Source organism: Salvelinus sp. IW2-2015, linkage group LG17 (genome assembly GCF_002910315.2).
Source record: "Salvelinus sp. IW2-2015 linkage group LG17, ASM291031v2, whole genome shotgun sequence".
NCBI classification, from domain to species: domain Eukaryota; kingdom Metazoa; phylum Chordata; class Actinopteri; order Salmoniformes; family Salmonidae; genus Salvelinus; species Salvelinus sp. IW2-2015.
The window spans coordinates 39,552,250-39,683,607 of NC_036857.1; the positions used below are offsets into that span (position 1 = coordinate 39,552,250).

At 41.9% G+C, this 131,358-nt stretch overlaps 2 protein-coding genes across 6 annotated transcripts in view; one reads left to right on the forward strand and one right to left on the reverse strand.

Annotated features, from left to right (window-relative positions):
* ccdc186 (coiled-coil domain-containing protein 186) overlaps positions 1-27,590 on the reverse strand; it is a 114,876-nt gene extending 87,286 nt beyond the window's left edge. The window contains exons 1-4 of the mRNA XM_024005179.2: positions 27,159-27,590; positions 17,742-18,660; positions 16,852-16,978; positions 9,585-9,713 (exon numbers count right to left, since the gene is read on the reverse strand). Of these exons, the coding sequence (XP_023860947.1) occupies positions 9,585-9,713; positions 16,852-16,978; positions 17,742-18,640 (1,155 nt within the window). The 5' untranslated portion in view covers positions 18,641-18,660; positions 27,159-27,590. The remainder of the gene's footprint in view (positions 1-9,584; positions 9,714-16,851; positions 16,979-17,741; positions 18,661-27,158) is intronic.
* Positions 27,591-44,757: 17,167 nt separating this feature from the next.
* tdrd1 (tudor domain containing 1) lies at positions 44,758-121,431 on the forward strand. Of its 5 annotated transcripts, none has more exons than XM_024006561.2 (26): positions 44,758-44,865; positions 45,418-45,575; positions 55,637-55,683; positions 55,795-55,852; positions 56,188-56,305; positions 56,749-56,812; positions 66,592-66,678; positions 67,005-67,184; positions 67,294-67,437; positions 69,761-69,953; positions 70,334-70,417; positions 71,847-72,023; positions 78,234-78,341; positions 78,542-78,712; positions 79,020-79,283; positions 86,962-87,096; positions 90,689-90,796; positions 90,979-91,149; positions 95,410-95,826; positions 103,831-103,947; positions 104,096-104,212; positions 114,471-114,638; positions 114,973-115,542; positions 115,897-115,971; positions 116,093-116,133; positions 120,475-121,431. In XM_024006561.2, the coding sequence occupies exons 1-26, from the start codon at positions 44,810-44,812 to the stop codon at positions 120,535-120,537; spliced, it is 3,891 nt and encodes a 1,296-aa protein (XP_023862329.1). In that variant the 5' UTR covers positions 44,758-44,809; the 3' UTR covers positions 120,538-121,431. The 5 variants fall into 5 exon arrangements, with proteins under 5 accessions (XP_023862329.1, XP_023862330.1, XP_023862331.1 ...); XM_024006562.2 differs by having other exon boundaries at positions 103,834-103,947; XM_024006563.2 differs by having other exon boundaries at positions 69,761-69,929.
* Positions 121,432-131,358: the final 9,927 nt, after the last annotated feature.

The window sequence follows — 131,358 nt, forward strand, 5'->3', positions numbered from 1 at the left end:
TAACTGTTTTTCCACATCAATCTACACACAATACCCCATAATGACAAAGCGAAAACAGGTTGAGAAATGTTTGCAAATGTATTAAAAGTAAAAATTAAATTAAAATAAATACCTTATTTACATAAGTATTCAGAACCTTTGCTATGAGACTCAAAATTGAGCTCAGGTGCATCCTGTTTCCATTGATAATCCTTGAGATGTTTCTACAACTTCATTGAAATCCACCTGTGGTAAATTCAATTGATTGGACATGATTTGGAAAGGCACACACACCTCTTTATATAAGATCCCACAGTTGACGGTGCATGTCAGAGCAAAAACCAAGCCATGAGGTCGAAGGAATTGTCCGTAGAGCTCCAAGACAGGATTGTGTTGAGGCACAGATTTGGGGAAGGGTACCAAAAAATGTCTGCAGCATTGAAGGTCCCCAAGCACACAGTGGCCTCCATCATTCTTAAAATGGAAGAAGTTTGGTTACTACCAAGATTCTTCCAAGAGCTGGCTGCCTGGCCAAACTGAGCAATCGGAGGAGAAGGGCCTTGGTCAGGGAGGTGACCAAGAACCGATGGTCACTTTGACAGAGTTCTAGATTTCCTCTGTGGAGATGGGAGAACCTTCCAGAAGGACAACCATCTTTGCAACACTCCACCAAATCAGGCCTTTATGGTAGAGTGGCCAGACGAAAGCCACTCCTCCGTAAAAGGCACATGACAGCTCACTTGGAGTTGGCCAAAAGGCACCTAAAATATTCTTAGACCATTAAGAACAAGATTCTCTGGTCTGATGAAAACCAAGATTGAACTCTTTGGCCTGAATGCCAAGCATCACGTCTGGAGGAAACCTGGCCCCATCCCTACGGTGAAGCATGGTGGTGGCAACATCATGCTGTGGGGATATTTTTAAGCGGCAGGGACTGGGAGACTAGTCAGGATCGAGGGAAAGATGAACGAAGCAAAGTACAGAGAGATCCTTGATGAAAATCTGCTCCAGAGTGCTCAGGGCCTCAGACTGGGGTGAAGGTTCACCTTCCAACAGGATAATGGCCCTAAGCACACAGCAAAGACAACGCAGGAGTGGCTTCGGGACAAGTCTCTGAATGTCCTTGAGTGGCCCAACCAGAGCTGGGACTTCAACCCGATCGAACATCTCTGGAGAGACCTGAAAATAGCCTGAGTAACGGTGAAACGTAACAAAATGTGGAACAAGTCAAGGAGTCTGAATACTTTCTGAATGCACTGTAACTAGGAATAAAGTGACAGATAGTAAACGGTAGCAGCAGCGTATGTGATGAGTCAAAAAAGTGCAAAAAGGTTCAATGCAGATCGTTAAATAGTTAACCAAATAGCTACCCGGACAAACTACTGTATTTAGCAGTCTTATGCCTTGGGGCTAGAAGCTGCTCAGGAGCCTTTTAGTCCCAGACTTGGCGCTCCTGTACCGCTTGCCAAGCAGTAGCAGAGAGAACAGTATGACTTGGGTGGCTGGAGTCTGAAAATTCTTAGGGCCTTCCTCTGACACCGCCTGGTATAGAGGTCCTGGATGGCAGGGAGCGTGGGCCCAAGTGATGTACTGGGCCGTACAAACTGCCCTCTGTAGCGCCTTACGGTCGTTTCGCCAAGCAGTTGCCACACAAAGCAGTGATGCAGCCAGTCAAGATGATCTCAAAGGTGTAGCTGTAGAACTTTTTGAGGATCTGAGGGCCAAATCGGTTCAGCCCCCTGAGGGAGAAGAGGAATTGTCGTGCCCTCTTCATGGCGGTGTTGGTGTGTTTGGAACATGATAGATCCTTAGTGATGTGGACACAGAGGAACTTGAAACTCTTGACCTGCTCCACTACAGCTGTGAATGGGGGCGTGCTAGGCCCTCTGTTCCCTATAGTCCACAATCAGCACCTTTGTCTTGCTGACATTGAGGAGAGGTTGTTGTCCTGGCACCACACTGCTAGGTCTCTGAACTCCTCCCTATAGGCTGTCTCATTGTCAAGCCTATTACCATTGTGTCATTGGAAAACTAAATGATGGTGTTGGAGTCTTGCGCGGCCACGCAGTTGTGGGTGAACAGCAAAAATAATTTAGACGACAGGTTACCTTGGTGTTCTAGGGCACATGGACTATGGTGGTCTGCTTGAAACATGTAGGTATTAGAGACTCGGTCAGGGAGAAGTTGAAAATGTAATTGAAGACACTTGCTAGCTGGTCAGCGCATGCTCAGAGTAAGCGTCCTGGTAATCTGACTGACTGTTAACCTGTTTAAAGGTCTTACTCACATTGGCTACGGGGAGCATGACAAAATCACACACAAAAAATWAAAAAATATAAATAAAAGTCTATTGCATAATGGAAACGTGTTTTTGCTGTCCCAGTACCCACTCCATGACACACCAAACACAGAACAGGCTTGGAGCAGTACAGTATTGCCCTTGTAGCAGTTTAGGGACAAAGTGCCTTACTCAAAGACACAGAGGCAGTAGGGAATGGCACTTGAAAATGTGATGTAGGTGTGTAGTAAACTTGTCTGAGACCTGGAGACTTGTGTACACTTCCTGAGCTAATGTCTACGCTTAAGCTTAGCAGGGTAACACAGTCTTGTGGCCTGCAGGAGACCTAGGTTAGAAACCAGTCTGTACCATTGGTGCCGTGACCGGGATCTGTGAGGAGGTCAAATGGGTGGTGGTGTAACGAATGTAGTTCTGTAAACCATGATTGCATGTTGAGTAACCTTTTTTGATAACTAAAGAGGTTAGAGTGGCAGGCCAGTAAATGGAAAGTTTAAAGTTTAAATCCCAGTGCTGACAACAAATCTTGCAGGTTTGAGCCAGACAGTTGCTGTTGTTAAAACCTAGGTCTCTTGTTACCTTGCTGATCTATGGGCAGCATATAAGCCTACAGGTTAGACAAGGGGTAGACCAAGACGCTATTGTGCCCATGAGCAAGGCACAACCACAAAACCATTACAATGTGAAATCTTCTTTATCTCAGGGGAACTAACACAAGTCTTCAAGTCTCACACAAGGTTACTCAATGTATGAATATTCCTGTTTGATGTGGATGAGTTTGTTTGTGTTTGTAACTGGCGGTGGGTAGTGGTATGTGCATCAAATTAAGGGAAGTAAATTCATTAGGCCCTAATCTATGGATTTCACCTGACTGAGAATAAAGATACATTAAAGAGAGCTTTTTTTTTTTTTTTAAAGGTACTGGCGTGTATCAGAAAACTAGTCAGTAGCTGGTGTGACCACCATTTGCATCGTGCTACGCAACACATCTCCTTCGCATAGAGTTGATCAGGCTGTTGATTGTGGCCTGTGGAATGTTGTCCTCTTCAATGGCTGTGCGAACTCGCTGGATATTGGCGGGAAATGGAACATGCTGTCATACACATCGATCCAGAGCAACCCTAACATGTTCAATGGGTGACTATGCAGGCTATGGAAGAAAACACTATAAAGTTTCCAAACCTGTTAAAATAATGTCTGTGAGTATAACAGAACTGATATGGCAGGCGAAAACCTGAGGAAAATCCATCCAGGAAGTGCTATTATTTTGAAATGCCTGTTTTTCTATTGAAAGCCTATCCACCATACAAAGACTTAAGACCAAGTTCACGATCCCTATGGCTTCCACTACATGTGGCCAGTCTTTAGGCATTGTTTCAGGCTTTTACTCTGAAAAATGAGGGAGAAACACCACRTTCAATGAGAGGACAGTGGACATTTCCAGACATGAGTCCTGCGCATGACCAGGAGCGTGCCTTTCTTGTTTTTCCTTTTCTATTGACGAAGCCATTGTCCAGTTGAAATATGATCGATTATTTATGACAAAAACAACCTGAGGATTGATTATAAACATTGTTTGACATGTTTCTACGAACTTTTACAGTACTTTTTTTAGATTTTTTGTCTGCATGCTGTGACCGCGCTTTGTTCCAATGGATTACTGAACAGAACGCACCAACAAAACTGAGGTTTTTGAATATAAAGAGGGTCTTTATTGAACAAAACAAACATTTGTTATGTAACATGGAGTCTTGGGAGTGCAACCATATGAAGATCATCAAAGGTAAGCGATACATTTTATCGCTATTTCTGACTTATCTACTTGGCTGGTTTGTAATGATTTGTCTGCTGGGCGCTGTTCTCAGATAATCGCATGGTTTGCTTTCGTAAAGTCGTACCCAGAGTAAARGGCCTGCTACTCAGCCATAAAAGCTAGAATATGCATATTAGTAGATCTGGATAGAAAACACTCTGAAGTTTCTAAAACTGTTGAATGATGTCTGTGAGTATAACAGAACTCATATGGCAGGCAAATAACCTGAGAAAAATTCCTACCAGGAAGTGGAAAATCTGAGGTTTGTAGTTTTTCAACTCTTGCTTATCCAAGATACAGTGGAAATGGGGTCATATTGCACTTCCTTAGGCTTCCACTAGATGTCAACAGTCTTTAGAACCTTGTTTGAGGCTTCTACTGTGAAGTGGGGGCGAATGAGAGGGGAATGAGTCAGAGGTCTGCCAGAGAGCCACGAGCTGACCAGGCGCGTTCACGTGAGAGAGTTAGCTTGCATACCATTGCATTTCTGAAGACAAAGGAATTCCCCGGTTGGAACATTATTGAAGATTTATGTTAAAAACATCCTAAAGATGGATTCTATACAACGTTTGAAATGTTTCTACGAACTGTAACAGAACTTTTTGACTTTTCGTCTGCACCTAGTGATCGCGAGTCATGTGAATTTTGATTACTGGGCTGAACGCGCTAACAAAAAGGAGGTATTTGAACAAATTATGGACTTCATCGAACAAAACAAACATATATTGTGGAACTGGGATTCCTGGGAGTGCATTCTGATGAAGATCAGCAAAGGTAAGTGAATATTTATAATGCTATTCTGACATCTGTTGACTACAGAACATGGCGGATATCTCTTTGGATTGTGTTGGTCTCTGAGTGCTGTACTCAGATTATTGCATGGTGTGCTTTTTCCGTAAAGTTTTCTTTTTTAAATCTGACACAGCGGTTGCATTAAGGAGAAGTGGATCTAAAATTCCATGCATAACAGTTGTATCTTTTAGCAACATTTATGATGACTATTTCTGTAAATTGATGTGGCTCTCTGCAAAATCACCGGATCTTTGGATATAAATATGAACTTTACKGAACAAAACATATATGTATTGTGTAACATGAAGTCCTATGAGTGTCATCTGATGAAGATCATCAAAGGTTAGTGATTAATTTTATCTCTATTTCTGCTTTTTGTGACTCCTCTCTTTGGCTGGTGTTTTTCTGTGACATGGCACTGACCTAACATAATCGTTTGGTGTGCTTTCGTCGTAAAGCCTTTTTGAAATCGGACACTGTGGCTGGATTTACAACAAGTGTATCTTTAAAATGGTGTAAAATACTTGTATGTTTGAGGAATTTTAATTATGGGATTTCTGTTGTTTTGAATTTGGCGCCCTGCAGTTTCACTGGCTGTTGACGAGGTGAGACGCTACCGTCCCACATACCCTAGAGAGGTCAACCAGAGCCTTACAACCTCTGGGAATTGGTCAAAGCTTGAGTGATAGTTGAGTTCAACCATTGAGATAGCAAAATTCTTGTGACACCCTCTAAATGCCCTGAATGCCTCTACTGATCCTACAGCTATTGCATGCAGTAATCATGTGCCTATGAACCAGATTAATACTGTTAGCACTGAGGCGGTGTGCCCTAGGAGGAGGTCCACTGTGAGCAGCTCACCGTGCACTAACATGAATAACATGAGCACATTCTGCTAAGCTTCCCAGTAAAGAAATGAAAAGTAAGAATCCCACAAGAAAAGGGTTCAAAATAGCCCACGTTCACATATATAGCTTAAGAAACAAGGTCCATGAAATCAATAATTTGCTAGTAACAGATGACATTCATATTTTGACTATCTCTGAAACTCACTTATTTTACCTTTATTTAACTAGGCAAGTCAGTAAAGAACACATTCTTATTTTCAAAGACGGCCTAGGAACAGTGGGTTAACTMCCTTGTTCAGGGGCAGAACAGATTCTTACCGTGTCAGCTCGGGGATTCAATCTTGCAACCTTTCTGTTACAAGTCCAACACTCTACCCACTAGGCTACCTGCCGCCCCCATACCTTTGATGATACAGTGGAAGCAATACAAGCTTATAACATTTACAAAAAATATAGAAATTCCGATGGTGGAGGTGTTGCTGTTTATATTCAGAACCAAATTCCTGTAAATATTACACAGGATCTTATGTTAAATACTGATGAAGTAATATGGCTACAGGTTCATCTGCCTGATTTGATTTGACGTAAAGCCCATTCCGGTGGGAAGCTGCTATAGACCACCAAGTGCTAACGGTAAGTATCTGGAAAACATGTGTGAAATGCTTGATAATGTATGTTATATCAACAGAGAAGTATATTTTCTGGGTGGTTTAAATATTCACTGGCTCTCATCAAGCTGCCCACTCAGGAAAAAACTTCAAACTGTAACCAGTGCCTGCAACCTGGTTCAGGTTATCAGTCAACCTACCAGGATAGTTACAAACAGCACAGGAATGATATCATCAACATGTATTGATCAATCTTTACTAATGCTGCAGAAATTAGCTTGAAAGCAGTATCCAGATCCATCGGATGTAGTGATCACAATATAGAAGCCATTTCTAGGAACACCAAAGTTAGGCTGGGCCTAATATAGTGTATAAGAAGTAATACAATACGTTTTGTGGTGATTCCTATGTTGTTGATGTAAAGAATATTTATTGGTCRGTGGTGTGTAATGAGGYGCAACCAGACGCTGCACTTGACACATTTATATGATTGCTTATTCCAGTTACTAATAAGCACGCAKCCATTAAGAAAATGACTGTAAAACTGTTAAATCCCCTTGGGTTGATGAGGAAATGAATAATGGTATGGTTGAGAGGGTTGAGGCAAAAGGAATGGCAAAAAAGATTGGCAGCCAGACTTTTGCAAATTGAGATGTCATGTGAATAAAAAAATAATAAGAAACTATACTATGAAACAAAGACAAATTACAAAGAATGAGAGTAAAAAAGCTATGGAGCACTTTAAATTACATTTTGGGGAAAAAGGCAAACTCAGCTCCAATTCATTCATTCATAAAATCACAAAACCAACTGATATTGCCAACTACTTTAATAATTTTTTCATTGGCAAGATTAGCAAATGTATACATGACATGCCAGCAATAAACACTGACATTACTATTCTTGGGTAGCGGAATTACTTTTGGTTCCCTTCAGGCCTGGGGGCACACTTTCTAATAGGCTGAAATTAAAAATATGGTAAATAGGAGTGGCAATATCGTCCGCTATTATCCTCAGTAATTTTCCATCCAAGTTGTCAGACCCCGGTGGCTTGCCATTGTTGATTGGCAACATACATTTTTTCACCTCTTCCACTTTACGTCATTCAAAATTACAATGCTTGTCTTTCATAATTTGGTCAGATATACTTGGATGTGTAAAGCACACTTTACTGGCTCAAATAGCCGACCAATTAGCCTGTTACCAACCCTAAGTAAACTTTTGGAAAAAATCCTGTTTGACCACATACAATGCTATTTTACAGTAAAGAAATTGACAACAGACTTTCAGCACGCTTATAGGGAAGGACATTCAAATGACTGATGAATGGCTGAGAGAAATCTATGATAAAAAAGATGGTGGGGGCTGTTTCGTTAGACTTCAGTGTTTTATTATCGATCATTGTCTGCTGCTGGAAAAATGTGTTATGGCTTTACACACCCTGCTATATTGTGGATAAATAGTTACCTGTATAACAGAATACAGAGGGTGTTTTTCAATGGAAGCCTCTCCAACATAATCCAGGTAAAATCAGGAATTCCCCAGCTGTCTAGGACCCTTAATTTTTCCTGTCTTTACTAACGACATGCCACTGGCTGGAATAAGTTAGCCCTAAAATGTCTAAAACTAAAAGCATTGTATTTGGTACAAATCATTCACTAAACCTCAACTAAATATTGTAATATATCATGTGGAAATTGAGCAAATTGAGATGACTAAACTGCTGGTAGTAACCCTGGATTGTAAACGATGAGTAGGGTTGATCCGAACGGTCTGACCTCACAACGACAGTCAAGAACCAAAGCTAACTGGCTAACATTGGCTAGCTACTTCCAGACAAATAATGAGAAAACACCCRACTCTGACCATTTTACTCACACTAGCAGAGCTGGTTAGGCTGTTTTCATGTTATCCAGAGCGTTGGGGACTGTAACTGCGCTGCTGGCAACATTTTAATTAGCTTTTTTGCCAACATTTACTGACACCAGCCATATTCAACGTGTGTTGAGCGTTCGTAAATTAATCTGCGCTCTCTGGCACACTCAGACGAGAGTGCTCTGAAATCGGAGTAGATGGCCAGACTGAATTTACGAACGCACTCAAAATGGTTACTTGTATAATCTTTTGTAAAGACATGTAGTTATCTAGGTAAACAACYAACCATAATCACAACTCATGACGATACTACCCTGCATGAATCTGCAGTTACATAACCAATCAGGTTCAATGTTAGCTAGCTAACATTAGGCTATAGCTAGCTAAGCAAATAGCTCTGAGATACGAATAAGGTCATACACGTAACGTTATCTAGCGAGCCAGCCAGCTAACGTTAGCTAGCTAGCGAGGTAAACAATGAACCAATCACAACTCGCTACATTACTATCCCGCATTAATCTTTAGGWAGCTAACCAACCAGGTGCAATGTTAGCTAGCTAACATTAGGCTACAGCTAGCCAAGCAAATGGCTCTTTCTGTCAAAATTAGAAACATGTAATATCTGATAATGTAGCTAGCTAGACTTTCTTACCCCTATACATCATTCATGGTTGGATGCGTCTCATGTCGGATGCCATGGTTGCCCTTAGTTTGAAGATGTAACTCCTTAGTTATCATACTCGAATTCCACTGATTTCAAAACTCAGTCCTCCAGAAAGTGGAGTTTTAATACACGATACATTCAAAAAACGCAGTGTTAGACAGGATTACCAAGACATACTGACCAGCTCAAAGACACAAGCGTGCTATATGGCAACCCAATCCGAACTCATCTCTCAGCATGACCAGCCCACTCACTATCTGAGCCAATCATGGCTAGCTGTAAGGTTGCTTCCTTTTTCTGTGGCTAAACCAACTAGGCTCGTCATTTAACAATTGTATTCATATTTACAGATGGCATACAAGTTTGTTATAAACGCACATGAAAGTTCACAGGATAGCCTTTTGAACGTAGACTTTACATTTTTATCAAAATGTTTTTTGGGGCAGAAATGCCTTCACGGACATGTGAAGTAGTGACCCGTGACATATGCCTAGTTTCCTAAAACGGGTGACATATTTCCATAGTGATAGGTGTAATGGAATGGCAGAGATAGGGAGTTGACAGTGTGAAACTCATTGCATGCTGAAGACACATTGAGCTAATTTAAATCTATTATACTGCTTGTCTGACAATTTTTTCTACCTGTCTCGGACTGTCGTGCACTGCTATGCAAGGGTCTTCTTGACATCCTCTTTCTCCGGGAGCTTACCTGCTCCAGCCGGTAGGCAGTCTCTCTGTGCAACTGCTGCAGGGCGTTCTTCGCGGCGCCATCCTGGTAAACCAGTTTGTCCCTGGACTCCTTCAGCTCCCTCAGAAGCTCCTCCACCCGGCCCTCCAACTGGGAGAGACACAAAAGACATTGTAGGGTGAAGTTGCCCCTAGACACTGATCTTAGGACTGTTTTGCATTTAGCACTAATTGCTAAGATTTGGAGGGGAAACCGATCCTAGAGCTGTATCTAGGAGAAACATCACCCAGGAGCAGCAAAGAGTAGAGGACAGGTCCGTCAGGGACAGACCTGGCTTAACCTGCCTGACTGACAAGCATGCAAACATACATAACAGTGCTACAGAAAGTATTCAAAACCCTTCACTCTATCCACATTTTTCTGTGTTACAGCCTGAATTTAAAAWGTATTAAATTTAGATTTTTTTTGTCACTGGCCTACACACAATACCCCATAATGTCAAAGTGTAATCACATTTTTCAAAATGTTTACAAATTATTTTAAAATTAAAAGCTGAAATATTTGTAGTCAATAAGTTTTRAACCTCCTTATTTACGTTTGCAATAACAAATTCTGGAGCAGAAATCAATCTGTGATTACCTCATCTCTGTACCCCACACATACAGACAAATGTAAGGTCCCTCAGTCGAGCAGTGAATTTCTAACACAYATTCAACCACAAAGACCAGGGAGGTTTTCCAATGCCTCTCCAAGAAGGGCACATATTAGTAGATGGGTGAAGAAAAAAGCAGACATTGAATATCCCTTTGAGCATGGTGAAGTTATTAAATTACACTTTGGATGGTATATTAATACAACCAAGCACTACAAAGAAACAGGCGTTGCCGGAGAAGAAGGAAACAGCTCAGGGAATTCACCCCGAGGCCAACGGTGACTTTAAAACAGTTACAGAGTTTAATGGCTTTGATAGGAGAAAACTGAGGATGGATCAACAACATTGTAGTTACTCCACAATACTAACCTAATTGACAGAGTGAAAATTAGGAAGCCTGTACAGAATAAAAATATTCCAAAACATGCATCCGGTTTGTAACAAGGCACTAAAGTAATACTGCAAAAAATGTGGCAAAGCAGTTAACACTTTGTATTCCGGACAAAAACGTATGTATGTGGCAAATCCATTACCGAGTACCTCTCTCCATATTTACAAGCATAGTGGATCATGTTATGGGTACGCTTGTAATCATTAAGGACTGCGTAGTTTTTCCAAAACGCCAAAATGTCATTGGAGATGCTTACCAAGAAAACAGTGATTGTTCCTGAGTGGCCGAGTTACAGTTAAACCTACTTGAACATCTATGGCAAGACCTGAAAATGGTTGTCTAGCAATGATCAACAACCAATTTGACAGAGCTTGCAGATGTGTGAGAAATAAATGTATTTAATTAATTTAAATTCAAGCTACAACATAACAAAATGTGGAATAGATCAAGGGGTATAAATACTTTCTGAAGGCACTGTACCTCCAAAAGGCTACAGACAGGAAATATTTAAAAAGTTTAATACAGATTTTTTATAATAACAGCGGTAAATGACAACAATTGTTTTTTAATATTTTTAGCTCTTTCATGGCGATGGGTAGTTGAGAAGACTTGGTCTATCTAAAATGCACACGCACAGACAGCAATACGTCTCGTCAATGCTCTGAAAAGACAACAAAATGAAGGACAGACAGACAGCAAATACGTCTCGTCAATGCTCTGAAAAGACAAACTGAAGGACAGACAGACAGCAATATTACAGATTACAGAGATTTGAAATGAATGTCCCAGTTGGGCTATAAAGGTTCCCTGGTTTCCATTCAAGCTGACCCATGTTTAAATAGCGGTCAAGATAAAAAATCATATCACCTATTTTGGCACTCTCAAATGAAGAGTCAAGGTGTACTGAAAATCACCAATCACGACTCAAGATTCACTGGAATCTGGTGCAGTATAAAAGCTAGTCTACATTATTTATTTATTTATTTATTCTTTAACTAGTCAAGTCAGTTAAAAACAAATTCTTATTTACAATGACGGCCTACCCCGGCCAAACCCTAACCCGGACGACGCTGGGCCAATTGTGCGACACTCGGAGCAACATCAAGAACTACAAGACATGAGTTTAGTTGGCATACAATTTTTGTGCGTTCTGGATACACCGATTCTGCTAATATTATCCGATTTCTACAATGAAGCATATAATCTGCAGAGATCTTCACTGAATTTGAGCATCTAGAATGCACTCTTTGTTTAGTCCTGGCCCTGCTATGACTATGCCTACTAAGTTAACTCCACCTGGCTTTGAAGGTCAACCGGTCATATCATGAGTTRGAGTTTATTTTTACAGGGACAGTGCACATTAATCAACGTTTCAGTAAAAGTGCCGGTTTTAGCCAGCCGGCTAATTTTCAACCGCAGTCCCTGGGCAGGTTATAGGAGGTCTGAACTTCTACCAGGGCCRGTGTTCATAAAGCGTCTCAGAGTAGAAAGGCTGATCTAGGATTAGGTCACCCTTGTCCATATAATTATGATCTAAAGAGCAACATTTATCCTAGATCAGCACTCCAATTCTGAGATGCTTTGAAAAATACAGGCCCTGGATAGAGCTGTTACGGTGACCGGTTTACCACCACACCAGCAGTCACAAATAATGACCGCAGTCAAATTCCATATGACCGTTGAGTCACAGTAACTAGGCTTCTCCAAAACTGCGCTCTGATGCCGCCAATGGTCATTAGTAGCCTACCAAATCAAACACTTCATGACAGCCCTGGCATTCAGAGTTTGAGCGCATCACGTTGCACAGCGAGAGCCAACTTCTCATAGCTGGCTGACGCATGGAATTAAATAAGTGTTCTTATAAACCCATGTTGCGCAACATTTCTATAGGCTTATACAATTGAGTGAGAAAACAGAGTTTTGATGGCCTCAATTAAAAAGCGGAGGACCCCATCAGGATTCTATAGGCTAGACCTACTATATTTATTTTGAAACGTTCCTAAAATTATGCACATTGCATCGTTTTTACAACCAGAGTAGCCTACCTGGCTGGAATGAAAATGAGCCATGGTTCTTTTCGCAAATCAAGTGCATACGGATGACGTCTTTTTTTCCCCTGTTCCGACCAAAAAATTAATTTACTCTAAAATTACATTTTGAGTATCATAGCAAAAGGTCTGAATACTTATGCAAATATTGTATTTAATTTGTAGGTTTTTTACCTTTTTTTCTATTTTTTTTCTTTTTCTTTGTCATGATGGGGATTCATGAGGAAAAACAATTATTTAATACATTTCAGAATAAGGCTGTAAACGTAACAAAARGTGAAAAAAGTGAAGGGGTCTGAATAGTTTCCGAATGTACTGTAAATAACTGTAAATACCAGAGCACAAATCTCTGAGATCTACGGACATTTCCTTGGACTTCATGGTATAGTTTGTGCTCTGACAGGCACTGTGAACAGTTGGAACTTAAGACCGGTGAGTTATTSTAAATCAAAGGAAATTGGATGCACCTGAGCTCAATTTAGCGCTGTCAGAGGAAAGGGGTGAAAAATATACAGTCGAAGTCGTTAGTTTACATGCACTTAGGTTGGAGTCATTAAAACTCGTTTTTCAACCACTCCACACATTTCTTGTTAACAAACTATAGTTTTGGCAAGTCGGTTAGGACATCTACTTTGTGCATGACACAAGTAATTTTTCCAACAATTGTTTACAGACAGATAATTTCACTTATAATTCACTGTATCACAATTCCAGTTGGTCAGAAGTTTACATGCACTAAGTTGACTGTGCCTTTAAACAACTTGTAAATGGCTTTAGCAGCTTCTGATAAATTATGTCAATTAGCCTGAGTCAATTGGAGGTGTACCTGTGGATGTATTTCAAGGCCTACCTTCAAACTCAGTGCCTCTTTGCTTGATATCATGGGAATATCAAAAGAAATCAGCCAAGACCTCAGAAAAAAAAGTCTGGTTCATCCTTGGGAGCAATGTACAAACGCCTGAAGGTACCACGTTCATCTGTACAAACAATAGTACGCAAGTATAAACACCATGGGACGACGCAGCCGTCATACCGGTCAGGAAGGAGACGCTTTCTGCCTCCTAGAAATGAACGTACTTTGGTGCGAAAAGTGCAAATCAATCCCAGAACAACAGCAAAGGACCCTGTGAAGATGCTGGAGGAAACAGGTACAAAAGTATCTATATCCACAGTAAAACGAGTCCTATATCGACATAACCTGAAAGGCCGCTCAGCAAGGAAGAAGCCACTGTTCTAAAACAGCCATAAAAAAGCCAGACTACGGTTTGCAACTGCACATGGGGACAAAGATCGTACTTTTTGGAGAAATGTCCTCTGGTCTGAAAAAAAATGACCATCGTTATGTTTGGAGGTAAAAGGGGGAGGATTGCAAGCTGAAGAACACCATCACAAACGTGAAGCACGGGGTAGCAGCATCATGCTGTGGGGGTGCTTTGCGGCAGGAGGGACTGGTGCACTTCACAAAATAGATGGCATCATGAGGGAGGAAAATGATGTGGATATATTGAAGCAACATCTCAAGACATCAGTCAGGAAGTTAAAGCTTGGTCGCAAATGGGTCTTCCAAATGGACAATGACCCCAAGCATACTTCCAAAGTTGTGGCAAAATGGCTTAAAGAAAACAAAGTCAAGGTATTGGAMTGGCCATCACAAAGCCCTGACCTCAATCCTATAGAAAATGTGTGGGAAGAACTAAAAAAGTGTGTGCGAGCAAGGAGGCCTACAAACCTGWCTCAGTTACACCAGCTCTGTCAGGAGGAATGGGCCAAAATTCACATAACTTATTGTGGTGTGGGTAGCTTGTGGAAGGCTAGCCGAAACATTTGACCCAAGTTTAAATTGTTTAAGGCAATGCTACCAAATACTAATTGAGTGTATGTAAACTTCTGAACCACTGGGAATGTGATGAAAGAAATAAAAGCTTAAATAAATAAATCATTCCCTCTACTATTATTCTGACATTTCACATTCTTAAAATAAAAAGGTTTTTAATCAAAGTCACACAAATAAATCTAAATTAAGCACACAGTGCATTCAGAAAGTATTCAGACCACTTCCCTTGTTGCACATTGTTACATTACAGCCTTACTCTAAAATGGATTTTAAAAATTGAGGATTTTATCTACACAAAATAGCCCCATAATGACAAAGCAAAAACATTTGTCTAATTTATTAAAAATAAAAAAACAGAAATACCTTATTTACATAAGTATTGAAACCGTTTGCTAAAAGACTCGAAATTGAGCTCAGGTGCATCCTGCTGCCATTGATAATCCTTGAGATGTTTCTACAACTTGATTGGAGTCCACCTGTGGTAAATTCATTTGATTGGACATGATTTGGAAAGGCGCACACCTGTCTATATAAAAGGTTGACAGTGCATGTCAGAGGAAAAACCAAGCCATGAGGTCCAAGGAATAGAACGTAGAGCTCCGAGACAGGATTGTGTCGAGGCACAGATCTGGGGAAGGGTACCAAAACATTTCTGCAGCATTGAAGGTCCCTAAGAACACAGTGGACCACCAAGACTCTWCCGGCCAAATTGAGCAGTCAAGGGAAAAGGGCCTTGATCAGGGAGGTGACCAAGAACCCGATAGTCACTCTGACAGAACTCCAGAGTTCCTCTGGGAGAACCTTCCAGAAGGACAACCATCTCCTGCAGCATTCTACCAATCCGGCCGAGTGGCCAGACAGAAGCCACTCCTCAGTAAAAMGCACGACAGCCCGCTTGGATTTTGCCAAAAGGCACCTAAAGGACTCAAAACCATGAGAAACAAGATTCTCTGGTCTGATGAAACKAAGATTGAACACTTTGGTTCACCTTTCAACAAGATAACAACACAACAAAGATAATGCAGGAGTTGCTTTGGGACAAGTCTCAATGTCCTTGAGTGGCTCAGCCAGYGCCCAGACTTGAACCCGATCGAACATCTCTGGAGAGACCTGAAAATGTGGCAGTGGCCCTCCCCACACAACCTGACAGAGCTTGAGAGGATCTGCAGAGAAGAATGGGAGAAACACCCCAAATACAGATGTGCCAAGCTTGTATAGCATCATACCCAAGAAGACTCAAGGTTGTAATCGCTGGCAAAGGTGCTTCAAAGTACCGAGTAAAGGGTCTGAATACTTATGGTAATGTATTTAAATTTAAAAAAGTGAAATTACATTACCCCCCCAGAAAATGACCTGTTTTTGCTTTGTTATTATGGGGTATTGTGGGTAGATTGATGAGGGGGGAAAACGATTTAATCAATTTTAGAATAAGGCTGTAACATAACAAAATGTAAAAAGTCTAGGGGTCTGAATACTTTCCAAATGCATTGTATAGGAYGACCCGTTTCAAATTATAAACTTTAACCGCTCAATACAGAATAGTCCCTTGGAAATCGGTTGGGAACAATATACTTTGTATTTTATTCAGCTATGTTCAATTGTATACTTCTTACTATAAAATAATGCCACGGGAATTACAAGCACACCTTTCTGCTAAATGAACAAGTGTAGCCCACATTGCCAGATCAAGGCCTAACATAGGGACGACTCAGAATATGCTATTCGGTTCTTCTGAAATAGGCTACATTTTCTTCATATCATGTTTCTTTAGACCTGCCTAAAATAAKTAGATTTACTGTGATGGTGTAGGCTATATTAAATAGATTTATTAGACATTTTAAAATGTAGATGTTCCAAAAGGTCTGCATCAGTGGCTTTTAGGCTATGCATGGAAGCCCGGAGATGCTAAAAGTGTTTATTAACAGTCGATTACCATCAGACCGGCAGTTATTTGCATTACCGACAACAGCCCTAGCCAGGCAAAAGAGGATGGGCTCCACCTCAAGAGTAAGATTTCTCAACAGGCAGTTTTCTCTTGCCATCATGGCTTGATCTTTAAAAGTTCAACCTGGGTTTTCATTAGTACTGTAGGTTGAGATGTATTTGTGGGGGGGGGAAACAGTATTATTACGGCATCAGTATCATTATTCACAATTGAGTGAACTTGTAGCATCTCCGTAAACTACCGATGTTAYATGATTCAAATGGGAAACTCAGGTGAGAAGAGAGCTCTTCACTGATGTCTAAKTGGAAACCGTTGGAGTGAGAAGTAAGCCAGCCTTGTCCGAGCCAGACAGCCCATAAGGGAACAGCCATGAGGCAGCTTGATGGACGTGACACCAGTCTGGAGTTGGAGTGCTCACCTTCTTCACGGTGCCCATGTGCTTTTTCTCAGTCTCCACCCTCCTCTTCAGTTCTTCCCTCATGGTGTCCTTCTCTGAGCAGATACCCAGGACCAGCTCCTGGTGCTTGTTGTTTTCATCCAGTAGCCTATAAGGTAAGGGTACAGCCACACAGACGCATGAACAGAGATGGAAATTGTATATGAAGTATGTTTATGTCCTTCAAAAGTACAAGATCTCTATTTAAAAGCATAACTTAGCCTAACTTTTCAAATAGACAAGAGGGCATCTTCTACAGAACAAGTTTGGGAMATTTCAGCTTGTGATTGCAGAACGTGCATAAAAATATCATAGGATAATTCATCTATCCACAAAAAAGGCAGGGATATACAGTAGACCTACACTGGTATCATGTGAATGTTTACTTGGCACATAATATACCAAATTATAGCGACATACAACTTGTAAGAATATTTTTAAGATAAATACACCACAAATACTAAAGGTCAAGAGGGAATTAACGATCAATGGAAATAGTGTTTTTTCTGTAAAAGGGAATTAATGATCAATGGGTCAGAGACATGGGAGGAATTTGTCTAGGCATTAAGCCTGAAACAAGATACTTGTTATCTCGCCATTGGCCAAGTTTTATTGCAAGGAATTCTAATTGGTCAACCACAGGCTAGGGTTGGGTTATAAAACTACGTCCTGTCCCTTTGTTCTGTAGAGAGAATCACTGAGGACAGGGGAGAATGAACATCTACCTCTCAGTATAACATCTATGATTTGTCCCCTTTGAATAAACCCATTTTTCTCCCCCTGATTTGCTTTGGGGTCTGTGTTATTGAAGAGTAACATAAACTGCTAACAAACTTCATGACTTTGTTACACATCACCATGGTATTTATTACCTTTTGATGGCCTTTTCCTGCTGCACATACTTGTACTGGATGCACTTCTCGAAAACCATTGGGGAGCCGTCCTGGTCAGACTGCATGCCATTTACATGGGYTCCACCCTTGCGCCCCCCTCCCCCTCTCTCGGGCAGCTGGCAGGAGAACAACTCCTGCTCCAGCTCATCCAATAGGGACTCCTCAGAGACCGACCGCTGGATCTGAGTCATGAGCTTGCGGCTGCAGTCCGTGTCGTAGGGGCTGGGCGAAGAGTTGGTGTTCGTGCGGGCCATCGTTCGTGGACTGGAAATTCCAGGGTCTGCAAAGGCAGAGCTGGGTGTGGAGGGCGTGGCTGGGCTATTGGTGACTACTGAACCTTGAATGACGTTTTCCTTTGTGGGGGAGGGTTCCACGGAGCATTTGAGGAGGCCATCGACAACAGCTGGTTGAGATTCTGCGTCTCTGTTCGGAATAGAGGTTGAGCAGTCACCCACTCCAACTAGAATAGCGGGTGGAGATTCCACTGCCTTGCCCGGAAGCGACGACAAGCTTTCTATCGTCACCTCCAAAACCGAGTTGGTGCTTTCCATTACCTCATCCAAGACCGAGAATGGACGTTCAGTTGTCCCATCTACAAGAGTTCTTGCGTCTTCCATTGAGGCTGTCCCAATGTCACAGCTAATGTCCACATTGACAGACTCCTCTCCACCCTCTTGCTGGCACTTATTCTTCTTCTTGTGTTGTATCCCATCTCCCTCCAGACTCTCCTGTTCGACGTCATTCCCCCTTTCTGCACAGACCTCATTTTCCTCCATCGTTGTGTCACTCCTGTTGCTCCCTGATAACCCCTTCGGCAGGGAGTTGACCTCTGACCCCTGGGTCAGGTCTGAGGCAGAGGCTGGGTCAGACTGCTCCATGGTTTTCCTCAGCTTCACACCTGACAGACAGAGACAGAGAGGGATGATGGGTAGAGAGAGATGAATGGGAATGAAAGTCTGACATCACTAACTAAGTAATATGAAACACTTCCAGCATAAATTGCACATATAGCCTAGGCCTAGAGGATACTAGAGGTTGACCGATTAATCGGAATGGGCGATTAAATCGGGGCCGATTTCGAGTTTTCATAACAATCGGAAATCGGTATTTTTGGGCACCGATTTGCCYATATTTTTTWTTTTTTTTAACACCTTAATTTAATCTTTATTTAACTAGGCAAGTCAGTTAAGAACARATTCTTATTTTCAATGACGGCCTAGGAACYAGGCAGAACGACAGATTTTTWAACTTTAGCTTGATGGGAAACCACTTTCTGTCAAAATTAGAAAACGTGTAATATCTGAAAATGTAGCTAGCTAACGCAGGACTATCTTAACCGTATACATCKTCATGCATGATGGACGTGTCTCCCTGTCACGGATGCCATGCCACGGTCGCCCTTAGTTTGAAGATGTAATCCGGAGACAGGTGTTTTCTCCATCTCTTTTGCCATCGTACTGAAATTCCACTAGTTTCAAAACTTGATTCTCCAGAAAGTGGAAAGCAACACTTATGCAGCTTCACTACAAAATACTTCTTTCTTTTTTTTTAACCGCATTCGACAGGATTACCAACACAGACTGACAAACTCAAATAGACAAAAGCCATCTACGGCAGACTAATCCGAACTCCTCTCTCGGCATGTCCAGCCCACTCATTATCTCAGCCAATCATGGCTAGTGGGAAGGTTGCTGACTTTTTCTGTGGCTAAACCAACAAGGCTCGTAATTTATCAATTTTATTCGTATTTAAGGCACTTGAAAGTTCACATGTTCCAGAAGGCATTTCTACAAAAAACTGCATTTTGATAAAAAAAATATGTTTTTACGTTCAAACGGCTCTCCATGGAAGTCGTGACTTGCGACATACGCCTAGTTTCCCGAATCGGGTCACATATAGGCCCTACACGCACCGCACACAGCAGGGCTTGACATTCAGGTAAATTTGCCAGTGGCACACCGGGKCAGTGCCAAAAGAAAGCTACTGGCACAAATGACAAAAAAAATACTGACACGGGTCAAGATCTGACAGGAAAGCCAATAATGCATTCATCATTTCAATAGCAGGTGATTTTGTCTTTCATTTGAGGGCTGAGAAAGTAGCCTATACAGGGTTCATACAGTCATTTGCAAGTCAAATTCACGCACTTACAATATATTCTTTAAAGCACTTAACCCTACAACCGATGGGTGTCAAACTAATGAGCAGTCATTCTGACTGCAACATTATAACAGTGTAATTAATATATTTCAAATATGCTATAGCAAAAACAATAATTTGGTTGCGTTTATGAAGGCCTTGAGTAACAGAATACGATTTGTATGTTATTTCCAATAACACAACAGCATTTATTAGTTTATGTTACTGTAGGCTTTATGAGGGAAAAAAATTCAAGGTTATTATTCATGGYGTGCCTTTGTTACAACTATGAAACAGAAAGCATGTGTTGGAAGATGGTAACTTATTTTTAATAACGACAAAATAACATTTWAAAAAACCAACCACGGTCAAAATTCGGGCAGTCAAATGATGAAAACATCAGCAGCTTAAACATTATTATAAGCACTAASTGGCCTTGATAAATAGTGAAACTCAACACAAAATAAATAATGGCATTATAATGAATATACAGTACCAGTCAAAAACTAAACACACCTACTAATTAAAGGGTTTTTCTTTATTTGTACTATTTTCTACATTGTAGAATAATAGTGAAGACATCAAAACTATGAAATAACACGTGACCCGATTCAGGAAACTAGGCTCATGAAACGTAAATTTAATTTTTATCAAAATGTTTTTTGGGGCAGAAATAACGTCTCGAACATGTGAACTTTCATGTGCCTTAATACCAAACTTGTATGCAATCTGAAAATACAAATACATTGTAAAATTACGAGCCTAGTTGGTTAAGCCACAGAAAAAGACAACAATCTTCCCGCTAGCCATGATTGGCTCAGATAATGAGTGGGCTGGACATGCCGAGGGATGAGTTTGGATTGGTCTGCCATTTAGCACGCTTCTGTCTATTTGAGCTGGTCAGTATGTATAATTAATCCAGTCTAACACAACTTTTTTTTAAATGTATTGCGTAGTAAAAAAATTAAATAAAAGACTCCACTATGCAAGTATCCATTTCAATAGAATGTCACTGCAACAACTGTTTCAGAGCACTCTTGTCTGAGTYTGCCAGAGTACAGAATAACTGATGAATTTAAGAACACTCAACACCAGTTGAATATAGTGTGTCAGTAAACGTCGGCAAAAAAGCATAATTAAATTGTTGCGGGAATGTTAGCTAGCTAACATTGAACCTATTTGGTTAACTTTAGCTAGCTATGACAATCAGTTTGTATTGCTAGTACTCTATGGATTAGGATTATGGTTCATTGTTCAGCTAGCATGTCTAAACGAAAGACTCCACTTTGCCAGATGATTACATGACCCATCAAGTTAGCCAGGTGTGTATGACGGTGATTACAGCGATCTGGAATGTCTTTCAGCATCCGTAGAACACGCCGGACTCTCCTTCACAAATCATACAAGGAGAATGGTCGAATGCCTCCCATCAAACAACTAAACTCAGCAACAAAAGAAACGTCCCTTTTCAGGACCCTGTCTTTCAAAGATAATTTGTAAAAATCCTAATACCTTCACAAATCATTGTAAAGGGTTTAAACACTGTTTATGGTTCATTGAACAAGCATGGGAAACAATTAATTAACATGCACCTGTGGAACGGTCATTAAGACACAAACAGCTTACAGACGGTAAGCAATTAAAAGGTCACAGTTATGAAAACTTAGGACACCAAAGAGGCCTTTCTACTGACTGAAAAACACCAAAAGAAGGATGAGTACTGCAGATGTGGCCAGGGCAATAAATTGCCATGTCCGTATTGTGAGACGCCTAAGACAGAGCTACAGGGAGACAGGACGGAAGCTGATCGTCCTCGCAGTGGCAGACCACATGTAACAAACACCTGCACATGATCGGAACATCCGAACATCACACCTGCGGGACAGGTACAGGATGGCAACAACAACTGCCCGAGTTACACCAGGAACGGTCGGATTCGCGTTTATCGTCGAAGGAATGAACGTTACACCGAGGCCTGTTCTCTGGAGCGGGATCGATTTGGAGGTGGAGGGTCCGTCATGGTCTGGGGCGGTGTGTCACAGCATCATCGGACTGAGCTTGTTGTCATTGCAGGCAATCTCAACACTGTGCGTTACAGGGAAGACATCCTCCTCCCTCATGTGGTATCCTTCCTGCAGGCTCATCCTGACGTGAATCTCCAGCATGACAATGCCACCAGCCATACTGTGCGTGATTTCCTGCAAGACAGGAATGTCAGTGTTCTGCCATGGCCAGCGAAGAGCCCGGATCTCAATCACATTGAGCACATCTGGGACCTGTTGGATCGGAAGGTGAGGACTAGGGCCAGTCCACCCAGAAATGTCCGGGAACTTGCAGGTGCATTAGTGGGAACTTGCAGGTACATCTCACTACAAGAACTGGAAAATCTGGTGCAGTCCATGAGGAGGACATGTACTGCAGTATTTAATGCAGCTGGTGGCCACACCAGATAGTGACTGTTACTTTTGACCTTTGTTCAGGGAGACATTCAATTTCTGTTAGTCACATGTCTTTGGAGCTTGTTCACTTTATGTCTCAGTTGTTGAATCTTGTTATGTTCAAATAGTTTGCTGACAGTAAACGCAGTTGACAGTGAGAGGATAATTCTTTTTTTGCTGAGTTTATATATTAGATAATGCAATAATGTTACCAGGACGCCACCCAGGACAAACACTTTGGTGGAAAGCTGCTGCCATCCCATGTGACAAAAGCAGCAGTGTGGCGTCTCTACAAGGAATCGATAACTAGGGTTGCAAAGGGTCAGAAACTTTCCGGTAAATTTTCTGAATATTTCTATTATTATATATTATTTTAGTTAAGCCCGGGAATTTGGGGAATTTTACTTAAATTCATTTTAAAAAGTTAGATTACAACATTGAACCTTTTTTGTGGAATACACAAGGCAATTCTAGGTCTTCTAGAAGAAAAAGAAACGCACACCTATTTAGGCGAGGTGCTGGCTAGCGGAGTAGAAAACTTGAAAATAAAGGAGAGCCGCACACTCTAGGAGCTCAGATGCAAAAATATTTAATTTACCAACGTTTCGACAGGCAAGCTGTCTTCATCAGGGTACAATCGCAGACACTGCGGGATGACTCGTTTATATATAGTGTCAAGACACACAGGTGTCTGTAATCATGGCCAAGAGTGGCCTAATATCATTGGTTAATTTCTCAAATATTAAAATGGCATAGAAAGAGCAACATACAATAAATACAAATGGATAACATACGATCATAGACTCACTTAAGACCACACAAGCCTACAAACAASCACAATGGCAAAGTCACAACAATCACAACAATCACAAGAATGGCTTCAGATCAAAGTCCACGTTYAGACCYAAGGGAGCAAGGGTCTTTAAATTAAATATCCAAGCAGCCTCTCGTCTTAACAATAAATMATCAAGGTCACCCCCTCTCCTAGGGAGGGTGACATGTTCGATGCCAATATAACGCAAAGATGAAATCGAGTGGCCTGCCTCCAAAAAGTGGGCCGCAACTGGGTAGGTCAAGTTTTTGGCTCCTAATGGTGCTACGATGCTCTGAGATACGTATTTTAATTCAGCTTTGTTTTACCCACATCTTTTTACCACAAGGACAAGTTTTAAGATAAATAACTGCCTTAGTGGAGCAGTAATAACACCTTTGTTGGGATCAATTTCCCTGTTTGTGGGTGTTTGAAGGATCTGCTTTATAAGTGCCATTGCATTGGGCACAGCATTCACTTATAATTTCCATCCAGTAGGGGCGCAAATAGACGTTGTTCAGGATATTCTTGGGGGGTTAAATCAGAGTGTACCAATTGGTCTCTGAGATTTCTGCCCGCGAAATACGACCAAGGGAAGGTCCGAAAACACATTACCGATCGGATTTAAGAATATGCAAATGTTTGTGAACGATTCCCTTAATTTGTTCAGAGCGCTTTGAATAGCGGGTAGTTAGAATGCAAGAATGCGTCTTTTTGCGAGACTGCCCTTGAAAAAGGTCATGTCTCGTTTTGTTTTGAATTTTCTCAATGGAATATTAATCTGATCATTTTTTGTACCCCTCTCCTTGAACTTTTTTGCGTCTCAGCCATATTTCTGTGTCGAAATCTGATTGTTTTTTGCAAATTCTTTTGATTCGACAGAATTGGCTGTAGGGAACTATTTTTCAAGGGAAGTGGTGACAACTGTCAGCCCTCAATAAACTGTTACGTCAGTAGGTTCCTGTAAAGATAGTGTATAAGAACATTATTTTCACACAAGATCAGAAGAATTTAGTCTTCTAGCATATTTTGGTTAAACTATCCACTATTCAAAGTAATTGCAACACTCTGCATGCACAGTGGCACTCTTCCATCACATGTACAGCTGATTCTCAAGATCTTGCACACTAATGAGATGCTATTGAGCCACACTACTACAGTCGTGGCCAAAAGTTTTGAGAATGACACAAATATTAATTTCCACAAAGTTTGCTGCTTCAGTGTCTTTAGATATTTTTGTCAGATGTTACTATGGAATACTGAAGTATAATTACAAGTAGAGGTCGACCGATTAATCGGAATGGCGATTTAATTAGGGCCGATTTTGGACGCCGATTTTGACGATAATATTATTATTATTTTATTTTTTTACACCTTTATTTAACTAGGCAAGTCAGTTATAGAGACACACACTTATTTTCTATTGTATCAGGCCTAGAACGGTGGGTTCAGAGCTGGTGTGTTAACTGCTTGTTCAGGGCAGAACGACAGATTTTTACCTTGTCAGCTCAGGGATTCAATCTTTGCACATTTACGGTTAACTAGTCCAATGCTCTACCACCTGCCTCACGAGGAGCCGCCTGTTCGCGAATGCAGTAAGAAGCCAAGGTAAGTTGCTAGCTAGCATTAAACTTATTTTTTTGAAAAAACAATCAATCATAATCACTAGTTATAACTACACATGGTTGATGATTTACTAGTTTATCTAGCGTGTCCTGCGTTGGAAATAATCGATGCAGTGCGCATTTGCGAAAAGGACTGTAGTTGCTCCAACGTGTACCTAACATAAACATCAATGCCTTTCTTAAAATCAATACAAGAAGTATATATTTTTAAACCTGCATATTTAGCTAAAAGAAATCCAGGTTAGCAGGCAATATTAACCAGGTGAAATTGTGTCACTTCTCTGGTTCATTGCACGCAGAGTCAGGGTAATATGCGACAGTTTGGGTTGCCTGGCTCATTGCGAACTAATTTGCCAGAATTTTACGTAATTATGACATAACATTGAAGGTTGTGCAATGTAACAGCAATATTTAGACTTATGGATGCCACCCGTTAGATAAAATACGAGACGGTTTCCGTATTTCACTGAAGAATAAACGTTTTGTTTTTGAGATGATAGTTTCTGGATTCGACATATTAATGACCTAAGGCTCGTATTTCTGTGTGTTATTTTGTTATAATTAGTCTATGATTTGATAGAGCAGTCTGACTGAGCGATGGTAGGCACAGCAGCAGGACTTAAACGTTAGCTTTCTTACATGGCACTATTGCACTTTATGGCACATATTGCACTTTTATTTTCTTCCAACACTTTGTTTTTGCATTATTTAAACCAAATTGAACATGTTTCATTTTTATTGTGGCTAAATTGATTTTATTGATGTATTATATTAAGTAAAAATAACTGTTCATTCAGTATTGTTGTAATTGTCATTATTACAAACAAAAATAATAATAATAAAAAATTAATCGGCCGATTAATCGTTATCGACTTTTTTTGGTCCTCCAATAAATCGGTATCGGTGTTGAAAAACATAATAGGTCGACCTCTACTCACAACAGCACCAAAGCTAACTGGCCAACGCTGGCTAGCTATTTCCAGACAAATGAGAGAACACCTCACTCTGACCATTTTACTGACACCAGTCACATTCAACGGGTGTTGAGCACTCGTAAATTCATTATTCTGCACTCTGGTACACTCAGACGAGAGTGKKCTGAAATCAGAGTAGATAGCCAGAGCGAATTTACYAAAGCACCCGAGTGTCCAGCTAAGAATGACAGGAATAATYWAGTCAATAAACATTGGGTAGTTAGTTAGATAGTTAATATACTGGCAAGTTTGATGTATAAGTAGCCAACTAACTTTAGCTAACAACATACCGGTACATACTGCTGTAYTGATACGCTATGTTGTTSGTAAGGACAGCGTAGCTAACAAATTGTCAGCCAATATAACGTGAAAGGTAAATTATTGTTAAAGTCATTAATTTATTACATTGCTCAACATTTTCTTAACATTTCTTATAGGTTAAAGCAATGAATGTGTCCCCTCTTGTTGTACTTCCGCTGCATATTGTCCTCCGTTTTCTTCAAATCTGAAAACGTTGTGAAGGCACGCCCATTTTCTTAAGCATTGCATTATGGGCCCTAAAAGCACGGAAAGTGTCCACTGCTGATATACTTCGTATTTTGGCGAATTTAGTACGACATCCGGGAACTTTTTGTATACTAACTATATCCATACTATGACCAATAAGCATACTATATACTCAATTTACGTCACAAATAGTATGGTTAGTATGAGTATTRGAACACAACTTAAGTATTTTGGAACCCCATGAGTGAAGGTTCTCTAGAAAAGGATGTGGGCAGTGTTAATTCAAGATGGCACGAGTTCCATATAACTAGGATTCTTGTAATGACTCTGCCTGTGTCAAAAGTCAATAACGTAACTTAGCTACATACCCTATATAACAAGTACAACCAACGTTTGTATACAAGCCTATCTACCTTAAAAAGCTGTAGGTGGATAGACAGCTTACGTTAGCTAGCTCATATGCTGCGTTTAGAACAACTGGGAACTCGGAAACATACGAAGTCATGACGTCGGTGATCTTCAGGTCGGAGAGTCGGAGCTCTAGAAATTGGCCCGAGTTGGGTTAACGTTCAAAAGATTTTTCCTAGTCGGAGTTCGTTTTTTCCCCGAGTTCCCAGTTGTTTTGAATGTGGCAATATGATGCATAGCTGGTATTCTGGCTAGCGCAAATCACATTGAATGCCATATCTATTGAATATTGATGTTGAAGTCATTTTATATCTAGTAATAATACAACGACCAATAGAAATASCTAGCTAAAAACATCTAGCAAGTTAGCTTACGTTACCTAGCTAACGTTAGCTAACGATAGCTAGCTAAACAACGCGTTAGCTACCACAAATGTATTCTGTTAAGTAGACAGAAAATAAGATACATTGATAGTTTGCATTGCAAATACCCACCTTATATGATATATCCATTTTGTAAGGTTCCGATGTTACAAAAAAATCGACACTTTCCTTGACAGCTGATCCAGCTCAGCTGGTTACCCCCAACAAGTCGCTAAGGTGACAGTAGCACCAGAGACGGAAWAGATAACGAGACACCCCTCACGCTTTTCCCCAGGTTTTTTTTCTGGTTGAATGAAAGTCAATGAACTAAGTAGACCAACCCGGAAGTGACAATCGTAAAAGTCCTGAGGGAACTATTGACCACTATACTACGACCACGTGAAGGTCCTATCTTCATTAGTCCACCATCTTTGGTGACACATCAACAAATATGGCCACTGCAGGAAAGATCCTTACTAGATTGAAGTGAACGGGAAGATGGCGGAAGTGGATGCTGAGTTCGAATTAAGCAGCGCGTCGAGTAAATTTGGTGAAGACGAATGTTGTGAATCGACAACAGAAGTAGCGAAAACTGGAACTAAAAGGAAATMGTCTAAAATTGGATTAGAGGATACGTGTCTAAATGATAATGAATCGCTTCTTGTTGCGATGCGTTTGTTGAGTAAGGATGCATATGTGGGAAACCCGTTTGAGGTGTCAAATGGTGAAGTATGGAAAAGTGGAGTCTATCAGAGTGACCAGGAGTGGTCTTATTTTGATTAACTGTATTCATGAAGAACAGAGGAAGATTGCATTGGGCAAAATAATCTGGAAAACAGAAGTTGTGTTTTGAACTTCGGAAGAGAGCACCCGTCCAGTGGTGTAAAAATACTTGAAAGTACTACTTAAGTCGTTTTTMGGGGTATCTGTATTTTACTTTACTATTTATAMTTCTTACAACTTTTACTCCACTACATTCCTTAAGAAAATAATGTACTTTCTACTCCATACATTTTCCCTGACACCCAAAAGTACTAGTTACATTTTGAATGCTTAGCAGGACAGGAATTCATGCACTTAAACACAAACTACCTGGTCATCCCTACTGCATCTGATCTGGCGGACTGACTWAACACAAATGCTTTGTTTGTAAAWTATGTCTGAGTGTTGGAGTGTGCCCCCTGGCTATCTGTAAATGTTTAGTTTTTTTTAATAAAGATTTGTGTTGTCTGGTTTGCTTAATASAAAGAATTTGAAATTATTTGTAATTTTGATACTTAAGTATATTTAAAACCAAATACATTTAGACTTTTAATCGAGTAGTAATTTACTGGGTGACAAACTTTTACTTGAGTCATTTTCTATTACGCTATCTTTACATTTCCTCAAGTATGACAATTGGGTACTTTTTTCCCACCACTGCACACGTCAAATTAGTCATCTCCGGCTTGACGACATATGTTCGGGTTGAATAACTGAAAATAATTCCTGGTGAGGTTGGTGCCCAGTGTCTGACCCGGTGGGTGAAAGGAGACAAATAAGAAACTCTGTCGGTCCTGTTGTTTTTTTTTATAAAGAGCAAATACCTACACATGTGAAGTGAACAGTGTGATGAACCCATCATCGTTGCAGTGATGATTGAGTATCAAACATCTAAAGAACAATAAATACCCAGGTATTGATGGAATTACATCAGAATTTTGCAAGGTATTTTTAGAGAGACTTAAAAACAATGTTCTCCCGTCTACAATGAATCAGGGTTTAGTAACACTGATCCCTAAGCCTAAAAAATAAATGCTTCTCATTGATAACTGCTGTCCAAATTGTCTTCTTAGTAATGACTATAAGATATTAGCCTACTTGCAAAGAGAACAAAGAAGTCCTGGATTCAATCATTGATGAAACACAGTCATATCTCTAACAATATCAGATTAGTACAAGACATAATTGATTACTCAGATCTAATATGTTATTGATGTAAACAATATGTAACAATATCTGTTGGTCCGTGGTGTGTAGTGAGGAGCAAACACACTGCACTTGACACATTTATGAAATTGCTTATTCCAGTTGCTAATAAGCATGCACCCACTAATAAAATGACTGTAAATACTGGAATTGAAAAATTGTATGGTTGAGGGATGAGGCAAAATGAATGGCAAATAAGTCTGGCTGCTCAACCGATTGGCCAACCTTTTGCAAATTGAGAAATCATCTGACTAAGCTGAATAAAAAAAATAAGAAACTACACTATGAAACAAAGATAAATTAAATAAAGAATGCTAGTAAAAAGCTATGGAACACCTTAAATTAAGTTCTGGGAAAAAAGGCAAACTCAGCTCCATCATTCATTGAATCAGATGGCTCATTCATCACAAAACCAACTGATATTTTCAACTACTTTAATGATTTTTTCATTGGCAAGATTAGCAAACTTAGGCATGACATGCCAGCAACAAATGCTGACACTACACATCCAAGTATATCGGACCAAATTATGAAAGACAAGCATTGTAATTTTAAATTCCAAAAGTTAGTGTGAAAGAGGTGAGCAAATCATTGTTGTCTATCAACAATGACAAGCCACCGGGGTCTGACAACTTAGATGGAATGTTACTGAGGATAATAGGGGACGATATTGCCACTCTTATTTGCCATATCTTCAATTTAATCCTACTAGAATGTGTGTGCCACCAGGCTTGGAAGGAAGCACAAGTCAATCCTCTACCTAAGAATAGTTAAGCCCCCTTTACCAACCCCTTAGTAAACTTTTGGAAAAAATGGTGTTTGAGCAGATACAATGCTATTTCACAGTAAACAAATTGACAACAAACTTTCAGCATGCTTATAGAGAAGGACATTCAACAAGCACAGCACTTACACAAATGACTGATGATTGGCTGAGAGAAATTGATGATAAAAAGATTGTGGGGGGCTGTTTTGTTAGACTTCAATGAAGCTTTTGAAATTATCGATCATAGTCTGCTGCTGGTGTCGTGGAAATATTCAGTCAATAATAATTCTCAAATAGCGGAGCATGTGCGCTCAAATAGACTTTTATTACAATATAACAAAACCCGAGTTGATTCATGAAGCAACTCCCTTTCCAATCTTGGCACAGACTTCTTATACAATTTTTCTCCTTACGTCATACCCATAGTAACTCCTCTTAATGACTCATCCCCTCTGCCATTTAGCCACCATTATCTTATTGCCTTGCACTAAGATTAGTTTGGTTTCACATTAGAGCACGGAACCCAGAGAGCCACAGAAATAGTTCAAATAGACAGACATGTTTTCGACTAGCACAGGTGCATAAATGTAGGATCCTAGCAACAGTCTTAGGTACTTTACATAAATAACCAGACATGTCATCCTGCTAACTCCTCTGAAAGGGACACCCATGTTCTGAAAAAACCTAAGAGGTGTAACCATAGCAACAATACATAGTAGGCCATAACACAGTTACAGGAATAACCAGTCATGTCCACACCCCACTCAGGTGCATGTTTAATGGTGTCTAATGACCGAGCACATATAGAGTGCACCCATCTTACTAGCTCTTCTACAATTAATAATTAACACACATGGTCCAGAAAATTCTCAATATATCCCTCCTCTGGAGCTAAAAAGCCCCATACCTTATAATTTACCCCAGTACAAGTGAGAAAGGAAGCACCTCAGCCCCCCCTTTCTCATTCGTACAAGAGGAGGCAGGACCAAACAAATATCCTCCCAAAGCTAGAAAGAAGTATAAGATCCCTCCTCAAGCCAATTATCCTTTAACATACAGTGTAAAAGCATATGCATGCATTTCTCAGCCTTGCCCGAGAGTTTTAGTTATGTAAAATAAAAACAATAAAAACATAGAAAATACTAAACCAAACCTCATCAACCCGTATAATGTTGTTCTTAATATGACACCTAAACATACAGCCCTCCCACACAGACAACTCTCTAACAACTATTTGGTCTATAATGAAAAGACCTGTTAAAGGAATAAGGGCATGGTCCGTGGACTCTTGTAACCGGAAAACCCTATGTCACATGTCTAGGAGATCATATTAACAGAAGGTCAAACTTCATTTATAGTATCATCCATATTTACTAAACACACTCTTTATCACAACACAATGGGCAATCACCCCTTTGATACAATGCACAAAGGTTCAATATGATGATAATGTCCATCCCCTTCTGTTCAGTCTTTTGAGCACCACTTACATTGGTTGACACCTGTGATCAGGATTAGGATCCTCATTATCCTGACATAGTCCGGAACTGGATATATGTCAGGAAGTTCAACATCTATTACATTCTATAACAATTGATGTCGTTCTTGATAGGTACGACAACTCCATCCTCCTCCTGTAGCTACACCCCATAGGCATTCAGGATTACCAAATGGACAGTGCAACGGTCCACCTTTAAGTATTGCATGGTTTTCCACTTTAGTCAGTGTATTGTCCAGGAGCTCCAAAAACAGGGTGCACCTCCACGACTGGGTCYGTAATGACAGTTTGTACAGTCATCTGTTTTACTGTGGTTTGGATGAGGAGAGATTTCAGTAAAGGTCAAACATAACAGAATACAACACCCATCACCACTAGTGCTATGCCTATCATGATTGACATTTTTGTAAACATTGCACCCCATTTTCCCAGGATTGAGTCCAACCAGTCCCAGGCATGGGGATCATGTCCAGCATTGTCCTTAACTTACTGTCGTAGTCCTTTCAGCTTGATCATTGCTTTTGTGAAAGAACCATCTGGGGCAGTGTTATTGGGGATTAAGGTGCAGCATTCATCTCCAAACATAACACAAACCCCACCTTTCTCTGCTAAGAGCCAATTTAAAGCTTGCCTGTTCTGCCATGTTATTTTGCTAGTAGCCTGTACTTGTTCTCCCAAAGCGGTCAATGCAGAGTCTGTATAGTTAATGAATCTTTGTTGGTTATAGTAAATGTAATTTATCCATTCAAGGTTTTTGTTTGGGGATGTCCAAAGAAATATTGATTCAAATCCTGACTTAACTCATCTCTGGCTTTGTATTCCTTTTGGATTCCTCTAGGTTGGCCTATTGCATCCAAATAGACCTTGGGGTCAGACTTATATTCTCTCCTTTCTCTATGTTTTGTACTTTGTGGCTTAGCATTACTGGGTTTCCATTTAATGATAGTTATCTGTTGAATCAACCTAACTCATGCACAAAGCCCTGTCCATCCTTTTGGTAATGCTGCCCTTAATCTCTTCCCTTCACATATCCAGAAGAAATCTGCCACTACCACTGTCTGTTCTTCATATGGTGCAATTAATGGTAGTGCTAGAGTTCGATTGAACTATCAGGAGTAATTACTGTTCCCACCCAACTTCCAGCTGCTTGATACATAGCCCTTTTTGGTGTGTCTGCATTCCAATTGGTGTTCTTAGTTAAGTGCCATGTGGTCTCACATGTGCCTCTAAACTTCCCCATCTCATGCTGTCCTTCTGTGCTGTTAAAACATTCATATGGTTGTTTYTAATCTATTCAACATTTATATGGGGTCTCTGACTTCTGTGCTTCCACCCGTACATCCAAGTCTTGACACCATTTTCCCCAGCCTGTTGGGTTGTAATATCTGTGATAGTGTCGATTTCCTAAATATGACAAACATTCAGCTGGACAATAAGGCCTTTCTGACTCCCTCAAATAACAAAAGTTTTTATTAAAGTCAGCACAGTCCCTATAATCAGAAGGATTAGGTACCACCACTAACTCTTTTCGTGGAGAAGGTGCACACAATAYGCAATTTGGCTATCTTAATTTAGACGCTGTATATTGAGCCCATTCATACCATTCATTACTTGCTACTTTCTTTACTATTTTGTCCTTGTATTGTTCTGGGGTTGAATCACCAATTGGAATTACAGTCACCATTTCTTGACGTAAACTACTGGGATTGATTGGAGGGTTCCAAATGTTTTGGAGGTACCCAACTGATACTGGCGTTTCTGACCTATCTCTAATGGCAGTGGGCGGTAGCTGGGTTGTTACTGCTGTTGTTTTACTACAGCCGTTGCTGCTGTTGTTTTTACTACATTACTGCTGTCTGTCTTGTCAGAGGCTCTAGGTTGGGGTCAAGCTGGATAATAGACACACTATTCCCTTCAGACCATTTAGTGCTAACTATTTCTATTATATATTCTTCACCTTCCTTTTGAACAGACTTGTCCATGGTAATCAGCCAATTCGCTTCTCCTTTGTTTATTTTTATATTACATCCTTTTGTCCCAGATGGCTTCTCCCATRGTCTGATGATGGGTCCATCCACAGAGTGCTATTTCTGGTAGAGGTCTGATTCTCCTAATTGAGAGGGACCTCTGAYCTTCTGCATCCGTTATTATTTGTGATGGAATGGGGATGCTAATCCTACTTTTATCCAAAGGAGATTTAATTGAAACTTGTTTTCTTACCCTACTTCTGACATACTCTGTAGTTATAAGTGGATCTATTACCATGTTTCCTAGGTTTGCTGCTGTTGCTGTCAAGGCCATTTTACCATTCTTCAGTTGTTTTGATTTCCACTGTCTGTCAGACAGACCATGTGAGGACAGCGCCTCCGTCAGGGGTATCTGCCAGAGTAGGTGTGTCATCAGGAGCAACAGGCATGTCACTCCTCCTAATCCCTGAACTCTCCGGATCTTCAGGCGAGTGTATCTGTTGACTATTGGGAGTTGCGCCGTGATTCTTCTCTTCTTCTGTTTCCTCCGGACTCCTGCCTGGAGTATCGGCATCCTCTCCTTCCGTTCCCTCCGGACTCCTGCCTGGAGTATCAGCATCCTCTCCTCCGTTCCCTCCGGACTCCTGCCTGGAGTATCAACATCCTCTCCTTCCGTTCCCTCCGGACTCCTGCCTGGAGTATAAGCATCCTCTTCTTCCGTTCCCTCCGGATGTAACAGTATAACTTTATGTCGTCTCCTCGCCCCGACACGGGCGCGAACCAGGGACCCTCTGCACACATCAACAACTGACACCCACGAAGCGTCGTTACCCATCGCTCCACAAAAGCCGCAGCCCTTGCAGAGCAAGGGGAAACCCTACTTAAGTCTCAGAGCAAAGTGACGTAACTGATTGAAACGCTAGTAGCGCGTACCCGCTAACTAGCTAGCCATTTCACATCCGTTACACTCACCTTTCCAACCCTCCTCCTTTTCCGCAGCAACCAGGTGAATCCGGGTCAACAGCATCAATGTAACAGATAACTTTATGTCGTCCCCTCGCCCCGACACGGGCGCGAACCAGGGACCCTCTGCACACATCAACACCTGACACCCACGAAGCGTCGTTACCCATCGCTCCACAAAAGCCGCGGCCCTTGCAGAGCAGGGAAACCCTACTTAAGTCTCAGAGCAAGTGACGTAACTGATTGAAACGCTAGTAGCGCGTACCCGCTAACTAGCTAGCCATTTCACATCCGTTACAACGGACTCCTGCCTGGAGTATCAGCATCCTCTCCTCCGTTCCCTCCCGGACTCCTGCCTGGAGTATCAGCATCCTCTCCTTCCGTTCCCTCCGGACTCCTGCCTGGAGTATCAGCATCCTCTCCTCCGTTCCCACCGGACTCCTGCCTGGAGTATCAGCATCCTCTCCTCCGTTCCCACCGGACTCCTGCCTGGAGTATCAGCATCCTCTCCTTCCATTCCCACCGGACTCCTGCCTGGAGTATCAGCATCCTCTCCTTCGTTCCCACCAGACTCCTGCCTGGAGTATCAGCATCCTCTCCTCCGTTCCCTCCGGACTCCTGCCTGGAGTATCAGCATCCTCTCCTTCCGTTCCCTCCGGGCTCAATGGTTGTTCGATCACCCTTGGAGCTTTGGTGCAGTGGTTTAGATGGTACCACGTGGTGCTTCCTTCCACCTGGACGGCTGTTTGTGTTGCTAGGACCACCTTGTAGGGACCCTCTCGCCTTGGCTTGTTCCACTTCCCCCGGAACACACGGATGTAGACCTGGTCCCCTGGGATCACCGGACCTGGAACCTCTGGTCCTGGTTCAGGTTTTTGCCTTCTTTCCGTGAGGCTTTCAAACTCAGAGACTTATGGCCTCTGTTCGATGATCACACCATATACAATCTTATTTCCATCTCTCATCACACAACAGAATGACATTCCAGCTGAAGCTGGTGACTTCCTTCACTTCAGCTGAGCTGCTTTTAGTTTCTCCACTTTCTCCTTCTGGTTCCTAAGAGACTGATAGCACAAGACTTGGAAAGCAACAAAAAACACAAAACATAACAATATTAACAATGTGATAAGTTATGCTTATAAGTATAGATGCATGAAAACCAAAGTATGAGACCATGACAATTCCCAACCTCTCTTCACCTGACTCTATGCCTCCAGGATACTTTCTGCTGGACTCCACAAAAATGAAGGACCTAAAAAGCCTCCTCATGCTTCGTCCAGTCTTCCCCTTTCGGCCCCAGGTTCCGAGAGGTGTTCCCAAGTCATGTCATTATCACTTTGTTCCCCATCTCCTCCATTTCACCTGATAGGGACATCACCTGATATGCAAGTGCGTATCCCTAATCAACGCTACATCCTCTTGAGTACAATTACCCCAACATCTATCCTCTTCCATATGATGCATTAACCAATAAAGCAGCCAACCCAACTATGATGTTAAAGTAGCTCCCAGACCCAACCCATCTGCATGTCTACAGTGGAATCTAGTCTCTCTCTCTCTTTAGCTCCACTTCCTCTGTCATGGTGTCTCCAAGCTCACCCATTATGCAGCTGGACCTTACTTCTCGTGAGAACAATGCACCCACCGAAGAGAGACATGACGATCTTTACCGCTGCAGGTGCTGTATGGAGCACTGTGTGTGGACCAGACCAACGCTGTCCCAACACCCCCAGCCTGGTGTATCTTGATGTACACTCAATCTCCAGAATTCAGCCCATGCCCTTGCTTATCTCTGTCGTCTTATGTGCTGCTTTCATCTGAGAACATACACACTGCAACACATGGGTCATTTCCTGACAACAGACTCTCTTCTTWTGGCAAGATCACTCATTTGTTACATTTAAATAACAGCCGAATGTAAACATTCTGTCTCAAACACCTCACCTCCTGCTACAGATACATTTGCACATAACTATAGCCTTCTTTAATTACGGTCTCTACAGCAACAGCCATAAGAATAACTACTGCATGTAATCTGTCAAGTGTCTTCCAGCTGTTAAAAATTAAGAAAAATACCAATGAGTTGGAATCTAACCTAACAAAACTCTAAGTCATAAGTTTCTTAAGCTTTTACCATAGTGTTCAAAATGCCACCACTATCACTTTTACTCTCACCATAATCTAGGTATGTGTAATATTCCATTTACTCATAATTGTCCCCATATTTTACACAGCCAGCTGTCCTCCCTCTCCTATGAGCAATCTCCTGTAACAATATACATAGTCTCTGGAAATGACACCACTCTACTACCACAAACCTTAATTGATGAGCCCCCCTCAGATCCCCTAACCCAGTCCATCTAACCCATAACACATTAGTCACTACTCCTAATTTACTACCACAGTTAGAAACATACTAAAACATTCTCAAATCAATTTAGTCAATATATAACAGTCCCTCATCAGGAACAATAAAGACACGTATGTTCCACAAAACGAAAAACAAATTGACAAAACAAGAAAAGAGAGAAAACAAAAATGTAATATATCTGCACATCACCCATGGATGTGACCAACATTAAAAGTCTGAATACATTGTAAAACAAAAGATAACAAACACCCTCATGGTTAACCCCTAGCTGTGAGTACTCTAACAACCTCCCTGTCGGAGGACTTAGAAATAATSTATCAGGAGCCTCCCCCAGCCTAATATATTTGAGTAGAGCCTTCACCGGTTGAAAGAAACTCTTTCTTTATATTCGAATCACAACTACAACATTGTATAAATTATCCAACCCAAAATCAGAATAACAGTCCTCGGTGCTTACTTTGAGACGATGACTCAAATTTCTGCTTCTTAACTTAGCACACATCATCCTGGTTAGAATGTACATTTGTAAACGGAACCTTTTATTGTCGTTCATAACTCTTCACGTTACAACCACCCTTCGTTCCTGGTTTCCTTTCGCAAGTGGCCTAGAAATAAAAGACCAGTTATCACTATGCATTCTTAGTCTACTTATTCATAGTGAATAGACCCCCGTTCCCCTTTAGTCTTCCTTCTCCCGGCACATATCATTCCAACATGTCTATTTCAGATATAGTTCACAGGTCATCTTCCCAACGGACACAGTTAGAAGTGTTAGAAGTCACTGTCACATAACACACATTTGTCCCTCACTCTTCAGCCAGTTAGGGAGGGTTTTGAGGTTCATTCACACTATCTGTGGACAAATTATCCCTACCATGCATTAAGACACGATCTGACGTCACCTTCCATGATAWCTCCCTTATTCTACTGGCGACCTCTCGGACGAGTTACCAGAACATGAAGTAATCAACCTAACCCTCACAGAATGCCACACTCCAGTATCCTAATCTGGTGAATTTTATATTGAAACAAAAACAAAAATGAAATCATCAATACATATACCACAATCCATTCAAAGTAACTGTCATCCCTTAATTGTAACGCTCGTCGTTGGAATGAGAAGAGGAGGACCAAWGCGCAGCGTGGTAAGTGTCCATATTCAATTTATTAACTGAACACTAAGAAACAAAATAACAACGTGAAATACAAAACGAAAACGAAACAGTCCCATATGGTGAAAAAACAGACACAGGAAACAACCACCCACAAAACCCAAAGGAAAACAGGCTACCTAAATATGGCTCCCAATCAGAGACAACGACTGACACCTGCCTCTGATTGAGAACCATACTAGGCCAAACACATAGAAACAGACAACCTAGACAACATAGAATGCCCACCCACATCACACCCTGACCAAACAAAACATAGAAACATACAAAGCAAACTATGGTCAGGGCGTGACATTAATAACATATATTTTACWCAGTACCTCTGTATATTTACCCAAAGACCATAACCCCCAGGGAACTTGTCATTTTCCCTGTGAACACGTGATTCAAAAATAACAAGTTAAATTAAAAAAACTATTAGAATAACTAATCAACTTAGATTGTTCTCTCTTTCTGAATATATTCTGACTTCAAATATTCAAATTTCTATATAATCTATATTCTTCCACCTTTCAATACAGTATACAATTTTTAATGGCCTCACCGGGCATTCGCTGATGTCGTTTTAACATTTATTACTAAGTTACTATAATGTTCATGTATTTTTCCAATTTATCCTTACTATTCAAACATCTAGTATCATATTCCTTCGATGGGTACATTTATTTCAGAGCAGTATCCACAGATTTATTTTCCTGTCTGCACAGTCCTCTATTCATCTATTTATAGAGTGGTAACTACAGATTTCATTTCCTGTCCGAGCAGACCTCTATCAATCCATTTATATGGCGGTATTCACGGATATGACTATCCGTCTATGCAGTCCCATTATCAAACACCTGATTATACAGCACTTTCCTGATTCTCCTCCTTGACACAGACACGTTCAAATAGACTTTTATTACAATATAACAAAGGCCGAGCTGATTCATGAAGCAACTCCCTTCCAATCTTGGCACAGAATTCTTATACATTTTTTCTCCTTACGTCATACCCATAGTAACTTCTCTTAATGACTCATCCCCTCTGGCATTTAGACACCATTATCTTATTGCCTTGCACTAAGATTAGTTTGGTTTCACATTAGAGCACGGAACCTAGAGAGCCACAGAAATAGTTCAAATAGACAGACATGTTTTCGACTAGGACAGGTGCATAAATGTAGGATCCTAGCAACAGTCTTAGGTACTTTACATAAATAACCAGACAAGTCATRCTGCTAACTCCTCTGAAAGGAACACCCATGTTCTGGAAAAAACCTAAGAGGTGTAACCATAGCAACAGTACATAGTAGGCCATAACACAGTTACAGGAATAACCAGTCATGTCCACACCCCTGTCACGTTCCTGACCTTATTTCCTTTGTTTAGTCTTTGTTTAGTTGGTCAGGACGTGAGCTGGGTGGGTGATTCTGTAACGGCTGTCTTCCCCCTCTTCCTCTGAAGAGGTGTAACAAGGATCGGACCAATACGCAGCATGGTAGGTGTCCATGTTTTAATATAGAAAACTGAACTATGAACACCAATACAAAAACAATAAACGTGAACAAACCGTAACAGTCCCGTGTGGCACAAACACTGACACAGGAAACAATCACCCACAAAATAACCAAAGAACATGGCTGCCTAAATATGGTTCCKAATCAGAGACAACGATAAACACCTGCCTCTAATTGAGAACCAATCTAGGCAACCATAGACTTACATAAACACCTATAATGAACACAACCCCATAACTCTACAAAAAAAACCTAGACAGTACAAACAKCCTAGACGAGACAAAAACACACAAACCACCCTCGTCACACCCTGACCTAACCAAAATAATAAAGAGAACAAAGATAACTAAGGCCAGGGCGTGACAACCCCAGACAGGTGCATGTCTAATGGTGTCTAATGACCCAGAGCACATATAGAGTGCACCCATCTTACTAGCTCTTCTACAATGAATAATTAACACACATGGTCTGGAAAATTCTCAATACTGGCAAAACTTGTGTTATGGTTTTACACTCCCTGCTATATTGAACACAGATGGTGTTCTTTAATGGAAGCCTCTCCAACATAATCCAGGTAAAATCAGGAATTACCCAGGGCAGCTGTCTATGTAACCGATGTGAAATGGCTATCTAGTTAGCGGTGGTGCACGCTAATAGCCTTTCAATCGATGACGTCACTTGCTCTGAGACCTTGAAGTAGTGGTTCCCCTTGCTCTGCAAGGGCCGTGGCTTTTGTGGAGCGATGGGTAACGATGCTTCGTGGGTGACTGTTGTTGATGTGTGCAGAGGGTCCCTAGTTCGCGCCCGGGTCGGGGCGAGGGGACGGACTAAAGTTAAACTGTTACATCTAGACCCGTTATTTTTTTCAATCTTTACTACTGACTACTGTCTATGTATGCGGATGAATCAACACTATACATGTCAGCTACTACAGTGACTGAAATGACTGCAACACTTAACAAAGAGCGGCAGTTATTTTCAMAGTGGGTGGCAAGGAATAAGTTAGTCCTAAATATTTCTAAAACTAAAAGCATTGTATTTGGGACAAACACTCACTAAACCCCAGACCTCAACTAAATCTTGTAATAAATAATGTGGAAATTGAGAAAGTTGAGATGACTAAACTGCTTGGAGTTACCCAAAATTGTAAACTGTCATGGTCAAAACATTGATACATATTGATGCMTTGCCTTCTTAWCAACACTATCAACAAGGCTATCCAAATATATGTGACCCAGTGTATCGATGAAAATCATTTTATGAATCGAATATACACTTAACCCATTCCAGCAGTGCATTGTAAACTACACCATAGCTTTCAATTGTGGCTCGTTCCATTGTGCTACATGATTTCTCCATATAGGCGAATGGCTCGTTCTGTTTCAAGCATGGTTTCAAGCCATTCGGCTAATAGATTTTAGTACTCTATCATAATAATACAAATCATACCAACCTTTAAAGGTTTTATTTACAACCTCTGGGGTATCACGTGTTGGGCAAAGTGGTATAGGACAGTCTGACATTAAATATAACCCCTAACTTGAGTTCACTGTCGGCAGCCATTTCCAGTGTGAAATGCTCAGTCTGAAGCCAATCGGCTATGGGTTTCAGAGCCCTATCATAATAATACAAATCATACCAACCTTTAAAGGTTTTATTTACAACCTCTGGGCTATAATGTTTTGGGCTAAGTGGTATAGAACAGTCTGACCAATATGATGTGGATCATTGTCATGTTATTTGATATACCGTATACACTTCAGTAAAAATGAACACCATGGTTGCAATAAAACTTTAAAAAGGTAGTTTATAAATGTGAAGAATGTGTTTGTTTTGGGTCCACGCCGGTAAGTTAATCAACCTTATGTAAATTAGACACGAGGATTTTCCTTTGAATAACTGGTCAGGGCATAGCACTTTCCATTCCGCTTCAGACAACTTTGATGTAAGGGTTGTAGTGACAACTTCTCTCTGTCATGCCCAACCAGTGCAGTTCAGTATTGCTTATCCAATGTTCACTAGATCTATCAATGTAATTACACCCAACACAATGTTGAGTAACACTTAAAAAAAWWAAWAATAATTGTGGCTAAGTAATAATGAAGTTCATTGCAACTGCAAGGATGACTGTGTATGTCTGGAAGAAAATAAATACAGAGTAATACATTGTAAGGTATTAAAGTATGTTCTTCAAAATCAAAGACAAAATATAGGTTGACTTGTTGCTTACATTCACAGTACATTTGGAAAAAATACCGTCAAACAGATGTGTTTTTAATATAGTGTCTGCACTGAAACACCTCATCCATTACGTAGTGTGGTAAATGAGTTTCCACACATTTACCCAATATCTAATTCTGAACTGACTTTCTACGCCAGCAAAGATTCTGGTCATTGACTACAATTACTCTTTTACTCTTTTATCATGCAGTGCACATTTGCTGTGCAAAGTCAGGTGCAGTGCACTGTTGTTTATCTGGAATTGAGTATTGAACTAAGCCAAGCATCCTTCATAACATCCAAAACATACACACTGTAACTACATAACATACAATTACACTGAGTTTATAAAACATTAAGAACACTTTCCTAATATTGAGTTGCACCSCCGCCATTTGTCTTGTCCWTTCACCCSAATCCATGTCTCAATTGTCTCAAGGCTTAGAAATCCTTCTTTAACCTGTCTCCTCCCCTTCATCTACACTGATTGAAGTGGATTTAACAAGTSACATCAATAAGGGATCATAGCTTTCACCTGGATTCACCTGGTCACTCTATGTCGTGGAAAGAGCAGGTGTCCTTAATGTTTATTATATTCTGTGTACATGCATATATTATTACCAACCTCCAGGGAATTAGACACAGGTCCTGGTGCAGCCCAACCTTCAGCTCCAGCCTCAGCCCAACCTCCTGCCTCAGCCCAACCTCCAGCCTCAGCCCAACCTCCTGCCTCAGCCCAACCTCCAGCTCCAGCCTCAGCCCAACCTCCAGCTCCAGCCTCAGCCCAACCTCCATCCTCAGCTCAACCTCCTGCCTCAGCCCAACCTCCAGCTCCAGCCTCAGCCCAACCTCCATCCTCAGCCCAACCTCCTGCCTCAGCCCAACCTCCAGCTCCAGCCTCAGCCCAACCTAATGTCTGTTTTTTCATACTTTTGCTGTTCTATATTATTTTGTCTCTTGGAATTCAAGAGTCAATGCAATTCACACTGGGCCTTAAAATGTTCTACTTGTCTACTAATAAATTCAAACWAAAATTTTGTGCGAGTTGTTGCCTATCATGCTGTACCAAAATAAATGACCACCAACTCTGATTGTGTGGCAATAAAGAGTCTTGCTGTGACCAGTGTAACAGAACAATCTAAAGACACAACACACAGATGAGATGGGAGACCACGACCAGTCCGTCACATTATTCCTTTTGATCTGGGTCGACCATCGGTCAACGACCAATGCACGAGACTACTCTCTACACAAAAATTAAACTGAAACTATAGAAGAGCAAATGAGTCGTCGTGGGGCAGTGTGCCCATAAAAAGCCTGGGACTTGGTTGGAGGCAGTGCAGGCTCGTATTCAATAGGCACCAAACAGAATGAAAATGGACTGAAACTGCAAGGGACTAACTGAACTTGTCCTATAAGAAATGCTTATTTTTAGTTTTCCATTGAAAAGGGGAATTCTGCTACGGTCCGCACCAATAAATACAACCTAGTACTCACATAGGTTACAACAGATCTACCTAACTCTCTTCCTGGAGATCTACCATCCTGTGGGTATTCAGTCCAACCCTAACCTAACATACCTGATTCAGCTAGTTGAGGATCATGTTCCAGGCCCTGACCAAATTGCAGATAATGCATTGCATCAACCAATAGTTGCATAGCACGTCATTTGCATGTCACGTCATCAACTGCGCAGTCGGGCATTAGATTGCTATACCGCTCCGCTAAATCATATGGGTGCCATTCCTGCCTGACTATATTGCAAACGCCTGTGTAACGGATGTGAAATGGCTAGCTAGTTAGCGGGTACGCGCTAATAGCATTTCAATCGGTTACGTCACTTGCTCTGAGACCTGAAGTAGGGTTTCCCCTTGCTCTGCAAGGGCCGCGGCTTTTGTGGAGCGATGGGTAACGACGCTTCGTGGGTGTCAGTTGTTGATGTGTGCAGAGGGTCCCTGGTTCGCGCCCGTGTCGGGGCGAGGGGACGTACTAAAGTTGTACTGTTACACCTGTCAGATCTCACAAAGCTTGGATAGGGGTTTAACATATCAGCTAACCACATCATATGATATAGGAATGTAATGCCCGACAGTAGATGACATGGAGCACAACCATCGGTTGATACAATGCAACGTCTTCAAGGTAATCAGGCAGGAACACCACCAGTATGTGGTTATATGTTAAACACTAGCCTCGCGTGGCCATCCTTCCAAATCTTGTTTTGGAAGTCTGGAGAAATTCAGTATAGGATTCTGGGTTTGAATGGGAGTGTAGGTTTTTGTTCAAACCCTTATCTAGCGCTCCTAACTAACTGGTTGATAAATTGAATCACGTTAGTTATTACTGGGTTTGGAGCGAAAACCTACAGGGTGGGAGCTCCAGGAACAGAGTTGATCAGCCCTGCAATAGTGATTTGGGATTTGTAAAAAAAAAAAAATCTATAAAAGTAGAGGCCAATAAATCATCAAATAATCTAAACAAATTATGCTAATCTGTTAGTATCCGTTATGAAGCAATGAAGACCCCTGGAACGCACCCGTGTAGACCAGCGACGCGCCCGCGGGCTTGCAAAGCAACCGTGCGTAGCCTTGCAATGAACGCACCTGTGTAGACCTGCATCCTGGAACGGGCCCGATGGCTAGCAACGCGACCACGGGCTAGCAATGTCAGTAAAGCTAGCCATCTGTGCCAATGCAATGCTCACTTATTATTGATCAATTACCATGTTGCTTCCTATGGCGGGCAAGGGAGGTCTGGGTTTCGGCATGCTGGAAATGTGATCTCGCGTTATTGTGTCATTGTTAGTACGGTACATCTACACCAAGATATGAAACGTTGATTTGAACCTTCTGACAAACTAGTGGGTCAGGCGGCGCCCCACTGTCTGATTCATATCGCTTGATTTCTAATAATAGTTGACAATTATATCGACTGATTGCAATTGTATCGCGTGCACCGAGGTGCAACCTATGAATATGCTTTAGACAAAACACAAGTATCCATTTTGGAACATAAACAATATTTCCTCAGTTTGCCACTTGAAATTACAATTTGGAGGGTCGTTCTAGTGAAACTTCTCAGTCAGAACTACGAACTTCCGATAACTCCGACAGAACGACCCAAATATCTCACCTGGACAGGTTAAATAAATGACACATTTGAAAAACGAACGCCATTAATTTGTCTACCCTACTGCTTCTTTAATTAACAAAAGGGCTCGAGAGTGCATAGATGATCTAAATAGCATCATCAAAGTATATACCAAACCAATAAATATATTTTTGGTATATAGACAAACAATAGCAACTTGGCACGCGCAAAATCTGGAGCGCAGCGCGTGGACATTGTCTTGTCCACCGCATGGGTGCATATCAGAAACGGAAAGGCACAACACCACGTGTGACAGCGAAAGACAGGTACATTCAAATTTATCACGAAATGACATAAGAAAGAATTATGTTTTCATTGGAAAAATTGACGTCTTTCAACTTTACACTATAAATGGCTTATATTTCAATTAGTGTTTATGCAGCCTTTGGGTTTATCTACAAAATAATCGGCTAGCGTCTCGCTGAGTTAGCCAGTTAATTTCGTTACTAGTTAACGTTACAGGAGTTGGCTAAACAGTTAATTTACTAGCAAGTTAACTAGTGAGTCGATAGGTAACGTTAGACTAATTGAAGAGTTGTCTTCCAATGATATGGTGCAAACTCAAGGTCACTTAACTAGCTAGTTATATTGGGACACATCTTGCTTGCTATATTTCGAAGGCACATTTAACTTGCCACGATGATAGGCTGGAGGAAAATAACTACGTTAACCACCAGTTGGCTAGCTAGTAGTCATTCGTCAAACAACTTGGCTAGCTACATGGTTGCTCGCAAACGAAGTGCCAAATCAATCTTGTAGTGATATGGTAATGTTTCAACAACGTAGCTAAGACTGTTTTAATATGCTCTTTGACTTAGGGTTGACAGCATGATCATGAACCGTGAAACTTTCCAGAACGTGGTGCAACCCAACATGCCTTTGAGGAGGCCGTCAACCAGCCCAGCAGGTGCCGCTGCAACCCCAAGGGCCCCTGGCCCAACACCAGACCGGCCTCTAGCGAGCTCCAACGGGGATGGTATTTGTATGAATGTGCTATGCATTGTGTCAAATGATTGTTGATTAGTGAAAATGTCATTTCGAAATACAGCTCCTGATTTATTTAACTGTAATGGCTGCTTGATATTCATAATGGCCATGCAGAATGTCTGTCAGTTATGAATACTGTTGTGATTTTAGTAGGGTGTTAGGGGTCAAAATTATATTATGGTTCTGGTATTATACTTTGGATTCCATGCTATAGAGAAGCTTCTCAAACACAGAACACTTTATTTCATGAGGATAAGATCTTATTTTCAAGTGATTGGAAAAGGTCGCGATATATCGGTGAACATCGGAATCAGACGATATTAGCTAAAAATGCCAACATCGGTTGGTGTCTAGTTTAACACTGACGTTAATAACTGATGTCAAAGCTACCGTGCATACCTATATAACGTAGGTACATGGCGTAATGACGCCACGTAAAATTTTGCGCTACACGTGCAACACAGCATTCCTAACCTAGCCCACTATGTCTGCTGTGTGGATCGAGCAGTCAAGAAGTCGAGCAGTCATTTGAAAGAGTAAGACAATTTCAGCGAGACAACTCAAAGGCGAAATCCATTAAAGCCAAGATAATGGAATTCATTGCCCTTAACAATCAACCGTTCTCTGTTGTGGATGATGTTGGCTTTCGCCAACTGGTCGAGCACCGGTACACACTACCAAGTGTGCTATTTTTCAGATGTTGCCCTACCGGAGTTACACAGTAATGGCGTCACTGCTATTGGCTTCACGACATACTTACTATTGAATGCCGTTTGGATCTTTGCTTGTCAAAAAAGATACAGTAGCACTGTCAAAACTGTACAAACACGCAAACACCGGCCACAAACGCTGTGTTTACAATACCGCGTTTGTAATAAAGCATCATTTGTTGGACTTCTGGGGTAGCTAGCTTTAGCTTGGTACCTAGCTAGCACCAATACAACCAGCCTGAAAACAATGACCAGTAGAAACTGCAGTCATTATCATTATTCTTAGCAATGATTTAGGAATCCTTGTGAGTAAGTATTAGCAAGGTTGTCACTTGTTGTTCGCCTATTGAAATGAAACTTTAATTAATGAAAATAAATAGCTAGCCAGCTACTTAACACTGTTGCCCAAAGCTAACGTTACAAGTAGCCAGCTAGCTTCATCTGGCTAGTGAGGCTCGACCTGACCGCGTTGCGAAGCTAGCCACAATAAGGATTAGGCACAATAATAGAATTTGCGGTTTGCCTTCAAAATAAAAGTATGACATTGACAGTGATGTAAATGAATACAAAATACTTATATTCTGAAGGCTAACTTCAAAGTCCACTATTGTGGCTAATCCTTATTGTGGCTAGCTTCACATAGATGGTCCGACCACCATTAATCACATAAGAACTGTCTTAGAAATTAGGGTTATTTTAGATGACACCTAGCTAACTATAGCTACTGAAACGATGTCGTTTTGCTATGTTTTTGGGGAAGAATATTGTTTGCATCCATGAGCTAGCTAGCTTTTTTTATGACCAGCACTGTAGGTGCGTGAGACAACTTTACCAGCATCATAGCATAGGTATCATTGTGACATATTAAATTACGAGTGAAAGTAATCAATGTGTAATAACTACGTAAAAAATTAAATGAACGTGTTAAATTATTACGTGATGTGCAGTCATATTCAGGTCCTGATTGGTCAAATAGTGTTATTTGACGTGTATTTCTTTGACACGCAAAGACCCAAACGGCGTTCTGTAGAAGTCCTGGTTGAGAATGAAACGACTGAACAAATGAACAACGAAACAGCACAGCAAGTAAGTGAAATAAATAGGTTTTGATTATGTTTTACTGGTAATGGGGACATATGTAAATGCCAACAAAAAACTTTTTGGTGTGTGTGTGTTATCTTTATTTAATTAGGCAAGTCAGTGAAGAACAAATTCTTATTTCAATGACGGCTATCCCGGCAAACCAGGACGACGCTGGGCCAATTGTCCGCCGCCATATGGTACTCCCAATCACGGATGTGAATACAGCGTGGATTCAAATCAGGGACTGTAGTGACGCCTCTTGCAAGGAGATACAATGCCTAAGACCGCTGCGTCCATGTGTAGGTGTTAAATAGTTAACTGTACTAGAATGCTTTAAAAGGCCGCTCATTTTTTAAAATATTTGTTATCGGTATCAGGGTTTTTTGGCAGGGAAAATATCGGGTATCAGCCAAAAATGTAATATCGGTGCATCACTACTAGTGTGACTGTTTGAGGTTGTGGACAGTTGTCTTTTATACTGATAACAAGTTCAAACAGGTGCCATTAATACAGGTAACGAGTGGAGGACAGAGGAGCCTCTTAAAGAAGAAGTTACAGGTCTGTGAGAGCCAGAAATCTTGCTTGTTTGTAGGTGACCAAATACTTATTTTCCACCATAATTTGCAAATAAATTAATTAAAAATCCTACAATGTGATTTTCTGGATTTTTTTTTCTCATTTTGTCTGTCATAGTTGAAGTACCTATGATGAAAATTACAGGCCTCTCTCATCTTTTTAAGTGGGAGAACTTGCACAATTGGTGGCTGACTAAATACTTTTTTGCCCCACTGTACATACACTCTACCCACAATGTAGAGCCATGGGTACTTTACACATTTCATTACTGATTATATTTTTATACATGGTAAATACAATTTAAATATCTCAAACAACTCAAATGAATAATTTTTGATATTATTAATTTCAAACAACGGCATGAACACTGCATCTTCTCCATACAAGAACTTCTCCTCGGTTTGCGAGTCAAAACTATTGTCACACTCTGACTCATCTTGTAGTAATTCTGTCTCACTTTCTCTATCTATTTCGTCAATAATATCGTGTAGATCTGTATACCTAGATTTTGCCTTTGATTTCCAAGATTTAGTCGCCATAATTCTTCAGATAAAACTGCGGAAAATGCTCTCTCAACAATACTGCTATGCGTAACCAGCGTGGCTGCTTCAGGTAAAATTTTCAATGGCGAATGAGTGTGTTTACGCTCGATTTTCAAGCTTCCCGGATATAACCATTACACATTGCCGTTTACTTCAGCTCATTGGCTATCTACCAAGCTAGATTTCAAGACGATCAGTGGTCATTGGGCCGAAATACAGTTAATCAACGAAGCACTGGTCATATCATTGGTGCGCAATGATGTCATTGTTTGGTGTGTTCAAATCAGTTCCTTTCGGTCAATGCGTCCCGCGAAAGAACAATGAAGTCTGGTTGTGTTACAAACAAACAGGATTGCAATGAAACCAACCATGATTAGATAAACGTAAGTTTAGTGTGAGTAATTCATCGAATGTTTTGTCGAAAGTTGAAGGAGACGGAATTCATGACACATGCCGTTTACAAAATGTTTTGTGTTAGGATATAAAAATGGATTTTATCGAACAAAACGACCATTTATTGTGTAGATTGGACCTTTTCTATTGCCAAAAAAAGATCTTCAAAGGTAATTGATTATTTTATTGCTGTTTCTGACTTTAGTGACGCTAATGCTTGGTTGGAAAATGCTAGTAATACTTGTGTGCTGGGTGCTGTCCTCAGATAATCGCATGGTATGCTTGGTAAGCGGCTGGATTAACAAGAAGTTAAGCTTTTAAAAGATGTAAGATACATGTATTTACAAGAATGTTTAATATTACGAATGGTGTATTTAGAATTTTAGCGTTCTGCAATTTCACCGGATGTTAGCCAGGTGGGACGCTACCGTCCCACCTATCCTAGAGAAGTTAATTAAGGAAAGTGTGACACTTCTCTTGCGTTCCATGCAAGCAGAGTCAGGGTATATGCAGCAGTTTGGTCCGCCTGGCTCGTTGCGAACTGTGTGAAGACCATTTCTTCCTAACAATGACCGTAATTCATTTTCCAGAATTGTACATAATTATGACATAACATTGAAGGTTGTGCAATGTAACAGCAATATTTAGACTTAGGGATGCCACCCGTTAGATAAAATACGCAACGGTTCCGTATTTAACTGAAATAATAAAAGTATTGTTTTCGAAATGATAGTTTCCGGATTTGACCATATTAATTACCTAAGGCTCATATTTCTGTGTTATGTTAAAATTAAGTCAATTATTTGATAGAGCACTCTGACTGAGCGGTGGTAGGCAGCAGCAGGCTCGTAAGCAGTCATTCAAACAGCACTTTCGTGCATTTGCCAGCAGCTCTTCGCAATGCTTCAAGCATTGCGCTGTTTATGACTTCAAGCCTATCAACTCCCGAGATTAGGCTGGTGTAACCGATGAGAAATGGCCAGCTAGTTAGCGGGGTGCGTGCTAATAGCGTTTCAATCGGTGACGTCACTCGCTCTGAGACCTTGAAGTAGTTGTTCCCCTTGCTCTGCAAGGGCCGCGGAGCGATGGGTAACGATGCTTCGACGGTGGCTGTTGTCGATATGTCCCTGGTTCAAGCCCAGGTAGGGGCGAGGAGAGGTACAAAGCTATACTGTTACACTGGCAATACTAAAGTGCTTATAAGAACATCCAATAGTCAAAGGTATATGAAATACAAATGGTATAGAGAGAAATAGTCCTATAATTCCTATAATAACTACAACCTAAAACTTCTTACCTGGGAATATTGAAGATTCATGTTAAAAGGAAGCACCAGCTTTCATATGTTCTCATGTTCTGAGCAAGGAACTTAAACGTTAGCTTTCTTACATGGCACATATTGTACTTTATGGCACATATTGCACTTTTACTTTCTTCTCCAACACTTTGTTTTTGCATTATTTAAACCAAATTGAACATGTTTCATTATTTATTTGTGGCTACATTGATTTTATTGATGTATTATATTAAGTTCAAATAAAAGTGTTCATTCACTATTGTTGTAATTGTCATAATTACAAATAAATTAAACGACCGATTTATCGATATCTGCTTTTTTTTGGGTCCTCCTATAATCGGTATCGGCGTTAAAATCATAATCGGTCAACCTCTAGTGAGGGCTAGGGCCAATGCCCCCAGAAATGCCCGGAATCTTGCAGGTGCCTTGGTGGACGAGTGGGGTAACATCTCACAGCAAGAACTGGCAAATCTGGTGCAGTCCATGAGGAGATGCACTGCAGTATTTAATGCAGCTGGTGGCCACACCAAATACAGACTGTTACTTTTGATTTTGACCCCCCCCTTTGTTCAGGGACACATTATTCAATTTCTGTTAGTCACATGTCTGTGGAACTTGTTCAGTTTATGTATCAGTTGTTGAATCTTGTTATGTAGTTTGCTGAAAATTAACTCAGTTGACAGTGAAGACGTTTCTTTTTTTGCTCATATCAGGATGAGCCTGCAGGAAGGGTATGTTGGGATAGGTTCCTTGTTCCTTGTCAATCATTTGCTGATTGGGGAAATCAGCAATCAGACTATCTTTAAGTAAATCAATCAAAAACCTTTAATGCAATTGCAGACAGAAGTTGACAATGGGAACATAGCATGCATGTTTCTGAGTAAGTTCTGTAAAATAGGAAAGGGTCCAAGTTGTTTTAATATGCTTGCTGTCAACCCCTAGTGATGTAACTGCGTACGTCAACACCTTCTACTCATGAGACCAAGCACATTCATATACAGTTATACAAACTTGCAGGGGAGAAAAATAGTTCCAGTGTTTTCTAAGGGCTCAGCAGTAATTTACCACTCCCCAAGTTGCTTTATAGTGGTATGTCTGACTTGTCTCATCTCTTTCACTCCCCTGCAGGGTTCTGTGTCTATGCATCTCTTTTAGCCTTGATGCGCCTTCTCACAGATTGTTTTGACTGCAATAACTATCACATCTCTGACCGTTTCTTATAAGAAGCAGAGACTAGAAAATAACTGTGGAACAATATTAAACCTTATAATATATATTATATCTAATCTGTAGTCCACGACCCTATAGATGTACTGAAGGAGGGGTCTTATAGCCTTTCACCTTATATTAATACAACATAAGCATAATCAATTATTATAATACATCAATCATTTGGTGCAGCCCCTATCATGACCCCAAGGTGACTCCATCAGGTACCACATGAGGGAGGAGGATGTCTTCCCTGTAATGCACAGCGTTGAGATTGCCTGCAATGACAACAAGCTCAGTCCGAGGATGGTGTGACACACCGCCCCAGACCATGACGGACCCTCCACCTCCAAATCGATCCCGCTCACGATAAACGCGAATCTGACAATCACCCCTGGTGAGACAAAACCGCTACTCGTCAGTGAATAGCACTTCTTGCCAGTTCTGTCTAGTCCAGTGATAGTGCGTTTGTGCCCATAGGCAACATCTTGCCTTACCTGCCTTACAACAGGCCTACAAGCCCTCAGTCCAGCCTCTCTCAGCCTATTGCGGACAGTCTGCGCACTGATGGAGGGATTGTGCGTTCCTGGTGTAACTTGGGCAGTTGTTGTTGCCATCCTGTACCTGTCCCGCAGAGGTGATGTTCGGATGTACAGATTTTGTGTAGGTGTTGTTACACATGGTCTGCCGCTGCGAGGACCATCAGCTGTCCGTCCTGTCTCCCTGTAGCGCTCTCTTAGGCGTCTCACAGTACAGACATTGCAATTTATTGCCCTAGACACATCTGCAGTCCTCATGCCTCCTTGCAGCATGCCTAAGGCACGTTCACGCAGATGAGCAGGGACCCTGGGCATCTTTCGTTTGGTGTTTTTTCAGAGTCAGTAGAAAGGCCTCTTTAGTGTCCTAAGTTTTCAAAACTGTGACCTTAATTGCCTAAAGCTCTAAACTGTTAGTGTCTTAACTTCTTACGGGTCATTGGGACGCTAGCGTCCCACATCAACAACATCCGGTGAAATTGCAGAGCGCCAAATTGAAATTGTAGAAATCGTAATATTAAACATTCATGAAAATACAAGCGTCATACATCATTTAAAAGCTTAACTTCTTGTTAATCCAGCTGCTTTGTCAGATTTCAAAAAGGCTTTACGGCGAAAGCACACCATGCGATTTTCTGAGGACAGCGCCCCGCACACAAAAGCATTACACACATTTTCCAACCAAGCAGATGCGTCACGAAAGTCAGAAATAGCGATAAAATAAATCACTTACCTTTGAAGCTCTTCATCTGGTTACAATCACAAGGGTCACCGCTACATAACAAATGGTCCTTTTGTTCGATAAAGTCCTTCTTTATATCTGTCATGGAAAATTGCGAGATTATGTTTTAGTGCTTGTAAGATTATATTATAGTCATTGCATTAGAATGGTTGTTTTAGTCGACAGAATAGAATCTGTCGACTATTGTGTGTGTGTGTTCCACTGAGGATGGGCCTCTATGAGATAGCACTGACAGAGGAGATTTACGATGTCTTTGGCCAATAAAGCCTAAAGAGCATTCCAGATGGATGAGGTAATGTTTTGGTACTATGAAGTACCAGGAACGAGATTAGAACCTCGTCTTAGAGACCAAACTGAACGATAATTTATAGCTAATGCTATCTGGCTATGGGATACTCCTTTCTAAAGTAAAAGGCCCTTTGTGAAGAGTTCCTGAGATCTGTGGTTCGTCATGTGAGTTGAGAGGGGTGTATCTTAGTTATAAAAGATTTTGGTATTCTTTTGTAGGCACTCTCAGAATTCATTATAGACACTGAATTGATCTGAGAGTCAAAGGGCGATTTTGAAGCTCATATTATTAAAGATGAAATTTAAGTATAACTCTAACTGGTGTGTGGTTTATAACTCTCTGCATTTGGTAATACAGGAAATTGCCACGACATATCCCCCAAAAAGTATGTGTCAATGGCGCGGCTTGACTTAGTAAGCCACCGGTTTCCCTCGTACCAATAAACTTCTTCTAAACAAGTCAAACAACGTTCCTAATCAATCCTCAGCTACCCTATTATGTAAATAAAAATTGTAATTTAAGACGGAGAATACCGGAGACCATTACCGGAGATAAATAACGAACTACGCGCTTTTACTGGAACGCGCTACAAACACTAAAGCCAAAATGGGAGCCACTTAGAAAAACTTCAAATTCTAGCTTATTTTTCCAAAAACCAGCCTGAAACTCTTTCTAAAGACTGTTGACATCTAATGGAAGCCGTAGGAACTGCAATCTGGGATGACCTCCTTTTATATTCCCATTCCCAGCCATTGTAATCAGAGGTGAGCTGGGGGAAAAAATTGTAGATGGATTGTCCTCGGCTTTTCGCTTGCCTTTGCTTTTTTTCTGTTGTACTTACAGACATTATTTTAACCGTTTTGGAAACTTGAGTGTTTTCTATCCAATACTACCGTTATATGCACATCCTAGCTTCTGGGCCTGCGTAACAGGCCGTTTACTTTGGGCACCTTATTCATCCAAACTTCCGAATACTGCCCCCTAGCCTGAAGAAGTTAACGACCGTTCCACAGGTGCATGTTCATTAATTGTTTATGGTTCATTGAACAAGCATGGGAAACAATATGTGAACGAGAGGCATTGTGCAAAATAAAAATTTATGCATGCTTGTCTGAAGGAAGAATGGCAGCATGTGCAGGCTACACGCTATGTCTGTGTAGAGTCTGGAGACACTAGGCCAAAAGGCCTGTGTGCTTCTTATTGTAATATCTGCTCGGTGTCAGACTAATTTTGTGCTTCAGTTTCAGTTGCACTTCTCCATTCGGATGAAAATTCACAAACGGGCATTCTATCAGCGGACAGCACTCTGACTGATGTACCGCTCTGACTGATGTAGCCAGTACCGTTCTTCCTTCAGACAGGCATGCATCAATTCTTATTTTGCACAATGCCTCTCGTTCACATTCACTTGTAAATGTCAAACGCACCAAAAATGACATGAGGTAGCACCTACCTATCTATATATGAATACATTTATGAGCTGTCAATTCAGTTGGACTCACCTGCTCCTGCTTTCTCCCGTTGTGCTATTAACAAACATGTGACTGGCTCAACTGTTCTGGGGAACTATGGTAAGCTTCAAAATGTGACCTGTGAAATGAAGAACGTGATCTGCTTCATCTCTTAACATATTCCACAAGTTGACTGCAGGTATTTACTTAAAAAATGGCTACAAATATTAAATCAAAATTGAAAAACTTCAGAAATGGTTTAAACGGTATTGTAAAAACCATACCATGGTTATTTCTAAATACCCTGGTATACCGTTTACCGCCCAAGCTTCTCACTAAGTCTGAACTGTAACACAGAAGGCTACACTACGTGTCTAATAAGATGGCTTACTTCTAAGGTAGGCATACACCTGAGTTGGGTTGTGATATGTTTGGTGTTGATGAGTTACTCTTATTATGGGAGGATAAGCTGCACCGTTTCTAGCAAATAATTAGCCTGGGTGGCTAGCCGCCTGGTAGCCACCTGCGCAGCAAGATTGATGGGTCACATTTTCAATTTACACTTGAAATAATAAAACCATCAATCACAAAATTTGGAGCTGGCACAATACCCCCCTTGCCCAGGAAGTTACTTCAGCGAACAGCGTCAGGCCAACAAACACTCCCTCACACAGCTAGCTACCTAGCTTCTCGTCACGGGAGGCACCATGTGAGTGTGAACCAATCCATGACAACCCATACACCAAAATGTAGCTACAAAGCTCTACTTTGTAACCTCTACTTTAGTGTCTCTGAAAACATCAATGACCGAAGCAAAGGAGAAAGGTTTTGCCTTATTTCTCAGTCCTAGTACCTTTGACTGTGTAACACCCTCAGGACTTTCTCATACTTGTTGCCAATACGACGTCACATCGATCTTACTCGAGTAGAATGATGAATACCCATCGCAAAGAGCAAATATGAACGCCAATTTTGCGTGTTTCATAAGTTCTGAACACGGCACTTTACATTTGGGCTCATGTAAATATCATAACGTACAGTATTGTGATTTCTTGACATGGTTAACTTCCTCATTCATGTTTTCAAATGATTTATGTATTTTTACATTTATTTGATCACTGCTGTTTTTTGTCGAATTCTCGCATGGCATCCATTGTTTGTTGCGTCACCTAACACCCTAATTTTAGCACGTAAATAATGATAATTCTTTTCTTTGTCAAAGCCGAGGCCAGCCGAAAAGAAACCACTGTACTCACAACCGGCTCTATGGTATGCATTTATTATTTTTCAATTGTAATATCAATTTTCCATCTCTCAAATGTAACGCCTGCCTGAAAGGCAGTGACAACATGTGTAACATTTGTTATTTTGCCCTTGTAGAAAACAGCCTCTATGCCCCCATTCACTGTTAAGTTGTGCAACTACTGCAGTCAGCAAGGTTGGTCTTATTTCCCTGCTAATTTCTCATTGATGTATCACTTTGTTTGTCTTTGTCCCACATGTTCTACGGCATACTGTGAACAGGATTACTGTTCACAGTGTATAACATAGGAGAAGTGTTCATGTTAAGTCGCACTTAAATGACTGTACCTGTTTAGCAGCACGTGTCCCGCATTGGAAGGTATATCCATAATCGGTAGACATTTCTTATTAAATCCGCATCCCTTAAATCACTGATCAGTACACAACAAATCATTAAAGCTAGTTGTTGGATGCTATTGATCGAGGTCTATAACCTGGGCTAGAATTGAATAAACCTTTTATCTTTTCCAGGTAACCTTCGCTGCACGCGCTGCAAGAAGACCTGCTACTGCTCAGTGGCTTGCCAGTCAGAGGACTGGAATGCACACAGGCACATGTGCAAGCCCAGTACCGCGGATACTCCCACAAGGTGAATATCTAACTAATCATGGTTTTTGTTGGCTCAATCAAAGGTGATTTGTTGAATTGAATGTTTTAGTGCTAGGCAGGCAACTTTAACCCTTTTTACTTCATGTTAAGCTTAAAGGGGCAGTATGCGATTGCTACCTCCATTTCTGGACTTTTAAATTAGTGATATACCCATTGATTCTTGAAGAAAATGACTTAGTTTAACATACTCCATCAGAACCCAAAATATAAGCATTTTTTTTTTTAAATCCATTGTTTGTACAATGTAATTGTAAAAAAAACACAGTATAACCTTTAAACATGGTGAGAACTATAATTTTGATCTCTCAGCTTATTACCAAATCAGTGGTGGGGTGTCTGCTTTGTTGTTTGAACTGCAGATTGTTCCTTTAAAAATAAATCTAAAATGCACTTTTTTTTTTTTTCACCCTTCATCTCAAAAAGTGATAAGCCAAAGGAAACCCCAGCTTCACCGATGGGACATGGGCAGAACCCGTCAGACTCCAAGGTATCATTTCTTCTGTGTTGAGGTGCTGTGGAGAAAATCACACTTGTTTCAATTGGCCAAATTCCTGAAGTTTGGCTCTTTTTACTGACTCAATCTTTTGAACTTGTTCAGTCAAAATAAATCTTTCGATTAATTTGTTTCAGTAATGCCCAGAGCACGTAGGACCTCCTACCGGCGAACGATGAACTAAAAACTCAAAAGAATCATGTTTCTACAAGCCTCTCGTTCAATATAAGGGGCTTATTGGAGCTGTCATTTGTGACAGACTTATAAGTGTGCTTCAAACAATGTACATTTGTGATTGACAGGCATTCAAATAACAATTTCTTGATACTGCATATGTTGGCTGAAGCGGAAATTACATTTCAATCATGCTACAGAGCAGCGATACTGATTGAATAAACTCCTCGATTGAGAATGACTATTGGCGGAATGCAATTGCCTGACTGCTGCGAGGGAGATTGGCACAATAACGTTTGCAAACTGCCGCCACCCACCCCCCCCCCCCCAAATGATTAATTGTCGAGTTGAAATTTGTTGAGCAGAGAAAGCTGTGTTTTTGTTCTACAAAGCCATTTCCATCGATAATAATCAATTCATTGCATTCATTCTTGCACCATGCGATCAATTATCAATTCTAAACATGTAGTTTTCTTCTCTTTGCTTCCTGCAGCATGATCTATTTCTCTCTGCATACTTATACAGTTGGTGGTCAGAGCACATCTCCGGAGCTACTGAGCCAGAGGAGAGCATATTAATTCTGCTCTAAAGAATCGTTCACAAACTGCACATCACTACTGCTCTGACTCGAGTTGCTTTGAAAATTAATTACAGTGAGGGCCAGAATAGAGCACTACTTACTTAGTGAGACTGTTAAAGGAATATTAATGGAGCTGATACGAGTTAGTAAATGTATTTCAACTTAAATATTTTTTATTATCTTTCCTTTTGTATTTGTACCTATTACGGATCCCCAGCAACATAAGACAGTTACATACAGTTTAAAATACTACATTACATTTCACACCTTACCCAACACATTCAGTGTGTTCCCTCAGGCCACCATTCCACAACCACATATTTACAATACAACATCCATGTGCAATTGTGTGTAGAATGCTTGTGTTATGTGCCTGTCTCTTCACAGTCCCGCTGTTCCATAAGGTGTATATTTATCTGTATTTTAAATCCGATTCTACTGCTTTCATCAGTTACCTGATGTGGAATAGAGTTCCATGTAGCCATGCCTCTATGTAGTACTGTGCCAGCTGTGCTGCCCTGTTCTGAGCCAATTGCAATTTTCCGAAGTCCTTTTTTGTGGCACCTGACCACACGACTGGAACAGTAGTCCATGTGCGACAAAACTAGCGCCTGTAGGACCTGCCTTGTTGATAGTGTTGTTAAAAAGCCAGAGCAGCGCTTTGTTATGGACAGACTTCTCCCCATCTTAGCTACAGCTGTATCAACATGTTTGGACCATGACAGTTTATAATCCAGGGTTACTCCAAGCAGTTTAGTCACAAACTTCCTCAATTTCCACACCATTTATTACACATTTATTTTAGGTTTTAGTGAATGATTTGTTCCAAATACAATACTTTTATTGTATTTAGGACTAACTTATTCCTTGCCACCCATTCTGAAACTAACTGCAGCTCTTTGTTAATTCTTGCGGATCAGTGGGACGCTAGCATTTCGACACCTTCCGGGTAAAATTGCAGAGCGCCAAATTCAAATTAAATTACTATAAATATTAAACCTTCATGAAATCACAAGTGCAATACATCAAAATAAAGCTTAACTTGTTGTTAATCTAGCCGCCGTGTAGGATTTCAAAAAGGCTTTACGGCGAAAGCAAACCATGCGATTATCTGAGGACAGCGCCCAGCACACACATGCATAACAAATCKTTTTCAACCAGGGAGTTGCGACACGAAAGTCAGAAATAGCGATATATGTGCCTTACCTTTTGAAGATCTTCTTCTGTTGGCACTCCAAAAGGTCCCAGTTACATTACAAATGATCCTTTTGTTTAATAAAGTCCTTCTTTATATCCATAACTCAGTTTAGCTGGTGCGCTTCAGTCAATAATCCACTCGGTTTCCCTCCTTCAAAATGCATAGAAAATGAATCCCAAACGTTACCAATAAACTTAGCCAAACAAGTCAATCAACGTTTATAATCAAACTTTAGGTACCCTAATACGCAAATAAACGATCAAATTTAAGAAGGAGAATCGTTATTGTCTTTACCGGAGAAAAGTACCAAAGAACGCGCTCTCATTGGAAACACTATAGCCAAAATGGGAGCCACCTAGAAAAACTACAATTTCTGGCTAATTTTTCCAAAAACCAGCCTGAAACTCTTTCTAAAGACTGTTGACATCTAATGGAAGCTCTAGGAACTGCAATCGGGCATGATTTCACCCTATTATAAAAGTGCCAGCCTTTGAAATCAGTTGTAGGCTGATTTTTTTGATTGTTTGTCCTCTGGGTTTCGCCTGCCATTTCAGTTCTGTTATACTCACAGACATTATTTTAACAGTATTAAGAACTTTAGAGTTTTCTATCCAATACTACAATGCATATGCATATCCTAGCTTCTGGGACTGAGTAACAGGCAGTTTACTTTGGGCACCTCAGTCATCCAAACTTCCGAATACTGCCTCCTAGCCGTAAAAAGTTAAGCAATGAGCCTGACGCAACAGATCAGAACGTTAAGCTTAAAATGTTGACCAACGATTCGGCTATTTCTAGCACACATGGCAGTAGGCTATAAGCGTGAATGTTAAATTAACAGGGTAACGCCATTCTCAAAAGTGATTGCAAATGCAAATATGCATGTAATACTTTTATTATAAAGGGGCATTGATATGGTGAAAATGATCTTCCCCAAACTTGAAACTCACACTGTGTATATATGCCAGTTAGGCTCTTTTGCCTTAAGCTGAGCTTCATTCACAAGGGATGATATGTCGTTCACAAGTGATAGGCTAATATTGTCACCCATGGCGCTGAAGAGGATGGCTGACGTTTTCCATGCTCCTAACCACCTGTGCTATTTTTCTTTGTGTGTGTGATTTTTGTAACTTTATTTTTTGTTTTGTACATAATGTTGCTACTCTCTAATGACCGAAAAGAACTTCTGGACAGAACAGCAATTACTCACCTTGGAATGGAGAAGCGTTTTTCTTTAACGAGTCCGACAAGAAGGATATACTGCTTTCCCGAGAACAGGCCCAAATCCTGAGGAAAGATTGGGCTGCCTTCTGAGAATCCGTAGACGAGCGACTAAACTCCGACTGCCATCTGTTCTACTGGCTAACGTGCAATCATTGAAAAATAAAATTGATGACCTACGATTATCCTACCAACGGGACATTAAAAACTGTAATCTTATGTTACACCTAGTCGTCCCTGAATGACGACACAGATAATATAGAGCTGGTGGGATTTTCCAAACACCGGCAGAACAGAGAAGAAGATGCGATTTTTGGGTGTGTGTGTATTTTTGTCAATAACAGCTGGTGTGCGATGTCTAATTAAAGAAGTCTCAAAGTATTGCTCACCTGAGGTAGAGTACCTTATGATAAGCTGTAAACCACACTACCTACCAAGAGAGTTCTCATCTATATTATTCGTAGCCATCTGTTTACCACTACAGACCAATGCTGGCACTAAGACCACGCTCAATGAGCTGTATAAGGCCATAAGCAAACAAGCGAATGCTCTTCCAAAAGCGGCGCTCCTATTGGCCGGGGACTTTAATGCAAGCAAACTTAAATCTTTTTTTCCTAATTTCTACCAGCATGTCACGGTAGAATGGGGAATACACACACACCCCATGGGGAAAAATACTCTTGACCACCTTTACTCCGCACACAGAGATGCATACAAAGCTCTCCCCCCCTCTCCATTTGGCAAATCTGATCATAATTCCATCCTGATAGAAGCAGGAAGTACCAATGACTAGCTCAATATTGAAGTGGTCAGATGACGCTCATGCTACTCTACAGGACTGTAGACTGGAATATGTTCCAGGATTCATCCAATGGCATTGAGGAGTATACCACCTCAGTCATCGACTTCATCAATAAGTGCACAGTTTTTCAACCACTCCACAAATTTCTTGTTAACAAACTATAGTTTTGGCAAGTCGGTTAGGGCATGTACTTTGTGCATGACACAAGTACATTTTCCAACAATTGTTTACAGACAGATTATTTCACTTATTCACCATCACAATTCCAGTGGGTCAGAAGTTTACAATACATTAAGTTGACTGCCTTTAAACAGCTTGGGAAAATCCAGAAAATTGTCATGGCTTTAGAAGCTTCTGATAGGCTAATTGACATAATTTGAGTCAATTGGAGGTGTACCTATGGATGTATTTCAAGGCCTACCTTCAAACTCAGTGCCTCTTTGCTTGACATCATGAGAAAATCAAAAGAAATCAATCAAGATCTCCGAAATAAAAATTGGAGACCTCCACATGTCTGGTTCATCCTTGGGAGCAATTTCCAAATGCCTGAAGGTACGAACAAACAGTGCGCAAGTATAAACACCATGGGACCACACAGCCGTCATACCGCTCAGGAGACCCGTTCTGTCTCCTAGAGATGAACGTACTTTGGTGCGAAAAGTGCAAATCAATCCCAGAACAACAGCAAAGGACCTTGTGAAGATACTTTTGTACCTGTTTCCTCAAGCATCTCTATCCACAGTAAAACGAGTCCTATATCGACATAACCTGAAATAGCGCTCAGCAAGGAGACGCCACAGCTCCAAAACAGCCATAAAAAAGCCAGACTACGGTTCGCAACTGCACATGGGGACAAAGATCGTACTTTTTGGAGAAATGTCCTCTGGTCTGATGAAACAAAAATAGAACTGTTTGGACATAATGACCATCGTTATGTTTGGAGGAAGAAGCAAGATGAAGAACACCATCCCAACCGTGAAACACGGGGGTGGCAGCATCATGTTGTGGGGGTGCTTTGCTGCAGGAGGGACTGGTGCACTTCACAAAATAGATAGCATCATGAGGGAGGGAAATGATGTGGATATATTGAAGCAACATCTCAAGACATCAGTCAGGAAGTTAAAACTTGGTCGCAAATGGGTCTTCCAAATAGACAATGACCCCAAGCATACTTCCAAAGTTGTGGCAAAATTGCTTAAGGACAACAAAGTCAAGGTATTGGAGTGGCCATCACAAAGCCCWGACCTCAATCCTATAGAAAATTTGCMGGCAGAACTGAAAAAGCYTGTGCGAGCAAGGAGGCCTTCAAACCTGACTCGGTTACACCAGCTCTGTCAGGAGGAATGGGCCAAAATTCACCCAACTTATTGTGGGAAGCTTGTGGACGGCTACCCAAAATGTTTGACCCAAGTTAAACAATTTAAAGGCAATGCTACCAAATACTAATTGAGTGTATGTAAACTTCTGAACCACTGGGAATGTGATGAAAGAAGTAAAAGCTGGAAAATATCATTCTCTCTACTATTATTTTGACATTTCATATTCTTTTAATGAATTGGTGATCCTAACTGACCTAAGACAGGGAATTTTTACTAGGATTTAATGTCAGGAATTCTTAAAAACTGAGTTTAAATGTATTTGGCTAAGGTGTATGTCAACTTCTGACTTCAACTGTACATATCCCAACCAGAAGCCATGGATTACAGGAAACAACCGCATAGAGTTAGAGCTGCCGCTTTCAAGGAGCGAGACACTAATCTGGACGCTTAGGAGAAATCCTGCTATGCCCTCAGACGAACAATCAAGCGGCAATACTGGATTAAGATTGAACTTCTACACCGGCTTTGACACCCGTCGGATGTGGCAGGGCTTGAAAACTATTACAGACTACAAGGGAAACCCAGACGCAAGCTGCCTAGTGACGCGAGCCTACCAGACGAGCTAAATGCCTTTTTATGATCGTTTCAAGGCAAGCAACTCTGAAGCATGCATGAGAGCATCAGCTGTTTTGGATGACTGTGATAACACTCTTGGTAGCCGATGTGATAAAGCCTTTTAACAGGTCAACATTCACAAATCCGCGGGGCCAGACGGATTACCAGGACGTGTACTCAAAGCATGCGCGGACCAACTGGCAAGTGTCGAGCCTAACATTTTCAACCTCTCCCTGACCAATTCTGTAATACCTACATGTTTCAAGCAGAAGACCATAGTCCCTGAGCCCAAGGAAGAGAATGTAACCTGCCTAAATGATTACTGCCCCGTTGCGCTCACGTCGGTATCCAAGAAGTGCTTTCAAAGGCTGGTAATGGATCATATCAACAGCATCCTCCCGGATACCCTAGACCTATTCCAATTTGCATACCGCACCAACAGATCCACAGATGATGCAATCTCAATCACACTCCACACTGCTCTTTCCCACCTGGACAAAGGGAACACCTATGTGTGAATGCTGTTCATTGACTACAGCTCAGCATTCAACACCATAGTGCCCACGAAGCTCATCACTAAGCTAAGGGCTCTGGGACTAAACATCTACTACCTCTGCAACTGGATCTTGGAGTTCCTGACGGGCAACTGCTCGGCATCTGACCGTAAGGCGCTACAGAGGATAGTGCGTACGGCCCAGTACATCACTGGTGCCAAGCTTCCTGCCATCCAGGACCTATATAATACGCGTCGTCAGAGGAATGCCCCAAAAATTGTTAGACTCCAGTCACCAAAGTCATAGACAGTTTTCTTTGCTACCGCACAGCAAGCTGTACAAGAGCGCCAAGTCTTGGACCAAAAGGCTCCTTAACAGCTTCTAACTCCAAGCCATAAGACTGCTGAATAAATAATCAAATGGCGACCAGACTATTTACATTGACGCCCCCATTTGTTTTGTACACTGCTGGTACTCTCTGTTTATCTATGCATCGTCACTTCACCCCTACCTACATGTACAAATTACCTCAACTAACCTGTACCCATGCACACTGACTCTGTACTGGTACCACCTGTATATAGCCTTGTTATTGTTATTTTTTTTGTATTTCTTTATTATTTTTTACTTTAGTTTGAGTTGAACTCTTCTTGAACTGAACTGTTGGTTAAGGGTTTGTAAGTAAGCATTTCACGGTAAGGTCTACACTTGTTGTATTCGGCGCATGTGACAAAGTTTGACTATTCTTGTTTTAATCTCGTCTTCATATTAAATAATGTGTGAAATTTGTTTTGATTTAGAATGGACCATTATCATGCACCTGTTTCAAAAGGGGCAGGGTGTGGAAATACATGTAATCTATGCACTTAAATAGCGAATGGAGGAACGCTTTCCCGTGGTTAATTTTCATGCCAGCCAGGTAGGCGATACTCCTGTTGTGAAGATAAGCAATGTGCTTAATATTAGGAAAGTTGATTAATAAATATAGATATACATATAGAAAGCTGATGGGATCCTCTTTTTAATAAAGGCCATCACTCTGTTTTCTCACACATTTGCATAGCCTTATAGAAATGTTGCGCAACATAAGCTCATGGGCTCTTATGAAGTGTTTGATTTAGATCACATTTGCATTGATGTCTGTGATTAGAGGGACAATAGAGTGCTGAGTACCAGGAAGTTTGACCATCAGCAGCATCTGAGCTTGGAGAAGCCTAATTACCGTGACTAAACGGTCACGTGGAATTTGACTGCCGTCATGACTCGTGACCTCCGGGTTGGCTTTAATACGGTCACTGTAACAACCCTACTCTCAACCATCATTTAAAAAAAATCCACATCAATCCTTGGGGATTTAACAGTTTTTACAGCCATTTTCTTCATGTGTGCATTCGTAATAGTAACTGGGATAAGCAATTTCATAAAGTTGTAAAGTGCAGCGTCTGGTTATTACAGACCAGCAAATATTATTTACATCAACATACAATACGTTTTGTAGTGATTCCTATTACCTCTTATACACTATATTAAGCCCTGCCTTTGGAACTTTGGTTTTCCTAGATCTGGCTACTATATTGTGATCACTACATCCGATGGATTTGGATACTGCTTTCAAGCACATTTCTGCAGCATTAGTAAAGATGATGCTTTCATTCCTGTGCTGTTTGTTGAGGGCACTGATTACATTTTGAAGCTTTTTCTTGAGTAGGCAGCTTGACGAAAGCCGATCAATATTTAAATCAACCAGAAAATATACTTCTCTGTTGATATCACATACATTATCAAGCATTTCACACGTGTTATCCAGATACTGACTGTTAGCACTTGGTGGTCTATAGCAGCTTCCCACCAGAATGGGCTTTAGGTGAGGCAGATGAACCTCTAGCCATATTACTTCAATAGTATTTAACATGAGATCCTCTCTAAGCTTTACAGGAATGTGGTTCTGAATATAAACAGCCACACCTCTGCCATTGGATTTTCTGTAGATGTTATAACCATGTATTGCTTCCACTGTATCATCAATGGTATTATCTAAGTGAGTTTAAGAATATGAATGTAATCTGTTATTAGCAAGTTATTGATTTCATGAACCTTGTTTCTTAAGCTACATATGTTAATGTGGGATATTTTTAGCGCTTTTCTGGGATGGTTGCTTGTTTTCATTGCTTTACTGGGAAGCTTAGCAGAAGTAGACATGCTCATTTTATTTGTTAGTGCAGGGTGAGCTACACGCCCTGCACTTCCTACAAGGGCACACCGCCTCAGTGCTAATGGTATAACTCTTGTTCATGGGCACATGATAACTGCATACAATAGCTGTAGGATCAGCAGAGGCATTCAGGGCAGTAAGAGGGACAAATTTAGGTTACTTACATTGTGTCTTCCAACGCCCCTGGTGTAATGTACATTTGCTGAAGCATTATGACAACTCAGCGACACAATGGTAGGGCTCAACTGAGCTGGCCTTGGGTCATTGATAAGTCATTGTCTCAATGCAGCCTTAACATGCTTTGAAAGGATCTAGGAACCAAAAAGAGCTATGTTTCCAGAAGGTTTCAAAATTGTCAAATGTCACACCCACACCCATCTGCATATCTCGTAGACAGTTATGGAGGGTTAAAAGTCTGCTGAAATGTTCAATGCCACGATTTAGGGATGGTAGAGGGCCAGATATTATGGGGGTTTTGTTGGTGTCAAGCAGTGACCCAATCAGTTCTTTGAAATCCATCTCCAGGTGTTCTGAGCTGCCCTTCATAATGTCATTGAATTCTACATGAACTATGATAGACTTTTCTGATGCTTGTTTAAAATGTTTGGAAGAAACATATTGATGTCCTGTACTTGTACTCCTGGATAGCACAACGTTTTTGCTCCAGGGACTGAGACATCTTTCAACATTGAGCTTACCAATACAACGGCCGGAGAAGGGAATGGAGAAATTCGCCCATTCCTACTTCTCACACAATTTGTTGAACGTTTCACTTTGTAGTTCATGTACTTGTACAGTTGAGGTCAAATATATTTGCACCCTTGCACTTTACAATGTGGAGCAAAATGTTCGGTTTTCTTTTTTCAATCGCTATTTTACCACATGAAATTACACAGTAAATGAGTAAGTTAGTCCAGACCATTTTTGTTCTTGTTCCTGTGTGTTTGTAAATAAAGCAAATATACATGTGAACTAAGTTTTTCCCCCAATTTTCCCTCCAATTTTTTTCCTCTTTTTCTACTTAGAAGAAATAGTGAATTGTGCAAGGCTGACTATATATTTGACAGGCAACTGTATGGAATTTATTAGAACATGTGACCAGTCAACTGAGGAGAACATTATTTTGAGATCTGTAACACAGTTACCTGGCGTTTGCAGGTGAACAACGGTGATGTGACTTGCTCCCAGCGAGTGTACCTGCGGGACCTCCGTAAGAATGACATCACCAAAGGAATGGAAATTCAGGTTTGTGCTCTGGCCAGCTCCTTTAATGTCATGTTTAGGTCCGGGAAAAGGTCTGACCTAAAATGTCATCGTTGAAAGAATTTAAGAGGCAGAATTAATGACTTATCTTATTTTTTACGCATGTTTAGAAAATATGCTATGGCGATGTCTGATGTTTGTACACCTGTGGATTGTTCTAACTAATCCAACATACCTCAATGTTCCACCCACACAATGACGATTGTCCTGTAGGTACATAGGCCAACATTATCAATGTAGTATGTTGAATCTCATTGTGTTTGTACTCAGATGAAGTCTTCTCTCTTCCTGGTTGTCTGTGGCTTAAGGTGTCTGTGGTGGAGCTGCATAGCCCTGGTAGGTTTTTCATTCACGTCCAAAGCCCAAAGCTGGTTGAGGCTCTGAGAGCCATTACTGTGGAACTGCAGAAGACCAACTGCGGCTCGCTAGGGACAGACTACAAGCCCGACACCGGAGAGGTCTGTGCCGTCAAATACTCCTTGGATCAGGTGATGAAGAAGAACACTGAGGAAAATTGAAAAAATGACGTCGTAAAGATACTACTTAGTATGGATTTTTAAAGCCTCTATCTAATCTTTTGCTTATCTCCCTCTCTAGAACTGGTACAGAGGTGTTGTCCAGTCTGTAGCTGCAGATGATGGAAATGCTAAAGTTCTCTACATTGACTTTGGAAACGAAGAAGACGTGACACTGGATCGGATCAAGCCCCTCGCTGCCAGCATTGAACCCATTCCACCATGTGTGAGTTCATCGTGAAAATTCACCTCCGTTCTTTTAGAAGTAGAGTTCTCCTGACTTGCACCAAACCCAGATAAGTGTGATTCATCACTCCAGAGAACGCAATTCCACTGCTCCAGAGTCCAATGGCGGCGAGCTTTACACCACTCCAGCCGAAACTTGACATTGCGCATGGTGATCTTAGGCTTGTATGCGGCTGCTCGGCCATGGAAACCCATTTAATTAAGCTCTAGACGAACAGTTCTTGTGCTGACGTTGCTTCCAGAGGCAGTTTGGAACTCGGTAGTGACTGTTGCAACCGAGGACAGACATTTTTCATTAGCTATGTGCTTCAGCACTAGGCTGTCCCGTTCTGGGAGCTTGTGTGGCCTACCACTTCACGGCTGAGCCGTTGTTGCTCCTAGACATTTCCACTTCACAATAACAGCACTTACAGTTGATGGGGGTAGCTCTAGGCAGGGCTGAAATTTGACAAACTGACTTGGTGGAAATGTGGCATCCTATGACGGTGCCACTTTGAAAGTCACGGAATTCTTCAGTAAGGCCATTCTACTGCCAATGTTTGTCTATGGCGACTGCATTGCTGTGTGCTCATTTTTATACACTTAGCTGAATCCACTAATTTGAAGGGGTGTCCACATACTTTTGTATATACGGTGCCTTCGGATAGTATTCAGACCCCTTGACTTTTTCCATTTTGTAACGGCCTTATTCTAAAATGTATTAAATAAAACAATTTCCTCAGCAATCTGCACACAATACTCCATAATAACAAAGCGAAAACAGGGTTTTAGACATTTTTGAAAATGTATAAAAAAAAAGAAAATATACCTTATTTACATAAGTATTCAGACCGTTTGCTATGAGACTCGAAATTGAGCTTACGTGCATCCTGTTTTCATTGATCATCCTTGAGATGTTTCTACAACTTGATTGGAGTCCACCTGTGGTAAATTCAATTGATTGGACATGATTTGGAAAGGCACACACACCTCTTTATATAAGATCCCACAGTTGACGGTGCATGTCAGAGCAAAAAACAAGAAATTAGGTCGAATGGATTGTCCGTAGAGCTCCGAGACAGGATTGTGTTGATGCACAGATCTGGGGAAGGGTACCAAAACATTACTGCAGCATTGAACGTCCCCAAGCACACAGTGGCCTCCGTTCTTAAATGAAAGAAGTTTTGAACCACCAAGACTCTTCCTAGAGCTGGCCGCCCGGCCAAACTGAGCAATTGGGGGAGAAGGGCCTTGGTCAGGGAGGTGACCAAGAACCCGATGGTCACTCTGTCAGAGTTCTTGGTTGTCCTTCTGAAGGTTCTCCCATCTCTGCAGCACTCCACCAATCAGGCCTTTATGGTAGAGTGGCCAGACGGAAGCCACTACTCAGTAAAAAGCATGTGACAGCCTGGTTGGGGTTTGCCAAAAGGCACCTAAAGACTCTCAGAACATYAGAAACAAAATTCTCTGGTATGATGAAACCAAGATTGAACTCTTTGGCCTGAATGCCAAGTGTCACGTCTGGAGGAAACCTGACACCATCCCTACGGTGAAGCATGGTGGTGGCTGCATCATGCTGTGGGGATGTTTTTCAGCGGCATGAAATGGGAGACTAGTCAGGATCAAGGCAAAGTACAGATAGATCTTTGAAGTCCTGAGCAGGTTATCAGACTGGGGTGAAAGTTCACCTTCCAACAGGACAATGACCCTAAGCACACAGCCAAGACAACGCAGGAGTGGCTTCGGTACATGTCTCTGAATGTCCTTGAGTGGCCCAGCCAGAGCCCGGACTTGAACCCAACATCTCTGGAGAGACCTGAAAATAGCTGTGCAGCGACTCTCCCCATCCAACCTGACAAAACTTGAGATCTGCAGAGAAGAATGGGAGAAACTCCCCAAATACAGGTGTGCCAAGCTTGTAGCTTCATACCCAAGAAGACTCGAGGTTGTAATCGCTGCCAAAGGTGTTTTGACAAAGTACTGAGTAAAGGGTCTGAATACTTATGTAAATGTGTTATTTGTTTTATTTTTAATACATTTACAAAAAAATATGTTTTTGCTTTGTCGATGTAGGCTATTGGTGTAGATTGAGAGATTAAAAAAAAAAAAAGTCTGAAGGGGTCTGAATACTTTCCGAAAGGCATGTTTCAGTCAGAGGTTAAATTGTGTGCACTGAAGTTAATTTTCCTTCTCCAAATTAATCTGTTTCCTAGGAGTAACATTCGACGCCCAAATATTTACTGCCCTATTTTATTTCAAATGCGTATTTATTCTTGATGAATTGCACTTGTTCACGTTTATTTACCACAACCTTTTTCTTGCAGGCTTTGGAGTGCAGCGTCGCCGGGATAACACCGGTGACTGACAGCTGGATGGGGGTGTGTTGCATGGCTGTGAGACAGCTGGTGGCTGGAAAGAGCCTGACACTCACTGTGGTGGACACACAGGAGAATGACCGCACCTACGCAGTGGACATCCTGCTGACTCCTATCGGTACTGTATCACAGGAAGGCTATGGTCAGTTGGCTACAGTTAATAATAGAAGGTGAAAAACTGAATCACCACATTTAATTCTCCATAATAAACATAAGCTTTAGGTTTAGGAACCGTGAGCATCTTTTTGGGCGCTCCTATTGTAGTACAGCTCTCTGTCCGTATACAGCGTAATTTGTCCTACAAAGTGTCGCGTTGAACTATATGGATGTCTTTGCATTACTCTTTGCATCGTTCAATTTTTTTCTCATGTTTGTATCACTTAATGCTTAACTGACTTTAACACCATAATATAGTAACCATACTCCCCTTTTTGAAATATGACCTTTGTATGACTATTGAAGTGCTTTTCACGTTGTCTGTCTTCATGTCTGCCATGTAAACGCCATATCTTTCTCTGACAGGAAAACAGCTGAGCACCTTCCTCATGGACCAAGGTTACGCTGTGAGGGAGGACGTCAATAAGAAGCGCGCAGAACAGGACGTTGGTGAGCAGTGTCAATTTTATTTTGTCACCATTTTGCAACAGTTTTTCCAAGTTCCATAATAATAATTGGATTCTGATTCAAATTCCTGCTGAAATGTGTTGTCCTATACTAAACTCAGCAAAAAAATTAATGACCTTTTTTCAGGACCCTGTCTTTCAAAGATAATTCGTATAAACCCAATAACTTAACAGATCTTCATAGTAAAGGGTTTAAACAGTTTCCCATGCTTGTTCAATGAACTGTAAACAATTAATGAACATGCACCTATGGAACGGTCGTTAAGACACTAACAGCTTACAGACGGTAGGCAATTAAGGTCACAGTTATGAAAACTTAGGACATTAAAGAGGCCTTTCTACTGACTCTGAAAAACACCAAAAGAAAGATGCCCAGGGTCCCTGCTCATCTGCGTGAACGTGCCTTAGGTATGCTGCAAGGAGGCATGAGGACTGCAGATGTGGCCAGGGCAATAAATTGCAATGTCTGTACTGTGAGACGCCTAAGACAGCGCTACAGGGAGACAGGACGGACAGCTGATCATCCTCGCAGTGGCAGACCACGTGTAACAACACCTGCACAGGATCGGTACATCCGAACATCACCTCTGCGGGACAGATACAGGATGGCAACAACAACTGCCCGAGTTACACCAGGAACGCACAATCTCTCCATCAGTGCTCAGACTGTCCGCAATAGGCTGAGAGAGGCTGGACTGAGGGCTTGTAGGCCTGTTGTAAGGCAGGTCCTCACCAGACATCACCGGCAACAACGTCGCCTATGGGCACAAACCCACCGTCGCTGGACCAGACAGGACTGGCAAAAAGTGCTTTTCACTGACGAGTCGCGGTTTTGTCTCACCAGAGGTGATTGTCGTATTTGCGTTTATCGTCGAAGGAATGAGCGTTACAGCGAGGCCTGTACGCTGGAGCGGGATCAATTTGGAGGTGGAGGGTCTGTCATGGTCTGGGGCGTTGTCACAGCATCATCGGACTGAGCTTGTCATTTCAGGCAATCTCAACGTTGTGCATTACAGGGAAGACATCCTCCTCCCTCATGTGGTACCCTTCCTGCAGGCTCATCCTGACATGACCCTCCAGCATGACAATGCCACCAGCCATACTGTTTGTTCTGTGCGTGATTTCCTGCAAGACAGGAATGTCAGTGTTCAGCCATGGCCAGCGAAGAGCCCGGCTCTCAATCCCCCCCTTTGTTCAGGGACAAATTATTCAAATTCTGTTAGTCACATGTCTGTGGAACTTTTTCAGTTTGTCTGTTTAATCTTGTTATGTTCATACAAATATTTACACATCTCAAGGTTGCTGAAAAGAAACACAGTTGACAGTGAGAGGATGTTTCTTTTTGAGTTTACAAGGTAAAGGTTTACTCCAGTTTGTTGAAATATTTAGTTGCTGGTCCCCCTCTGCTCCAGACTCCCTGGTGAGTGCGTCCTTGGAAAACTTCCGCCGCCAGTCGGTGGGTAAGAACGAGAACATGGAGGCACAGCCACCTGACCCTCTGACCCAGGGACTGGGAGACACCTTCGCTGCCATGGTGACGCACCTGCAGTCACCTTACGACATCATCTGTCAGAAACTGGACAACGCCAGTGAGTACAAACAAGTGACAACTCATCAATACGCTTTTGTTTAATTTCTTTATTTGTGTTTATTAAGGATCCTCGTTAGCTGTTACCATGGCAACAGCTCCTCTTCCTGGGGTCCAGCAACAATAAGGCAGTTATACAATTTAAGATATTACTTGACATTACATTTCATAACACTTTTCACAACACATGAAGTGTGTTCCCTCAGACCACTACTCTACTACCACATATCTACAATACAAAATCCATGCGTACGTGTGTAGAGTGCATGTATTATCATTTGTGTGTTTTCCTGTGTGTGTCTCTTCAGTCCCCGCTGTTCCATAATGTGTAAATGTATCTAGTTCTTAAAATAAAATCTGTTTCTACTGCTTGCATCAGTTACCTGATGTGGAATAATGTTCCCGTATAGCCATGCCTTTATGTCGTACTGTGCTCCTCCCGTAGTCTGTTCTTGACTTGGGGACTGTGAAGAGACCTCTGGTGGCATGTCTTGTGAGGTATGTGTGGGTGTCCGAGCTGTGTGCCAGTAGTTTACACGAACAGCTCTGTGCATACATGTCAATACCTCCTCTCATAAATACAAGTAATGATGAAGTCAATCTCTCCACTTTGAGCCAGGAGAGATTGACATGCTTGGAGAGAGCTATTAATATTAGCTCTCTGTGTACATCCAAGAGCCAGCCGTGCTGCCCTGTTCTGAGCCAATTGCAATGTTCCCTCTGTGGCACCTAACCACACGACTGAACAGTAGTCAAGGTGCGACAAAACTAGGGCCTGTAAGACCTGCCTTGTTGATAGTGCTGTTAAGAAGGTAGAGCAGAGCTTTGTTATGGACATACTTCTCCCCAGCTTAGCTACTGTTGTGTCAATATGTTTTGACCATGACAGTTAACTTCTTATGGCTGCAGAGGCAGTATTGAGTAGCTTGGATGAAAGGTGCACAGAAGTGCCCATAGTAAACGCCTGCTCCTCAGTCCCAGTTGCTAATATATGCATATTATTATTCGTATTGGATAGAAAACACTCTGAAGTTTCAAAAACTTTACATAGAATTAAAGATACACTTGTTCTTAATGCAACCGCTGTGTCAGATTAAAAAGCTTTACGGCAAAAGCACAATATTCAATAACCTGAGAACAGCATTCAGCCACAAAAGGAAGCCATACAGTTACCCGCCAAATTGTGCAGTCAACAAAACTCATAAAAAGCATTATAAATCTTCACTTACTCAACAACTGCCCGAGTTACACCAGGAACGCACAATCCCTCCATCAGTGCGCAGACTGTCCGCAATAGGCTGAGAGAGGCTGGACTGAGGGCTTGTAGGCCTGTTGTAAGGCATGTCCTCACCAGACATCACCGGCAACGACGTTGCCTATGGGCACAAACCCATCGTCGCTGGACCAGACAGGACTGGCAAAAAGTGCTATTCATTGACGAGTCGTGGTTTTGTCTCACCAGGGGTGATGGTCAGATTCGCATTTATCGTCGAAGGAATGAGCGTTACTCCGAGGCCTCTACTCTGGAGCGGTCCGTCATGGTCTGGGGCAGTGTCACAGCATCATCGGACTGAGCTTGTTGTCATTGCAAGCAATCTCAACACTGCGTTACAGGGAAGACATCCTCCTCCCTCATGTGGTACTCTTCCTGCAGGCTCATCCTGACATGACCCTCCAGCTTGACAATGCCACCAGCCATACTGTTTGTTCTGTGCGTGAATTCCTGCAAGACAGGAATGTCAGTGTTCTGCCAGCGAAGAGCCCAGATCTCAATCCCCTTAAGCACGTCTGGGACCTGCTGGATCGGAGGGCGAGGGCTAGGGCCATTCCCCCCCGGAAATGTCTGGGAACTTGCAGGTGCCTTGGTGGAAGAGTGGGGTAACATATCACAGCAAGAACGGGCAAATCTGGTGCAGTCCATGAGGAGGAGATGCACTGCAGTACTTAGTATCTTGTGTGGCCACCAGCTGCATTGACTGTTACTTTTGATTTTGACCCCCCCCCCCTTTGTTTAGGTATACATTATTCCATTTCTGTTAGTCACATGTCTGTGTGAACTTGTTAAGTTTGTCTCAGTTGTTGAATCTTATGTTCATACAAATATTTACACGTTAAGTTTGCTGAAATTAACGCTGTTGACAGTGAGAGTACGTTTCTGTTTTTGCTGAGTTTATTTACCCACCCAGTATTTTAATTTTAACGAAAACTTACCAGAGAGCATGTAGTCCTTGGCTCAGACAGTGTAGTAGTGTGGGCTCAATAGCATCTCATTAGTGTGCAAAATCTTGGGAATCAGCTGTACATGTGATGGAAGAATGCACTGTGCATGCAGAGGGTTTCAATTCCATTGAATAGGGGATTGTTTCAACCAAATAAAGCCACAAGACCTAGATTTGCAATGTGTATCCCTCAAAAAAAGGTTCGCTGTTAGAACGTTACTTAAAAAAAAAAATCCAGGGCTTAACTTCCCACAGAAAATTTCTGCAACGTTTCCAACCCTTTGTAACTAGTGATGCACCAATATGAAATTTTTGGGCCGATACCAATATCCGATATTTTCCTTACCAAAAAAAATGATACTGATATAAAAAAAAAAATAGCAGCATTCTAGTACAGGTAACTTCTTACGGCTGAGATCGGCTGAGATCCCGTTATCAGGATCGACTTGACAACAGCCAGTAAAAGTGCAGGGCGCCAAATTCAAACAGAAATCTCATAATTAAAATTCCTCAAACATACATATATTTTACACCATTTTAAAGATAAACTTGTTGTTAATCCCACCACATTGTCCGTTTCAAAAAGGCTTTACGACGAAAGCAAACCAAACGATTATGTTAGGTCAGTACATAGCCACAGAAAAACACAGCCATTTTTCCAGCCAAAGAGAGGATTCACAAAAAGCAGAAATATAGATAAAATTAATCACTAACCTTTGATGGTCTTCATCAGATGACACTCATAGGACTTCATGTTACACAATACATGTATGTTTTGTTCGGTAAAGTTCATATTTATATCCAAAAATCTTAGTTTACATTGGCGCCTTACGTTCAGAAGTTTGCAGAGAGCCACATCAATTTACAGGAATACTCATAATTAAACATTGCTAAAAGATACAAGTGTTATGCATGGAATTTTAGATGCACTTCTCCTTAATGCAACCGCTGTGTCAGATTTCAAAAAAGCTTTAGGGAAAAGCAAACCATGCAATAATAGAGTCGGCGCTCAAAGCCTAATCAAGACACAAATATATCTGCCATATTTTGCAGTCAACAGAAGTCAGAAATAACATTATAAACACACACACACACACATGGCTCGTGTAATATATCACAGGGTAAATACAAACAATCCCTCATAAAAAAATCCATTTGGGACGATAGAACTCAAGCTATAAATGGACAAGACCTTTGTAATAGCCATTATCATCGTCATCATCGTCGTGAAGATCTTTATGCCGTTCCTCTGACGAGTGGCCAGGAACCAGCCGCATGGTGGTTGTAATAGAACTTCAATTCACCATGCCCATTACATTATAAACATTCACTTACCTTTGATCTTCATCAGAATGAACTCCCAGGAATCCCAGTTCCACAAGAAAAATGTGTTCTGTTCAATAATGTCCATAATGTATGTCCAAATTCCTCGTTGTTCTAGCGTTCAGTACACTTTCCAAACTCACGACACGCGGGCAAGTGCAAACGAAAAGTTAAAGTTATTACAGTCCGTAAAAACATGACAAACGAAGTATTGAATCAATCTTTAGGATGTTTTTAACATAATTCTTCAATAATGTTCCAACCGGAGAATTAATTTGTTTTCAGAAGTGCGATGGAACAGAGCTCGGTCTCACATGAGACCGAGCTCTGGTCAGCGCATGTTCAGGTCATGATAGACCTTACTCATTCCCCTCTTTCGCCCCCACTTTACAGTAGAAGCATCAGACAAGGTTCTAAAGACTGTTGACATCTAGTGGAAGCCCTAGGAAGTGCAACATTACCAATATCCCACTGTATCTTCAATAGGAGCTGAGTTGAAAATCGACCAACCTCAGATTTCCCACTTCCTGGTTGGATTTATTCTCAGGATTTTGCCTGCCATGTGAGTTCTGTTATACTCACAGACATCATTCAAACAGTTTTAGAAACTTCAGAGTGCTTTCTATCCAAATCTACTAATACTATGCATATCTTAGCTTCTGGGCCTGAGTAGCAGGCAGTTTACTCTGGGCACCTTATTCATCCAAGCTACTCAATACTGCCCCCAGCCATAAGAAGTTAACTATTTAACACACACACATGGACACAGCGGTCTAAGGCACTGCATCTCCGATGCGTCACTACAGTCCCCGTTTCGAATCTAGGCTGTATCACATCCTGCCGTGATTGGGAGTCGCACAATTGGCCCTGTGTCGTCCGGGTTTGGCCGGGGTAGCCGTCATTGTAATTAAGAACTTGTTTTTATAACTGACTTGTCTAGTTAAGTAAAGGTTAGACACACCGCACAGACCAAAGAGTTATTTTTTTGGCATTTACTTATGTCCCCATTACCAATAAAACATAATCAAAACCTATTTATTTCACTTACCTGCGGTGCTGTTTCGTTGTTTGTTCAGTCGTTTCATTCTCAACCAGGACTTCTATGAAACACCGTTTGGGTCTTTGCATGTTGAAAAATATACACTTCTGAAATAAGCTTGTTGACCAATTAGGACCTGAATATGACTGTGTCACAATTTAACGCATTCATACATGTTTTACATAGTTACTACACATTGATTATTATCACTCGTATTTCATGTCACAACGATTCATCAATACATATGCTATGATGCTGGTAAAGTTGTCTTCCGCACCTGCAGTGCTGGTCAAAGTTAGCTAGTTTATGGATGCAAACAATGTTTTTCCTCAAAAACATAGCAAAACAACATCTAGGTGTCATCTCAAATAACCCTAATTTATAAGACAGTTCTTATTTGATTAATGGTGGTCGGACCCATCTGTAAAGCTAGCCACAATATTGAACTTTGCGGTTAGCCTTCGAAATAAAGGTTTGGCATAATTCTACTATTTGTATTCATTTGCATCACTGTCAATGCCAATTTTATTTTGAAGGCACCCCGTACATTCCACTACCCGTACATTCCCTTATTGTGCCTTGCTTCACATCGCTGCCCGGTCGAGCCTCACTAGCCAGATGAAGCTAGCTGGCTACTTGTAACGTTAGCTTTGGGCAACTGTGTTAAGTAGCTGGCTAGCTATTTATTTTCATGAATTGAAGTTTAATTTCAATAGGCGAACAACAAGTGACAACCTTGCTAATACTTACTCACAATGATTCCTAAATCATTGCTAAGAATAATGGAAATGACTGCAGTTTCTACTGGTCATTGTTTTCGGGCTGGTTGTATTGGTGCTAGCTAGGTACCAAGCTAAAGCTAGCTACGTACCAAGCTAAAGCTAGCTACCCTAGAAGTTGCGGTCGAACAAATGATGTTTATTACAAACGCGGTATTGTAAACACGTCGTTCGTGGCCGGTGTGTGCTTGTTTGCAGACTTTTTTTGTACAGCTTTGACAGTGCTACTGTATCTAGTTTGACACGCAAAGACCCAAACGGCGTTCCATAGTATGTATGTCGTGAAGCTAATAGCAGTGACGCTATTATTGTGTAACTCCGGTAGGGCAACATCTGAAAAATAGCGCACTTGGTAGTGTGTAACGGTGCTCGACCAGTCGGCGAAAGCCAACATCACCCACGACAGAGAACGGTTGATTGTCAAGGGCAATGAATCCCATTATCTTGGCTTTAATGGATTTCGTCTTTGAGTTGTCTCGCTGAAGTTGACTTACTCTTTCAAATGACTGCTCGACTTCTTGACCTCTCGATCCACACAGCAGACGTGTAGCGTCTGTAGCGTCACATTACGTCATGTACCTACGTCATATAGGTATGCACGGGAGCTTTGACATCGGTTTTTAATACAGCCGTTAAACTAGACATCGTGCCGATACCGATTTTGGCATTTTTATCTATTATCGTCCGATTCCGATATGTCCACCGATATATCATGCGTCCCTATTTGCAACCCTAGGAGGTACTGTTTTTAAAATGTTTTGCTTTAATGTGCCCTAGTGAATTGAATGTAACCCTGTGGAGGTGATTCCGTCTCTTGCATCATGGGTGCTGAGTGTTGTATGTCTGTACAGGTGTGATCCAGGAGCTGCATCTGAAACTGAGGGACCACTGCTCTCAGGCCCCAGCCAGCCAAAACTTCAGACCTGCCCCTGGCACAGTGTGCTGCTCCCTATTCTATGGTAAGGACACTCTCTCTAATTCTGTGTCAGGCTAGAGTACTCACATTCACTCAGGGCACATACACGGTCAGAAAAAGGACACATGATGAGCTCTCTCCTTTGCTCTTAATCTTGACCTGGTTGAGGAAATTTGTGGAGCATTGCCAGCCAGTGATCTCATCGCAGTTGGTAGTGATCTCTCTCTGTGTGTACCTTCCCAGAGGACAACCAGTGGTACAGGGCCAAAGTGCTGGCCTACTCCTCTGAAGAGAAGGTGTGTGTAGGCTACATTGACTTTGGCAACTCAGAGGAGGTGGAGCTGAGTCGCCTGTGTTCCATCAGCTCTGAACTCCTAGCCCTGCCAATGCAGGCCATCCCTTGTGCCCTGGCAGGTATGACCTATTACATGTTCAATTCAATGTATTGATTAATCTGGAATTTCTGCTTTTCTGGCGACATCTATTCATCTGTCATTCCTTTTGTCCAAGGTGTCAATAACAAAATTATAGCAATAAAGAAATGTATTGCCATTTCATGCCTTTTGATTCCTTCCTTTTCATCTCAAACTCAAAGGAATCTCTAGTGCATTAAATTGTTTTAGGGATAGTGGTGGTGTTAACCTGATCACTTACAAACTCATCACATTAAAATAAAAATGATTGCCTGTTACGCACACAATCCCACCCCTCCCCCCTATAGGAGTGCGTCCCACAGCAGAGGCCTGGTCAGAGGAGACTGTGCTGATGCTTAGGCGGATGGTGTGCAACCGATTCCTGCGGGTAGAGATCCTGGGTGAGCGGGAGGGTATGGCGCTGGTGGCCATGATCGACGAGGCCAGCGACCCCCAGGGCAATGTGGCTGAGATGCTGGTCACCACAGGTTATGCCTTGCCTTCCAACCATCAGGACGAAGAGCCCACCACGAAGGGGCAGGCTGAAGTAGCCTGGACAGAATCATCTCATGGTAACTAGAAGTCAGACCTGCCAACCTCATTTAGCATTAAAGTCATCAATATGGTGCTAACTAGTAACACGATCATGTTAAGAGTTTGTGTTCTAGCAGCTAATGATTAACTCAATGGGGTAAATGCATGGGCAACCTCATACTTGAGCCTTCTTTATTTAGCAACAATATATTTCTCCCTCTTCATTCAGTTAATTGAAATTCAATCATGAAGTCACATGTACAATTATCAACTTCGATTGTCCATTCATCCATTGATCTCATTTATTTAGTGAGGAGAAAGAGACACATTAGCCCCAGGGTACAAACGCCCAATGGTGAATTTGATATTTTATTAGGATCCCCATTAGCTGTCACGAAAGATTTATCTGGTCTCCCGGGTGGCGCAGTGGTCTAGGGCACTGCATCGCAGTGCTAGCTGCGCCACCAGAGTCTCTGGGTTCGCGCCCAGGCTCTGTCGCAGCCGGCCGCAACCGGGAGATCCGTGGGGCGACGCACAATTGGCATAGCGTCGTCCGGGTTAGGGAGGGTTTGGCCGGTAGGGAGGGTTTGGCCGGTAGGGATATCCTTGTCTCAGTATGTAAAAAATGTAATAAAAATGTATGCACTCTACTGTAAGTCGCTCTGGATAAGAGCGTCTGCTAAATGACTAAAATGTAAATGTAAATCTAGTCTTCCTGAGTTCCACATGAAACATGACATAATACAGAACATTAATAGACTAGAACAGCTCAAGGACAGAACTACATTTAAAAAAAGGCACACGTAGCCTCCTTATTAATACATACACACAATCTGTCTAGGTCAGATAGGGGAGAGGCGTTGTGAGGTGTTGCTTTATCTGTTTTTTGAAACCAGGTTTGCTGTTTATTTGAGCGAAATGGAAGGAAGTTTCATGCAATAAGGGCTTTATATAATACTGTACGTTTTCTTGAATTTGTTCTGGATTTGGGGACTATGTTACGAGAATTATGTTCTCAATGTCCATAAACCCAATTCAATTTAACTACTCAGCCTGAAACCCAGAATTTGTAGGAAACTGGTTGAAATGAATCAGACGGAGGCCCAGCTACGATAGTCAGAAAGTTTATTTACGAGAGCGCTGGTCTGTTGTACAAAACCATTCATTTTATACTGGCTTCTCACGCACACACATTCACACTAACATTAGCACACAATGTCCTGCTACCCAGCCGACAAAGATTAGGGGAATCCGCGAGACATACTCCCCATCCTCCCTCAAGATAGGGAGACCCGGGGAAGTACTCTGGCCCCAGCCAAGGTCGGCACCGAATCTTGCTCAGACAGTCTGTTTTTAAGATACTATAATAGACATAACGTACACACCCTGATATATAATTCTACTGACTAAAACCACACACACCATTCAAATAATCTCATGATTCTAATCAATTTCATACAATCGTATGGTTTCAGGGTGGAATATTCTAATCACATGATCAAATAAATCCCATTATCACTATGAAAAGACCCCTGGTGGCATGTCTGGTGGGATAAGTGTGTGTGTCAGAGCTGTGTGTAAGTTGACTATGCAAACAATTTGGGATTTTCAACACATTGTTTCTTATAGAAAGAAGAATTGATGCAGTCAGTCTCTCAACTCTTAGCCAAGAGAGACTGGCATGCATAGTATTTATATTAGCCCTCTGATTACAATGAAGAGCAAGACATGCCGCTCTGTTCTGGGCAAGCTGCAGCTTAACTAGGGCTTTACTTGCAGCACTCGACCACAATCAAAATGAAACAAAACTAGAGCCTGTACGACTTGCTCTTTGGAGTGTGGTGTCAAAAAAGCAAAGCATCTCTTTATTACGGACCGACCTCTCTCCCCATCTTTAGAACCATTGAATCTATTTGTTTTGACCATGACAGTTTACAATCTAAGGTAACACCAAGTAATTTAGTCCCCTCAACTTCTTCAACAGCCACAACATTCATTACCAGATTCAGCTGAGGTCTAGAATTGAGGAAATGTTTTGTATTGGCCCCTAAAAGTGGTAGTAGTGGCCCATTGGGCACACAATGTAATTTCAACATGGACAATTGGGTAATATTTGGTTGCGACGTTGATCAATGAGATTACAACCCACTAAAAAAAGACAGCCATAAGTTTGTTGAATTTCCAATGTGTCATCACTATGCTTTCAACCATCTAAAAGCACAACCAAATCCCAATGGAAAAACAATGTCTGGTTTAGTCGTCGCCTAAATGTGTTATCACTCATTCAACTATTTAAATGCATAACAAAGTTAAAATGGTGACAGAGCCTAACTCCGCCATGGCTCATTGGTCAAAGCCTATGGGGAAATATATGTATTTTTTTTAAGGGGTTTTGGATAAATGCTGAAAATAAGGACTGTGGTAAACACAGGCCTCTCGTACAGTGCATTTGGAAAGTATTCAGACCCCTAGACTTTTTCCACATTTGGTTAAGTTACAGCCTTATTTTAAATTGTTTTCCTCATCAATCGACACACAATACCCCATAATGACAAAGCAAAAACAGATTTTAAGAGATGTTAGCAAATGTATAAAAAAATAACTGAAATATCACATTTCAAATAAAATTGTATTTGTCACTAGCGCCGAATACAACAGGTGAAATCCTTACTTACAAGCCCTTAACCAAGAATGCAGTTCAAGAAATAGAGTTAAGAAAATATTTCCAAAATAAACTAAGTATAAAATAAAAAGTAACGCACAATAAAATAACAATAACGAGGCTATATACAAGGGTTACCGTTACAGAGTCAATGTGTGGGGGTACAGGTTAGTTGAGGTAATTTGTACATGTAGGTAGGAGTAAAGTGACTGCATAGATAATAAACAGCGAGTAGCAGCAGTGTAAAAACAAGGGGGGTGGGGGTGTCAATGTAAAAAGTCCTGGTGGCCATTTGATTAATTGTTCAGCAGTCTTATGGCTTGGGGGTAGAAGCTGTTAAGGAGCATTTTGGTCCTAGACTTGACGCTCCGGTACCGCTTGCCGTGCGGTAACAGAGAGAACAGTCTATGACTTGGGTGACTGGAGCCTTTGACAATTTTTTTGGGACCTTCCTTTGACACCGCTTGGTATATAGGTCCTGGAAGGCAGGAAGCTTGTCCGCAGTGATGTACTGGGTCATACGCACTACCCTCTGTAGAGCCTTACGGTCAGATGCCGAGCAGTTGCCATACCAGACGGTGATGCAACCGGTCAAGATGCTCTTGAGTGTGCAGCTGTAGAACTTGTTGAGGATCTGGGGACCCATGAAAATATATTTTCCCACGAAAATATATTTTCGTGCCCTCTTCACAACTGTCTTGGTGTGTTTTGACCATGATAGTTTGTTGGTGATGTGGATCCCAAGGAACTTAACTCTCGACCCGCTCCACTTCAGATCCGTCGATGTTAATGGGGGCCTTTTCGGCCCTCCTTTTCCTATAGTTCACGATCAGCTCCTTTGTCTTGCTCACATTGAGGGGAAGGTTGTTGTCCTTGCACCACACTGCCAGTTCTCTGACCTCCTCCCTAAAGGCCGTCTCGTCGTTGTCGGTGATCAGGCCTACCACTGTTGTCATCAGCAAACTTAATGATGGTGTTGGAGTCGTGCTTGACCACGCAGTCATAGGTGAACAGTGAGTACAGGAGGAGACTAAGCACGCACCTCTGAGGGGCCCCAGTGTTGAGTATCAGCATAGCAGATGTTGTTGCCTACCCTTACTACCCGGGGGTGGCCCATCAGGAAGTCCAGGATGCACTTATTGATGAAGCCGGTGACTGAGGTGGTATACTCCTCAATGCCATTGGATGAATCCCGGGACATATTCCAATCTGCTAGCAAAACAGTCCTGTAGCATCCGCGTCATCTGATTACTTCCGTATTGAGCGATTCACTCTTAACTCCTGCTTTAGTTTTTGCTTGTAACCAGGAATCAGGAGGATAGATTTATGGTCAGATTAGCCAAATGGAGGGGGCGAGGGATAGCTTTGTATATGTGTCTGTGTGGAGTACAGGTGCTCTAGAGTTTTTATTTATGTATATTTTCTCTCTCTCTGGTTGCAGATGTGACATGTTTGTAGAAATGAGGTAAAACGGATTTAATTTACCCTGCATTAAAGTCCCCGGCCACTAGGAGCGCAGCTTCTGGATGAGCATATTCTTGTTTGTGTATGGCCTTATACAGCTCATTGAGTGCAGTCTTATTGTCAGCATAGATGAGAACTTTCTTGGTAGATAGTGTGGTCTACAGCTTATCATGAGTTACTCTACCTCATATTAAATACTTCTTTAATATTAGACATCACGCTCCAGCTGTTATTGACACAAGCCACACCCCTTGTCTTTACAGACGTAGCTGCTCTGTCCTGCCGATGCACGGAAAACCCAGCAAGCTCTATATTATCTGCGTCTTCGTTCAACCACGACTCTGTGAAACGTAAGATATTACAGTTTTAAATGTCCCTTTGATAGGATAGTCAAGTTTTTTATTTTCCTATGATTGCACGTTGGCCAAAAGTACTGATGGTAGTTTACACACTCGCCTCCGAATTCTCACGAAGCACCCCGACCTACGCCCCCGTTTTCTCCTTCTTTACTTCTCGCGAATGACAGGGATTTGGGCCTTGTCTTGAGAAAGTGCTATATCCTTCGCGTCGGACTCATTAAAGAAAACATCTTTGTCCAGTTCAAGGTGAGTCCAGAAGCTCTTTTCGGCCATAATAGACGGTAGCAGCAACATCATGTACAAAATAAGTTTTAAAAATGCAAAAAACAAACAAAATAGCACGTTGTGTTAGGAGCCCGTAAAAAGGCAGCCACCCATCCAGCGCCGTTCTTCCCCACATTTACATAAGTATTCAGACGATTAACCTTGTTTCTCCCATTCTTCTCTGCAGATCCTCTCAAGCTCTGTCAGGTTGGATGAGGAGTGTCGCTGCACAGCTTTTTTCAGGTCTCTCCAGAGATGTTCGTTTCAAGTCAGGGCTATGGCTGGGCCACTCAAGGACATTCAAAGACTTGTCCCGAAGCCACTCCTGCGTTGTCTTGGCTGTGTGCTTTGGGTCTTTGTCCTGTTGGAAGGTGAACCTTCACCCCAGTCTGATGTCCTGAGCGTTCTGGAGCAGGTTTTCATGAAGGATCTCTTTGTACTTTGCTCTGTTTATCTTCCCCTCGATCTTTACCATAGGTGGACTCCAAATTCTTTCTTTTTTTACATTTCAAGGAAACAGGATGCACCTGAGCTCAATTTCTTGTCCATGTTGACTCCTATGCTTCCCAACAGCGGGTCTCTGACATCATCAGAGTGCGCAGCTGAACACTAAACAGGAACCACTCGGTTTGTAATTTTAACTAAAACAACCAGGTTTTAGTTTGTTTTTAACAGGTAGGGCCGCCGGAATCCTGCTTAACTGACGGGTTAAAGACTGCTTTAAAGAGACGCTAAACCTCTAACATTAGCCATGAAGCTAACAAAGTTAGTCCCAGATGAGTTTTCCAATGTTGCCCTCCTTTGTATGTAGAGGTAAATGAACGGTTCCAGCGCTGTAGGAGTTGTATGTACTATGCTTTGTTTCGGGACAAATTGGATCACTCATAGTTCCAATGTGGCAATTGTTTGCTTGCCAAGGATTATAGGCATGAGGTGGCTTCCTGGATCACACAGGTCGACAGCCGACGTAAGAAACTGGGGGAAACGCAGAGTGGAATGTTTACCTTTTCTAAGCCGGTGGCTGGACCGTGTTCACATGTTGGATGCATCGCTGTTGTGTGTCGTCTGGCCGGTGTTTCCCGCAGCTCGTTCGCCAGGGGAGCCATCTCCTGCCTCTCCTATCCCATCTGATAGCGTAGTCGAAAGAGCACGGCAATCACAATGGTCGCATGTCACGAGCCGTGGAAGCCGATAACAGCGGCCTACCGCAAACCAGTCTACACTCCCAATGAGAGGCCCGGAGCGGATACAAACAACTAATAGTTTCACCGCCCTGGAGGCTGATCTTCCTGCACCTTAGTCGCTGGGGGGTATCTGCGGTCCTTCCTCCACGATTTTGAAGTCGATGTCGGCAACCTTTTGTCCCTGCTCTTGATCGAGCGGGGTATCTCCATCTGTCTGAGGCCTGCAACATCCTGTGAAGCGTGGGAGTGGGAGGATTTCTTCCTCCGTCTCGCCATCCGTGATTTTGGGAGGTTCCTGGTGCAAAAACAGAGGTGGTGTGCCCAAGTAGGAGTCTACTGTGCAGCTCACTAGGCACTAACATAAATAACATTAGAATGTCTACTTCTGCTAAGCTTCGCAGTAAAGCAATGAAAACAAGCAAACATCCTAGGATTAATTATTTTGCAAGGCACTGTATGTGGCCTACCACTTCGCGACTGAGCCGTTTGGCCATGTTTATGTACAGAATTTCATGTTTCTAGGTCACACAGCTTGTTTAGCGTTATAACGCCACCTTTTGGCCAAATGGCATTACATGAGAGTGTGTGACCCATGGCCTTTTATACAATCATGCACATTTGCATCCTCCTAGGTCTTAAGGGAATTAGCATTTTATTAATCAAATTGGCGGAACTAGAAAAAGTATTTGCCAACTAATACAATTGGGTTTCACTGGCTTCGCTGCTGATCCCCCAATAATATGAACACTTTCTAAAGTTGTGCTTTCAGCCTGATAATACTCAAGAGTGCTAAAGCAAGCACACTTATCGTTATAGAAGGTACAATAAAAATCCACACTAGTGTGTAGATCAACACCGGTATATAGTAAAATACGATATACTGCCCATCCCAAGATCTAGGTTTCAGGAAATGGCAGTAACGGGTGTTTCAAAAATGCTAAACGCTCCAACTTGATCTTAGGTCTACATCAGCATCACCTAAGGACAACCCTGATTGTATGTTGAAACGTGTATATATTTCTCGTTGTGCCCATAAGTCTATAGCCTACCATTTCTACATTTACATTTGATTATTCATTTAGCAGACGCTTTTATCCAGAGCGATTTACACGAGTAATTAGGGTTAAATGCCTTGCTCAAGAACACATTGGCAGATTTTTTACCTATTCGGCTCGGGGATTGGACCTAGCGACCTTTCAGTTACTGGCCCAACGTTCTTAACTGCAGTCTTTTGCCGACGTCATTATTGGGCTAAAAAAGGTGCATTTACATGTTTGTTCCCACATGTGTGGGAACTGCACACGCGTTGTTGTGGGAGCCATGGGCTTTGCCGCCTCGCTGAAGAGGTACTCGTAGAGATTCTTTAAAGTTGCCTGTTCTAAGAAGGGACCCTTCCAGTTCCCCTTAGATACTGTTGCTATCAGCCAGGTTAAGCTGAGTGAAATTCTGATGAATGTATGGCTCCCATTTGAGAAAGCAACTAACTGATACCTGCTGCATGTCCCTGCACATTGTGTATGAAACAAGAATGTGATACGCTTTGCTACAACAAACCGGTTGGTTAGACAGGCTATAGATTGCATAGTGTGTCAATAGTTTGGCATGAAGGATATGTTGTTGAAAAGGCCATTGATCGAAGCTAGGGGAACTTTGCTAGTTTTGAAGCGTGTCCACAATGATGACGGTGATATCTTGCATTTGTATACTGTTCTTCTCAAAAAAAGGGGCCTTTTAGTTGTATGGGAGTATCTCACCCTTGCTATTCCATTTCTTTGTCCCGCAGTGGCCAAGCCTGCTGTGGCAGAGAAGCTACAGTGGACATGTGCTGAGCTTCCTACTGAGGGCCAGATGGTGGCACTGGTGGTCAGTGTGATGGAGAATCCTGGAGAGTTCTACTGCTACAAATATAACCAAGAAGGTACAGGCATTCTAAACATCTCACAGTAGGAGTGAGATTTTACTAGATTAGAATAAGGGAGCCTAGGTCTCCCGAGTGGCGCAGTGGTCTAAGGCAGTGCTAGCTATGTAAGACGGAAACCATACATGCTGAGGCTGCATGTATTGTGACTGGGGATTTTAACAAAGCTAATCTGAGAACAAGGCTTCCTAAATTATATCAGCATATTGAATGCGCGACACGGGCTGATAGCATTCTGGACCATTACTACTCTAACTTCCACAATGCATACAAAGGCCTCCCTTCGGCAAATCTGACCATGACTCCATTTTGTTGCTCCCAGTTTATAGACAGAAACTAAAACCAGAAACGCCCATGCACAGGTCTATCCAACGCTGGTCTGATCAATCGGATTCCACACTTCAAGATTGCTTCGATCACGTAGACTGGTATACAGTTGAAGTCGGAAGTTTACATACACCTTAGCCAAATATATTTAAACTCAATTTTTCACAATTCGTGACATTTAATCCTAGTAAAAATACCCTGTCTTAGTTCAGTTAGGATCACTACTTCATTTTAAGATTGTGAAATGTCAGAATAATAGTAGAGAGAATGATTTATTTCAGCTTTTATTTCTTTCATCACATTTTACCATGATGTCAAGCAAAGAGGCACTGAGTTTGAAGGTAGGCCTTGAAATACATCCACAGGTACACCTCCAATTGACTCAAATGATGTCAATTAGCCAACCAGAAGCTTCTAAAGCCATGACATCATTTTCTGGAGTTTTCCAAGCTGTTTAAAGGCACAGTCAACTTAGTGTATGTAAACTTCTGACCCACTGGAATTGTGATACAGTGAAATAATCTGCCTGTAAACAATTGTTGGAAATATTACTTGTGTCATGCACAAAGTAGATGTCCTAACCGACTTGCCAAAACTATAGTTTGTTAAGAATAATTTGTGGAATGGCTGAAAAACGAGTTTTATTGACTCCAACCTAAGTGCATGTAAACTTCCGACTTCAACTGTATGTTCCGGGTAGCCTCAGACAATAACATTGATGTATACGCTTTCTCTGTGAACGAGTTTATTAGCAAGTGCATCGGTGAAGTTTTAGCCACTGTGACTATTAAACCTTCCCTAACCAGAAACTGTGGATTGATGGCAGCATTGCGCGAATCACCTCTTTTGATCATGACAAGGCGACTGGAAACATGACCAAATACAGTGTAGCTATTTCCTCCAAGGCAATCAAAAGAGCAAAGCGTCAGTATAGAGACAAAGTAGAGTCGCAATTCAACAGCTCAAAAACGAGACGTATGTGGCAGGGTCTACAGTCAATCACGGATTACAGAATGAAAACCAGCCCCGTAAACGGACATCGACGTCATGCTCCCAGACAAATTAACCAACTTCTTTGCTCACTTTGAGGACAATACAGTGCCACTGACACGGCCCGCTACCAAAGCCTGTGGGCTCTCCTTCTCCCTGGCCAACGTGAGTAAAACGTTTAAACGTGTTAAACCTCGCAAGGCTTCCGGCCCAGATGGCATCCTTAGCCACGTTCTCAGAGCATGCGCAGATCAGCTGGCTGGTGTGTTTACGGACATATTCAATCAATCCCTATCCCAGTCTGCTGTGCCCACATGCTTCAAGATGGCCACCATTGTTCCTGTTCCCAAGAAAGCAAAGGTAACTGAACTAAATGACTATCGCCCCATAAGATTCACTTCTGTCATCATGAAGTGCTTTGAGAGACTAGTCAAGGATCATATCACCTCCACCCTACCTGACACCCTAGACCCACTTCAATTTGCTTACCGCCCCAATAGGTCCACAGATGATGCAATCGCCATCACATTGCACACTGCCCTATCCCATCTGGACGAGTAATACCTATGGAAGAATGCTGTTCATTGACTACAGCTCAGCATTTAACAGCATAGTGCCCTCCAAGCTCACCATTAAGCTCGAGACCCCGCACTGTGCAACTAGGTCCTGGACTTTCTGACGGCTGTGGGAGCCTCACCTCAGAATGCATTTCCATTGACATATTGTTTCTTAAGTGATGATATGTTGAGTTAAAACTTTGCTTCTATACCACTACATACAATTGCAATGTACACTGAACATAATTATAAAAGCAAGATGTGAAGTGTTGGTCACAAGCTTTTCATGAGCTGAAGTAAAAGATCCCTGACATGTTCTATACGTACAAAAAGCTTATTTCTCTCAAATTTTGTGCACAAATTTGTTTACATCCCTGTTAGTGAGCATTTCTTCTTTGCCAAGATAATCCATCCACCTGACAGGTGATCATTCATTACACAGGTGCACCTTGTGCTGTGGACAATAAGGCCACCCTCTAAAATGTGCAGTTTACACAATGCCAAAGATGTCTCAACTTTTGAGGGCGCATGCAATTGGCATGCTGACTGCAGGAATGTCCACCAGAGCTGTTGCCAGATAATTGAATGTTAATTTCTCTACCATAAGCTGCCTCCAATGTCATTTTAGAGAATTTGGCAGTACGTCCAACCGGCCTCACAACCGCAGACCATGTGTAACCACGCCGGATGTGTAGGACCTGGACTGGCTTCATCTGCGCTATAGTCTGAGACCAGCCACCAGGACAGCAGATTAAACTCTGGATTTGCACAACTGAAGAATTTCTGTGCAAACTGTCAGAAACCGTCTCAGGGAAGCTCATCTGCTTGCTTGTCGTCCTCACCAGGGTCTTGACTCGACTTCAGTTTGGCGTCGTAACTGACTTTAGTGGGAAATGCTCACCTTCGATGACTACTGGTACGGTGGAGAAGTGTGCTCTTCACGGAGGTATCACGGTTTCAACTATACCGGGCAGATGGCAGACACTGTATGGCTTTGTGTGGGCGAGCGGTTTGCTGATTTCAACATTGTGAGTAGAGTGCCCATGGTTTCGGTGATGTTATGGTATGGGCAGGCATAAGCTACGGACAACGAATACAATTGCATTTTATCGATGGCAATTTGAATGCACAGAGATGCCATGACGAGGCACATTGTCGTGCCATTCGTCTGCTGCCATCACCTCATGTTTCAGCATGATAATGCACGATCCCATGTCGCAAGGATTTGTACACAATTTCCCAGTTCTTCCATGGCCTGCAATACTCACCACACGTCACCCATTGAGCATGTTGGGATGCTCTTGATAGACGTGTACGACCGCTTGTTCGAGTTCTTGGCAATATCCAGAAACTTTGCACAGCCATTGAAGAGGAGTGGGACCACAGGCCACAATCAACAGCACTGCATGAGCCGTGTCTGGTGGTCACACCAGATACTGACTGGTTTTCTGATCTACGCCCCTACTTTTTTTTTTTGTTATGTAACCAACAGATACAAATCTGTATTTCCAGTCGTGAAATCCATGGATTAGGGCCTACTGAATTTATTTCAATTTACTGATTTCCCTATATGAAAACTCAGTAAAGTCTTTGAAATTGTTGAATGTCAGAAACGGTTAAATATAACATGTGTTATATTCATCGTTTTTATGTGTTACATTCCCTGTTTTCACTGTAATTGACATTGCTTCATCAGCGATATCTGTTTGTGTTGTAAGACCTGCAGGTTCTAGCGGAGCTGAGGGCTGAGCTGAAGCGGCACTGTGAGGCAGACATCACCCCTTTCAGTCCTAGTGTGGGTGAGCCCTGCTGCGCCCTGTTCTCTGGTAAGAACAAACAACGAGATTTATCAAACGCCACTCTAACTGAATATCTATCATACTATATGGGGTAGTAAAAATATCACCAAGTACTCAAAGGCCCTCTCTCTTACTCCCACTGGTGCAGTGAATGTAGTCGGAAACTGTATATTATGGTTAATACTGGTGTGTGTGCTCTCCCTCCACAGGTGATGGGGCATGGTACCGTGGTATGGTGCAGGGTGTGTGGGCTGGCAGTAAAGCCCGGGTGTATTTTGTGGACTATGGCAACACCAGTGATGTAGAACCAGCCCACCTCAGAGCGATCACACCCGAGCTCCTCAAACACCACTTCCTGGCTATCCGCTGCTGGCTAGCAGGTGTGTGTGTGTGTGACGGTTAAAGTAGTAACTTTTCTACATTGTCAAACTTTACAGGTTTTTTATGTAATAAGTTATTACATTATTCGGTGGTTGTAATGTTATCAGGTGAGTAACAACTTTTTTGAGGAATGTTTTTATGTATTGCTTCCTTCAATTTGATGCATATACTGCTAGTTACAAACACAAGCTCATGCACATCATACCGGAATACTTCTATATAAACACACTCGCAAGCACACATTGAAATGTGCACAGTCATACACACACACACACACACACACACACACAAAAGTAACTGAATACTCATAAATAGAAACTGACAAGCGCACACTGAAACCGGTCTAGTTGAAAGAGATTTTCAAAATACCAATATAACACTTCTTTACTTGGCCATTGTACAACTGGAACTTTTCTTTTTGATGTCAATACTATGCCATACTATTGTAAAGTGGTTGTTCCACTGGATATCATAAGGTGAATGCACCAATTTGTAAGTCGCTCTGGATAAGAGCGTCTGCTAAATGACTTAAATGTAAATGTAAATGTCACAGTACCCAAACCCTGACACGCCATACACACAACAGGCTGTGTATGATGATGAGTAACCGGATGGGTGTCCGCTAGGAGGGGGTGGTCAAAAGGTTTGGTGAACCTCACCTGTGTGTTGAGGATCCTTGTTTTACAGTCCCCTGAGATAAAGATTACTTCTTGAAACCATTTTGTGCTTGTGCCTTGCTCAAGGGCACAACGGCAGGAGATTATATCTAGAATTAGATACCAGCAACCCTCCAGTTGCCGTTTCACATCCACCAGATTTTTCCCATGAGACCCAGGATTCAAAGGCCTGCCCCTCTAACCTCAAGGCTACGTGCCGCCCCATAGCAAGGTAACAAGAGACACAGGTTTGACTGCTCAGAGAGATGACATCGCAGATGGACCCTATTGGTTACAACCCCCACATAGAGCAGATGCGATTTGGCACAAACTGAGTAATACATAAACATTGCTTTTGCATTTATCGCCCTCCAGGTTCCCTTGGAGAGTTCATCAATGAGCTTGACGCCCTGATAAGTTCCTTTCCTGAGGATGGCTCACCTCTCACAGTTCTGGGTGACTTTAACCTCCCCACGTCTACCTTTGACTCATTCCTCTCTGCCTCCTTCTTTCCACTCCTCTCCTCTTTTGACCTCACCCTCTCAACCTTTCCCCCGCCTACTCGACCAAGCAGGGCGAGATACGCTGACCTCATCTTTACTAGATGCTGTCTTTCCACTAATCTCATTGCAACTCCCTCCAAGTCTCCGACCACTACCTTGTATCCTTTTCCCTCTCGCTCTCATCCAACACTTCCCACACTGCCCCTACTCGGATGGTATCGCGCCGTCCCAACCTTCGCTCTTCTCTCCCCGCTACTCTCTCCTCTTCCATCCTATCATCTCTTCCCTCTGCTCAAACCTTCTCCAATCTCTATCTTTTTCTGCCTCCTCAACCCTCCTCTTCCCTCTTCTGCATCCTTTGACTCTCTATGTCCCCTATCCTCCAGGCGGCTCGGTCCTCCCCTCCTGCTCCGTGGCTCGACGACTCATTGCGAACTCACAGAACAGGGCTCCGGGCAGCCGAGCGGAAATGGAGGAAACTCGCCTCCCTGCGACCTGGCATCCTTTCACTCCCTCCTCTCTACATTCTCCTCTTCTGTCTCTGCTGCTAAAGCCACTTCTACCACTCTAAATCCAAGCAACTGCCTCTAACCCTAGGAAGCTCTTTGCCACCTTCTCCTCCCTCCTGAATCCTCCTCCCCCTCCTCCCCCTCCTCCCTCTCTGCGGATGACTTCGTCAACCATTTTGAAAGAAGGTCGACGACATCCGATCCTCGTTTGCTAAGTCAAACGACACCGCTGTCTGCTCACACTGCCTACCCTGTGCTTTGACCTCTTTCTCCCCTCTCTTCCAGATGAAATCTCGCGTCTTGTGACGGCCGGCCGCCCAACAACCTGCCCGCGTTGACCCTATCCCCTCCTCTCTTCTCCAGACCATTTCCGGAGACTTCTCCCTTACCTCACCTCGCTCATCAACTCATCCTTGACCGCTGGCTACGTCCCTTCCGTCTTCAAGAGAGCGAAGTTGCACCCCTTCTGAAAAAACCTACACTCGATCCCTCGATGTCAATAACTACAGACCAGTATCCCTTCTTTCTTTTCTCTCCAAAACTTGAAGTGCCGTCCTTGGCCAGCTCTCCTGCTATCTCTCTCAGAATGACCTTCTTGATCCAAATCAGTCAGGTTTAAGACTAGTCATTCAACTGAGACTGCTCTTCTCTGTGTCACGGAGGCGCTCCGCACTGCTAAAGCTAACTCTCTCTCCTCTGCTCTCATCCTTCTAGACCTATCGGCTGCCTTTGATACTGTGAACCATCAGATCCTCCTCTCCACCCTCTCCGAGCTGGGCATCTCCGGCAAGGTCCACGCTTGGATTGCGTCCTACCGACAGGTCGCTCCTACCAGGTGCGTGCGAGAATCTGTCTCACCACTCTCTCACCACTGGTGTCCCCCATCTCGTTCTGCCTCTCCTATTCTCGCTATACACCAAGTCACTTGGCTCTGTCATATCCTCACATGGTCTCTCCTATCATTGCTATGCAGACGACACACAATTAATCTTCTCCTTTCCCCCCTCTGATAACCAGGTGGTGAATCGCATCTCTGCATGTCTGCAGACATATCAGTGTGGATGACGGATCACCACCTCAACTGAACCTCGGCAAGACGGAGCTGCTCTTCCTCCCGGGAAGGACTGCCCGTTCCATGATCTCGCCATCACGGTTGACAACTCCATTGTGTCCTCCTCCCAGAGTGCTAAGAACCTTGGCGTGATCCTGGACAACACCCTGTCTTCTCAACTAACATCAAGGCGGTGACCCGTTCCTGTAGGTTCATGCTCTACAACATTCGCAGAGTACACCTGCCTCACGCAGGAAGCGGCGCAGGTCCTAATCCAGGCACTTGTCATCTCCCGTCTGGATTACTGCAACTCCTGTTGGCTGGCTCCCTGCCTGTCTATAACTCTACAACTCATCCAGAACGCCGCACCCGTCTGGTGTTCAACTTTCCCAAGTTCTCTCACGTCACCCCGCTCCTCCGCTCTCTCCACTGGCTTCCAGTTGAAGCTCGCATCCGCTACAAGACCATGGTGCTTGCCTACGGAGCTGTGAGGGAACGGCACCTCCGTACCTTCAGCTCTGATCAGGCCCTACACCCAAACAGGGCACTGCGGTTCATCCACCTCTGGCCTGCTCGCCTCCCTACCTCTGAGGAAGTACAGTTCCCGCTCAGCCCAGTCAAAACTGTTCGCTGCTCTGGCACCCCAATGGTGGAACAAACTCCCTCACGACGCCAGGTCAGCGAGATCACCACTTCCAGGCACCTGAAACCCACCTCTTTAAGGAATACCTAGGATAGGATAAGTAATCCTTCTAACCCCCCCCCCCCCCCCCCCTTAAAAGAGTTAGATGCACTATTGTAAAGTGGGTTGTTCCACTGGATATCATTAAGGTGAATGCACCAATTTGTAAGTCGCTCTGGATAAGAGCGTCTGCTAAATGACTTAAATGTAAATGTAAAATGTTATTAGCTACATGATCAGTTAAAGATGATACGTTATTCATCAAGTTGTTACTCCCATGATAACGTAAAAAACCACTGTGTAGTAGCATAACTTATAATGTAAAGTGAAAGGTTATTACATTATCTCTTCGTGTTTTATTACGTTATCCGGTAAGTTCTAACATTAACTGGTGTTATTACATTAACCGTTAACCATTACTGTGTGTGTGAATGAATTACATTTTATTTTCATGTCAAATCTCCAGTTGGCAACCCATACCTTACTGACTTAATTGACAATAACAAACATTACAATGGTTCACGGTGATACTAAAGTGATAATTATTACTGTTCTGCGCAGTGCGGACCGTGTAAGGTATTAAAGTTATCCAAGCAATAATAATATCTAGAGCAGTAAAAAAAAAGTTAATACAGTTAAGTAAATACAGAAATATTTAAACCCGGTCTTGCACAAAGAAAAGATTGTATGTACGTGTTTGTATATTTGCAGGATTTTGTTCATGATATCCTCATTCCTAAAATTGTAATTGTTTTCAAAACCTGCTCATACGAATATGGTGAGAAACTGTTGCAAATGTCAATGTGGGAAAACATAGCAAGTCATGACTATAAAATAGTCTTCCCCCAATCCCTGTAGGTGTTGAGCCTCTGAGCCCCCAGTGGAGTGCTGAGTCTATAGGCCGCTTCCAGGCCCTGTGTGTGGGCCAGCAGCTCCATGCACGTGTCCTCTTCATCACAGAGCGAGGCTACGGACTTGAACTGGACAGCAGTGGTCAAAACGTGGCCACCACACTGCTCTCAGAACAGCTGGCCAAAGCCCCTGGACAGAGCCAGGCCCATGCTAAATCCGATCCCACTGTCCCTAAAATCCCCCAGCAGAAGCCTGCCATTCAGAGAGACACCACCACTAGTGTGGGACCACCCAAACCCGCAGCCACCAATGAAAATGAGCCGCCCACTGAGAAGCAGGTCAAGAAAAACAATCAGAGCAAGGCTAGTGCTCGGCAGCCGGCAAAAGTGTCCATCCCATTTGGGTCCGATGGAACTGCATCTGGTGAGTTAGATTTACTGTGTTTTCAGTATCAATAATAGATTGTAACCATGTTTCCATCCAACCATTTTTAAACAAGTCAAGTACCTGTCGGATAAAAAAAACTGATGATGGGCCTGATGGAAACAGCAAATTGTCGGTGGACTTTCTTAAATGTTGACAAAACCAAATCTGTATCATTTGATTGAAAATGTGTCGACAAGTAGATGGAAACCTAGCTTGTGTAATAATTAAAATAACTTTTTTGGACAACAGCACAAGATTGGCTGCAATGTCACAGTTCATCTGTCTGTCCATGTCTTGCCTTCAGATAAAACACTTCTCTTCATTTTATTTCAGCATGAGCTTACATGACAGTGCTGAACCAATTAATTCAGTCACATTGCCAGTGGCACACACTTTTACAAGAACAATTCATGTTTATCAAATATCTCCTGTTTGTCTTTACTCGTGCCGTCATACAATATTTGTTGCTAATAAATTCAAGCGCAACTTAGAAATATCAACTTGAATTCCAACCCACCTGCCATCAATACAATTAAATCATGATTCAGTAAATGTGGTTTGATAAGGAGTAATTTATCATTTATCCTGAAACAGTAGTAAGGTTATGGCAAAATAAGTATGTACAGTGCCTTCACAAAGTATTCAGACCCCTTGACTTTGTCCACATTCTAAGTTGCAGCTGTATTCTAAAATTGATTAAAATATTTTTTTCCCTCGTCAATCTACACACAATAAATACCCTATAATGACAAAACGAAAACAGGTTTTTAGACATTTTTTTTTTTTCTTTTAACAGTTTCCTTATTTGCATAATATTCAGCGGCTTTGTTATGAGACTCGAAATTGAGCTCAGGTGCATCCTGTTTCCATTGATCATCCTTGGTGTTTCTACAACTTGACTGGAGTCCACCTGTGGTAAATTCAATTGATTTGGACGTAATTTGGAAAGGCACACACCTGTCTATATAAGGTCCCACAGTTGACAGTGCATGTCAGCAAAAACCAAGCCATGAGGTCAAAGGAATTGTCTGTTGAGCTCTGAGACAGGATTGTGTCGAGGCACAGATCTGGGGAAGGGTACCAAAACATTTCTGCTACATTGAAGATCCACAGAACACAGTGGCCTCCATTCTTAAATGGAAGATGTTTCAAACCACCAAGACAGTTCCTAGAGCTGGATGCCCGGCCAAACAGAGCAATCGGGGGAGAAGGGCCTTGGTCAGGGAGGTGACCAAGAACCCCATGGTCATTCTGACAGAGCTCCGGAGTTCCTCTGTGGAGATGGGAGAACCATCTCTGCTGCACTCCACCAATCAGGCATGTTATTGTAGAGTGGCCAGATGTAAGCCTCTCCTTAGTAAAAGGCACATGACAGCCCGCTTAGTTTGCCAAAAAGCACCTAAAGACTCTCAAACAATGAGAAACAAGATACTCTGGTCTGATGAAATCCAGATTTAACTCTTTGGCCTGAATGTAAAGTGTCACGTCTGGAGGAAACCTGGCACCAACCCTACAGTGAAGCATGGTGGTGGCAGCATCATCCTGTGGGGATGTTTTTCAGCGGCAGGGACTGGGAGACCTAGTCAGGATCGAGGGAATGATGAACAGAGCAAAGTACAGAGATCCTTGATGAAAAGCTGCTCAGGATCTCAGACTGGGCCGAAGGTTCACCTTCCAACAAGACAACGACCCTAAGCACACAGCCACGACAACACAGAAGTGGCTTTGTGACAAGTCTCTGAATGTCCTTTAGTGGCACAGCCAGAGCCCGGACTTGAACCCAATCTAACATCTCTGGAGAGACCTGAAAATAGCTGTGCAGCAACGCTCCCCATACAACCTGACAGAGCTTGATAGGATCTGCAGAGAAGAATGGGAGAAACTCCCCAAATACAGGTCTACCAAGCTTGTAGTGTCATGTACAAAGGTGCTTCAACAAAGTGCTGAGTAATGAGTCTGAATACTTTTGTAAATGTAATTTTAAATTTTTTATATACATTTGCAAAATATTCTAAAAACATGTTTTTGCTTTGTCATTATGGGGTATTGTGTGTAGATTGAGGGGGGGGAAATATCTAATCATCAAATAAAAACCAAGTAATATACACAACTGCAATATTTTATTATTACAAAGTAATTTTCTATTTATGTCTACCCAATGTGGACCTGACGGAGACAATGGAATATGGAATGTTTTGGCAATTGAACATTCATTCTTTTGGGATTTTAGAATTTCCATTAAAAAGCTTAAATTATTCTAATGTCATTATTTCATGTTTAAAAATATCGCCAAAAAAATGTATTGATCGTAATCGAACCCACCTCCAAAAAGCACTAATCGCTCAGCACTAGAATTAGTATATGATTGTTTAGTGTGTTTATGTCTGAAGCTTTAACCACAGTCACAACAGCTAAATTGTTTCATTCCTGTCTGAATTGGTCTATGCCTGGTCAGGTTATTCTTAAAAAATCTTTTCACACAGTCACCACAGCTAAATGGTGTCTCTCCTGTAGGAGACAGTTTGGTTCCCCTTGAGATTGAAGCTCTTTCCTCAGTCATCACAGCTAAATGTTTTTTTATTTTTTATTATATCTTCATTTAACTAGGCAAGTCAGTTAAGAACAAATTCTTATTTTCATTGACAGCCTAGGAACAGAATGACAGATTTGTGCCTTGTCAGCTCGGGGATTCGACCCCCGGTAACCTTTCGGTTACTAGCCCAATGCTCTAACCACTAGGCTACCCTGCCGCCCCACAGCTAAATGTATTTTCTCCTGTGGGAATCCTAATGTGCATGGGCAGATATTTTGTGTTTTAAGGTCTTGCCACAAACGGGGCAGGTGCTGGGTATCCCACTGTGACCGAGTCAAACATGGGCCTTCAATTTACAGACTGAATAGTTTTTTTGCAGAAGCGGCATTTGCTGGGTCTCTTGTCGAGTCACATGGCTCTGCAGGTCAGCTTTAAAAGATATAACTTTTTTCCACAATCACAGCAGCTGTGAGACGTGGTGCTGGGTTTGGTACAGTGTTCCCCCATTGATGGGGTTTAGATCCAATGATGAGCTGGGATGCAATTATGGGCTTGGATCCAATGGTCTCCTTGTCTTCAGTTATTACAGTTTGTATAGTGTGGTATTTTAGTAGGAGAGTGTATAAAAGTGTAGTAGTCTTGAGTGTAGTCTGATGAAAAGTGTGATCTAACTGCCACACAATCCAAACTAATGAGGGTGATAGTCTATCACTGCTTTAATAGTATTATTACAACTATCAAAGTAATCAAACCAACTGACTAAATTTAACTTGGACTATAATTACCTGCTTTGCTGAAACATTTTAATCTTCTTCCACTACCACAAACATACTTTTAAAGAGTTAAATCAAGCCCCACATTTAATTTTAAGTTACCACCTAGTTATTATTCTTTAGCACGCAGTTCTCTGCTGCCAATGACTGGAACGAATTGCAAAAATCGCTGAAGCTGGAGATTTATATTTCCCTCACTAACTTTAAACATCAGCTATCTGAGCAGCTAACGTACATAGTCCATCTGTAAACAGCCAACCCAATCTACCTACCTCATCCCCATATTGTTTTTATTTACTTTTCTGCTCTTTTGCACACCAGTATTTCTACTTGCACATCACTATCTGCTCATCTATCACTCCAGTGTTAATTTGCTACTATGGCCTATTTATTGCCTTACATCCTCACGCCATTTGCACACACTGTATATACTTAATTTTTTTCCTATTGTGTTATTGACTGTACGTTTTTTTATTCCATGTGTAACTCTGTTGTTTTTGTCGCATTGCTTTGCTTTATATTGGCCAGGTCGCAGTTGTAAATGAGAACTTGTTCTTAACAGGCGTACCTGGTTAAATAAAGGTGGGAGGGGAAAAAAATAGTAAAGTAAAACTTTTTAAACTTCTTCCACTACCCAGAAAATGTATTTTATAAAGCTAAAGCAAGCTCCACAACTTTACTTCATTTTAATCTATACTGAACAAACATATAAACGCAACGTGTACGATGTTGGTCCCATGTTTCATGAGCTGAAATAAAAGATTACAGAAATGTTCCATACAGACAACAAGTGTATTTATCTCAAATGTGTTTACGTCCCTGTTAGTGAGCATTTCTCCTTTGCCAAGATACTCCATCCACCTGACAGGTGTGGCATATCAAGAAGCTGATTAAACAGCACGATCATTGCATAGGTGCACCTTGTGCTGGGGACAATAAAAGGCCACTTTATATTGTGCAGTTTTGCCACAAAACACAATGCCACAGATGTCTCAAGTTTTGAGGGCGCAAGCAATTGTCATGCAGGAATGTCCAGAGCTGTTGCGAGAGAATTTAATGTTACTATTAAATTCTTTAAAACAATGTATGTCCAACTGGCCTCCCAACCGCAGACCACGTGTAACCACGCCAGCCCAGGACCTCCATATCCGGCTTCTTCACATGCGGGATCATCTGAGACCAGCCACCCGGACATCTGATGAAACTGTGTGCTTGCACAAAGAATGTCTGCGCAAATTGTCAGAAACCGTCTCAGGGAAGCTCATATGCGAGCTCGTAGTCCTCACCAGGTTTTTGACCTGACTGCAGTTCAGCGTCGTAACCAACTTCAGTGGGCAAATGCTCACCTTCTATGGCCACTGGCACGCTGGAGAAGTGTGCTCTTCATGGATGAATCCTGGTTTCAACTGTACCGGGCATATGACAGACAGTGTGTTTGGGTGAGCGGTTTGCTGGTGTCAATATTGTTTAGTGTCCCATGGTGTCGGTGGGGTTAGCTACGGACAACAAACACAATTGCATTTTATCGATGGCAATTTGAATGCACAGAGACACCGTGACAAGATCCTGAGGCCCATTGTAGTTCCATTCATCTGCCTCATCACCTCAGGTTTCAGCATGATGATACACGGCAACATGTTGCAAGGATCTGTACACAATTCCTGGAAGGTGAAAATGGCCCAGTTCTTCAATGGTCTGCATACTCACCAGGCATGTCACCTGTTAAGCATGTTTGGGATGCTCTGTATACGACAGCGTTTTTCAATTCCCGCCGATATCCAGCAAATTCACACAGGCATTGAAGAGGAGTTCGACCACATTCCACAGGCCACGATCAACAGCCTGATCAACTCTATGTGAAGGAGATGGTGGTCACACCAGATACTGACTGGTTTTCTGATCCATGTATCTGTGGCCAACAGATGCATATCTGTATTCCCAGTCATGTGAAATCCATAGATTAGGGCCTAATGAATTTCTTTCAATTGACTGATTTCCCTATAGGAACTGTAACTCAGTAAAATCTTAGAAATTGTTGAATGTTGCATTTATTTTTCTTCATTGTAGTTCCAATATGCAGTCGCTGCATAACAAACTGGATGTTGGTTTGACATTTTGTATACCATAAGCTACTGAAGAGAACTAAACCCACCAAATGAACCATCCAGCAATGGACAGAGAAGCAATGAACCCTGTCCTAAGTTCCATCACCTGCACTCACTGGGACAGTTGTTTCTGATTGTGACAGTGTAGACAAGATGGCAGCAAGACAATGCCAATTCATACTTACTGACATAAGAAAAAAAATCCTACAAAGGTCCTACCACCATAAATAGAGAGTTGAAATGGAAATACCTCTGAATACCAATAGACCACAAGCTCACCACAGACATAACAAAGAAATCCCAGCCGTGACTGTCAGTCATAAAATGTCTGTAACATTTACATCAAACCTTAACTCCTTTTGTTAGCTACTTTACCAAGTATCTGACTCCCTACCTGCATATCGAAGATATTACTAGTACAACATTGTCAGTCTCACAGGATTACAAACTGCATGAAAAATAATCTGACACCCAGTCCCATCCCTTAAAATATCACTCCTAAATAAACGTCCTATCCAGCGCAAAGCCTGTTAAATAATCTCCAGCCCAACCAACCACTCAACCAGAGCTTTGGCCTTCTCCCATCAGGTTGACGGTACAGGACAGTAAAATGCCATAATTCAGCAGGACATTTAATTGATTCTGGAATTTAACATACATTTCCGGGTGACTTCCTAATTTTAATGTCTGTGCACATTAGAGCTGTCCTTGACCAATTGATTGGTAAACATTTTTAAATGTGTATTTTTCCATATAGACACACCCTATGTGTTTTAATAAAATCAACTATATGCATTGAACTTACGGTTTGATGAAATAAGACCAATGCCTCGAGGGCGCCAGAGATCTAGATAACCAGAATATTTTTTTTTTTACCCAACTATTCTCCCGCTCCTGCTGGCATTCGCAGATTCCGCCATTACTTTCATTAAGTTGCCGGTAATAGGCTACACGAGGAGTCTGCAACTTTTCTCAAGTGGAATGCCAATTTATCTTACCATATCTACTGATCTGCCTTGCCAGTTCTGGTTTTCATAGGCACATTTTAATTTCATTTATAATAATGTCTTATCTCAATCATTGTCATGTGGTTAATCAAACTTCTATCCCAATCTAAATAAAAATTGTACCAACCTAAAAAGTAACTTCCATTGCCAACTATGTAATAGCCTACATATAGCCCAATAAAAAAATAAATATGTATCCTATAAATCACATTGGCTACACATGAGCCTGTCTGCAACAAACTTGAAACCTTGTATCAACTATTAACTTTGGTACGGCCAGAAGCTTGTGCTGGCGAACTTGCAACATTGCATAAAATATTCTGGCCGAGCAGAGTTTCCAGCGCTGGTGAGCTCGGGACAGACACCGTTGTAGGCTATTTGTGCAAGGGGTAAGAAGCCATGCTTGACTTGGGCAGGAGCTCACCGGAGCTTTGTAATGCTTAAGCTCCTGTTCCTCTTAGAATATTAGCTCAAAAATATTGTGGCGCTTCTGCACCTAAATATAGACCATACCAGCACCCAAAATGAGTACCGGAACCTATTTCACTCCAAGTCGAGCACTGATAAGAAGTAATTGGGATGGCCTATTTTATGTCATTTCCACTTGATCAGTGCATGATATCTTTCCCTTTTCACGCTGAGTGGTTATCGAAAGGGAGAGGGCTGGAAAGATTTTTTTTAAATACACTATCGGTCAAAAGATTTAGAACACATTCAAGGGTTTTTCTTTCTTTTTACTGTTTTCTACATTGTAGAATAATAGTCAAGACATCAAAACTATGAAATAACACATATGGAATCATGTAGTAATCCAAAAAGTGTTAAAACAAATCAAAATATATTTTACATTTGAGGTTCTTCAAAGTAGCCACCCTTTGCCTCGTGACAGCTTTGCATTCTCTCAACCAGCTTCACCTGGAATGCTTTTCCAACAATCTTGATGGAGTTCCCACATATGCACATTGTCGGAAGAGCGCATTCTGGAGAGAGATAATTACATTGTGCATCTGGGCGCATGGTTAAGCCGACGTCTGCGTTGTCCATGCAGCATTTACGATGATACGGCCTCAGCGGAAGTCAAAGCATTCATATTGCTTGAGCTTCGTGGAGCAGTGCAGAGCTGTTGGCAAGGAAGGAAGTAAGTTTATCTACAGGATGTACCACCCTCACCTACCGTCAACCAATCATGTCAATGCGGAGTTATACAGAGCCCTACGCATTGTTACAACATTTGGGAAGCGAATTGCGATGCGGTACGGCGCTTGATTTGTCCTGTGCATGTCTCTGGAGGCGCTGCAATTGTCACATGGAGCCTTCGGCCACAATTTTGGATCAAGCATAAATTGGGTTTTAGTCTAGGCCTCCGCAATGGATTAGTTGACATATATATTTTTGTTTCTGGTCGACCAACAACCAAACAGTCGACTAATTGGGGTCAGCCCTAATGCATATGTGTGGGGTGGGGGGGTGACTTGTGAGCTATGGAAATAATTGTATTTTCAAGGACATTAGTCAAGGAAACCATTAGTCAATCAATGTTAACGCTAGTAGTGCTAATCAGACGAACGATATATCTACCTCAGCAGACAAATTCCCTCTGGACTGGAGGACGGTGGAGCTGCCTCGCAATGAGACCTTCCAGCCTTGCATAGCAGCCGTTGTCAGCCCCAGTCTATTCTACCTTTTCAACCCCAGCCACGGTGAGGACTCTCTTTCTCTCCTGTCTCTTGTTCTTTGTGTCTACAGAAATCTATGTCAATTTTTACAGGTGTACAATTACACCAGACTCACCCACAAATTATCTGTGTATACGGTATGAACACTAATTTGTGTCTGTGTGTGGTCTAGTGTATGTGGAGAGACTGCAGAGTGTGATGATGGACTTGGCTGTATACTGCACCACCAAGGCCTTGCCTAGTCAGTGCAAACCCATGCCAGGAGCTGCATGCTGTGCCCAGTTTTCGGGTGAGGAGTCGTCATTCCCCCCCACACACACACACTAACCCTAACCCACACTTTCATCACCTTGTGGACAGGACTGCACACACACACATGCACTCTCACTGCTAAAATACACACTAATTCAGTGCCTCACACAATGCATACACATGCAGTGCTTCAACAACAATCAGATATTTCCCATTTCAAGGGCACTATAAAATAACCTCTAACTCAATGACACTCATTTTTTTAAACGTTAGGTGAAATCTAATCGTAAAGTGAACGGACTGCCATTTTTTCACGCTGCTCAGGATTTGGCAATATGGCCGTCCGTTCACTTTATGATCAGATTTGACGTTTCAATATGGCTAAATCTCTTTCTGGAAAGACAGGGAATTTAAGTACTGTTCCAAATACTTGAATTATGCTACAAAGAGTTCTACTGATAGATCACACAGCTCTTTTGGGATGTTTTCAAACCAATTGAATGCCAACATTAGCAATATGCTTACATGAGGAACTAGGGTAGTGGACTAAATGGTGGATTGCTCTGACAAGGTGTCAAAGCACGAGGTAGCAAACCCACAAAAATGGATTGGACACAGCAGTGTCGATCAACTCAAGATAAAAATGTAATATTCAATATCAGTAAGTTAGACTAAATATTAGCACTTCACAAACTGGTGTGTGATAACCCTCAATCTGGATAACAAAACAAATCATAAGACTACAAAAAGAAAACCAGCCCCATCGCAGACCCCGATGTCTTGCTCCCAGACAAACTAAACAACTTCTTTGCTCGCTTTGAGGACAATACAGTGCCACCGACACGGCCCGCTACCAAAACCTGCAGGCTCTCCTTCACCGCAGCCAACATGAGTAAAACATTTAAACGTGTTAACCCTCGCAAGGCTGCCGGCCCAGACGGCATCCCTAGCTGCGTCCTCAGAGCATGCGCAGACCAGCTGGCTGGTGTGATTACGGACATATTCAATCAATCCCTATCCCATTCTGCTGTTCCCACATGCTTCAAGAGGGCCACCATTGTTCCTGTTCCCAAGAAAGCTAAGGTAACTGAACTAAACGACTATCGCGACTATAGCACTCACTTCCGTCATCATGAAGTGCTTTGAGACACTAGTCAAGGATCATATCACCTCCACTCTACCAGACACCCTAGACCCACTCCAATTTGCTTACCGCCCCAATAGGTCCACAGACGACTCAATCACACTGCAAACTGCACACTGCCCTCACCCATCTGGACAAGAGGAATACTTATGTAAGAATGCTGTTCATCGACTACTGCTCAGCATTTAACACCATAGTGCCCTCCAAACTCGTCATTAAGCTCAAGACCCTGGGTCCTGGACTTTCTGACGGGACGCTCCCAGGTGGTGAGGGTAGGAAACAACATCTCCACCCCGAGGCCCCACAAGTGTGCGTTCTCATCCCTCTCCTGTACTCCCTGTTCACCCATGATTGCGTGGCCATGCACGCCTCCAACTCAATCATCAAGTTTGCAGACAACACTACAGTCGTAGGCTTGATTACCAACAACGACAAGACGATCTACAGGGAGGACTTGAGGGCCCTCGGAGTGTGGTGTCAGGAAAATAACTTCACACTCAGTCAGCAAAACAAGGAGATGATCGTGGATTTCAGGAAACAGCAGAGTGGAGAAAGTGGAAAGTGCCTCGCCGACCACATCACGGATAAACTGAAATGGTCCACCCACACAGACAGGGTAGTGAAGAAGGCGCAACAGTGTCTCTTCAACCTCAGGAGGCTGAAGAAGTTTGGCTTGTCACCAAAAACACTCACAAATTTTTACAGCTGCACAATCGAGAGTATCCTGTCGGGCTGTATCACTGCCTGGTACGGCAAATGCTCCGCCCACAACCGTAAGGCTCTCCAGAGGGTAGTGAGGTCTGCACAATGCCTGCCCTCCAGGACACCTACATCACCCGATTTCACAGGAAGGCCAAAATGATCATCAAGGACAACAACCACCTGAGCCACTGCCTGTTCACCCCGCTATCATCTAGAAGGCGAGGTCAGTACAGGTGCAGCAAAGCTGGGACCGAGAGACAGAAGCTGTTTTTCAGTCTCAAGCCATCAGACTGTTAAATGCCATCACTAGCACATTAGAGGCTGCTGCCTATAGGCATAGACTTGAAATCACTGGCCACTTTAAGGAATGGAACACTAGTCACTTTAATAATGTTTACGTATCTGGCATTACTCATCTAATGCATTTACTGTATTCTATACTATTCTACGGTATATTAGACCGTTCCGCTCTGATATCGCTCGTCCTTGTGTATATAGTCTTAATTCATTCCTACTTAGATTTGTGTGTATTGGGTGTATGTTGTGTAATTTGTTAGATATTGCTGCACTGTCGGCGCTAGAAGCACAAACATTTCACTGCAATAACATCTGCTAATCACGTGTATGTGACCAATAAAATTTGATTTGATTTGCCTTTATGACAGCTTTGCACACCCGACCTCAACCATCTTCATGAGGAATGCTTTTCCAACAGTCTTGAAGGATTTCCCACATGCTGAACACTTGTTGGCTGCTTTTCCTTCACTCTGCGGTCCAACTCATCCCAAACCAGGTTAGGTATTGTGGTGGCCAGGTCGTCTGATGCAGCACTCCCATCACTCTCCTTCTTGGCCAAATAGCCCTTACACAGTCTGGAGGTGTGTTGGGTCATTGTCCTTTTGAAAAACAAATGATAGTCCCACTAAGCACAAACCAGATGGGATGGCATATCGCTGCAGAATGCTGTGGTAGCCATGCTGGTTAAGTGTTCCTTGAATTCTATATAAATCACAGACAGCGTCACCAGCTAAGCACCCACACACCATCACACCACAGAGATCATCTGTTCACCTACTCTGCGTCTCACAAAGACACCACGGTTGGAACCAAAAATATCAGATTTCCACCGGTCTAATGTCCATTGCTCGTGTTTCTTGGCCCAAGCAAGTCTCCTCTTCGACCATGAAGGCCTGATTCACGCAATCTCCTCTGAACAGTTGTTGAGATGTGCCTGTTACTTGAACTCTGTGAAGCATTTATTTGGCCTGCAATCTGAGCTGCAGTTAACTCAAATGAACTTATCCTCTGCAGCAGAGGCAATTCTGGGTCTTCCATTCCTGTGGCTGTCCTCATGAGAGTTTCATCATAGTGCTTAATGGTTTTTTGCAACTGCACTTGAAGAAACTTACAAAGTTCTTGAAATGTTCCGTATTGACTGACCATGTCTTAAAGTAACGATGGACTGTCATTTCGCTTTGCTTGTTTGAGCTGTTCCTTGCCATAATATGGACTTTGTCCTTTACCAAATAGCGCTACCTTCTGTATACCAACCCTACCTTGTCACACACAACTGGCTCAAACGCATTAAGAAGGAAATAAATGAACAAACTTTTAACAATGCATTCCAGATGACTACCTCATGAAGCTGGTTGGGAGATAGCCACAGGTGTGCAAAGCTGTAAAGGGTGGCTACTTTGAAGAATATAAAATATATTGACGCTTTTTTGGTTATTACATGATTCCATATGTGTTATTTCATAGTTTTGATGTCTTCACTATTATTCTACAATGTAGAAAATAGTAAAAAAAGAAAGAATAACCCTTGAATGAGTAGGTGTCCAAACTTTTGACTGGCGCTGTAAGTATTCACACCCCTGAGTAAATTCTGTTATACTCACAGACATCATTCAAACAGTTTTATAAACTTCAGAGTGTTTTCTGTCCAATACGAATAATAATATGCATATATTAGCAACTGGGACTGAGGAGCAGGCCGTTTACTATGGGCACTTCTGTGCACCTTTCATCCAAGCTACTCAATACTGCCCCTGCAGCCATAAGAAGTTAACGCCGATTTTTAAAAACCGATGTCAAAGCTACCTTGCATACCTATTTAATGTAGGTACATGACATAATGACGCCACGTAAAATTTTGCGCTACACGTGCAACACAGCATTCTTAACCTAGCCCACAATGTCTGTTGTGTGGATCGAGCAGTCAACAAGTCGAACATCATTTGTAAGAGTAATACCATTTCAGCGAGACAACGCAAAGGCGAAATCGATTAAAGCCAAGATAATGGGATTCATTGCCCTTGACAATCAACCGTTCTCTGTCGTGGGTGATGCTGGCTTTCGCCGACTGGTCGAGCACCGTTACACACTACCAAGTGCGCTGTGTGTCAAAAAAGATACAGTAGCACTGTCAAAGCTGTACAAAAAAGTCTGCAAACAAGCAAACACCGGCCACGAACGATGTGTTTACAATACCGCGTTGGTAATAAAGCATAATTTGTTGGACCGCAACTTCTGGGGTAGCTAGCTTTAGCTTGGTACCTAGTGTTGTGTCTTTGGCATCATTAAACTGAAGACTTATTTATCAAATAACTCTCTCTAAATTGATTAATCATGTAACTGTAACTAGGAAATCGTGGCACCAAGGAAAATATTCCGATTATAAAGTTATAATTTTCCTAACATAACTTTCAGATATTTGAATATCTGATCACTTAGTCTTCGAATTAATGAATTATTTACCTCATGTTAGTCTCATTCCAAACGTCGTAAATTGTTGGTTATCTGCACGAACCCAGTCTTCACTGAGTCATCCTACATCAATTATCTTAAGTCATTTATTTACTAAGTAATTCACAGAAATGCATAAACAAACAGTAGATTGTTACAAGGAAATGATAATGGCGTTTCCCTAATGGGATAAACCGGCATCGCGGCTAGGTGTACAGAAGGGAAGTGGGGGTCGACTGAGATAAGACAACACACAGTTGATAATTATAACAATTTAAATGCTAATCCTTTGCACATGAACGCTCACTCATTCAGGAACAATTGCAATCACTATATATATTTACGCTCAGTGTGTTGTCAGGATCTCTGTTGAAAAGTTTGTTTCTGTTGGAGAGTCTGTCCGCCCTCTCTCTCTGTCTTGGTTAGAATGGATAGTTCAGAGTGACATTCATTCATGTCGTTATAGAATAGATATTTGATATTAATTGCTAGTCTGCAGCTAGGAATTCGGTATCATTGAACGCGAATTCCTAGCTGCAGACTAGCAATTAATATCAAAGACTTGTTCTTATTCTGTCGGTATCGATAGTCTAAGAGTTTAACCATGTGGGATGGTTAAAAGATTCAGCAATCGTCTCAAACCTTGGCCCTCTCGTTATCGAGGTAAGCTGGTCTGCAACCTTTGTCTTCTCGTAATTGAGAGAATCATGGTCTGTTGAGAAATTCTCAAGGTGGGGGTTTTATTCGGAAGAGCAGAAAAAGGCTGTCATGACGCCAGGTCCTAACTGTGTTCATGGGGGCGTGCCAGTGACTTAAGTGAAACTTTACACAGAAATGCAATTCTCTCACATTACATAGCATCCCATAATTTCACAAATAGTTTAATCTTTCCTCATTTTATACAACAATTAGATGTAAGCCTCATTACTGAGGCTATTGTATAAACAGCGTTATGGTAATGTGGCCGTATTGTCTCATGAGTTTCACAAAATTGTACCAAATGGACCAGTTCGTAGCTGGATTCTTCACCGATCTTTTATACCTTCTCCAGAACATAAATGTTGTTCGGACCTAAAGTTCTGTGAGGTGGAAGAAATTCCTTTGTTCTCTCTATGAAAACTCCCTCTCTATACTGTGGCCATGAGGAGATAATCTCCTCCAGGAATTTACGACCTGAGGTCGCAGCAGCCTGAGTGTGGGAGACAGAGAGAGGGGGATGGGGCTTGCTGTACCCAAATAGGGCAACGTCATGACACTAGCTAGCACCAATACAACCAGCCTGAAAACAATGACCAGTAGAAACTGCAGTAATTTTCATTATTCTTAGCAATGATTTAGGAATCCTTGTGAGTAAGTATTATCAAGGTTGTCACTTGTTCGCCTATTGAAATTGAACTTCAATTCATGAAAATAAATAGCTAGCCAGCTACTTAACCCTGTTGCCCAAAGCTAACGTTATAAGCAGCCAGCTAGCTTCATCTGGCAAATGATGCTCGACCGGACCGGGGTAATGTTTTGTGAAGCTAGCCACAATAAGGATTAGGCACAATAGTGGAATTTGCGGTTTACCTTCAAAATGAAAATATGTCATTGACAATGATGCAAATAAATACAAATAGTAGAATTATGCCATACTTTTATTTTGAATGCTAACCGCGAAGTCCGCTATTGTGGCTAGTTTCACATAGATGGGTCCGACCACCATTAATCAAATAATAATTGTTATAAATTAGAGGTATTTTAGATGATACCTAGCTATATAGTTAGCTAGCTATCTATAGCTACTGAAACAGATTATGTCGTTTTGCTATGTTTTTGGGGAATATTTTTTTTTTGCATCCATGAGCTAGCTAGCTTTTTTTTAATGACCAGCACTGTAGGTGCGTGAGAACTTTACCAGCATCATAGCATAGGTATCGATCAATCGTGACATATGACATACGAGTGATGGTGTAATCAATGTGTAATAACTATGTAAAAAATATATGAACGCGTTTGTGAAGTGCAGTCATATTCAGGTCTTGATTGGTCAACAAGCTTCTTTGACACGAAAATAGTGTTATTTGATGTGTATCCTTTTTGACACGCAAAGACCCAAACGGCATTCCATAGAAATCCTGGTTGAGAATGAAACGACTGAACAAATGAACAACAAAACAGCACAGCAAGTAAGTGAAAGAAATAAAAAATAAAAATAGGTTTTGATTATGTTTTACTGGTAATGGGGACATATGTAAATGCCAACAATTTTTTTTGTGTGTGTAACCTTTATTTAACTAGGCAAGTCCGTTAAGAACAAATTCTTATTTACAATGACGGCAAACCCGGACGACGCTGGGCCAATTGTGCACCGCCCTATGGGACTCCAAATCTAGGCCAGATGTGATCCAGCCTGGATTCAAACCAGGGACTGTTACACCTTTTTCCCTGAGATGCAATGCCTTAGACCGCTGCGTCTGTGTGTGTTAACTATTTAACTACTAGAATGCTTAAAAGGCCGCTAAAATTGTATATATCGGTGTCGTTTTTTTTTTGCAAGGAAAATATTGGTATCGGCCAAAAATGTCATCGGTGCATCACTAATGTAAAGTCTTGTTCCCGTGAGCTGAAATAAAAGATCCCAGAAATGTTGCTTACGCACAAAAACCTTATTTTGCTTAAATGTTGGCACTGTATATTGTTAGGGTCCGACAGGTTTGGATTAAGGATCAAAGCTCTACTCTTGGCAGTCTCTCGCCCCGCAGGCGTGCACCATGCAAAACTGGTATCAACCCAGACCTGGAGTGACAATATCCACCAACTCACGGTCAGCACAAGTTCTTCACGCTGAATTGTGATGGCGGGCAATTGTTCTGAAAGTGTCTTCCTGTGAGCCGGTTTAATGGGCTCATCTTGATTTAGATAAGATTAATTTTACAGCATAGCCTACACAATAAAAAAAAACATGAAAAGGCCAAGCAATGGACAGTATAGGCTGGATGTGTGCAAAATGCAATAGGCCTTCAGAAAGTGTTAAGACTTTTTCAACGTTTTGTTACGTTACAGCCTTATTCTAAAATGGATTAAATAGTTTCCCCCCATCAATCTACACACAATAGCCTATAATGACAATGATAAAGATGTTTTTTTTAAACATTTTTGAAAATGTGTTAAAAATACAAAACTGAATTATCACATTTACATAAGTATTCAGACTCATTACTTTGCTGAAGCACCTTTGGCAGCGATTAAAGCCTTAAGTCTTCTAGGGTATGACGCTACAAGCTTGGCACACCTGTATTTGGGGAGTTTCTCTGATTCTTCTCCGCAGTTCTTCTCAAGCTCTGTCAGGTTTAATGGCGTGTCGCTGCACAGCTATTTTCAGGTCTCTCCAGAGATGTTAGATTGGGTTCAAGTCCGGGCTCTGGCTGAGCCACTCAAGGACATTCAGAGACTTGTCCCAAAGCCACTCCTGCATTGTCTTGGCTGTGTGTTTAGGGTCGTTGTCCTGTTGGAAGATGAACCTTCACCCCAGTCTGAGGTCCTGATAACTCTAGAGCAGGTTTTCATCAAGGATCTATCTGTACTTTTCTCTGTTGATCTTCCCCTCGATCCTGACTAGTCTCCCAGTCCCTGCTACAGAAAAACATCCCCACAGCATGATGCTGCCACCACCATGCTTCACCGTAGGGATGGTGGCAGGTTTCCTCCAGACGTGACGCTTGGCATTCAGGCCAAAGAGTTCAATCTTGGTTTCGTCATACCAGAGAATGTCTTTTTTAATGGTGGGAGAGTCTTTAGGTGCTTCTTGGTAAACTCCATGCAGGCTGTCATGTGCCTTTTACTGAGGAGTGGCTTCTGCCTGGCCACTCTACCATACAGGCCTGATTTGGTGGAGTGCTGCGGAGATTGTCCTTCTGGAAGTTTCTCCCATCTCCACAGAGGAACTAGAGCTCTGTCAGAGTGACCATCGGGTTCTTGGTCACCTCCCTGACCATGGCCCTTCCCCCTCGATTGCTCAGTTTGGCCAGGTGGCCAGCTCTAGGAAGAGTCTTGGTGGTTCCAAAAAAAAATCCATTTAAGAATGATGGAGGCTACTGTGTTCTTGGGGACCTTAAATGCTGCAGAAATGTTTTGGTATCCGTCCCCAGATCTGTGCCTCAACACAATCCTGTCTCGGAGCTCTACGGACAATTCCTTCGACCTCATGGTTTGGTTTTTGCTCTGACATGCACTGTCAACTGTGGGACCTTATATAGACAGGTGTGCGCCTTTCCAAATCATGTCCAATCAATTGAATTTACCACAGGTAAACTCTAGTCAAGTTGTAAAAACATCTCAAGGATGATCAATGGAAACAGGATGCACCTGAGCTCCATTTCGAGTCTCATAGCAAAGAGTCTGAATACTTATTTAAATAAGGTATTTGTGATACATTTTCTAAAATTTCTAAACCTGTTTTGTGTTTGTCATTATTTGGTATTGTGTGTAGATTGAGGACAATGTTTTATTAAATCCATTTTAGAATAAGGCTGTAACGTAACAAAATGTGGAAATGGCCAAGGGGTCTGGATATTTTCCGAATGCACTGTAAATGTAGGATGCATGTTGATGTGAAAAAGATTGTAAAAGTTGTGGAAGTGGCTGTTTCACTGACCTAGGCCAATTTGGACTGGTCACCTGACCCACAAGGCCACAATTTACGGAGCATGGGTTTAACCAGAACTGATCATTGAAAACGTAACATGTTGAATAATCAATTCGTTATTCTGTTTCTCATTATCCAATATTTCCTTTAGATCTGTTTTCAGATTCAAATCAAATAAACGAGGAACTACACTGCACTCGTTTTTTATTTTATTTTTATCTTGTCGTCTTATAGGAAATATTAATTGGCCAAAATGTACACGCACCTTACAGGTAGGTGTTCCTAACCTGGTCTGTCCAATTTATCTATCAAAGACCAGAGTTTGTTCTCTCTTTATCCCCCTCTTTCTCTCGCCTCCACAGCCAGTGGCCATTCCAGGCCAAAGCTGGTAATTTCATGTCTGATAGTGAAGTAATGACACAATGTGCGTGCAGCCAAGGAGCGGTCTACTCTTCTTTCAACACAGTGTGGAGGTTTAGGTGTAGAATATACAATGAGTGCAGAGTGCATTCTGCCGCGCAGGTAACTACCGGGTTGGGATTGAACGTTATAGTCAAAGTACTCAAGGTAAAGTGTGAATAGTCTAGTCTTAAAAACTCTCAACAAAAGTGTGTTCCAATAGTCTTTAATGGCTGAAATGCCATTGTTTCATTATGTGACGCACTGAGAAAAGCTACTGAATTATCAGATTATGTGAAAAGCCCTAATAATCAGAATATTCTGAATATTACACCTGATATAGGGGATGCTAGTGTGGAAGTACTGACCTGGTTGTATGAAATGTGGACTACACATTCCTTTTGACTATAGCCACATGAACATGGATGAAATCGAATATGAATTCATTCTCTTTMTGTCCTTCAAAAGTTCAGTTCAAGTCAACTATTTTTGGATGAGCTGCATACGGTACAAAGGCAAACATATTGTCAGTTTTTTTTTTTTTGGACAGTCATCTCTGTTCATCACCTGTCAACGGATGGCTCAATCCCTCATTTTTGTACACAAAATCTCAGTGGCGCTGTACATGTAGACCACGTTCCTCTAGTTGAGGAAAGCTATTGTTGTTTTACCCCGCAGGTGATAAGAATTGGTACAGAGCCGTGTTCTTGGAGACCACAGAGACGGAGGCCAGTGTGATCTATGCAGACTACGGCAACTCCGAGAAGCTCCCCTTCGCCAGCATTCTGCCCATCCCCACAGAGTTCCTGGAGCTCCCTTTCCAGATTGCCCGCTGTGCCCTCACAGGTAAGAGGGACCACAAGGCAGAAGTCAACTGCACAGTCTGAAGTTAACGCCTAGCCCTGTAGCTGTGATCTTGTCCCCGTTGTGTCTGTCTGGGCCTGTAGGAGCACTTTGAGATGTGATCTGTGTCTGTTGTATGTCTGTGTGACTGGTCTGTCTAGTTTCTGTGYCACTCATTTTCTGTACATAAAGAGGGATATGAACTAAGACCTGTGTCTTCCTGTCAACTGCCTGTGTGACTGATCCGTCTTGTTTCTGYGTCTTCATCCCTGTATTTAAGAAGTGCTCTGAGATGATACCTGTCAGTCTGTGTCATGTTGTCTGTTGTCTGCTGTAGGTAAGGAGCACTTCCCGTCAGTGTGGCCCGTAGAGGTCCTGGAGCTTTTCAGTGCCCTGCTGAGTGATGGAGTGCTGGCCTCTGTCCAGGACTTCGATGGCAACTCCAACCTGCTGTCAGTCACCCTGCAAATAGAGCGAGGCGGGGGCCACCTCAACACTATGATCCTAGAGGGGCTGCAGAGCACACACACCGGCAGTGCCAAGACCTCCACTCCCAGACAGGAGCCATTCCAGACCAAGATCCCCATCATCGCCACTGCTCCAGTCACGCCGGCCACAGCTCCAGTACGCCGGCCACAGCTCCAGTCACGCCGGCCACAGCTCCAGTCACGCCGGCCACTGCTCCAGTCACGCGCGGCCACTGCTCCAGTCACGCCGGCCACTGCTCCAGTCACGCGCGGCCACTGCTCCAGTCACGCCGGCCACTGCTCCAGTCACGCCGGCCACTGCTCCAGTCACGCCGGCCACTGCTCCAGTCACGCCGGCCACAGCGGCTCCAGTCACGCCGGCCACAGCTCAGTCACGCCGGCCACTGCTCCAGTCACGCCGGCCACAGCTCCAGTAACTGGTGTGTCAGTTCAGGCATCCGTGTACTAATACAGTATCAAAGGGATATCGTAGTGTGTGGCAGGTAGCCTAGAGGTTAGAAAGGCAGGCCTGCAACTAATGGTTTCTAGTTCGAATCCCATGTGTGACAGGAAAGTCTGGTGGTATTCTAGGTTTCAGATGCCATTTCCTGCTGTTGTGCTCTTCAGCAAGGCACTTAACCCCTACACTGCTCCAGGGTCACCGCACTGTGGCGATTTCTTTGGCAATGTAACCTTTTGTTTTTTGCATCTTGCTCATTGTGTTTGTAGGATCTTCTAATTAAATATTGGACATGAAACCTTTTAGATGAGCTGTATATATACATCTTATGTAGTTTCAGATTATGCTGCACCGAAGAATACCGAYCCCAAGGAACCACAGAGCCTAACTTGCTCAAAGAGTGTGAATGGTATGTCCAAATGACTCATCAGATACTGCTTACTTGATCACTTTGACACATTATTGGCACATTTTACCCAGCTGTTGGCTTCCAAGTTGGTTAAGCACTGACTCCAGTATTTGTTCTCCAGATGATGCCTCTCCATGCTGCTGCCGGGACTTGGTGCAAAAGGTGAAACACATTTTTCTACTATTGCTACTAGCATATTCAGGTGGTGGCACCAGCCCATGATTTGGTCACACAGTAATTGTTGCTTTGTCACGCAGTAGAAAAAATTACTTATAAAGTAATTCACAGTGCTAATGAGATGGTATGATTCAAGTAAATAAATACATTGTTTAATCTGACATATCCAAGAAAGATTTAAGATATTTTGATATGTAACCTAAACCAGTTATTAATTTTAGGCTATTGTTGCTATATTTTACTCTCAAAATAGGGCTCCAGAATTTGGTTTATTTTGTTCAATCAAATCAAAGTTTATTGGTCGTGTACACAAATTTGCAGGTACATTGAAATGAGTGTGTTTCTAGAACCAACAGTGCAGTAATACCTAGCAATAAAATAAACACACACAGTCTCCCCAAAAAATAAGATATTAGGAAATATCAGAACGAGCAATGTCAGAGACCTTGACTTTTTCCACATTTTGTTATTATTATTATTCTAAAATTMATTAAATGGGGGGGAAATGAAAATGACCATCTTACATGAAATTACCAGCTGTGGAATGGCACTACTGGCTGTGGAGGTGAGAGAGAAGGTCCCACAATTGACAGTGCATGTCCAAGCAAAAACCTAGCCATGAGGTTAAAGGAATTGTTCTTAGAGCTACAAGACAGGATTGTGTTGTGGAACAGATCTGGGGAAGGGTACCAAAACATTTCTGCAGCATTGAAGGTCCCCAAGAACACAGTGGCCTCCATTCTTAAATGGAAAAAGTTTGGAAACACRAAGTCTCTTCCTAGAGCTGCAAGAATTTCTAGAGCTAAAAACCTTTTTTCGCTTTGTCARTATGGGGTATTGTGTGTGTAGATTGAGGCCGTTTTTTATATATATTTTATCCATTTTAGAATAAGGCTGTAATGTAACAAAATGTGGAAAAGGGGAAGGGGTCTGAATACTTTCCAAATGCACTGTACAGTCGTGGCCAAAAGTTTTGAGAATGACACAAATATTAATTTTCAAAGTCTGCTGCCTCAGTTTGTATGATGGCAATTTGCATATACTCCAGAATGTTATGAAGATGAATTGCAATGAATTGCAAAGTCCCTCTTTGCCATGCAAATGAACTGAATCCCAAATAAACATTTTCACTGCATTTCAGCCCTGCCGACATGTCAGTGATTCTCTCGTTAACTTTTTATGGCTGCAGGGGCAGTATTGAGTAGCTTGGATGAAAAGGTGCCCATTGTAAACGGCCACCTCCTCAGTCTCAGTTGCTAATATATGCATATTATTATTAGTATTGGATAGAAAACACTCTAAAGTTTCAAAAACTGTCAAAATATTGTCTGTGAGTATAACAGAACTGATATTGCAGGCGAAACCCTGAGGAAAATCCAAACCGGAAGTCGGTTCTATTTTGACAACTCCATGTTCCATAGCCTCCCTTTGCTGGATTTAAAGGGATATGAACCAGATTCCTTTTCCTATCGCTTCCTCAAGGTGTCAACAGTCTTCAGACATAGTTTCAGGCTTTTATTTTGAAAAATGAGCCAGAACGATAACATCACGTCAAGTGYTCACATGAGTTTTGCTCCCGCAACAGAGTTTGGACAGCCATTGTTTTCCCCTCCTACTGTGAAAGACATTTGCGGTTGATATATTATCGATTATATATTTTAAAAACAACCTGAGGATTGATTATAAAAAACGTTTGACATGTTTCTGTGGACATTATGGAAATGATTTGGAATCTGTCTGCGTTGTCGTGACCGCTCTTTCCTGTGGATTTCTGAACATAAAGCGCCAAACAAACGGAGGTATTTTGGATATAAAAATAATCTTTATGAAACAAAAGGAACATTTGTTGTCTAACTGGGAGTCTCGTGAGTGAAAACATCCGAAGATCATCAAGGTAAACGATTAATTTGATTGCTTTTCTGATGTAAAGCATAATTTCAAAATCTGACACGACAGGTGGATTAACAATAGGCTAAGCTGTGTTTTCCTATATTGCACTTGTGATTTAATGAATATAAATATTTTTAGTCATATTTATTGAATGTAACGCTATGCTATTCAGCGGTTGTTGATGACACTTATCCCGTTAACCTGTTATGGCTGCAATCCCGTTAACACAGCTGTGAGTGTTGACGAGGACAAKGCTGGAGATCACTCTGTCATGCTGATTGAGTTCGAATAACAGACTGGAAGCTTCAAAAGGAGGGTGGTGCTTGGAATCATTGTTCTTCCTCTGTCAACCATGGTTACCTGCAAGGAAACACGTGCCGTCATCAAATCAACCATTTCAACCAGACAGACTGATTTTCTTCAAAAGATACAGGGATTGGACTGCTGAGGACTGGGGTAAAGTCATTTTCTCTGATGAATCCCCTTTCCAATTGTTTGGGGCATCCGGAATTAAGCTTGTCCGGAGAAGACAAGGTGAGCGCTACCATCAATCCTGTGTCATGCCAACAGTGAAGCATCCTGAGACCATTCATGTGTGGGGGTGCTTCTCAGCCAAGGGAGTGGCCTCACTCACAATTTTGCCTAAGAACACAGCCATGAATAAAGAATGGTACCAACACATCCTCTGAGAGCAACTTCTCCCAACCATTCAGGAACAGTTTGGTGACAAACAATGCCTTTTCCAGCATGATGAAGCACCTTGCCACAAGGCAAAAGTGATAACTAAGTGGCTCGGAACAAAACATCGATATTTTGGGTCCATGGCCAGGAAACTCCCCAGACCTTAATCCCATTGAGAACTTGTCAATCCTCAAGAGGCGGGTGGACAAACAAAAACCCACAAATTCTGACAAACTCCAAGCATTGATTATGCAAGAATGGGCTGCCATCAGTCAGGATGTGGCCCAGAAGTTAATTGACAGCGTGCCAGGGCGGATTGCAGAGGTCTTGAAAAAGAAGGGTCAACACTGCAAATATTGACTCTTTGCATCAACTTCATGTAATTGTCAATTAAAAGCCTTTGACACTTATGAAACACTTGTAATTATACTTCAGTATTCCATAGTAACATCTGACAAAAATATCTAAAGACACTGAGGCAGCAGACTTTGTGAAAATTAATATTTGTCATTCTCAAAACTTTTGGCCACAACTGTGTATAGTGTAAGACAGTGTGGACAGTATATGAATAGAAAAGCTGTGTACAGCAGTAGTTGTATAGGATGAACCATGACTAGAATACAGTCTATACATATGAAGTGGGTAAAACAGAATGTAAACATTATTAAAGTGACCAATGTTTAATAACTATGTTAATGGGGCCTCTAAGGTGAAGGGTAGCGTACCGAGTGGTAGCCGGGCTAGAACAGTGATTAAGGCTAGTGGTGACAGAATCAGTTTTTGTCTCTGTCCCAGCTTTGATGCACCTGTACAGTAAAATGTATTTTTGTGCGCTGGCTATCCATTTATTTGGCCCTTGTTTCTGTGAAATCTCAAATTCATTGAACCTTATGCTCTTTTAACACTAGAACCGCCAACGTCTTTTGAACATGGTCTTTTGAGCGTCATGTGATTTAACAATTGTAATATCGCTGCCATTTTTAGTCATGTCCCCCTCCGTCCTTGACTTTTCCTAAATAAGTCTTTCACACACTTACGTTGTGAGAATTTCGATACAACAGAGTTTGTTATAAGCAGTTTTACGAGTACACTCAACAGTTAGTGGCCCATCTCATAATGCCCATCGAAAGTACACCTGAACTATATCAAAACTAATTACACACAAATAATAATAGAAGTAGCATAAAGGCAAGATTAAATAGACAATATTCTGGTGGTTGACAATATTATCAATTGTGAATGAAGAGACTGTTCKATTTTTTTGTCAATTACACKAAAAAAWYTTCAGAGTTCACCACAAAAAAAKKKCCGCTTTGATTCCTATAACCTATCGGAAAGAGCAGATTCTATGGTTTCTAAAACACCTACGTTTGCCAAACAACTCAKGGGTTCTATTTTGATCAAACTTTTTTTTGTAGAATAACCGCTCTTTCATGCGTTACACACGTGAGCAGTCGTGGCAGCATATAGCCTAGGCTACTGAGCACAGACTAGTTACATAACTTTAAACATGCTGCTCTTTTGGAATACATTGTCTTAGTTTCATAATGTTTCTTATTAAGACCTGCCTAAATGAAATGATGAGTTTRTTTGTGATGGTGTATATTAAATTGATTTATTAGACTGTGAAAATAGACACGCCAAGGGTGCGACATTGGCCTGGTATGCCTCGAGGCCCGGCGGTTCTAGTGTTAAGGACCATCTTCTGCCCAAAGTGTAGAACCAACATGTTTTGAACCCCCTTCTCTTTCACAGATTGACCAACTGGAAGAGCACATTCTGTTCCTCGTGAAGCAAATAGGTGGATGGTCAAAGTGACTGCCATACACAACTCTATGTTCTAGGAATATTCATGAATACATGTAGGTATTCAGGTTAGGTGATTTATGCTTTGCCGTTCAGTTGGGATGTTCCCTCAAGGGTTTTTGGTGGGTGAATGTTGCATCTTGTCTGTGAAAAGTATTTACATTATGGATATAATATGTTGGAACAGCTCTCTTGATCAGGACTTTGTTTTAAACTTTGGTTTAAAATTGCTAATCTAATTGTTTTAGGTATTGTTTAACTGAAATGTAATCATATTTTACACMTTCATCATAAACTATATCATAATTGTACTTTACAGAAGTAAGCCATCTTGGAAATGTTATTGTTTTGGGACCATGTGGTCAACGCATCAGTAATGTTAGGTATCATAGTCTTCTTTTCAATATACTGTATCCAGAATCCAGCTTTGAATTCAGATTCAAGCTTTAAGGTTGTTCCCATTGCTCAAGTCACAGCAACATTACATGATTATGTGCCTGCCTTCTCGTTTWGTGTTCCACCATCTGTTGAAGAGGCATGGTTTCTCATTTACTTGTTTTAATTAAAGTTCAGTTTGGGATATGGAATGGCTTTGTGACATTAACTGAAAGCATTTACTGGAGCGGATTTCTTGATGGATAACCAAACAGCCGGGGCACAGACTACATGCCGATTAGCTATGTGTTTTAGTGCTTGATCTAAGATAAGACAACATTATTTATTTTCCTGTGTGTGAAATAACTTCGCTAGATATTTGGGCCCTCATTTGCTCCTGGTAGATCTCACTTTTTGTCAAATTATCAATGTTAATTTTATGAGTTGAAGACCTTTAAAGGAGAATGTTGCTATTTTTCAACCTACTCTGTATTTTTMATGTTAATGGCATGTTATAAAAGGGTGAAGATGCTTTGTTTGTGTGATTTTTTTTTAAACTTGTTTTTGAGAAACTTACCCCAGTCGTGATAGACTTCCTGGTTGCTCGTTGTGCAGTGTGCGGGCATCCAAAAAGCATAACCAAAAACCAGTGGCGTGCCGTGGGCCTGGGGCCTAGGCCTTCAGTGAGGTCTCACAAGTCCCACCCGAATTAATCCACCTCTTATTACCATCATTATGCCATGGCTCTAGACACTATACATTTAGACAGAAACGCAGTATAACCAGGCGTTGCGTCACCTTAAAATTGACAATTGACATTTTTGGGTAAACAGTGTTTAACAGACAACTCAAGTTTGCAAAGCCAGTGTGGCTCCAAACACCAAATCGATCACTTGCAAATAATAGGCATTCCCAGCAGTACAGTTTGCAGTGCTTCTCGGAGCCTGTGAGCAATTGACAGCGCTGCGTAGTTGAAACTTTGAAGTGGCGAGCGAACGAACCCCTTTCCCGCCTGTGACAGGCTTGTGGCGTCGGGCGACCTCTCCTTACAATGTCTAAACTTTTCTTGAAAAGTTCGTCTTGAGAATGGCGTTATATATATCCTCGACCAAATCGATATCTTCTACTCCTTCCGCCATTGTGGGTTGAAAAAAAAACAGCTTAGTAGAACGCGAATTAATTCGTTTATCAATTCAGTTTCCTAGATCTGCATAGACCTGCCCATAGGACCTGCCTCTCAATATTGGTAATCCAATCAAAAGACGTGGACGCACTACGCCTGCTAGCTGGCTCCTGTGTAACACTGGAGCCAGCCAGCAGGCGTACAATAGCCAACTATAACGCTGATTGGTTGACACAAAATTTTATTTCCATTCAATTTAAGCTACAAGCGCCCGCACTGTTGATTCTGAAGGCCTGAGGGCAGATTTTAGAACCCTGGCAACACATGATGGCTGAATATGATTGGATAAAAGATCTAACATAAAGACCAGCCCTCCAAATCTCAACCTGGGGCTGGAAGAGTGCAACCAAGAGGAAAGCTATGAAATGAAGAGTATAACTCTTACTCTGGGGATAATTAATACATATTTGTGGGAAAATATATTTTAAAAATATATATATTCTGATGATGTTTAGGCCAGCAGAGAAGGCCTTGCAGGCCTGACGGCCCACCACTGCCAAAAACACACATGTGTTGCTTTTAGAAACACACGCACTCCATATCGTGATGTAGGTCTTTAGATGTTGTACACATGCAATTGTGTCATTCCGAACTTCCGCAACGTTATATTCCATTATGTGCAAGTCCAGCGGTTTCCCTCACCAGCTTGTGCTACTTCTCTGTGTAGCCTGCGCAGCACAGAAGAAACGGTAAGTAAGTACATTAATTTCTTTGACACTTCTCAATATAAAAACTGACTTATACCCATAAGTTTAACAATTAAATATTTTAATAAAAATTAGTAACCTTTGGTTTTCACTGACTTGTTCAGGGGCAGAACGACAGATTGTACCCTGTTAGCTCGGGGATTCGATCTTGCAACCTTCCGTTACTAGTCCAACGCTCTAACCACTAGGCTACCTGTGCCCCATCTCCTTTGGATAGAGTTGATCAGGCTGTTGATGTGGCCTGTGGAATATTGTCCATTCTTCAATGAGTATGCAGGCCAAGGAAGAACTAGGACATTTCAGCTTCCACGAATTGTGTACAGACCCTTACGACATGGGGCCATCCGTTATCATGCTGAAACATGATGATGGCGGGGTGATGATGGCACGACAATGGGCCTCAAGATCTTGTCACGGTGTCTCAAATTGCCATCGATAAAATGCAGTTGTGTTCGTTGTCTGTAGCTTATTCCTTCCCATACCATAACCACATATGTCAGAGTCAAGGCCCGCGGGCCACATCCGGCCCGCGAGAAGGTTTTTTACGGCCCTGGATGATCTTGATTTATTATTAGAACCGGCCCGCAGACCGCAGCAAGCGCAGCCCGCAGATCTTTACACGCACCAATACTACATTTCCCACAATGCACGGTGACGCACCGAGCAGTAGGCTGCTTCCATTTCAATATTTATTGGCACAGCAGTCGTCAGCATCAAAGTAAAATTAACTTTCAGATACCCATCAAAATGGAAAAACGGAAGGTGGACACTGAGAACCGGGGGTTTAAACAAGGTGGGAGTCGGAGATATGTTCACGGAGGTAGCTTGGAAAACTGTGTGTCTTCTGTGTGGAGAAAGTGTGGCGGTACTGAAAGAGTATAATCTGAGACGACATTATGAAACGAAACACGCGGACAAAAACAAGAATAATGGACATGGAACAAAGGCTACAAAAGGCAGAGGAATTAAAACGAGGCCTCAAATCTCGACAGGCTCTGTTCAAAAAAGCAAATCACAAGGCCAGGCTGCTGTCAAGGCCAGTTTTATTTTGGCAGAAGAGAATCGCTAAATCAGCCCGGCCATTTACGGAGGGGGATTTCATCAAAAAACTGCATGATTAAAGTTTGTGACGAAGTTTGCCCAAAAAAGGCAACTCTTTTTAAATGTGAGTCTGAGCAGAAACACCATTGCCGAGAGAGTAGACCAGTTGTCCATCAATCTAAAAGAGCAGCTTGTGAAAAAGGGAAAAGATTTCATTTTGCATATTCCTTGGCTGTGGATGAGAGCACGACATTTTCTGACATTGCCCAGTTGTCCAATTTCATCCGCGGAGTGGACTCCAGCCTAAGCGTGACAGAGGAGTTTTTTGGCTTTACGTCCTATGCAATGGCACAACTACGGGGCATGATTTGTATGAAGAGGTGTCAAGATGTGTAAATGAGGATGGAGCTGGCCTTGGGAAAACTCGTGGGTTTGACAACCGACGGAGCACCTGCGATGTGTGGACACAGGAGCGGACTGGTGGCGAAGATACGGGAAAAGATGCAAGAGGAAAACGGACAGGTGAGCTGACAGCTTAATCATTGTATCATACACCAGGAAGCGTTGTGCTGGTAGCCTTTGAAAATGGATAGCATGTAATGAGCATCAATCACGCGCACTAGTTAACTTTAATCAGAGCCAAAGGTTTGAATTCAACGCCCAGTTCAAGGCATTCTGACGGAGTTAGAAACGGGCATAAGGGTGATTTGCCCTGTATCAGCACAGAGTGGCGATGGCTAAGGCCAAGGGAAAGGTGCTCAGAAGATGTTTCGAGCTTCGTGAGGAGTATTTTGTTGTTCTTTGGACAGCAAAGGGAAAGACACAACCAACATCCCGAGAGACGACAAGTGTTTCTGTGTGAAATGGCTTTCTTGTGTGACGATGTACGAGTCAGTGACTGAATGCAATGGAACTTGCAGCTGCAGGGGTCGGGATTCATGTCATCTCTTGATATGTACAGTAGACAGGTGAAGGCAGTTAAAACAAGACTGACTCTGGTGGGAGAACGGCGATGCGAGAAAAAAAGATTGAGTCCACTTCTTCCAGCTGCCGACCAATGAAAGAGAAGCTCCTACCAGTGCGTTCCCGAGCGCGCAACAGTTCGGCTGATAAATAGGTATGCCTTGCCGCTAGACTTTCGACGCGCGGATTTGCTGACTTTGAAGCAAAAACAAAAAAGCAGGTTGGAAACTGCTCGGTAAACCATTTGCTGTGACGGAAAGCTCACCGACCAAACCTCCCAAATGGAGTTGGATTGACCTCCAATGCGAAGTGATGCACTGAGGGCAAAATAATGGCGGCATGGGTGCTGCGGGAGTTCGCCCGTTTCCTCCCGACACAATGCCCCACTGCGCATCAGGCTGCTCAAAACGTGTGTCTATGTTTGGCGAGCACTGACCTGTGTGAACAACTGTTTTCTTTGAATGAACCTAACAAAACATCACACAAAGAAGTCGACTTTACTGCTGAAGCAACCTCCACTCAATTCTGAGGATTCCTCAGCTCAGAGCCTTACCCACGAACATTGATGAACTGTGGAAAAAGATGGGTACACCACCAAGTTATCCAACCTAACCTGCAAACAGTGGAATCATTACTGTGGCATCACATATTAGAGTTTTTACTACAGTTCACAGTTTAAATAAAAGTTAAGGTATTTTGTTTGCACTGCATGTTAACTTCTCCTTAAACAAAGTGTGTTTTGATAATAGCATTTTTGCACTTTATTTATTGTATTTCAATCACTTATATTTTAAAATATTTCAGTTAGTGATGAATAGAAAATTGCATTATTGTTTTTTCTTTGAGAGTAAATTTCAGCCCACTTTTGCTAAAAATAGAATATAGGCCTACTGATGGTGCATTGAATACGGTTTCTTTCATTTAATGTTCATGTTTATGGGGATTTTTATATAAAGGAAATTTGTCTTTTGTGTCTGTGAAAATTAAAGATTACTGACAGAGCCATAAGAAAATTTGTTTCTTTATCTGATCATATTGGAATATATTTGTTTAGGTTTTAGTAGGTTTCAATTAGGTTTCAACTAGCACTATAATGCTCATTTAAATTTTTTCAATGAACAAATTCGAACAGTCGGCCCTCGGCTTGTAGTAAATTTTTTATTTGGCCTCCGTCATTTGACTTTGACACCCCTGCCATAAACCCAAGCATCACCACATAGGCACTTTGTTCCAAGCGTCGGACATCAGAAAACGCGCTCTTCTCACACAACGTTTGTTGTGAGGCCCGGTTTGAGGACGACAAAATTCTAAAAGAGTTGGAGGTTCTTATGGTAGAGAAATGATAATTAATTCTCTGGCAACAGTTCTTGGTGATCATTCCTGACAGTCCAGCAATGCCAATTGCACCCCATCAAATTGAGACATTGTAGGCATTGTATGTTGCGATTAAACTGCCTTTATTGTATTGTCCGAGCAAGTGCACCTGTTATGATCATGCATGTTTAATCGCTTGATTGATGCCACCACTGTCACAGGTGGATGCATTATCTTGGAAGGAGAAATGCTCACTAACAGGGATGTAAACCATTTTGCGCACAAAATGTGAGAGAAATAATATTTTTTGTGTGTATGGAAATTTATGCAATCTTTTATTTCAGGTCATGAACATGGGATCAACACTTTACATGTTGCGTTTATATTTTTGTACAAGTATATGGAACTCAAACATGTTTTAACCTGCAATGTTGACTCTGAGGAGGTATTTGATAAAGTGCAATCTGTCATTCAAGATGTGCCCATCTCTTCGTGTACTTTTGATAACTGATATGTCATCATCAATTTATTTTACTATCTGTCTAGCGTAAGCTCTTATTATGTGTGTAAATTTCGTTTCGGATATCGTTTAGGTGTAAGTTTCTGGCTGACTGGATTTGTTTGGTTTCCCGCTCATACAACATGGCAGGAGTCAAGCCATATGTTTTGCCAATTATTTCTAAGAGCGTACTGCAACACATTGCATGTTTTTGTTCTCCCCTTACATAAATGTGATTTATTATAGTTACAGTTAAATATAACAAGTCCTGTGACAGCTATTTTTTGCAAAGTAAACTGTAAAAGAGAAATGGTATCAACCTGCAAGACGCAAGGTCAAAATAATTCAAATGGCGCAATAAATAGGCATAACATGCTGATAACTAGCATAATACATTCATTGCATTACTCCTATTGTTGTTCTAAATAAATCAACCTCTTTCACCCTCATCATTCAGATTAGGCCTAATTTAAATTTGATTGTGAAGTGACTTGCACATTATCACCCATCCATTTTGTCATTCATCTCTTCAGTGGGCTGGCATCGTTTGGTTCAATGGGATAGAGTGAAGGACTATGTTTTGCATTATTCTAAGGCCTCCTGCAACACGTTTTTTCATTTCCCTTACAATACATGAGATTAGTAATAGGGTTACATTAAATATTAAAGCTGTCTTTTTACAAAGTAAAAACAAAGGAAATTTTATTAACAGCAAGGCATGCGGTAAATTATTTGCTGCTGATAAATAGGCATAACACAAACTCACACAAGTACTGTGTCTTTCTAATCAACCTCTTCACCTCCTTATCAGCTCAGTTAGGCCTAATTTAAATACAAATTGTGAAGGTGCACAATTATCGCCCATTAATCCATTTGTAGAAAGCAGACACATTTAGCGTCCTGGGGGCCACGTCCTACAGCACAATGTCTTGGCAGGTTAAGTTGGGAATAGGCGGTGGGGGAAAGATGGTCAAAAGGCTCAAAAATACTTTTCCTGTTTGTGATTTCAAAATCGGGACAAATTAGCAGTGTAAAATACAAACATGTAGGAAGTCAGGGAAGGAGTCAGGAATGTACAGTAGCAAGATAAAGTATGCTGAACCCTTTGGAATTACCTGGATTTTCTGCATAAATTGGTCCTAAAATTTGTATCTGATCTTAACTAAGTCCACGACAATAGGCAAACACAGTGTGTTTTAACTAATAACACACAAAGTATTGGTGTTTTTCCTTGTCTATATTGAATACTTAATTTAACCATTCACAGTGTAAGGTTGGGAAAGTATGGTGAACACTATGGCTAATGACTTCCTCCAAAAGCTAATTGAGTCAGCTTAACCTGGAGTCATTCATGAAGACAAGATGGGAGATGTTGGTTTAAGCTGCCTTGCCCTATAAAAAACCAACAACATTTTGAGTTTGCCTATTCACAGAACAATTGCCTAGTGTGAACCATAGCCTCGAACAACCGAGATCTCAGAAAGACCTAAGATTAAGAAAAGTATCTTAAAAGCCTTGATGTTCTCAGTCCACCGGTAAGACAGAATTGTCTATGAATGTTCAGCCTGTTGCTACTCTCCCTAGGGTGGCCCGTCCTGCAAAGATGACTGTAAGAGCACATCGCAGAATGCTCAAATGAGGTAAGGAATAATCCTAGTGTAAGCTAAGACTACAGAAAATCTCTGGAACTGCTAACATCTCTGTTCGAATGACGGGTTTACGATATGGTAAAACACTAAACAAGAATGGTGTTCATGGGAGACACCACAGAAGAAGCCATGCTGTCAAAAAACATTGCTGCACATCTGAAGTTTGCAAACGTGGACCTAGATGTTTCCATATTCTGTGGACAGACAAAACTACAGTTGAGCTGTTTGGAAGGACACACAGCACTATCTGTGGAGTAAAAAGGCAACAGCACACCAACATCAAAACTCATCCCAACTGTAAAGTATGGTGGAGGGAGCATCATGATTTGGAGCTGCTTTTTGGCTGGCCTCCGGGCCTGGACAGCTTGCTATCATCGATGGAAAATTGAATTCCTAAGTTTATCAAGACATTTTGCAGGAAGAATGTTTAGGTTATCCTGTCTGCCATTGAAGGCTCAAACAGAAGTTGGTGATGGCAACAGGAACAACAACCCAAAACACAGAAGTAAATCAACAACAGAATGGCTTCACAGAAGAACCATACCATCTTCTGGAGTGGACCAGTCAGAGTCCTGACTCAACCCGATTGAATGCTGTGGCCATGACCTCAAGAAGAGCAGTTACACCAACATCCCAGAATATTGCTGAAGCTGAAACAGTTTTGTAAAGAGGAATTGTCAAATGCAGGTCTGATTCACAACTACAGGAAAGGTTTTGGTTGAGGTTTTTTGCTACCTAAGGCAGGGTCAACCAAGTTATTAAATCCATGGTTTCACATACTATTTCCCACCTGCACTGGTGAATGTTGCGCTGTGTAATTCAATAAAAGACATGAAAACGTATAATCTGTTTGTGTGTTATTTGTTAAGCAGACTGTGTTGTCTATTGTTTGTGACTAGATGAAGATCATATCACATTTTTGATCAATTTATGCAGAAATCAAGTATTTCCAAGGGTACACGATACTTTTTCTTGGCCACGTCGCTATTTTTTTGGGGGGAACATTTTGTGTACCAAAATCCAAGCTAGTGTTAATGCTGCAAATTCCATCAAAACCTGAATAGGCGAGTTGCACAAACACAGTCATTTGGCCGTCAACGTTCTTGCCGTCTTTGCCATGACAATATTAAACGTGTCCAACTGAAGGACATTCCCCTTGTGGCTCTTTATCACTATAACTTTGTCGCTACCTTTGTTTTTACTTCATTAAAAAGTCCTCACGCAATCACATGAGGTGACGTGGCTGGAACCATTTTCCGCTGGACATTTTATTTTAATTGTGTTGCAATTGGCTGACACAGAAACGCTTGCACAGTTCTCATCGCTCACCATTAAATTAACAGAGCACTGGTCAGTCGGTAATCTATTTGAATTGCACATACCTGAAGAGAACCTGGCGGCAAAGGACAGATTTCACCGTCTAATGTCCATTGCTTGTGTTCTATACTTGCCCAAGCATGTTATCTCTTCTTATTGGGTGTCCTTTAGTAGTGGTTTCTTTGCCAGGCAATTGACCAGAAGGCCTGAATTCAACACAGTCTCCTCTGAACAGTTGATGTTTTGGATGGTTCTGTTAACTTGAAACTGTGTGAAGCAATTTATTTGCGGGCTGGCATTTATTTGGCTTGTACTTGTAATTTTTGCAAACTGCACTTGAAGAAACTTTAAAAGTTCTTTAAATTGTCCTTATTGAACCTGACCTCATGTCTTAAAGTAATGAGGACTGTCGTTTCTCTTTGCTTATTTGAGCTGTTCTTGCCAATAAATATGGACTTGGTCTTTTACCAAATAGGTCTATCTTCTGGTATAACCCGCCTACTTGTCTCAACACAACGATTGGCTTCAAAACGCATTAAGAAGGAAAGAAATTCTCCACAAAAATTAACTTTTAAACAAGGCCACCTGTTTAATTTGAAATGTATTCCAGTGAACTATCTCAATGAAGCTGGTTGAAAAAATGCCAAGAGTGTGCAAAGCTGTCATCAAGGGCAACAGGGTGGCTATTTGAAGATCTCAATATAACATATATTTTGATTTGTTTAAAACACTTTTTTGGTTATACATGTATGTCCCATATGTGTTTATTTCATAGTTTTGATGTCTTCACTACTTTCCTTTATGTAGAAAATAGTAAAAATAAAGAAAACCCTTGAATGAGTAGTGTGTTCTAAAACCTTTGACTGGTAGTGTACATTCCATAGTAAATGAACCTCTTGTCTTTGAGTTTCAAACCTTCACATAGTGCAATTCATTCTCAGAAAGGGGGAAAAGGACTAATGATGAAACATTCAAGTACAGTACTTTCATCACCACACACAAGGCAATCGCTTCGTTGTCATGTCATATTTGTGAGCATCAAATGGAGCATTTCCAGAACCCCGCGTGGGCATGGCTAATGGACATGCTTGGCACCATTAACTCAATGTTTTTTACTTAGTGTTATGGGATTACTCATCGTCTTCATCAGACATGTAATCAGGTTATAGGAAATACATTTTTTTGGTAAATAGGGTTCTGAGACATCTCCTTCAGTGGTCATTAATGGCATGGCAAGAATAGTAAATCAATGGCTTTGCGCACAATTTCTAAACACAAGTTATAATAAGCATTACTGCAAAAGATAACTACGCCATAGAATCAACCAATGAAATATTGTAGCTCCATAACCCAAATAATGACTGAACCCATCCAAATGGATTCCAATCGTTTCTGGTTGTTTCCGTTGCGAAATCACAGCAAACTCTTTCAGATGTTCCACTTAGAATAGTCAATTCCTCAACCTGAAAGTTGAAAGGATAGTCCTCAAATGACAACACAATCTCTGGCTAGAATCTACAACTAACACCCTTATGCAAAAATTTCTGTCTCAACTACCCTAAATGTACTTAGCCACCAGTTACAAATACATTCTATCTAACCATAACAGTTAGTATACTGCTGGTCCACTTATATAGTTTATAAACATACTTAAACATGCCTCAAGTAATTCCAACAATTCCTCCTTGTAAACATATGATCACTCTCATGTTCCCAACACCTAGAAAGATATTGACTTGAAGAAGAGAAATAAATGTTAAATTTTCATCAACAGCGAATGAAGAT